This window comes from Pseudorca crassidens, chromosome 17 (assembly GCF_039906515.1).
Source record: "Pseudorca crassidens isolate mPseCra1 chromosome 17, mPseCra1.hap1, whole genome shotgun sequence".
Taxonomy (NCBI): Eukaryota; Metazoa; Chordata; class Mammalia; order Artiodactyla; family Delphinidae; genus Pseudorca; species Pseudorca crassidens.
The window spans coordinates 2,157,131-2,274,073 of record NC_090312.1 but is presented as its reverse complement, the minus strand read 5'-3'; the positions used below and the strand labels follow the sequence as shown (position 1 = coordinate 2,274,073).

Sequence of the window (116,943 nt, the reverse complement as noted above, 5' to 3'; positions counted from 1 at the left end):
AGGGCTCAGGGAGGGCCGGGCCCTGGGTGAGACCTGCCTGCACAGGACGGTGCTTCCAGCCCACACCAGGCGCTGGGTGGTGGATTAGGCAGGATTAGAACCCGGGTACTGGAGAGACCCTCCAGGTTGGCACAGCAGCAGGTGGGGTGGGGTCCCACTCACCAGAGTCCAGGCCAGGGCACAGGGAGCCCCAGGCAGCCTAGTGTTGCGGGTGGTGACGTCGGGAGGGCAGAGGAGACCAGAGGTCCCCGCACTCAGAGCCCACAACAACCCACACCTTAGCGCCTCCCTGTGGAGGGGTGCTCCGCCCTGGGGCCAAGGCTCATGGAGGTGAGGTGCCCTGGGCCCCAGTGGTTTGAATTCTTTGGGTCAACATGAGAGGAGAGAGATGGCGGGTGGGTCCCCATGCCCTGTAACCCAGGGCCTCCTCTCGCCTCCTGAGCCGTCCCTGAGGTCACGCAGCCTTGAGCCTCCAGAAGAGGGACAGGCCCCGGGAGGCGCAGGAGCGCTCCCGACCCAGCACCGCGGGGCAGGTCTCCCCCTCCCGCAGGATGGAGGGCTGACGGGGGCTCTGCCTCTCCAAGGGTGAGGACAGCATGGGGGCCACCTGCAGGGGCAGCCCAGGGTCCCTGAGCCGGCCCAACGCAGCGTCTGGACTGGGACCCCCACCCGCTCCACCCCACACCATTTCATCGTCAGAAACTGTGGGAAAGCAAGAAAGAGGAAGTGCAGAACCCTCTCCCCACGCCCTAGGATGGGCCCCATTTTCCGTCCCCGTTTTCACCCTCATGGTGACGCTTCCTGTGCAAGAATAAGGAGCATCCTGCGAGTTACACACCTGCTCACACTCTCTTCAGGAAACCGCTTTTTTTTTTTAAACCTCTATCTCTCCTTGGTAAGGACGAGACACCCCGTGGTGGCTGAGGTGATCCTCCGGACAGACCGACGTGTTTTTGTTTTTAAGATGCCACTTGCCAAGCACCTTCCGTGGGAGAGATACTGTCCTGGTCTGTCTGCATCTATAGTAATAGGTGACGACAAAAGCAGACATGGCATAGCGCTCACCACGGGCCCCGCACTCCTCTGCCGCCTCCCTTGCAGTCATTCATTCATTCCTCCCCCCTTGGGGGCAGGGCTGTGCAGAGGAGGAACCCGAGGCAGAGAGAGGTGAAGCAACTTGCCCAAGATCACACAGTTAGAACTGGTGAGGCTGCATTCCAGCCCCGGTAGAAAGAGGCCCAGAGAGGTCAAGGAGCTGACCCAGGGTCACACAGAGGGCTCCTGCCCACCCCAAATCGGGCCCCTGAGTGGGCATCTCCCGCCCTGGCCCCAGCTCCCAGCCACACCCAGTCCTGGGCTTTCCTCCCCTGAGGACTCTGGCTCGGCCGGACATCTCTCCGCCGGGGCTGAGGTTGATGACTGGTCTGGCTCCCTGGGGATGTCCCCACCCTCCCCACTGGACTCCAGCTGCAGCAGGGAGTCAAGCTAGATGGGAAGGAGAGTGGGTCTCCAGCAGGTGCTGTGCAGTCCTGGAGTACCCCAGGGGGCCCTTCCTGAGTCAGAAGAGATGCAGAGTTCTTGCCCAAGCGCCCACAGCTGCAGGGCGCAGAGCTGGGACCCCATCCATCCACCCCACAAAAGCTGTGGGGTGTTGGGGCAGCCCGCAGGTGAGCAGTTCGCCTGTGCCCAATGCTTGGACCACCACCGTGGCCCGCTGCCTGAACGTCAGCACATGCCCTGGGGGCCCAGGTCTGCCTCACCAGGGACGCTGGCTCCGGGACTCGCCCTGGGCAGACAGCACCCAGAAAAGAACCCCAGCACAGAAGTAATCGAGTCGGTCTCCCCCAAGGGTGCGATAGAGCTACCCTCTGTTAGGGAGACCGCCCCCTTTTTACGGAACTGAGTTTCAGGTCCACGATGGGCCGGTCCCCCAGTTCGCACTGCGGACAAACAGGTCTGCACCCTCGCGACCCTGGTTCTGTCCCGCCCGCAGGCTACCCCTTCGTGGCACTGTGGTGGTGACCAAGGCGTGCGCGGACCCATGCGAGCCCTCGAACGCGGACGGGCTGGGCCAAAAGGGCCCACAGAACTGCTGCCGCCAGGATCCGTGCCCCGCGCGGGGCGCTGCTGGGGTCTGGGCCGGGCCGGGCCGGTCGGGGCCCGAGAGCGACTCTGGGGGCGGGGATGGGCGGAGCTTGGGCGGGGCCGGGGCGGGGCCGAGGTTGCGTCCCGGTCCAGGGGCTTCCCGCCGCGTTCCGGCCACTCGCACCGCTGCTCCTGTTTTGCCGGGCGGCATCCTGAGCCCCTGCTCCTCTTGGGTCTGGAGCCTCGAATCCAAGCAGGCAGCCGCTAGAACTTAGGCTGCGGGACTACCTCTGGCGGTGACGCCCGGTGCTACCCAGACACGAGAGTCCTTGAGGAACCAAGGGGACCCAGAAGTACCCCTCCTCTGCTCCTCCACCCTGCTGGATACTCCAAGCCAGGGCCGAGGGAAGGGATCGAGGTTCCGCGCCCAGGACTCCTTCCAGCCTCCCAATAAACGGCCAGTGACCCATCACAAGATGCCTGCGTCCATTGTGTGGGACTGAAGCGGCCCGATGGTGGGGGGAGGGGGGGCAGAGAAGGCGCTGGTCCTTACAGCATTCACGTTTTGAGCGCCCTCGGTGCACCGGGCATCCCGCTGGCCCTGGGCTTTGGCAATCAACGAGACAGACCAGGCCCTGGCCTCCTGGCCTCAAGGTCCAGCAGGGAGAGAGCACCCCCTGCCTACGGATCATATCTGTGAGTAAAAGTGGAGTGAGACCAGGGCTCTGGGGATCTAGCCCAGTCCGGGTTTCAGGAAAGGGAGAGATGGGGCAAGGAGGGTCCCCTGGCAGGGACAACAGCATGTGCAGTGTGTGTGTGTGTGTGTGGTGTGTGGTGTTGGGTGGCCTCCTAGATAGCAGAAGCTCAGAAGGAAGCCAGGTGGGCAGGGTGGTGGGGGGAGCACAGGCTGTGAGGAAGTTGGGGGCAGGGGTCTCATAAGCTCCCGGCTGGATTCCCATTCACCAAACTTCACTGACATCTCCAGAACCAGGTCTCTAGCTTCGGGGCCCTCCCTGGGGGGACGGGACAAGGTGGGTGACAAGGAGGCTGTGTTCTCAGAGGAGCAGCAAAGGGGGGCTCCAAGAACATGTCATTCTTCTATTCGCCCTGAGAAGTTAGCTCGTCCCCGGACAGACAGCTCAGAGCCAAGCCAGGGCAGGGAGAGCATCACAGGGACACGCGCGAGCAGTGTGCGGGAAGGGCCTTCTTACCGCCAGGGCTTCCTAGGGCAGCTGGGCCTGCCCTGATAGGAAACGAGCTCCCCGTCCCTGGGAGTATCCAAGCAGAGCCAAGGCCCAGGAGAACCCAGACCCCACTCTGCCCAGCTGCTGGTCCCAGAAGCAAAGCCAGAGAAGCAACAAACTCAGCCTCTGCCCTGACAGTGAACGTGGCATGGGAGCCCGCCCAGCCCCAGCGTGGACTGTGGAACAGGGCTACCCCTGGATCTCCTTCTTCAGGGGCTTTCAAGAACCCCGCAACCCGAGCCCAGGCTGGGTGTGGACTGGATGAAAGTCCAGTTGCCTCAGTCCAGCTGCTGCCAGATACGTTCTCAGAGCCTTGGGACCTCAGCGATCACTCCTTAAACCCACCCATCCCGGGACTCCAGTACTGACCTAAGGAGGCGGCCTCCAGGGTCACTGGCAAACACCTTCGTTGGAGAGGCCTGGAGGCCGGCCGGCCGGGCCTTCTCTGGGCCTTCCATCCTGGCCTCGCAGAAAAGAGGAAGAGGACACCTACTGTGCGTGGCAGTCTGCCAGGTCAGGCGTCCCAAGTGCCTAAGGCAAGGCCTTTGAATCGATTGCTGAGTCATTTACTGACTCTTCCCTCTCCATCCGGGACGTTATTTGCTCCAACTTCAAAAAGTGCAAAGGGTGGGAATGCTTGGAAATGAGGCTGCGGTTATCAGGACCTTTGGGGAGGAAGGGGTGAATGTGGGGGGAGGGGTAATGAAGTTACAGGCTGAGACTGAAAAGGTGTATTGGGGCCAGACTGAGATACTCCCTGAACCCGCCGCATATGGGGCTGTCGCCCTGCGAAAGTGGGGAGCCAGTCCCTGGTGGTTCTGGAGTAGAGAAGGGTCGGTTTCCAGCAGCCTCCAAGCAGCGCCGCTAGGGACCGGCCTATGTTCATGTGTCCTGCCAAATTCCACAGCCTAGGCCGGGGAAGTGCTGGAGACTCTGACCCTCGGAGATCAGAGGCGGAATCTCCAGGGTCACTCCAAGTCTTAAAGAGCCAGGGAAAGGCGCGAGGGGCTCGCGCTCGCAGAGGGCGGGCAACGCTGCGGGAGACCTGGAACGCTCCTGCGCCTGCAGCGCGGGGAGTCACCGCCAGATGCCGCTGTGGTGCTCGGAGCGCCGCCCTGTGCCCCGCCCGCTCCGGGGAAAGCAAAAGCGGCGCGGGCTGCGGGGGTGGGACGGACCACTGAGAGCGGGGAGGGGGGGCCCGGGGCGGGGGGCGGGGCTCCGCGCAGGCCTCCGGCGCGTCTCCCCCCTCAGCCAGCCTCGCGAGATGGTTCGCTCCGGCCGCGCTGCGCTCAACGGTTCCCAGGCTGGCCGGCAGAGCTGGGGCATCAGGGCTGCATTGCCGCGCGCACTGTCGGCACCAGCGCCGCGGGCCCCGCGGCACCGCTGCGCCCGCCGCCGCGATGCTGGGGCTGCTCATGGCGGTGCTGGCCCTGGCGCTCGCCTACTTCGCGCTGCTGGACGGCTGGTACCTGGTCCGCGTGCCGTGCGCCGTACTGCGCGCGCGCCTGCTGCAGCCCCGCGTCCGTGACCTCCTGGCTGAGCAGAGCTACTCGGGCCGCGTGCTGCCCTCGGACTTGGACCTGCTGCTGCACATGAACAACGCGCGCTACCTGCGCGAGGCCGACGTGGCGCGCGCCGCGCACCTGGCCCGCTGCGGCGTGCTCGGGGCTCTGCGCGCGCTCGGGGCGCGCGCCGTGCTGGCCGCTTCGTGCGCGCGCTACCGCCGCTCGCTGCGTCTGCTCGAGCCGTTTGAGGTGCGCACCCGCCTGCTGGGCTGGGACGACCGCGCCTTCTACCTAGAGGCGCGCTTCATCAGCCTGCGCGACGGCTTCGTGTGCGCGCTGCTGCGCTCCCGCCAGCACGTGCTGGGCACCTCGCCGGAGCGCGTTGTGCAGCACCTGTGCAAGCGCAGGGTAAGCGTCCCCCGCCCCGAGCGCACTCCTCCCGCTGGACCCTGAGGACTCCTGGTCCCTGCCCCCCGCCCCTGGGGAAGGCCTGCCGCCTACCCCTTTTGGGGTGCCCCTGTCCGGCCGAGTACCGCTCCAGCCCTTTTCTTTGGACCCAGGGCCTTCTTCACTGATGCCATTCTTCTTGGGACCTCTCAGGGTCGCCTCATCAACTCTCTGTAGTCGGACTCAGCATGCTCCCCTCCTGCCATCCCTTATTAACCCCTCAAGGCTCCCTGCCCCACGCTACGCCTTTTCCAGAACAGGGAAGGCCAGACCAGGCGTCTCCCAAAGAGTCTAAGTGTGGCTTGGAGTGCGGAGCCGGCCTCACTGGTCCTTGGTTCCGAATGTAGCATGGAAGCCGGGTGGGGGTGGGGTGGGGAGATGGGGGCTGGGGCGTTAGTGAGAGGAGGTTGCTGGGAGTTCTCAAGGACCTGAGAGCCCTTTCACCCAGCTTAGACCTGAGGGGCTGGGTCACCATCACCTGGGTTAGGGGTGAGCCCTGAGCCCTGTAGAGCTGCAAGCCCTTCTGCCTTTTCCAGTTGGAGAAAAGGCTGCAGCACCTGCCTGGGGCTCAAGGCCCCTCCCCAGGGCCTGCTCCTCCCAGCACAGCCTGCTGCTGCATCATGGCACCTGGGCCCTGCGGATGCCGCTGCGGTGCTGGTTGCCAGGGCAGGCTCCTGCTGCAGGCACGTTCCTAAAAACATGCTTGGAGCCTCCATGCCAAAGCCAGGGCCCGCTGGGCCCCTAGGTGCCCTCAGGCAGGGTGCTGCCCTCTCTGGCCCTGGACAGGAGCAGAGGAGGGACACAGCCGCACGTTAGTCACGAGAGGCTAGCCTTTCCTTTATATCGCAGGTGGGGAAACTGAGGCTCAGAGGGGCAATGCGAACTGCTTGAGGCTGCACGGTGGGCCACAGGCCCAGTCCCCTGGTTTTCTGTCTCTTTGAGTCAGGGACGCCCCCAAAGGGCCTGGATGCCTCCCACCCCGCACCCACAGAGGTGCTCTGCATGTCCCTTCATGCGTCAGGAGGCTGGGAGGGGATGGCCATCGAGGCTTTAAATCGACGGGCTGAGAGCTGCGAGCAGAAGGTGGAGGAGAGGGAGCCAGGGCCACTGTCCTGCAGGGGAGGGTGGTCAGGCGGGGGCTGATGGGTGAGACCTACATGAGAGGCAGGGGGCGCCCATACCATGGCATGGCGAGGACACTCGGCCACAGATGGCCAGGAGTCACCCGGCCTGAGCCTGTGGGTCGGGAGGGTCCCGGGTGCAGTCCTGGGTTTAGTGTAGGACAGGCTGGGCCCAGTGCCCAGAGATCTGCATGCTGAAAGGCTGGTTGGGGCAGCACGGCCTTGCAGGGAGAGCTGGGCTACAGCCAAGTCTGGACCTGGTGATTCCAGCTGGGCCGGGAGGAGGATGCTTCCGGGAGCCAAGCCTGGCTCTGCCCAGACTTACCCTGTGACCAGACTCTGAGCACCTCTGCCCAGCCTCCCTGACGCCCTGAGGTGGGCGGGCTTTCCCCCTCATTCCTGAGAGGCCCGCAAGTCCTTGGACCCCTCCAGCCTGGCCCAGCCCCTTGCCCCGTCACAAAATGGTGGCCGAGTTTGCAGGGAGGCGGCTGGTGTGGCTGAGCAGGAGGGCGCAGGAGCGTGGTGCTGAGCTGCGAGGTGGCGTCCGGCTCCTGTTGGCGCGCTGAGAGGGGGCCTCAGGCATGGCCCTGTCCTGGGCTCTCCCGGCAGAGCCGCTCTGACGCCGCTCCTGCCCCTCCATCCCCTGCCCTGCCTCTGGCCGCTCTGGGTCTCCCGTCGCCCCCCCCCCCCCAACCAGCTGGCTTCAGAGGTTTTTGCCCCAGATCTGGGAATGTGCAGAGGGCTCAGTTGCCACCCAGTGGGGGAGACAGGCCTGATGAGGGGCGTGGTGCCCCGAGAGCTGGGTTGGGGAGAAACCCGCACTGCGGACGCCTGGGAGGGGCTGGGGCTGGGGGACGGTGTGAGCCGAGGTCCAGACGTGTGAAGACAGCAGCCTGGCTGTCCCCGCCCCCCCCCCCCCGGCCCTGCTGGTCCCCATGGCAGCGGGCGGCCCGTGGGAGTCTCACCCTCGTCTTCCCCTGCAGGTGGAGCCCCCTGAGCTGCCAGCCGACCTGCAACACTGGATCGCCTACAACGAGGCCAGCAGCCAGCTGCTCCGGGCCGAGAGCGGGCTCGGCAGTGTTGTCAAGGACCAGTGAGCGCCACAGCCTACCCGCCCTGCCCACCAGCCTTGACCTCGGGGCAGCTGCCCACCCTTCCCCGCCTGCCAGGAGGCAGAGAGCGCAGAACGGGCTGGCCGGGCTGGGCTCTCTCTGAGCTGGAGTGGCCTTGCGACCGGCCCAGCCCCCTTCGCACGCCCAGGGCCCTCCCCCGCCCCCATTATTGATGCCCCTCTCCACCCCATCCCACGCGGAGCACGGGGTGCGGGTGACACAGGCACCCAGACCAGCTCCGATGCGCTCAGGATGATGACGATGGGCAAACTGGGAGGCCCAGGGCCCTTGGCATGCAGGCAGCGGGGTTTGGGGGTGGCCCACCCAGCAGGTGCAGCCCCGTGTCCGTGTGTCTAGTTGGGGGAGAGCGCCTGGAGCAGGGGATTGGCTGGAGTTGCCCTGAGCACCGGAGCTTGGAGTCCGAGCTGCCGTGGGGATGAGGCCCAAGCAGTCCTGGAGGCAGGGCTGGGGCGGGCACGGCAAGGAGCTGGGAAGGATCAGAGCGGCATTTCAAGGCAGATCCCTCTGGCTGCGAGTGAGGGAAGGGGAGGCCCAGGGCAGAGTCTGGCAGGCCAGGGGTCAGGCAGGCTGACCCAAGGGCACTCAGGAGGGAGGCCTGGCCACCGGGCTCCTGGGATGGGGGCGGGTCCTGCAGCAGAGGCTTGTGGCCCTGGAGAGTGTGCTGGGGCCAGTGCAGGTCCGATGGCACAGGGGCTCCAGTGCAGGTGGTGAACTGTCGTAGCTGGGGGTGTCCTAGCTGGGGCCTGCTGCTGAGGAGGGATTGGGGTGTGGGATTCTGCCTGGGTGCCCTCACCCATCTTCACCCTTCACCCCGGCTGGCTGGGGACAGAGGTCAGGGCTCTGGGTGTGGGATTGCTGCTTTCCCGTGTGGGGGGCTGCCCAGGGCAGGGTGCCTGCTCCCCTGTGCCCCTGCAGCTGCCCCCTCCGGCCCACGGGGCAGGCCAGAGCAGCTGGGGCCCAGGACTGCCCCCTTGCCACCCAGTCCACGACCCGCTGCCAGCTGGAGCCAGGAGCACAGCCACACCCCTCATGTGTCGCCACAGTGTCACCTGCCTTAGCCACCGTGGGAACACTGCAGTATTTCTGTTTTATTTAAAGAAAGCCCAGGAGTAAAGGGTCTTAAACGTGAGCTTGCTGGGGAGTCCTCATTTCCGAAGCCCTGGTCCCTCAGGGGTGTTTTCTGGCGTGGGGGTCTGTCGGGCTTGTTGGGTGAGCTTGGGGACCACGCTGGCAGGCTGGGATGCTGTCCACATTCCACAGAACATGGGGTCGAGGCCAGAAAGGAGCTGCCCCAAGCCCCTCCGGCCCTGGTCCTCTCCTCATCTGCAGTTTTCCACAGGGACTTGGGAGGTTATGCCCCAGAGTCTGGGTCTGGGCCCCCAGGCTCCTGGGGTCACTGGGCAGGGTGTGGGGGCCAGGGGGCTCGGAGGTCAGTGGGCCTTGATGCGTGGGGGCCAGGGGGAGCATAGGGGCTGTTCTGCAGGCCTGCTCCAAGAGGGCAGGGAGTGGGACCCCTGGGATGTAAGGCAGGTGAGTGATGGAGGTGTGGGTGGTGTCCGTGCTCTGACCACCTGCCCAGGAGGGCCCAGCACTGGGACCTGGGAAAGAAGGGCAGTTGGAAGCAGCTGGGTTTGCAAGAGGCATTCAGCGATGGGACAGTGGGGCTGGAGAGGCGGGGAGCAGGTCAGCGGTTTGCTGCCAGGGTGGTCGGCTGGGACCTCGGCCCTGTCCACCTTTCCGGGCAGCCTGAGGGCCTTGGGGACTGATGGGCCGTGCCTCATGCCTGTCCGGAGCCAGTGGCCACGTGGGGGGCAGTTGGGCACCCGCACAGAATGTCTGTTTCTCTTTGTGTAAGAGGTGTTTGCACAGGTCCTGAGAGGTCGGGGGATCGTATTAGGTGTCTGAGCTGAGCATTGCCAGACAGGACAAGTTCCGGGGTGGGACCACAGATAGGAAATGGTGCACGCGGATGATCTGAGCCTGGGCAGGTCCAGCCAGTGGTCCCAAGTGGCTGGCTGGGGCCCTGGAGCAGGACGGGGGAGACAGGATGGGGGTGCCTGGGCGTGGTCTGACCCACTTGGCACTGTGTGTGTGTGTGTGTGTGTGTGTGTGTGTGTCAGAAAGAGAGAGAAGGGGTGTTCAGGATGGTCAAGGGCATCTGGGTTGCATGTGGCTGCCCCAGGGGCATGGGGACTTCAGTGTCCACTTCAGGGAGATGCACCCCAGCTGGGCAGGGGGAGGGGAGGCTCTCGGTCCACATTTGGAGGACAGGCCAACAGCAGAGGGGAGGAGGGTCCTTGTTGACTAGAGGGACTGGGGCCAGGGCTGGGGCTTTGGAAGTGTATCTGCAGCCTGGCTCTTGGGGCGAGTCCCACTCTGATCCCGTGGACTGGCCGCTTTTGTTGAGAAATTCAAGTGACTGTTTCAGCCCGCACGCGGGCCGGGCACTGGTTCTTCTCTGGGCCATGCTCCCCACCTCCCACAGGCCGATGGCTACAGGGAAGTCCGCGCCAGCACCCCGCAACCCTGTGTTGTCTGTGGGGTATCTGGCCCCCAGGACCCCCCCGCCTGCCACCTGCCTGCAGGACACTCGGGGCGGGGGCAGGAGGGGCACCGGAGCTCCTGGTGGGGCAGTGGTGGCGTTCCACACCCTCATCTCTCCTTTTCTCGATTATAACGTAATGGAAGAGGGACCCTTGCTCCTTTCCCTTGCCAGTGGGCAGGGGTGGAGGGTTGAGCAGCCCTTGGTAACCCTTGGTGGGCATCTCCCCTCCCTTTGCAGTTCTCTGTGACCCACCAGCTTCCCATGACTGGAGGTGGGGCGTGGGCACGGTCTGGCACCAGCTCCTTGCCTCTAAGGCCCCACGTGCCCGCAGATGGTGTGAGCAGCTGCCGGGCACCCTCTGGCCACTCCTGAGGCCCCTCTACCGCGGCCTCCCCATCTCCCGTGGCGGGTGCGGGCCCACGGGCTGGGCAGAGACTTGGTGGGCCCCTTTGGGCTCAGACCACCTCACTGAGCTCCCGGTGGAGGTGTTGGCAGATGCATGACCTGGGTGCCCAGGGGAGGGGTCCGAGGGGCGCGTGCCATCTGCTGGCCATGTCGGCGCAGGGCGGAGGCCCCACAGGTGCCTGCTGCCACCCACCTGCTCACCTGCTCTGCACCCCTAAAGAGCCCAGAGGTACCCTCCCTGTTGCTCCTCTGGTGAGGCTGAGGTGGGAGTGACTCAGCCTCCCACTCCTTGGGGTGAGGGTCCCTCCAAGTGCAGGGTCCATTAGGTGCTGTCTAGAAGTCTGGCCGCAATGCAGAGCGTGGAAAGTACCCAGCCCAGAGGCCCGATGGCACGGTGGGCAGAGACACCCTGGGCTCCCTCTGGCTCCCGCCTCTGCCTCCCTATAACGGGGCTGGAGCAAGTGACCACCAGGGACAGCTGGGAGCCACGTGAGGGAGGGGCAGGAGCCTGAGACAGGCCCTCCTGGGACCTAAGGACCCTGGGCTCCTGGGGGGTGGTCAGCCTCCGAAGACGCTCTGCTGCCCACCCTTGGGCAGACAGGCCAGGCCACTGGGAGTGCTGCGGGCGCAACACGGCCTGGACCCCCGAGCTGGCCCTGGGGGCCAGGGGTGAGCTGGCATGGCCTTCGTGTTCCGTGCACACAGCCTCCTCTAATCTCAGCTGTCCCCAGGGCCCAGGGTGTAGTAGGCCCGTTGTCTCAGGAGGTGACTGAGGCCCGTGGAGATGTATGGGTGGCAGCAGGCCCAGGTGCGCCCCACTCCTACGCACTCGGGAAGACCCAGCCTGGGTAGGCAGGCTGAGCTCCACAGGCCCGCTTCCCCAGCCTCCCCTTGCTGCTGCGGCAGCCCTGCGCTGGACAGGCATACTCGCCCGTGGAGAAAACTGGATTGCAACCCCAGTTTCCTCCCCATCCTGGGGGTGGGGGCGGGGGAGACGCCTACAGGGTCTCAGGGACTTCTGGGAGCGGGGTCAGATTTTCCTTGGGCTGAGGAATGGGTCCTGCCTGGTCTGACATGCAGGAAGGCTGGCCCAGGATGCATTTCTCCCCCTAAGCCTCTGTTTTCCCATCTGTGAAATGGGTCAAAATGGCCCTGGGGGAGAATGAGGCTCAGGGGCCAGAACACGCCTGGTTCCAAGCCCAGCTGCCTGAAGGCGGTCTGTGGGCTCTCAGCGTCCAGAAGAAAAGAGGTCGTCTCCAGCCTCACCTTATTTTCTACAAGTTTGGTGGAGGAGGAGGGCAGAGAGTGCCCTGAAACTGTTCTCTCCCCTAGGATCCCACGAGTAGCCTGAGGCCCAGTGAGCTTGGGCCATGGGGGCGTGCCAGCAGCGCTGACCGCCAGCAGTGCCAGGCTCTTCAGGAAAGGAGGTGACCCAGGATTATGGCCCCCGAGGGGCCAGGGCCCCAGCACTGAGCCTGGCAACGCCCATAGAATTACAGAGGTCATGGGAGCAGCAGTAGCTGGGGTGGGCAGCCCCAATGCTGTCTGGGTCAGCGGCCTCGCAGGAGCTGGAGCAGGAACTGGTCACCCCGGGGCTGTGGTTGAAGCGGAACTCCGCCGGGGAGGGCAGGCATCAGAGCCTGCGCCCTGCCGCCCAGCGCCTTCTTCAGCCGCCCCAGCCTCCATGCACTTGACCTTGCCCTTCCTGCCTCTGCCCGTGCTCCCCTGAGACCCCTAAGCTAACGGCTGCCCTGGGAAGTTACCCTGTTGGGGTCTGCAGTGTGGCCCTGAGATGGGAGCTGGGAGCCCGAGGCTGGTGCAGCCCCACAGAGCCAGCCTGCGGGCCCCCGGCCTCACCTGACTCCACCATCAGCTGCGAGGTCCTGCACGCTGTGTCCTCCGGGTTGCAGTTAGTAATGGTCTCGCACAAAGGAAGGGCCGTGGGCTGCTCACAGGTGAAGCACCTTAAGGCCTCGCCTGGGAGAGGGATAGGGACAGACCCTCAGCATCCGGCCTTGAGACCCATTCTGGACACAGGAGGAGGGGCTGGAGGAGAGGCCAGGGATGGTGCAGGCCCCGGGCCACTCCACACGGGTCCACCTGGAGCATCTTCTGTCCCTCCCTGGGCGAGTGGCTCGCCCTACTGAGCCCCTTCCGGCCCAGGCCACCAGCGCAGACCTGAGCACCGCAAGCGTCTACCCGAGCTTTGGTTTGCCTTCCTGGAGAGCGGGCTGTGACCCCTGTCCTGGGTGAAGCCAGGCTCAGGACCAGGAGGCTCGTTTAGGGTGAAGGAAGGTGAGCCCAGTGGGGGACCTAAGGAAGCCTTCCCCTCAAAGCCCCCCGATGGCCCCTCCCCACTGAGGAGGTGGGCCAAGCGAGAACCAGAGACCGGGCCCCTCGCCAGCCAGCCGCACTCGCCCAAGCTCACGGTCGAGGCTGAGGTGAGCAGCGGCGGCAGCAGGGCCCTGGGAAAGGCCATTCCTTGTGCTCAGGAGCCGGGAGGGCGGCAGCCTGTGCCGGCCTCCGGTTGGGGTTTATAGCCAGCCCTTGGGCCCCCATCTGGGTGGCACAGGGCAGAACTGGGAGGCAGCTGGCAGGAGGATGCGTGGCCGCCAATGCACTCACAGGCCCTGAGGGGGCAGCACCCCGCAGCGCTGGAGCCTGCCCTGGCCCCTCCCTGCAGCCTGGCCCGTTCCTGCCACACGGGAACTGTAGGCCTGTTTGCCAGGCTCTGGCCTGGACTGATGTCCATCTCAAACCCAACCAGGCCAAGGTCCATCTCCTGCACTCCCAGATGTCCTCTACCTGGTGTATACCTGACCCAGGGACCCACCAGAGCAGAGGCCGGAGGTGGGGTGTCAGGCCAGGTGCAGAGGAGGTGAGTGCCTGGTGAGGGGGTGGGTGTGGGGCAACCAGGCCCCCTTTGGGCTGACGAGGGTGGTGCCCGGACCAGCCGCCTCATCACTGCCAACCCCATCCCCACGAATGGCCTTTAGACCAAGCCTGAGCCTCCTGGTTCTAGACCCCAGACAAGAGGGCTCTGCCCACACCCAGGCTCCTGGATCTTCTCCACTGCCCACCTCCACCACACACTTTCCCATTTCTGCGCCTTTGCCTGTGCTCTGCTTCTCACTGAGCGGCCTCTCTGGTCTCCCATCGTAGCCTCCAATCTCCCCTGTGCTATAAGGCCCAGTCCAGGTGCTTCTCACCCAGAGTCCTTTCTGGTATCCCAGCCTCTCTGGTTTCTCTGTCCTCTAAGGGCTCAGTGAGTGGTTGTGTGGATGGATGGATGGGTGGGTGGGTGAGTGGATGAATAGACGGAAGGATGCATGGATGGATGGTTGAAAAGACAGATGGGTGGATAGATGACGTTTGAGAGAGTGGACGGGTGGAGGGAGGAATGAGTGGATGGGCGCTGCATGAGTGGGGGGCTGGCTGGTGGGAAAGGGGGTGGATGAAAGAACAAGTGGATGGGTAGGTGGTGGATGAAATGGTGTATGCTGTGTGGACGGTGGAGGGGGGCTGGCTGCAGGGTAGGAAGTTACCCCCAGTCTCAGGGCAGAATGGCATGCTGGGAGGAGCTCAGGGCTGGCAACTGGGAGGCCTGGGTCTGAGCTTTGCTGCCGTCTCCACGTGTGGCCTTGGGGTGACTCGCTCATCCCTCTGGACTGGATTTCTGTCTGTATGATGAGACTAGGGACCCTGGGCAGTTGTGAGGGCAGAAGTGACCTGGCCACGTGGACTGAGAGATGGTCGCAAGGAAACAGAGCGGGGGCGTTGTTTGCAAAGGGAGTGACTGTGGTTAATGCAAGTCAGACCAGCAAGTCACGCATGGCAGGTGTGGCACAGACAGCAGCAGGGCGGCCCTCCCCTGGGGCTTGGTCTGCACTAAGGACTTGGTGAGAGGAGCCGGGGCGGGGCTGGTCTGAAGCCTCGTAGACTGAGTGGGTCCCCGCCCCACAATCTCCCGTGCAACCAGGTCTGCTCTTGAGCCACCCTGACCCCCTTCTTTTTTTTTTTTTTTTTTTTTGCGGTACGTGGGCCTCTCACTGTTGTGGCCTCTCCCGCTGCAGAGCACAGGCTCCGGACGCGCAGGCTCAGCGGCCATGGCTCACGGGCCCAGCCGCTCCGCGGCATGTGGGATCTTCCCGGACCGGTGCACGAACCCGTGTCCCCTGCGTCAGCAGGCGGACTCTCAACTACTGTGCCACCAGGGAAGCCCCCTGACCCCCTTCTTTTATGGGTAAACCAGGCAGAGGGTCATCGACCCAGAGGGCAGCTGTGAAGCTGCCCGTGAAGGTCACAGCGGAGGTGGACGTGAAGCAGTGGTGGGGTGGGCGTGCCGAGAAGCAGGCTGGTCTGGGCTCCAGGTCGGGAGACCCTGTGTGCTGTCGGGGAGGCTGCCTGGAAAGGGCCTGTGCCCGGCTTTGAAGGAGCCGGAAGACCTCGGAGGTGGCGGCTGGCAGGGAGGGTGCTGCCGGGGCAGCAGCGGGGTAGTGGCCAGGAAGGGCACGCAGCCTTCCCGTGTTTGCCTGTAGGGGAGTGGGTGGGTGTGTGTGTGTGTGTGTGTGTGTGTGTGTGTGTGTGTGTGTGTGTGTGTGTGTGTGTGTGTGTGTGTGTGTGTGTGTGTGTGTGTGTGTGTGTGTGTGTCACCACCCCCGTCTCAGTCCCTCCGTGACCCAGCCCCTCCTCACGTCCACCACCGTTGCACAGCACTCATGGTGATTTGCTCCAGATGCCCCGCGGCATGAGGCCGCTCCTCCCCCAGCAGCTCCCCAGCCAGGTGAAGATGGTCCCCATTGCAGGAAGGACAGGGAGGAATGAGGGAGGGAGGGAGGGAGGGAGCCCGGCTGCTTGGACCCAAAGCCTTTTCTGGAATTGACAAAGGTGGCGACTGCTCTCTGCCCACGGGCTGCCTGGCCTGGCGGCAGCTCTGACCCTGCGACCCCGCCCCGCCCTACCCGGCCCCACTGCCCCATCTCCAGGGAGCAGAGCGTGGCCTTGCACATGGTTCTGTGGGCATTGCAGGTCGTGGTGGTGACTCAGCTGGACACGCTGGTGGGCTCAGGACAGGTGTAGCATTGCAAAGCCAACACTGGGGAAGGAGTGGAGAGGGTCGGGTCAGGCAGGCCCCGGACCTCCCAAGCCCTCTGACCAGAAGGCCCAGGTTTGAGGGGGACAGCTCCAGCCAGGGTCCAGTCGCCACCGACCAAAACTCAGGGAAGATTCAAGAGCTTGGAGCTGGGGTGCCCGAGTCCCGAGGCCGCTTATGCCCCTGGTGGGGCCACGGCCAGGCAGGGATGAAGCAGCTTCGGGAGCGCTGGGGAGGCGCAGGGAGACGGAGGCGCTGGGGCCCCTGCAGTAAAGGGCCTGGCAGGGGCAGGTGGGTCACCCCTGGCGTCCTCAGCAAAATGCAGGACCCGAAGGGCTGCAGAGGGGATCAGGGATCAAGCGAGGGGGTATGTGGCGTGCAGGCTGGGCCGGGCTGGGCCCGGTGTGCCTGCTGGTGGAAGCTTAACAGGGAGGGGAGAAGAGCCGCGGTGCAGTGAGAGCCAGGCCGGTCAGGGCGCAGGCTGGTGGGGGGCGGGGGCGCTTAGGGCACACAGGCTGCTGCTGTTTCCTCCAGCCCCCGTGCCCGACCCCTACCATGGCAGCCCGGGCCGCCCGTGTGCACAGTGAGGCCCCTCCACCCCCGCTGACTCTTGCTGTGTCTCTCGGGATGACCTCAGTTTTCCCCTCTGGGAAATGGGCAGAGCCATCTGGCTGGGGCCCACCCAACCCAGCTCCTTTTCTGGTTGGGTGTGGGCCCCCAAGGGCCCGGGATGTCTCTCAGACCCCGAGTCTCCCACTATGTCTGGTTTGCTTCCCTCTTCTCCACCTCCTGCTCCCCCAACCCCCAGGGCCTCCCTGGTGTCCGCAAGGCCCCTCCTGAGACCTGCCCCCGCACCGTGGCCCAGGAGCCGGGAGCATGATTCTGACCCTGCCCGCCCGCCCCAGTGGAAAGCCCTGCTCTGGAGCCCCGTGCTGACGAAGGGCTGTTCTCCAGTGGGCACCCAGGGCCTTGGCCACAAACCCCCCTGCCAGTCTCAGCCCTGGGAAGAGGCCCCTCCCCGCCACACCTGGCCCAGGTCGCAGGCGCCCCATCTGCCCCAGAGCCCCTCCGTGCCTGGCCCACCCCACTCCCACCTCTCCCTTCGCACACCACATCTCCTCTGCCTCCCTGCTTTCTTCCTCTCCTTCCGTCCCCCCAACCCCCCAGGCACTGCTCCCTCTGGCGGCCCCGCACCCCTCACCAAGCTCACAGCCAGCGGCCGGCACCAGCGCCAGCAGCGCCAGCCGTGTCCCCTGAGTCTCGTCCCTGCAGTGCACGGTTCCGGGCCTGCCCCGCAGGGATGGTGAACACCCGCTGCAGCCACCAGACTGCTCAGCCGGACTGGTTTTCCCGCGGGCGGCAGAGGTACGGAGACCCGCCCCCGCCCACTGGGGCCCACCCGCCTCCACCTGGACACCCGCTCCTCTGTGGTGCTCCTCTGTGGTCCTCCGCCGCCCCTGCCTGCCCCTTCCTCCTTCCTCCGCCTCCCGCAGTCTGGGCCCCTCCCCGCACCCTCATGGCCCCCCTCTCAGGACTGGGGACCCTCACCCGCCTCTGCAACTCCCTCGGTGGGGCTCTCTACCTTCTCCCCCACCCCAACCCGAGACATCCCTGTACCTGGGGAAGACCCCCAGGCTACCTGGAAGGGAGCAGCAGAGGGTGAGGGCTCTCCTGCACCCTGACTCCTGCCTCTGTCAGGCACCTGTCTGGCCTGGGGTCCCCACTCCTTTCTCCAGGGTGGATTCCTGGTCTAGTGGTTCCGCGTTCGAATCCTCCCAGGGCGCCCCAGGCCCCAGCACCCAGCTTCTTTGAGGTGGTCACGTGGGACGTAGTGATGGGGAGATGGCCGCCAGGACAGCCAGCCAAAACGTGCCCACAGGCTTAAGGGGACAAAGACAGGGCAAGTGCTGGGCCAACAGGAAGGCCCTGGAGGGTGGGAGGGGAAGGGGCAGGGTCACCTGGGGATGCTAATCCTGGCATCCCCTGGAGGGGCAGGCACACCTGGATCAGGGCCCAGGGGGCTGCCCCTCAGGCAGGGCTCCCCTGGCCCAACTGCAGGTCACGAAGTTGATAGGCAGGCCCTTGCCCGGGCTCAGATGGGGGAGATGTGGATTTGGGCCCTAGATTCAAGCGGCTCCAGGCACTGCTCCCCCTCCCCGCCCCAGGGCGGCCTGCGCCTCAGCCTCGCCAGGTGTGCCCCACCTGTGACCCTGTCACCCCCTCCTCCAGGCCCCCTGCTGCCGGAACACTTGCTGGGGGGTAGGGGCAGGTTGTTGACAGGGCTGTGCGCAGATGCACTCGGGGCTCTGTTGCAGCCTCGTTAGACCCTCCATCTTCCACCAAAGGCTCCAGATCTCACGCCCCTCCAGACTCCGCTCCCACCCTTCCTGCACCAGGGATGCCCTCCCCACCCCTGCCTCTCGCTGGTGAAATTCTGTCCTGGGACCGCCCGCCTCACCCCGCCACCACCCCACGGCCTTTTCTAGCCTCCGGGCATCAGCTCCGTTTGGCGTCTGGTCTTTGACCCCGAGACCGGGAGGGCCTATGTCCCCCTGGGCACTGGGTCGGGGGACACCTAGCCTTCCTTAACACCCAGAGTGTGTCAGACACTCCGCCTGCTGGATCCTATTTTCCTCACTACAGCCAGCGATGGTACCCGGTGCTAACGGCTGGATGTTGCATGCAGGATGGGAGGCTCTAGCAGGCGCTGACAGGCCGGTCATCCGGGAGGCCTGGGCAAACGCCAAGACAGCAGCCCGGCCTGTCTGATTCTACTCTTCTCCAGGCTGCCAGGCTTGACGCTGGGCGCAGCTAATCCTGGCGGCGCAGACACCACCTCGCACAGCCGAGCTTCCTCCTCGGGCTGAGCCCAGTTCCTCTGCTGTGGCTGGCCCAGCCCCCCGCCTTCCTGCCCTCAGACCCAGGGCCCCCACCTGTTCTTTCCTTCCGTAACGTACCTGGCCCTTGGGCATTAGCTCCTCCTAGAGTTTCTGCGTGACCCCTGCTGGGGAGACACAGGCTGAACCTTTCTGCCAAGTTGCTACCTACGTAGGGTGAGGAGAAGTGTGCCCCAGCCAGCGTCTGGGCTGCTCTGCTTACGATGCCTCCCTGCTAAGAGGTCTACATCCTTCCTTCTGTTTCTCCAGGAGCCTCCGGATCAGAGATCAGCGTGCGGCCAGGCTCAGGGCTCAGAGTGTGACCAGCATCAGGGCTCAGCCTGTGACCAGGGTCAGGACTCAGCGTGGGACCAGGCTCAGGGCTCAGCGTGGGACCAGGCTCAGGGCTCAGCCTGTGACCAGGGTCCGGGCTCAGCGTGGGACCAGGGTCAGGGCTCAGAGTGGGACCAGGCTCAGGGCTCAGAGTGTGACCAGGGTCAGGGCTCAGCCTGTGACCAGGGTCAGGGCTCAGCATGGGACCAGGGTCCGGGCTCAGAGTGGGACCAGGGTCAGGGCTCAGGGTGTGACCAGCGTCAGGGCTCAGCCTGTGACCAGGCTCAGGGCTCAGAGTGTGACCAGGGCCAGGGCTCAGCCTGTGACCAGGGTCCGGGCTCAGCGTGGGACCAGGGCCAGGGCTCCGCTGCTCCGTCTGCCTGGCGTGGCCTCCTACCCAGCCTGCCTGTGGGGTTGTCTCCTCAGAGCAGGCTCTGTGGATCCCCAAGTAGGCCAAGGCGTTTCCCTCCCTGGGTTTCCACTTACCTGTGCCCCTCTTGTGTCCGGCAGAGCACTGAGCGCCCTTAAACCCATGTTTCTAAGATGTGAAGAACGTGCACAGACGGTGTGAAGGGCTCCTGGGGCTGCTGCCTGTTTCTTCTCTCTGCAGCACCCAGTGGGACGCCCTCATGGATTATTCTCTGTCCTAGAGGGCACTCAGGCTGCTCAGTCTGTGCTCAAAACACTGCTGTGAGCGTCCTCCACTGCAGAGTCTTCACGGCCTTTAGCCACGGGCAATGGGACACACACACGGGGGCCAGATCAGTCCCTCGAGCACTGTGCCCTCCCTCACGGGCAGGGCCCCCCTGGTCCAGTGGTTAGGGCTTCTTACCCCACGTCCCTCCCATCCCAGGTGTTTGGGTGACCTCTCTGGAGCCTGCACTCAACAACACTCCAGGGACATCTTACAGCTTCCCAGACGGCACCTCCAAGAGGCTGCGCGATTCCCGCGAGGGCGCACAGCGGGCCGTGTCCCTGCCGCCTTGGCGTCATTGTCCTGCCATTATTTTGCTCAAGGATTTAAAATGCTACTTCCTTCATTTTGCTCCTCTCTGATTGGAAGTGTGGTTGAATGTCTTTTTCTTTGAACGTGCTACTCACATCCTTGCCCCTTCCTGTGGATTTGTAGTTTTCTTTATATAGGAAAGGAATCCACCTCTTTTTCACATATAGCAAATGTTTCTCACCTTGTCTTCTTTTAGTTTTATGGCATTTTTCACGCATTTCTTTTTAGATTTTTATGTCATCATGAATCTTCCTCAATCTGAATTTTGAGTCTTGTTTTTCCTAAAATGTTTTTTCTTTTTTTCTAACAGCTTTATTGGGTATATTTCACATACCATGCAGTTCACCCGTGAGAAATATTTTTGACATATTTAGAGATATGTGCAACCATCAGAGTCAGTTTTTGAATACTTCCATTGTCTCAAAAAGAAACCCCTACCCTTTGGCCGTCACCCCCAAACCCCCTGATGGGGGCCCCTGGGGGCGGAGGGTCAGCCCCCCGCCTGGGTGGACCTGGTCCCCTCTCTCAGGCCCTCTTCTGGGCTGAGGCCAGTGGGTTCTCTCCCTGCCCTGCTCCTGACTTGCTGGACGCCTGGGTCAGGCTATGCCCCTCTGAGCCTGGCTCTCCCCACCTGGGCCAGGAGGGTGTGGCCAGCCCGCTCCGCACCCCCTACTCATGGGTGGCAATAGCGATACAGCGGCTGGAGCCTGCTGGGCAGCTGGACTTGTGGGAGCATCCGCCAAAGCCCTTGCACTGGTGACACTGCAAGGCTTGGACTGCAGCCACAGGTGTAGGGACAGACAGATGGAGGCACAGACACAGGGACAGAGCTGAGGGCAACTCCTGCACAATGGCACCCTCTCTTTCCACTCAGCAACGTCTCAGTGGACTCTCAGCACCCGGCAGGGCTCCCATGATCCCCTGGCCATAGGCTGAGCTGGGGGAGGGAGAGGAGGCTGCCCAGCCCCCGTGAGCCAGCCCTGGCGGTGACAAGGGCTTTCTCCGCATTGAGCCCAGATTGCCCAGTCTTCCTGTCCTCATCCATCCACCCTGATGACGCAGGGGCAGTTCTCGGGGGTCATTGGTGAGGCCTGGGCCCCGAGCCTCACAGTCTTTTCCCACAGGGCAGAGACCCCCCTTCCCCAGGGTCCCTGCGAGGGGAGACGGTGGGCAGATCCCAGAAACAGTTGGGAAGGGGAGTGCCGGGCCTGGGCCGGGGCTGTCCAGGTGCTTCCTCTGTCCATCTCATTTAGGGCCATGGGGCTGGTGAGGCGGGTGTTGACCCAGATGGGAAAACAGGTGAGGGCTGGGGGAGTGGGCTGGTTGGGATTGGATTGGGAGGGCCCAGCTGGTCTTGTTCAAGCATCTGGGTGGGTGGAGATGCCACCCCAACACAGGGGTCGGTGGGGAGATGACGAGGCCAGGTGTGGGCAGCCCCATTTGGGGGCATGTCCCCGAGGAGCCCTCGAGCAGGCCTCAGGGGCAGATGCAGCCAGCGACAGTCGATGTGGGCGGAGCCAGAGAAGACTGCAGAGACGGGAGTGGGAACACTGCCTCCAGAATAAGGCCAGACCGGAAGGGGAGCGGCCTGGATCCCCTGGGGGAGAGGAAGGGGGAAGGCAGGAGAGGGCGGGCCCAGGAGCAGCCAGGGGGGCGGGGTCACTGCTGGACGGGGAAGGCCTGTGCGGGTGGGGGAAGGAGGGGTCAAGGCAGGGGCAGGGCGCTGAGGGGTCCGCAGCTCTTGCCGGTACGAGGACGAGGACGGGGTGAGGGCTCAGCTGATGGACCCGCAGGTCCGGGGAGGGGCTGGGCAGAGGGTAGGACCTGGTGGATGGGAGGGCCAGTGCCTCAGGAAAAGGGGTGCGGGGGCAGGAAGTGGGCTCCCCCAAGGTGGGAGTCACAGCTCAGTGGTGGCCTAGATCGGAGGGGCAGGCTTAGAGCAAGCGGGGAGAGCTGGAAAGAAGGTGGTCGTGACCCCTGGACTCACCCAGCTCCAGGTTCAAGGCAGCTGCCAGCAGGAGCCCAAGGAGCAGCCTCATGTCCTCCTGGGGGAGGCCTGGCTTCCAGGGCGCCCGGGCTGCCGTCTTATACCAGCTGCTGCTCTGCCCCGCCCCAGAGGCCAGCGCAGCCGAGGAACTGGACTGGGGCCTGGGCAGCACAGGGGTCCGGCCTGGTCCCCAGGCTCGATGGCTGTGTGGCCTCCGGAGAGCCTCGTTTAATTCCATAAACCTCTTTCCTGGTCCTCAAATGATACGATTGGGGATCACGTGAGGTGGCGTGACACACGATGAACCCTCAGCACACAGCCTCTGGCCTCCCGGGTGAACAGGAATGAGGGTCTGGCTCAGGCCTGGGGGCCAGGCCCTGGCCCTAAACATGCAAACAAAGCTTAGGGCCCCCCCGAAACCAGAAGCTTCACCAGCACGGCCCCCTGCGGTGAGTTAGCGGAGCAGCTGCCGTCCGAAGTGCCACAAAGCACGGTCCTCAGCTTTCCCGTCTGTCAAATGGGCCTCCCTCCAGAAGTGGTGGCTCTGCACTGCCTACCCCCTGGGAGTGACGTATCGCAGGGCCCAGGACCTGTGGGTGTTTGCCCAGTGCTGGGGGCGGGGAGCAGAAAGGCCCTTGGTATTGAGAGACCCCATGATGGGTGAGAGCCCAGAAGGACCCTCCTGAGAGCAGGAGCCAGACTTTGTGGGGGCGATGCGCCAGCCAAGCCATTCTGCCAGAACAGGAGGTGCACCGTGGGGGCAGTGTGGGGGGCTGTCTGAAGGGGGCCAGCCCTGCTGGCCCAGAGGCCGTTGTCTGCCCTGGCAGCCCGCGTGGCTTTTGTCCATCCCTCTATCTGGTGGGCCCCTGTGGGTAGTCGGTCTCAGACCCCGCTCCCAGGCAGAAAGGAAGAGCTGGTGCCAGGAGCTAGAAAGCTGGGTGGTGGGTGAGTTCCTGGGGCCCTACCTCCCCTACCAGCCCCGTCAGCCTTCCCCAGGGGGCCTCTGGGTGAGGTGGTAGGTCTGCCTCGCTCCCAGGGAACCAGAACTGGGGCCGCTCCCGTGAACCTTGGGAGTCCTCCTGCCTCTCCTGCCTGGCTCCCTCCCCTCCCATGGGTCACCCCCTGCCCTGGGCCAGGGCTGGTTCCGAGGTCAAGACTGGCAAGACTGGGCGACCCAGGGTGGGCGGGAGTCTAGGACGGACAGAGCCAGCAGGACCAGCACACCAGCCCACAGGGTAGAGGTGAGCACAGGAGGGGTGGCTGGTGGGACAGAAAATCGACACACATATTCATCCGTTTATTCACTAGCTCGAGGAGGTGCAAAGGAGACCTCTCTGGGAGGCCGTGTGAGGGAGGGGGGCCATGGCCTGAAGTCGATGCCCATGCTGGGTAGGGTCAGGAAGTGGACGGAAAAGGCACCATCCATCCGTCTGTCCGTCCGTTCATCCATCTGTCCACCCGGTGCCTCCTGTGTGCCAGGCCCCAGACCGGGCAGTTACTGGCCCCACTGGGCAGCCTGGTGGGCGCTACTGTCCCCATTTTATCAGCAAGACAACAGAGGCTCAGAGGTGTGAACGACGAGGTCCAGATCAGCCCAAGGGATAGGATCTAACAAAACTTGGGGGAGGGGGAGAGATGAGAGAGAGCTCTCACTTTCTTTTCACCTTTCTCAGAGGTTCAGAATCATGAAAAAAATACACGTTCATCACCACAAATCAGATGTTACAAAGGGAGGTGAGAAGCAGCTGTCCAGCCTCCCCTCTGCACGTCCGTCTGCACCGGGGCCGCAGCTGTGCTCCAGGCAGATAGACGGCACAGGAGTCCACGCAGGTGCCGCCACACAGTCAAGCAGCCGCTCCTGAGACGGGCAGGCTGCTTCCAGATCTGAAACGCTGCGAAGACCGCGGGGAAGAGCCTGGGCCTGCCCGCCTGCTGACCCACGATCCTGACACAGGTGGGGAAGGGGTCTGGGCCAGGCGAGCTCGGAGTGCCTGGCACCCCTGTGCCCTCCTCTGTGCTATTCCACCCCTGGCCCAGCACCCAGACACAGGGCTGGATGCCCTGACTCTGTCTTTCATGGCTTCTCAAACCTCCTGGTGCTGATTTTCTCCTTTCCTGACCCTAAGCTGTTACAATGATTTCACATGCTAATGTCCTCTTAAATTTATAAACCCACCTTCTCAGCTTCCCCTTCCTCTCCCAGCTGATAGGAGAAGCGACTGCACGGTGGGGCAGTGGGGGCGGGGGACGAGAAGTCCCACCTGGCTTGGGCAACTACTTCACCTCTCTGTGCTTCAGTTTCCTCATCTGTGAAAGGGGCATGATAACGGCTCCTACCTTGCAGGGTTGTCTTGCAGTGCTTAGAGCCACAACTGCAGGGAAACGGGCAGATGTTAGTCACTAGCCTCATGGACAGTCAGTTGGGACAAGATGACTTGTTTGATTTCCAAGGGCACTACTGGTGCAGTCCCCTGATTTTGCAGTGCCACGCGCTTCCCACTAGGGGGCCCGGCCAGGGCGTGAGCATAACACGTTAGGTGTGTCTGTGCTGAGTTTCCACCACAGCCGGGCCAGGCAGAACCCAGCCTGTGGAGGTGGGATGGGCAGCATGGTCCCCGGTGCTGGGGGCAGTGCCATGGCTATTGGGATGGGACCAGGTCAGGGTGGAGGAGGGTTGGACAGATGGAGGCAAGAGGCAGGTGTGAGAAGCTCCCCCAACACCAAGCACACCCAGCTGCTGGATCCCTGCTCTCAGTGACCCCAGAGCCCACAGGGGGCCAGGCAGGGCTCTACTCCATCCCCGCCAGGACAGGAGGGAGGGAGGGAGGGAGGACCCGGTCTAGCCGAGGAGCCACCGGACCCAGGACAGAGTGCTTGCACAAGCAGGGCAGTGACGGTGCTTCCCAGGCCTCTCCTGCTGAGTCAGGAGGGCAGTCTGCCCAGGGCTGCCCTCCCTCCCAGAAAGCATCTGGAGCTGCGGTGGCCCCGCAGCCAACTCTGCGGGGAGTGTGGTCACTTCCCTGAGATGGACCACTCCTGGGAGTCTTTGGGTGGAGGAGCTGGGGGTGGGGTCTGGCTTCCCCCCAGCCTCCCCCAAGGAGGGGCTCACACCACACTGGGCATCAGGGGGAGGGGCCACCTGGACGGCTGTCTGGGTATTGGCCCTTCTGCTTCTGCTTATTGGCCCTCCAGGAAGCCTGACCCAGGCCTGCCTAAGGACCGGATCCCCTGAGGTCAGGCGGTCCCAGAGGGAAGATCTCAAGAGGGAATTTCCAGCACAGGTCCCCCTGACAGGGGCCATGCTTAGGGGCCAAGGGCTTCTGAGTTCCAGGGACAACCCCCCACGTGGGCACCTGCCACCATCCTGCACACTTGGGCCTTGCCAACCTGAAGGGGCTCCTTGGCCCCTTCCCAGACACTGGAGCTGGGGGCACTGGTCAGCTGAGGAGGCCTCAGGCGCCGTGTGACCCCGGGCACAACGTTGCACATCGACTGGCCTCACTGGAAGGAGGGCCCGGCTCCCCGGGCCACCCGGATCCAGAACAGCAGACGCTGGGCAGACCGGGCTTCCCCGAGCTGGCCGAGGGCGGGGCTCACCTAGGGTGGGTGCCTTTTTTTTTTTTTTTTTTTTTTTTTTTTGCGGTACGCGGGCCTCTCACATCTGTGGCCTCTCGCGTTGCAGAGTACAGGCTCCGGACGCGCAGGCTCAGCGGCCATGGCTCACGGGCCCAGCCGCTCCGCGGCATGTGGGATCTTCCCGGACCGGGACACGAACCCGCGTCCCCTGCATCGGCAGGCGGACTATCAACCACTGCGCCACCAGGGAAGCCCAGGGTGGGTGCCTTTTAAATGATGCCCTTTCTTGGGTCTCTGGGGGTCCCAAGGCCCAGCTTGACTGGGGGCACCTGAGAGCCACTCCCTGAGCTGAGGCTGGAGCGCTCCAGCCGGAGCGGAGCTCCCGCCCTCCCCGTGGGCAGAGTCAGAGGTCGAGGAGCCCGCGAAACCCTTTGGGACCAAGGCCGGCGCACCCAGCACTCGTTCAGTCGGGATCCTGCTGCCGCCCGGATAGCACTCAAGCCGCTGCGAGGGGCGAGGGGATCCCGGCTGCGCGGGGAGGGAGCGCGGCCCTTTGCATCCTTCTTTCCCAACCCGTCCTCCCCTCCTCCCCCGGACCTCCCCTCTCCCTCTCCCCTCCCCTCTTTTCCTGACCACAGTCCCCTCCTTCCCCGGACCCTGCCTTCCCTTCCCCTCCCCTCCGGCGGACCGAGCCCACCCCTGCCCGGCGCGGCCCCAAGCGTCCACCAGAGGGCGCCCCGCTCCGGTTCAAGGATGCACCGCCCCCGCCCCCGCCCCGGCGAATTCTCGGCGCCCCGGCGAAGTTCGCCGCCCCAAACCCCCGCCCCCCGTAAAAAGGCGCACTCCGCCAGGGCCTGCTTAGGGCTGAAGGCCAGGCTTCGGGTGGCTACCGCTCTGCTCCCTTCCCTCCTGGCCTAAAATAGTCCTGGGATCAGCTCTCAAGCTCGACCAAATATAGCCTGGCCTCTCCAGGCTCAGGCCTTGCGCAGGGGCCCAGCGCCGGGTCTGGAGGGGCCTCACGGGCCTCTTTAGGCTGAACCACTTCCTCCCCTGCCAAGGGCTGCCTAGACACGAGGGGACGGCCGACGGGGGGCGGGGGGCACAGGCCTTCCCCGATCGGCCTGCCATGCCACACCTGCCCTGGGCAGCCCTCCTAGGACCCTGGAGAGCCTTCTTCCTAGGACTGGTCCCCACCCCCTGGGTCCCTAATCTCCCCTCCCCCTCCAGCACACTTACAGGGCAGACGCAGAGGTCTCCTTCACGTCAGTGTTCACTGGCCAACTGAAGATCCCCCATAAACAGCACACCGTGCCCACACCCCCATCCTTGGACAGAGGAGGGGGCTGAGCTGCCCCGTCAAAGCCAGATGCCTTGGGAGGTGTGGTCCCACATCGGCCTTCTGAAAACAACAGGTCATGACCTGGAAGCAGACCCCCGGGTAGCTGGGGGAGGTCAAGAGTCCTCTTGCAGACATTCCTGGATGTGGCTGGGGGGGGTGTCTGGGGAGGGCAAAGAGGGAGTGCGCAGGGGGAGAGGGTGGGACCGTGCTGCTCAGCACTTTGCCCTTGAGTGAGTCTGTGGAGGGCAGGACGGGGCTTTAGAGCAGACCCCAGAGGGTGGCCAGGAGTACAAGGGCCAGGGTTGCAGGGGCTGCAAGGCCAGCGCCGTTACAGAGGTCGTACTGGCAGCAGGAAGTGGTGGATGCGTGCTTGGAGTAGCCATCGTACACGGTCTCAAAGCAGCTGGGCACGCACGACTTGCTCACCTTCATCCTGGTCGGGGTGTAGTCTGCAGAGGGAGGGGGAGGTGGGCCAGGACCCTGAGGGGGCCAACCCCAGCATGCAGGGCCATTCGGCCAGGTTCCCCTAAGCCAGGAGCTCCCAAAAAGGATCCTGGGGCAGGTGGGAGCCTCCCTCCTCAGCTCCCTCACACTCCCCCACCCGCCACCGTGCTCCACAGGCGGGGCTGTGAGGGGCATCCCAGCAACTCACAAGTGCGCGTGGTCATGCAGTAGGTGACCATGGCCGGGCAGCGCATGGGGTTGAAGCAGTTCTCGCCATTGTAGGCGCACACGTGGCAGTCCAGAGCCTGGGCTGGGGGCCGGGGGCCGGGGCCGGAGGGAGATTGGGGTCAGAGAACAGCAAGAGGCCCCCTCCTCCAGCCCATCAGCCCCCTGGTCCCGTCAGCTTCCCCGGGTCAGAAGAGCTGGGAGGAGAGGCGGTCACTGGGATTTCCGCCCCCACCCCCTCCAGCCTGCCTGCCCCCAAAGGTGGGTCTGTCCATCCCTCTGTTCTCCATCCATCTTACCCACAGGTAGGCCCACCAAGGCCACCAGGAACAGGGCGAACAGGGGCACCATGGCCAGAGGTGAGAGGGCAGAGTGGGAGCAGGGAAGTGGAGAGCAGCTGGTCTTCGATTCAACTCAGGCCAGGGCTGGGGCAGGGCACAGAGAGGGTGGGACAACCCCCTGCCCTCTGGGAGCTCCTGGTCGACTGGAGGCGCTATAGCCCTGCACAGAGGGGGATGAGGACAGGTGGTCACAGCAGGGCCTGAGGGACCCACAGGTTTGTGCAGAGGAGTCCCCCAACTCAGCCTGGGAGTCAGGGAAGACTTTCTGGAGGAGGAGACACGAATGAGATGAGAAGGAAGCAAGGGTGGGGGGCCAAGGGGAGGCCAGAAGTCTGGAGGGGCCTTGAACGCCAGGCCAAACCGACAGTCTACCGGGGATGGTTGATGCAGGGGCCCAGGAGCTTGGTACCCAGCCGTCTGCCACCCAGGGCCCTGGGGCCCCAGGGGTGGGTCTATCCTCACTGCTACCCCTACCCTTTGCCCCTGGCGTGTCCCCGCGTGGGCCCCCCCACTTCCTGACACTTTCAGGGCCCAGCTAGGGGCCCCTCTCCCGGAAGACCTCCAGAGCCCTGCCTGGGGTTTTGAGTCAGTACTGCAGAGCTCAGGCCTTGCGCAGGGGCCCAGCGCCGGGTCTGGAGGGGCCTCAGGGGCCTCTTTAGGCAGAGCCACTTCCTCCCCTGCCAAGGGCTGCCTAGACACGAGGGGACGGCCGACGGGGGGTGGGGTGGGGGTGGGCACAGGGCTTCCCCGATCGGCAGCGGACTCTGTCCAGCCTGTGGGGGAATGTGCTTTGAATGCACTCCAGGAGGGCACTTGGGCAAGACAAGAACTTCCCAGTCTGGATCTGCTGTTTGGAGCGGAGATGCCCACTCTCTCGGAAAGGGTCTGGGGGGTGTCTGGAGCACGACTCCCCTCCCCGCGCGGACAGTCCAGCCCCGGGTCCCCGCCTCGGGGAACTAAATTAGACCCTCCCGTTCCCGAGAACAACAAATCCATCTTCCATGACCCATTTTCCGGGCGTGCACCTCGGGATGTCGAAGGTCTGAGCAAGGCCGGGCCTGCGGCTCCAGCTCCTCCCGCCCCCTCCCGGAGAGCCCCGCCCCCAAGACTGCGGTCCCAAGTTCGGGCGGCTGTCGGGGGGACCTCAACCATGACCTTCACCACCATGAGCCCCCGTTGCGCCTAGGACTCACCCCTCGCCGGCCCTGCGAGCCCGGGTCTGACAGTGCGTCAGTCCTTGAGCCCAGCACTGCCCACGCCGCGCCGCCGCCCCGCGGCAGAACCGCCCATCGCGCGTGACCTCACCGCAGGCCCCGCCCCGCCCCGCCCCGCCCCGCCCCGCCCGCGAGTTCGTCCTTCTCGCGGGGACCGGGACCCCCGCCCCCCGCGGAGGGCCAACCGCGCCCAGACCTAGGACCCCGCAGTGACACCCGCGCTACCCTCAGACGCACGTGCACCTCGCGATGGGGCACGGGGACGGAATCTTCTGCCCCTCCCTCCCTCTCCCTGCTTCCGCCCGCCGCCCTTCGCCCACTCACCCCCCGTGCTGCTCGTCAGCCCCGCACCCCAGCAGCAGCCCGTGCCCCTTCTTCCTTTAGCCCAGTTGTACAGGGATGTTAGCGGAGCTGCAGCGAGTGCCAGGGGTGGGGGGTGGGGGGGGTGGGGAGGCGCTGATTTCTGGATCCGGCTTCTGGGTCCCCACGTGGTCCCGCTTTACCTGCTGTGTGACCTCGGCAAGTTACCTAGCATCTCTGGGCCTCGGTCCCCACACCAGGTCCCTCCTAACAAAGCGTAAAATCAAGCCTTGAAAGAAGCCCATTGTTTCATGGACCCCCTTCCACGGTAATAATAATGTTTAAGGCAAAATTTAAGATTTTCATGGGCCCTAAATTTTTTTTTTTTTCTAATGTGAGGAAAAAAAATGCAACATTTTCTTTGACCCTCAATTTTATTTTTCTTTAAAAGAGTTGAACCACTCTGGGGACCCTAGGCCCTGAGCCTCCAGAGCGAAGTGGGCACTCTCCCTGGACAGACTGGGATGGTTGGTCACCCTATTTGCCAGATAGTCCCTGAGATGCCTCAGGGTGCCAGGAGTTGGAGATAAAACGGGCAAACATTCCCCAATATTCTCGCGGTCATGAAGCTCACACTCCACTGGGGCATATGCTGTGGGCTCCAGCATCAGATCATGATGAATTAACAGCAACTGGATTTTCCTCCTGCCTTTAAACAACTGAAAAATGGGGCAAAATAAATGAAGCCACGGTTCTCCGAGGTCGCACAGCAGGCAGCAGGGGCCGTGACCCTGGAGGTGGGGGAGACAAAGGAGCTGCAGGCCACAGAGCAGGGAGGGGAAACCCAGACAGAGCCCGGGACTCTCTGACTGAGGAGAGGAGAGTTCAGGGAAGCCAAAGCAGCTGGATCTCACAGGGCAGAGAGGAGAGAACTGTCCCCTCTCCAACCCACAGGGCTGGGGAGGTCAGCAGAGGGTGCGTGTGTCTTCAGCTGAGGGCCCATCAGTGCACACATTTGAGGAACCAACCCCAAGATGTGGAAGGAGCAGGCACAAGGGTTCCCAGAGCTCACACAGGGCTGGAGGAGAAACCTTGTGTCAACCGAAAAAAATACAAACCCTCACAACCTAAAAGTCTTGAGTTAATATTTTATTTGGGGACCCTACTGAGGACTATAGCCCAGGAGACAGCCTCTCAGCTCTGAGGAACTGGTCCAAAGAGGTAAGGGAGGAGCCGGGACATATAGGAGTTCTTGCTGGGAAAAAACAAACAAACAAACAAATGTACTCGAACATCAAAAGATCACTGCTAGTCACAAAAAGTAGACATCGCAAGTTAATGATTTTAGTGCTTTTCTCTGTTCGGGAAGATGCAAGAGTCTGGGCTCATTGAAATTATTCCTTTGATGTGCATCTTAGCTATTTAGGGCAAGTATCCAGTTTTCCTCTATCCTGAATTCCCCTCAGGGAAACTATAAACTCATGGAACCCAGAAATTCAATGAACCTCAAGCACAAGAAATTGAAGAAAACTATACCAAAACACATCGTGATCAATTGCTTAAAACCAGTGATAGGGGCTTCCTTGGTGGCGCAGTGGTTAAGAATCTGCCTGCCAGTGCAGGGGACACAGGTTCGAGCCCTGGTCCGGGAAGATTCCACATGCCGTGGAGCAACTGGGCCTGTGCTCCACAGCCGCTAAGCCTGCGCTCTAGAGCCCGCAAGCCACAACTACTGAGCCCATGCTCCTAGAGCTTGTGCTCCGCAATTAGAGAAGCTACTGCAATGAGAAGCCCATGCACCGCAACGAAGAGTAGCCCCCGCTCACTGTAACCAGAGAAAGCCTGCACACAGCGACAAAGACCCAACGCAGCCAAAAATAAATAAAATAAATTTTTTTAAAAAAACAGTGATAAAGAGAAACCACTAAAAGCAGACATTGTGTGATGCACAAGAAAAGAAGGACGCCAGCAGATTTCTTGTCAGAAACAGTACAAGCCAACACAGTGAAGCAATATTTGAAATACCAAAACACAAAAACAAAACAAACAACTTGGAATTATATGCCCCCCCAAAACATCTCTGAAAAGTGAAGGGGAAATAAAGATATTTTCAGACATGCAAAGGCAAAAAGAATTCTTTTCTAGAATTAAAAAAAAAAAAGTAAAGAAAGAGCAAGAAAAGAAAAATCAAAGAGCTCTACTTAATAAAGTAACAAAAGAGATAAAATGGAATCACAGAGAGTAATCTGGTCATTGACAAGAATGCAGAAAAAGAGGGGAAAGGAAAAAGAACAAGTGGGACAGAGAGAAGACAGAAGGTGGGGTGAGAGACTTAAACCCATGACACCTCTAATCACACTGAAAGGTCCAAACACCCCAACTAGGAAGCAGAGGTGGTCAGATTAAATAAAACGAGAAAGAGCCATGTCTCTGCTGCGCTCAAGAAGTCCACTGTACATGTAAGATCACATGTACGTTAAAAGGCAAAGGACGGAGGAAGAGACACCAGGCTCACAGTAATTAAAAGAAAGCAGGAGTGACCACACTCACGTCAGACAAAGTGGATTTTAGAGCAAAAGATATAGCCAGGAATAAAGAAGGACGTTACATAATGATAAAAGGATCGGTTCATTAAGGGGACATAGCAATCCTAAATGTTTATGCACCTAACAACTGAGTTTCAAAACACACAAAGCCAAAAAACCTGAGAGAACAAAAAGGAGAAAAAGAAAATTCATGACTCCAGCCAGAGATTTCAACACTCCTTTCTTAGAGAATTTTTTTTTTTTTGGCTGCATTGGGTCTTCGTTGCTGCACGCGGGCTTTCTCTAGTTATGGTGAGCGGGGGCTACTCTTCATTGCAATGCGCGGGCTTCTCGTTGCGGTGGCTTCTCTTGTTGCGGAGCACGGGCTCTAGGCACGCAGGCTCAGTAGTTGCGGCGCATGGGCTTAGTTGCTCCGCAGCATGTGGGATCTTCCCGGACCAGGGCTCGAACCCGTGTCCCCTGCATTGGCAGGTGGCTTTTTAACCACTGCGCCACCAGGGAAGCCCAACACTCCTTTCTTAAGAGCTCATAGAAGTCAACGGAAAATGAATAACGATAAAGGAGACTTGAACAACACTACCAGCCCATGTGACCTGCTTGATAAGTACAGAAGGAGAGCCCGTTCTTTTCAAGGACACACAGAATATTAATCAAGATAGACCTATTGTGGGCCGTAAAATAAATCTCAACAAATTTACAGGGATTGAAATCCTACAAATTATTTTCTTGGGCTACAATGGAATTAAATCAAGAACAGAAAAATAAGATCACCAAATATTTAGAAACTGGGCAACACAGTTGGGTGGGTTAAAGGAAAAATTTTAAAGGAAATTAGAAAGTATTTCTAACTGAATGAAAATGAAAACACAATATATCAAAGTTAGTGAATGCAGCTAAAGCAGTGTTTAGAAGGAAAATTTTGGCATTAACACTTGTATGAGAAAAAATAAAGTTCTCGACATAATGGCCTATGATCCCACCTTCAGAAACTAGAACAAGAGTAAATCAAACCGCACGTAAGCAAAATAAAGGAAATGATAAAAATAAGAGCAAAAAACCAAGGAAATAGAAGAAGAAAATCAATAGAGAAAATCAATCAACTGACAGTCATCTTGAAATTGGCTATCAGTGGTCTGATCAGCGTCATCTTGATTGTTTTAAGTACAGTTAATCTTCGTTTCCAGGGTTGGTTTGTTCCCATTTCTTTGAGGCCAGTTCTCAGAATTGTGGCAGCTTATGTCATGGCTACAGCCTGGTCATCATGTAGTTAACTTCTTCCACCTGGCGGGGATTTCTAACCTGGGCCCCAGGTGGCCTCGGTGTCCCTTCAGGGATGGCTGCTCTGCGGAGCCTTCCCTGACCCCGTGTGGCAGCCTCCTCCTCCTTCTGCCCCCGCAAGTTTGCTGACCGCACCCCTGGCTTCCAGGTGGGGGGTGAAGGGTCTTCTCCGGAGTTTGGCACCAGAAGGCACTCTCCTCCCTGGCTCCAGCTGGCCCAGCTCAGAGCACCCTCCCCTCTCCGGAGGCGGATGTCCCTGACCCCCCACCTCTTGATTCAAATCCCAGCCACACGGCCGGCCTGCTGTGGGATATCCCGAGGACTCGGGATGGTCCGCGCCCTGTGCGTCCCCGCCCGTCTGTCCGACCGCAGTGGCCCGTGTGTCTGATCCGGCCTTTCCACTTCTTGCCCCGGGTGCCGGGTGCCGAGGGCACACAGTGAGCTCTGAGGGAGGGGAGAGGCATGCCCCCTTGGCAACTCCTCCCAAGGCCCGGCTCCCCGGTGGCCACCGGGGGGGGGCGCGCTGGTCCTCGGAATATTCCCGTCGCAGCAGGAGCTACGGTCGGATCTCAGCCCACGGGAGCGCGGAGCGGGAGAGACCTGCCGCGGGCAGAGGGTGTTGCTCAAGGTCACCTGGTAGGACAAGGTGGGACCCGGGCGAGCCTGGGCAGGCGGGGCTTGGCCGTGAGAGGTGAGGGAAGGGCTGGCAGGGTGGGCGGGGCGGCCCTGCAGGGAGGGGTTCCACCGCGTGGTCTCAGGCAGGCTGGTGGCTGCCTGGTGAAGAGCTACGGCCTCGCATCACTGCTCCACTGACAAACTTCTGCCAGCGCGCCTACTCAGGCCTCCCCCAGGAGGGCCCTCCTTGTCTGGGGCTGCAGAGGAGGTGTCTGGGGAGGGTCGTGTCCCCTCCGGGGGTGAAGGGTGATGGTGCCCCTCCAGGCATCATGCACGCTGCCGAGACTGGCCCTGGGTGACAAACCCTGGGACTTGGGGGCCGGTGTGTGTGGATGGCTCCTCCCCACCTCCTCTACTCCCGGAACTAGCACAGACATGACCACGCTGGTTTGCAACCATTTATTCCGGTGCAGGGCTTTGGGTAGAAAAATAAACGGAAACCAAACAGAACGAATATGAAGCCTGAAGGGAGCCGAATGCCTCCTGTCCCCCCTCCTCCCCTCGCTGCTCAGGGAGGGGCGTCCTCTTGTGCTGGGGGAGGGGCGGCTCCAAGCCAGCAGCTCTTCGTGCCGCACCACCGCCCTGCCCTAGACCTTCCAGGGGAGCCCCCAGCCAGGGTGTCTGAGCCCCCATCCAGGGGAGAGGAGGGGGTGGGGCCCCGGTCCCGAGGGTCACAGGCTGGCGGCCCAGGTGAGGGCGTGGAGGCCCAGGGCCAGCGCCAGGCCGAGGGGGGCGCTGGTGAGCAGGGCGCGGGCGGGCGCAGCGCTCTGCAGACTCTCGTTGCACAGGTCGCCCGTGCAGCACAGGGTGGCCGAGGCCCCTCTGCTGACTTGGCCCTGCAGGTTGTGCGTGGGCGTGCACGACTCCGCGCAGTCCTTCTCCACCAGGTTCCCAGATAGGGGCTCCACTGGGGACAGGCGGGCGAGGTCAGGCCAGGCACCGCCTCCGACCCCCAGGGCCTCCCAAGTACCAGTTCCCAGCTTCCATCGCCACCGTGACCGGTCAGTCACCGAGATCACTCCCACCATCCTCCCCAGGGATGATCCTCCAAGCCCTGGGGCACCGGGACAGAGCCCTGGAGAGTCCTGCAGGGGCCCCTTTCCCCTCCCCCAGATCGCTCACCCTTGGTCACCGTCTTGCAGAAGCTGGAGTTGACTGAGCAGCTCTGAGGTTTCTCACAGTTGGTGGAGCTTGTGCATACGTGACACTGGAGAGCCTGGGCTGGGGGCGAGGGTGTAGGGGTTTCAGCAGGCCCCAGGGAGACCTCCCAGGGAGACAGGGATGCCTGGGTTTACTGCCAGAAAAGACTCCTGGACAGAGCCCTCTGTCACCCCTGCCCTAGGCCAGTCGCCTCTGAGGCCCCTGGGCCCCGCCAGGGTTTAGGTCTTGCACACAGCCTCAGGAGGCAGGAGGTGACAGTCCCTGTCTGCTGGGGCCCTGGCAGCCCACCCGGAGGAGCTGTCCAGTGCCGGGCATCCCTAGAGGACCAGTGAGGAGGTGGCCAGTATGGGGCGCACTGAAGACCCTTCCCCAGGGGCATCAGAGGCTCTGGGATTTGCTAAGAGTGGCTCACAGGACCTGGCTGCAGTCCCCACCCTGGGGGCTGTCTCCTGGTGGGGAGCCCACGGTGAGGACCTGAGGCTGCGTTGGGGTCCCGGAGGCTGTCAGGTTGGCCATGCTGAGCCTGCGGGGGGGAGGGGGAAGGGTGACCCAGGAGGGCCCTGGGCCCTGGAGAGGGGGATCGGGGCTGAACCCTGAGTATCTGTCTTTCCCCAGGAGAGGCATCTGAAGACAACTCCCAGCATCGCTCCCTCTCAGAACGTCTGATTCTTGGGGTTGATTTTCTGATTCTGAAATATTGTTAAGTCTGTGATCCCACAAAATTAAGATGCGGGGTTCACTTTGTTCTAGGGTTCACAACGCCAAGGTTCTCCGTGCCTAGAGGTGAGCAACTCCAGGCTTCCAGGGTCCGGCTCCCCACTGCCCCCAGCCCCCAGCCAGCCCCTCACCTGGCCCAGAAGCCACAGCCAGGGCAACAAGGAACAGCAGGGCTGTCTTCATCTCGGGTGTTCCCGGGGCAGTGGGAGCCCCTCCTCTCCGGAGGCCTTATAGCTGGGACCGGTGCTGGTGGGAGGGAGGGGCGGGGACCTGCCCCTTCCGGCCTGGCCCACGCCCTCCAGCGAGGCACACCCCTGCCCTGCCAGCTGGAGGGATCTCTGCCCGCGCTCCACCACCACCCCCCACCACCCCCCACCGCCTGCCCTTCTCTGGGCTGTGGACAGAGGCCTCAGCTGGCTCTGCAGCCTGCCTCTTCTCTGTCCTCTGCCCAGCTCTGGTTACTTTGTCTTGACCTTCCGCTTTGTCTCTGACTTCCACCCTCAGATAAGGTCACAGAGTCCCAAGCCTGTGTGGTTGCCCTGGGGGTGCCCAGTGCTGTGCTCGGGGCCGAGGGGCGTGGTGCAGGAGGAGGTTCAGGCCCTGCCTTCTTGGGCTCCCGGGGGCTCTGGGTTGCTAGGTTGACCCCCAGGGGTCCTGGGGAAAAGACCCTAGGGAAGTGAAGTGTTCACTAAGATGTCTGGACCTCGGGAGAAGGGGAAAGAGAAGCCCTCGGGGCAGGGACGTGGATGCCAGATGTTCCTGCGGAGAGGTGAGCACCAACTGGGTGAGGGATGTGAAGTCCAGCGGGGCCTGGGGCTTCGGAGGAGGGGCAGGGGCTGGATGCTGGGGAGGGGGTGGTGTGGAGGCAAAGACTCAACCCCCCGTCGTCTCCACCGCCCCTGCCTCCCATCTTTCCAGGCCCAGGCCCCCTCCTCGCCAAGTGCTCCCTCCGCCACGTTCCAGCCCGGCCCTCCTCCAGCAGCTGCCTGTGTCCTGCCTTGTGACAATTGCTCTCCGTGTCTGCTTTGGTCCTGAAAGGCAGTGTGCTCTTCCAGGCCAGGCCTAGGGCCCTGCCCGGTGCGGGGTTCGGCTGGGGGCTGCCGGGCAGATCCCGCCGCACCTTCCCCCTCCAGCACTGCTCACAGGAAGGACTCGGGCCTCTGCGCGTAGGCTCCCCCTTCCCTTGTCCCTCTCCCCACAGGTTTCCCTGTCTGCTTGCTGGCCCTGGGACCCCACTACTTCTCCAATGTGCCCGGCAGACCCTGCTAGGAGGTGCGGGTGGGACCCGCAGAGGCAGGCTGTGATGACGCTGCGTGGGGCCGGGGCACCGATGGAGGTCGGCCCTGGGCCGCTGCCGGCAGCCGAACCTGCCGGTGGACATCCCCCTGAGGGTCTGGTGGGGCAGCGCCTGCTGTGGGGATCTGGGCCAGCCTAAGGCTCTTCGGAGCAGAGGCTCAGGACGGTCAGGTCTGGGCTACAGGCCCCTGGCCTTTCCTCCTGGCAGGCCCCCGGGCAAGCTGGCTTCTGAGCTGGGCCTCACCTCCTCCCTGCCGAGTCAGGGGTGCATATCGTGATGCTGGGGGTCCAAAGAGGTGTGCCCACCCTGAAGCAGTCACTGGACCTGCAAGACCTGCACGATGGTGGAGGGGTGGTGCTGCGGTGCCTTCCAGGATCCTGGGGGGCACGGGGGGGCAGGCAGGAGCCCCCGAGGCAGCCCCGCATCAGCCGCCTGAGCCCGCAAAGGCTGCGGGTCCTACTGGCTGGTCCCTGGGGCTTGTTTAAGGCAGCTGGGGTCTGGATTGACAAGGCAGGTGACGTGGGGGTCCCTGGGCCCTGATCCAGAGAGAGAAAGTCACCCTGAGCTCCGAGGCCTCCCTCGGAGTGGAAGGAGGGTGCCCAGGAGGCCCTGGGAAGCAGGGCACAGGGCTCAGTGACAGGGTGGCAACTAGCGAGGGGTGGCAGATGGCAGGTGGGGAGTGGTGACTACTTGGGCCAAGGGTCATGGAAGCTGCTGGAAAAATAGGTTTGGGGGATTGGATTTCCTGTCGGGCCCGGTGGTGCTGCAGGATCCAGGGATGTCGGGCCGGCTGGGAGTGGAGGTCTGGGCGTGAGGGAGTTGGGCAGCGGGCTCCCTGCATGTGGGGCTGGAGGGGGCCCTGTACCCCCGATCCACCTCCGTGACGCACCTCAGGCTTTTACGTGGCTGTGTGCCCTGGTGGCAGGGCTAGACACTGGAGCAGAGGCGGCAGCTGGTCCTGTTCTGTGGGAAGGAGGCCTTTGCCCCAGCAGGGCTGCCCACGAGGACGCGAGCTGCCTCTCCTGGGGCTTCCTAGCAGAAACATCAACCCCAGATACACTTTACTTGTGGGAGAAAGTGGGTGATTCCATGACTGGGGCTCTCAGAGAACTGGGAGTTACCAGGACGGTGCAGTCGGGGAGGGCTTCCTGCAGGCAGTGCTCTGGCCACCACGGTCTTAGAGGCCGGGTTCAGGGGAGAGAGGAGCCCTGAAGCTCGTCCCCTACCAACCCCTTTCACCGGTGAGGAAATAAGGGCCAGAGAGGGCCGGGCTGGCGCCAGGTCATCCGGGAGTGGGGCAGAGACTGGCTTGTTTCTGTCACCACTGACCCCTCCTTCCCTCCGCCCTCACATGCTGGAGAGAGCAGCTGCTTTCCAGAACCCAAGCCCTCCTATCAGCCTGGGTCCCTAGACCTGACTGTACCAGCAGGCGTGACGCCCAGGAGAGGCCTTGGAGGGAATACTACCCCCTACACCCACCCCCAGCCCTGCCTGCTCCCTGAACTCAGCTGGCCAGGAAGCCAGACGCCAGGACAAGCCCAGGCCTCTGCCTGCAGCTGAGGTTCTCCTGCCCGGGCCCTCTCCCTGCACCTTGCCTTCCTGCCTGCTCCCCCTCGTCTCAGCCTGGGCATGGGAGAGGGGCAGGGCCACTGGGGTTACACAGAGCAGGAGTGTGGGGCATGGGAGAGGGGCAGGGCCACTGGGGTTACACAGAGCAGGAGTGTGGGGCATGGGAGAGGGGCAGGGCCACTGGGGTTACACAGAGCAGGAGTGTGGGGCATGGGAGAGGGGCAGGGCCACTGGGGTTACACAGAGCAGGAGTGTGGCCCAGAGAGGGAAGCACCTGGCCCAGCGTGGCACAGCAGGCACCCCAGGCCTTCCAAAAGGCCCCCAGGCCTGCCCTCCAAACCTCGGGCCGGGACAGGCTTCTTCAGCTCAGGTCACCATAAGGGCAGCCCCGGCCCCGGCTATACCCCCAAACCTCCCTCCACCTCGAGGCACCCCATTCACCCCCTCCTTCATTCCTTCAACAGAGTTTTAGAAGGACTCAGCACGTACCAGGCACAGAGGGTGCAACGGAGACTGAACGAGGAGAGACAGGATCCAGGCTTCAGGGCCCCCTGACTAGGTGGGGAGACGTCGAGGGGGTGGACACGTGATGCTCTGTGTGTACCCCACGTGAGCATGATTATCAGGGAGGCCGAGGGACCCAGGAGGGCTCTCCCCGGGGTGGAGTGGGGAAGGGCATCCCGGCAAGGCAGCCAGGGTCTGGCTCAGGGGCCGTGCATGGCCTTGGGGGTCATGCTCCCTTTCTGTCTCTCTCTCCTTCCCCAGCTGGAGTGAGGTGACTTCCCCTGAGTCAGGCAGCGGAGTGATGCAGGGTCTCCCTTGGGCCTGCTCTGTTCCTGTAAGTCACACACCTGCAGCATACGGGGCCTCCCTCAGCTGACATACAGAGGGCAGGGCCTTGCCCAGGGTCACCCAGTCAGTGAGTGGGAGCCAGAGCTGGGCCTGGCCCCCCAGCATGGGGCTCTGACCCTCACCGTGGCCTCTCCACTCATCCTTCCTGGTGCAGGAGAGTTGCCCTTACACCCAGGGCCGCGGGCCTAGATGTAGGTCTCTCTCACCAACTGCCCAGGGCCTGCCGTGGCCCCATCCATCCTAGATCATCCCCTGGGGCCCTGGCCACCAGCTGCCCTGCTCCAGAGACACCTTCTCCCCATCGCTGGGCGAGGCTTCTGGGTGCAGTTAATATCCTTGGGCTGGGCTGGGGGCTGGGGTCCAAGGCCGGCTCTGCCCCTCTGCGCTGGCCTCTCACACATGCGGGGCCCCTCTTTCCCGCTCTGCCAGACCGAGAATCCAGGGAGTAGCTACATGGGCAGCGCTTCCCTGCCTGGAGGCACAGCCTGCTGCCCATGGGCAGCCCTTTCCTGCCTGGAAGCACAGCCTGCTGCCAGGAGTGGCTGGGCAGGAGCCCTAGGGCCAAGAGAGGCCAATCCCCCTGAGAGAGGCCTCACGGGAGCCCTGCTCACAGCAGCTCCTAGGGCCAGCACTGGGCACCTCTCCACGGAGCCCCACATGGGCCCTGACCGTCAGCTTCTCTGGCTGTGTCCCTGAGAGGACACTGGGACTTGGGGATCTGGGTGATGAGGGCGAAGCCCTCAGGTGTGAGCTGCGTCCTTCCGTGAAGGCATGGGTATAGGTTCTGGGGTAGTGACCACGGGACCCTTCTCACTTTCCACCCTCACTTCTCTGTCCTCACTTGCTCCCAACACCTACCCACCCATCCGCTCATCTATCCATCTTGCATGCATGCAGCCATCCATCCACCTATCCATGTGTCCATCCACCCATCCATTATCCATCCATCCACCCTCCCCATCTGTATATCCACTCATCTACCTATCCATCCATGTATCCACCCTTCCTTTTATCCATGCATTCATCCATCTTCCATCCGCCTATCAATCTATCCATCTGTCCATCCATCCATTCAACCATCCACCATCTACCCATCTACTCATTCCACTTGCATGTCCTCTAGGAAATAATTACAGTGATGTTTCTCTATCTCCTCTCTCCTCTCTCCTCTTCCCTTCCTCACTTATACACACACCTACCCCTGACAAGAGAAAACAGTAATTCTCAAAGACCACGGAGTGAAACCTGGTGGGACTCTGAGAGCCTTAGGTCTGCAGGTGGTTGGCAGGCAGCTCTGGAACTTGCAACACCTGACATGCAGACACTCCCTTTTTATTTAAGATTGTGTTAACTGGGGAGGAGAAGGGCTTTGGGAGGACATCACTGATCCTAACCCTTAAGAGGGGAATAAATATCTAATATAAATCATGCGCTCCGTATCTGTCCGTCTTTGGCACTAGTACCTCTTACACAGGGCAGTGGAAATTCCTTTCCCTGGCAACCCTCCACCCCTGTCACTTTGTCCCCTGCCCCTTGGGAACAGGAAATGACCCCTTTTTGGGTGCTGCCACTCTTTAAGCCCCACTAAAATACGGCCAGGACAACCTAGCATTTAACAGAAAGGATTTTTGGCAACAGCTGATGAAAGTCTGGAATTGGGACTGTGTGTCGGGGAAGCCTTCAGCCTGCAGTGAGACCCCGATTTCAGGCGTGGACAGCCTCTCTGCAGACCCTGCATTTTGCAGGGGCGGTTCCCAGGCACGGGGCGATGGGAGCCAGCAGGGCGGCGTCGGCAGCAGCCGCGTGGCCTGGGAGCTAGTGGCACTCTGTCCTCACGGGGCCGGGCGTCTGCTCCTCCAGGCTTCAGGCGGCTGTTGAGCTTGGGGTCTGGAACAGCCCAGCTCCAACGCTCTCTGCTCAGCTTGGTGGCCTCAGGGACCCGGCTCTGGCACCAGTCCTGGTCCAGGAGTTTGCATATTGTTGCAGCCCTCTCTGGGTGTGGGTACAGCCCTGGGGCAGGGAGGTGGGTCCCAGTTTGGGCCTGCCAGGAGCTCATGACTACAATCCCAGGGGCTCAGGGGATCAGAGGGTTTGTGCCGTCATAACTTTGGATGTTATGTAAGAAGGGAGCAGGGGCAGCCTCCCTGGCTGGAGGAAAGGTGACTCACAGAGGCCCAGGAGCCCCCAGGGATGTGCCCAGAACAGAGGAAGCAGCTCTGACTGCGAAGCCCAGGGCACACGGAGGGCCTGGTGCTCCAGGACCCCTGCTGGCTGGCGGTCTGGGCTTCTAGCCCAGAAGACTGCAGAGTCACCCCTGCTCCCAAGCCCTCTGAGCTCCAGCTGCCTCCCTGCACTCCCACCCCACCCTCCCTCAGGGATTTCAGAAATAACAGGTTGAAGCCTGAGCCTTCCACAGACGGCCCCACCCCCGCGCCCCCTATATGCTCCTCCCTAAACCAGCAGCAGAAGCGGGGGCTCCAGGGTCAGAGCCAGCCTCCCTGCCCCGCTGCCCGAGAGCCCTGCTCTGCTGGCACGTCAGGTGCCCACCCTCAGTCTTCCCGCCGGGGGTCCTCTTGAAGTCCCTCCAGCCCTTCCCTACCTCCGGGCCTTTGCACCTGCCGTCCGGCTGCCCGCCTGTGGTCAGGATCACAGCCACAACCTCACCCTCTGAGAGGCCAGTGAGCCCTGCAGCACCCGACCTCCTCCCGAGTCCCCGTCAGAACTTGCGGGCCCACCTTTGCTTGTCGGTTTGCGGGCTACGGCCCCCAGGTCTGCTGTGTCACCGTGGTGTCTGTGTCCACGTGACCTCTGAGTGTCTGTTGATTTAATGACTGAGGGGCACCTGTAGGTGGGCATAGAGAGAACTCAGGCTTGGGTGCAGACCACCACTCCCCCACCAGGAGCTGGGGGGCCGGGAAAGGGTCCGGAAGGCTCTTCGTGCCTCAGTTTGCTCAGCTGTAGTGAGGGAGAGTGAGTGCCTTCATCTGGAAACAGCCCCCTTGCCCCACCCCTACTTCTGAACACAGAAGCTCTTGGAGGAGGTGGCCATGAGTCGTCATGTGGCGTCCAACGTGGCTCTCCGTTGGGACTTGTAGGGGTGGGGCCTGCCCCAGAGGGAAGGTTGGTCAGAGAAGAGAGGCAAGAAAGGAAATTTCCACTTTCCTTAAGAGAAGAAGCCCCAAGCTTCTAAGGCTGGGTGGAGGGGTCCAACCCTGAGCTCCACCTTTGCTACTGGGATGGCTGCCCCATACGTGCCCCATAAACACCTCTTCCTGGGCCTCTGGGCCTGGCTGTGCTGGGGGCTGGGAGGGCCCCCAAGGGAATCCTGACACCCTTATTGCAAGGCAGGGCACCCTCAGCCTATCTTGTCCCCCAGACATAGCCCAAGGTGCAGACAGCGGGCAGGAGTCCCACAGGAGGGCAGGCCCCCTCCCACTGGCTTGAAACCTCTGCTGCCCTGCACTTCTCGGGACTGCTGTGCTCCCCGACGGAACGGCCACCACTGCCCTGTCACAGGAGCAGGGACCAACAGTGGCTGGGCACACAGGCTCTGGGGCCAGAGAGGTGGCTGCCGGGAACAGGAAGGGCCTTCCTCCCTCTGGGGCATGTAGACGGGCTCCTGAGGAAGGGCCCTGGGCAGACGTGCGGAGGAGCAAAACCTCTGGAGAGCCGGGGGCCTTGGGCCCTGGGCGGAGACTCAGAGCTCCGGGCGCCTGGCGTGCCCTGATCGGGGATGTAGGATGGGCAGGGGTGGGCACAGAGCTGAGCACCCCTGCCGGGGTACACTGAGGCCCCGAGGGGCTACCCGGGGGGTGCCGTGTCAGCCCCCAGCGTGGGATTTGCTGAAAGCATGTTTCTGCCTCTCTGGCCCAGGGTGTTCGGGACAGAAGTTGGCTTCCTAGAGAAGAGGGAAGTGCTGCGTCCCCACCTGAGCATGTGCCTTGCTGAGGACCGCCCCATAAAGCGCCGCCTGCCCCTCCAAGGCACAGCGGGGCCCCCAAGACCGAGGACGAGCAAACTCACCAGACCCCACGCCTCAGACAGCTCAGAGCAGCCCTGCAGCTCTATTCCTTCTCTCTCAGCACCCTGCGGGGTCGCCTCTGGGGGAGGTAGGGCCACCTCCCAGTACCGATGCCCCCCCCACCCGTGGGCAACCAGGGTACCATGGGAAAGGTCTGACTTCGCCTGGCAGGGGCTGGCAGGGGCGCCAGTGGCCTTCCAGAGGCTCCGTCCCTCTCCGATTTCAGCACCCTGAGCCCCGGAGGCAGGAAGGAAGGAGGCCCCGTGGGTCTGTGATGCATAAATGCTCTGGCTGACCAGTGGACAGGAAGGTGGGAGAGCGAGGCGGCTGGAGGGACCCTGACCCTGCCTGTCACTGTCACCAGCAGGCCCTACTCGAGAGCTTGGGCCCCGGTTCAGCTCGCGGCTGCTCAGACCTGAAGATTGGAGGAAGGAGGGGCCTGCCCTGGGGGTGTGAGGGGAGCCTGGAGAAGACAGGGTCTGGGTGTGGTTGGGCAGGGCAGGCCGGGGTCCCAGCACAGTGCGAGGTGCCCAGGTCAGGGGTCCTGCCACCCATGATGTGAGGTGGGGAGCCCGGGAGATGCACCCCCGCCGGGCTGCCGACCGAGGCCAGGCGTCCCAGCCATCACCCTCCTTGCGTGCCCACATCTTGCAGAATCCATGGACCGCCTGCTCCCTCCCTCCCAAGTATTTTACATGGACTCACTCAAACAGGGAAGCCCATGCTGGGGCCTTGCTGTGACGGTGTTGTTGGGCTGCTGAAGGAGTTTCTCTTAACCGACCCTTGTATGGACACGTGAGTATTACAAACAAGGATGGGTAGTCCCTGCCCCCTACAGCCCCGGGGTGGGCCCCACTGCGGGGATTCCTGCTGGAGGGCGTGGTGTCCCCCGAGGGTCTGGGTGGGCCGAGGAGAGGCCAGCGGGGTGTGCAGGCGTGCAGGGCGTGCAGGGCGTCAGGGCGGGGCGTGGGTACTTACCAGGGCGCATAATCACACAGTACTTGTTGGGCGGGGCACTCCACCAGAGGCTCGCAGGGCTCGAGGCCGCAGCACTGCAGGGCCTGGGCTGGGAGGAAAGGAAGCAGACCCGTGGTCAGTCTGGGCTGGGGGCTCGGGCGGCCACTGGGGTGGGCAGCCTGGGGGCCCGGGCCTGGGGCTAGACTGAGCGCCCCCTCTTCCTGGTCCCCTGGGACAGGCCGAGGGGCAGGGACTGCTGTGCTCCACTGGCCCTGTGTGTGTGAGCGCCAGTCTGGCAGCAGGAGTGCGGGCAGAGGCGGTGGGTGGAGGTCTGCAGGCTCCCCCGGGACACAGACGACCTGGGTCCTCTTCCTCACTGCCCCGTCCCTCTCTGGGCCGCAGTGTCCTTACCTACAGGATGGGGCTCCAGGCTCAGGACTGCTGCCTACACACAGTAGGTGTTAAGTGTTGTTTACTAACAGGAAGGAAAGGCCTTGCCCCTCAATGCCTGGGGCCTGCTGGTGCACCCCACCCCAGGCCGATCGATGGGGAGTCTGCAGCAAAAGGGCCGGTCCTGGCTCACCCCTGAATGCTGAGCAGCCGGCCCTAGGTCCCACCGACAGGGAGACCGGGACAAGGCTCCCGTCCTGGAGGCCCCAAAGGCCGTCCAAGGGTGGCCGCCCGAGGTGCAGCGCGTAACCCCGAGTGTGCTGGCGCGGAGTGTGCAACAGACACTCTGTGGGCACTTGGCCGAGAGGGACCACGGTCTTAACAGAGGGTGGGGGCCGTCTGGGAAGGCTCCCTGGAGTGGGTGGCCCTGGAGCTGGGCCTGGACAGATGAACAGATTTTTACTTGTCATCTGGGGAAAGAACCCTCGGGCAGAAGGTGCAGCCTGGCGGAGGCCAGGCTGGCGGGGACCAGGCTGCGAGGACCCAGGAGCTGTGACAGGGCGAGTGGGCAGGTGGGAAAGCGAGGAGCCCCTTACGTGGGCTGCGCTGTAGGAAAGGGCGCCTCTCTGCCAGGGCTCGGGGTAGGGGGCTGTGGGGGACCCGGGCGGGGTGCCCCGTGGGGTGTCCTTGCCCACATGGGTCAACTGATGTCAAATCTATTTCCGCCTATGGGGAGGGTTGGGGCGCTTGTGGCTGGACCACAGGCAAGCAGGAGGTCAAGCTCAGACCTCCAGAGCCCCTGCCCCGGGCTCGGAGGCCGTACCTCCCAGGTCAGGCTTCTGGAACTCCCCAAGAAGAATAGGCCTCTGTGTCTCAGGGTGACCCCCGGCCGCTCCTAATCCTCTGTGTGCAACTAAGTCCTGGGCGCTGGTGGGGTGGGGAGAGACTCCTAGCTTCCCTTGACCAAGAACCTTATTGTGCCTCAGTTTCCCCCACAGGGGTCCAGATAGTCCCTACGTCCTTGGGCCGTGCTGAGCATGAATGGGTTAATGCTCCTTAGGTCCCTGTGCTATCCCGGTGTCAGCCTCCCAGGAGCGCTGAGCCCTGGAGGACAGAGGCGTCCCAAGCCCGCCTGCCCCCTGCCCTGCTCCCACAGCTGGACCCGGGGCACAGGCGGTGGGGCGCCTCCCCAGCACCGGCTCTCTCTTCCCACTACTCACCTCTGCACCAGGCTCTCTTTTGAGAAGCGACCCTGCCCACTGCCCGGTCCACGGAACCAGCCTCACACCCTTGCCCCAAAGTCCCCTCCACCTATCTTTCCAGCCCCCCCAATCTGGGACTGATCCCCAAGGTGGCTCCTTCCCCTTCTGCCCTCTACCCCCCGCCCCCCCCACCCCCGGGCCTTCCCTGACAGCTGGCGGCTCCACCTCAACCCTCATCCCCCAGCCACCCTCAAGGGAAGCCACAGATGGAGCTAATTATCCCCGGATGATAATTATTCAGCTGATAATCACGGGCTGTACCACCCACTCCTCAGGCCCCATTTCCGGTGACCTTAAAAGCATCAGGCGCTGGTGTTCAAGGTCATAAAACCAGGTCATCAGGTAGGGGCAGAACTGGGACTGAAGGGGGGTGACCGATTCCTTTCCCTAGTTTTAGCACCACAGTCCCACCTCCCAGAAATCCCAGGAAAGCAGGACAATTGGTTACCCTCACTGGAACCAAGGTCCCCCTGCCTGGCCCAGAGCTCTGCCGCCTCGGACCGCTCGCCAGGGTCCTTCGCCCCACAGGAGGCAGATATGCCAGAAACTGTGCCCAAAGGGACACCAAGGTCTCCGTGTCTGGCTGGTCAGGGAGCAGCCACGAGGGCCTCTCCCCCCAATCCCTGCAGCCCCCCATCAGGCTGATGCCGCAGACCCTCAGACCGCAGCCAGCCCTACCCGGCACCTCCCACCCAGGTCAGCATCCCTTACCCAGGTCAGTGCACAGCACAGCCGGAAGCAGAAACACCAGGAGTGGCCTCATCGTGGGGCATCTGCCAGCTAGGACTGGGAACACAGGACACCGCCTGTGTCCCCCACAGCCGACACCGGGGCCTTTATACGGCCGGCTTCCTGGTCAGGCAGACCTAGGGATTTAGCTAGAGGTGAGCTTGGGCCAGCCAGGCCAGCCTGACTCATGCCTCCCGGGCCTCCCCTTGCCCTGCCCCCCAGGGGCCCCAGGGGCTCTCAGAAGGTCTGCTAATCCTCTCTCTGCCTGTCCCTCTGTGCTGAGCCTTCGGCCTCTCTGTCTCTGCAGTGATCGTGAGGCCCCAGGTTGGGCTGGGAAGAAGGCAGGCAGCACGGGCATGGGGACCCGCTCTGGGAGTCTTAAGGACAGGGCCCTGCCCTGAGGTCTGGTCTGGGGGTCACAGCTCTGCCCTGGGGTCTGGGGGGACACGGCTCCCCCAGAGCTCTTCTGAGTAGGCATAGCCATCTCCTCTGGGCCTCTCTCTTGGGCCAGGGCCGGCAGGCAGGCATTTTAATGGGGAAACTGAGGGGCCACAGGCTGAAAGCTGGCTCTGGCCGGGCCTGCCAATCCGTCGCACAGATGCACACGGATCACCTGGGCTCTGGCGAGACGCTGCTTCTGACCTGGAGCCCCGGGTGGGACCGGAGCCTGCATTTCCAGTGAGCTCCTAGGGTGCTGGTGTGTGCGCCCAACTGACCAGGGACAAGCGGAGCCAGTGGCGTCCCACTGGGAGCTGCTCTGCTGCCCATCAGGCCTCCAGGCCAGGCTTGAGGGACTGTGGGTGACAAGGGTGCCCTGGGGGATGCAGCAAAAGGCCTACTCGCACGGGGCTGCCCCCACTTAGTGTCTTGGGGTGGGAGCTCACATCTCCTGGTGTCTCTACTCCATCCCCTCCCAGGGCGCAGCCTCTCTCCTGGCGGCTACCGGCCCCTCCCCAGTAACTATAGCCACCCTTCCGGATGCACCTCTGACTGGGCCGCAGGGCTCTCTGAGTAACTCTGCCCTCACATCCGCCTCCAGGGTGGACCCACACATACCTCCAGGCCCTCCCTCGCCCAAGCCTGGCCTGTGCCCACGGCCCTCTCTCCACCTTCCCCTCCCCGGCAGAATCACCTCTGTCTAGAACACCGTCAGACCCCCGCCCTGGCCTGTGTCCTAGAGGCGCCCGCCTGGAGCCTGCACCCTTTCCCAGGACCCCTGTGGGGGGACCGCTGCTTCACCCACCCGCAGAGGACGGGCTGAGCTTCTGGGTGCTCATCCTCAGGCCCAGGTGTGGCACAGGGCAGCTGTTGGTGGGGGTGGGAGGTGGAGCTGGCGCACAGGCTGGGGCCACACGCACGCAGGGCCAGCCTTGCAGAGCAGGGCAGCTCAGGTCTCGGAGCCGGGAACCTAGACTCGCGCTAGACGGTCCAGATTTTGTTTGTTTGTTTGGGTTTTTGTTTTTTCCGCGCCATGTGGCAGGTGGGATCTTAGTTCCCCGACCAGGGATTGAAACTGCTCCCCCTGCATTGGAAGCACAGAGTCTTAAGCACTGGACCGCCAGGAAAGTCCCCGTCCAGTTTGTTTCGATGGTATTTTATTTTAGCTTTTTAAAGCCTCTTTTAGAACCGTCATACTTTTGGCTCTCCATTTACCCCAGGCCCCAAAAGGTAAGGGTGGGTAAGGAAACAAAGTTCTGATCACTTCCCCTAAAACTGTGCACATCTGTATACCGAGATGGGACGGACACTGAACAAGCAATCCTGGTGTCCACACCACCCCCTCCATCCACACCGTCCACACCACCCACTCCGTCCACACCATTCATCCATCCACACCATCCACTCCGTCCACACCGTCCACACCATTCACTCCATTCGACTCCGTCCACTCCTTCATCCCTCCGAGCTTGGTGACCTCCTGCGGCCACGGGCCGTGGCAGCAGCCAGGCCTTGCCCAGCAGCCCCTGGCTTCCCTGGCCTGAAGCCCAGCCTTGCCTGGAGCTGTCCTGAGATACGGACTGGACTGTGAAGCCTGGGTGACTTTCCAGACTCCACCTCAGCCCTCAGCCCAGGCCTGAGGAAGTTCTTTGATCTTGCTTCGAGGGGCATGTGGCTGGGAAGGGCACGATGGAGCCCAGACTGGGGCCATGAGCCTTTTGTTTGCAGCACCAGGCAGTGGGCCGGCCCTAGACCCAGCTCAGAGGCCAGCAGGCGGAAGCCAGGCCTTGGGTCTGTGGGTGCAGCAGACAGTCTGTGGGAGGGAGAGAGCTCCTGGGGCTCTGGGCTCCCCCTGCCCCGGACGTTGCTGATTTCTACTCCGTAACCCCTTGGTCCTGGGGTGCAGGGACGAGGGGCTGAATGTGAGGGGTTGGGGGACCCGCATTCAGTGATCTGTCGGGTAACACACCAGAGCCCTGTGCGCAGCCTGGAGAAGGTGGGCTGCATTTGAAGTAGGGGCGACGAGGGGCGGGGCTTGAAAGAAGAGGAGGAGCCAGTGCAGAGCAATAGGCAAGGGGGTGGGTTCCCAAAACCCTCCCACAAGCAAAGTCCGCTGGATTTCTCCCAGGGGGCACCGCGTTTCTCAGACTGAGGTCTATATCCCTGGGGATCTGTAAGAGATTTTCTTCCCCTAATAGGGCAATGTGGGAAATACTGAACATAAGGACTCTCAAAGGGTCGTTTGCAGTCCTGTGGGGCAGGGGCCTGAGAGAGCCCAGCTATCTGCAGAGATGCTCTCAGGGAAGGGGGGATCCTCCGCACGAGGAGGGCAGGAGGGCAGAGGCTGCCCTGGCCTGGGGATGGGCAGAGAAATGCGTCCCAAGTACCAGCCTGCCCAGGGGTTGGGGGCGGGGGGCCCCCCATTAAACTAACGAGGCATTTGAAACCCACTCTTTTACAAGCTGGACGTTCTCCAGTTAAGGCCCAGGCTCCCAGCCCAGGCCACAGTTAGCACATGGCCTCCTCAGCCTGCCATTGGCCTCCACTCCCCAGAGCGGCTGAGAGGAGACATGGAGCTCCCTGCCCCACAGGTGTGCAGGGCAGGCGAGGAAACTAAGATCCCAGTGAGGCCCTGGACTGGACACCTGCCCAGAGGACCTCCATCCCCCCCTCTGGGAAGAGTCCTTGACCCCAGTTATGAACCCAGGACCGCCACGTGAACAAGAGGCTGAGTCCTGTTCCTGCCTCCCCCTTCCTCCCTCCCCTCCCTGCGTCTGACCCTTCCTCCCGCCCTGTGCTGGGGACAGAGTGGTGGGGACCCAGGATGTGAACTCAGGCCCCACGCTGTCAGGCAGGTCTGGAAAGGGGGTGTTCCTATGCCTATTTCACCAAGGGGGCTCCAGAGCCCTGAGCCTGGTCCCACTCTGAGCCCTGAGCCTGGTCCCACTCTGAGCCCTGGCCCTGGTCCCACTCTGAGCCCTGGCCCTGGTCCCACTCTGAGCCCTGAGCCTGGTCACACACTGAGCCCTGGCCCTGGTCCCACTCTGAGCCCTGAGCCTGGTCACACACTGAGCCCTGAGCCTGGTCACACACTGAGCCCTGAGCCTGGTCCCACTCTGAGCCCTGAGCCTGGTCACATGCTGAGCCTTACTCCTGGCCATAAGGAATGGATGCTGTTCTAGTCTTAGGACCCAAGCCCAGAGTGTTGGGGAAGGACAGAAAGGCTGCTGTGCTCACGGGCACAGGGCGCCTCAGAAAGGGCTTAAGCGGCCACCAGAGAGCTCAGGCTGGTGGGACTCTGAGTGTCCTGAGTAGAAAGCTCGGTGTCCTGAGTTGCTCTGGCACCTGCCCTCGGCCAGTCTCCCCTCTTCCTTCCCTTCCCGCTCACGCAGAGCCTGGCCCCTACCCCCGCACTGCAGCCTTCTGTTTCCCTGCAGCAGGGAGAACACCAGCACCTCCCTACCCATCCTGAAGGGCCCCAGTCTCGGGGTGGGGGTCTCTGAGTGTCCACCTGGCCCGGGAGTGTCCCAGCTAGCCCCTCCTTGAGCCTCCCTGGCTCCTTCAGAGGAGGGACAGAGAGAGACGTGGAGGATGGGGATAATTCACTCTGGGTCCCCAGGTGCGAGGGCTGCTCCTCTTTGGGCTGGTCTGGGCAGCAAGGAGCCAGGATGCAGGGACGCCCGTGCTCCTGATCATGGGCAGCTGGTGTTCTCCAGGAGCGAGAAGGTGGGAAACTGGATAAACAAGGGAGTCCCCGCAGCCAGCGGCCAGCAGGGCTCACCTGGGACAGCCCGGCACGCCCTCCTTGCAGGTTGGGGCTGAGCCACAGAGTGGGGGGGGCACTGCCAGCTCCCCAGTGAGGGGCACTAGAGATGGGCCAGGAAGGGTGAATAGGAGCTCACCAGCCAGAGCAGGGGCCAAGGTGAACAGGTACACCATCTCAGGGGATGTCTGCATGGGAGAGGCTCCCTCTCTGAGATGGTGCCCTTGGGTTCTGTTCCAGCAAAACGTCATGGAAACTTCGGCACACCCTGGGCAGAGCCATTATCCTGTTTAATGCGGTGCCAAGGGACAGCCGTGTCACAGGCACAGCTCCTGCCCTCCAGTGTCCATCTCCCTCTAGCACCCTCTGCTGGCAAAGTGGGAGTGTGGCGGGCAGCCTTGCTGCCAGAAGCTGGGCACAGAGGGTAGGTGTGGACCTGAGCCCATTTCACCACCAGCACCCTGTGAATATTAATAAAGGGAAAGTCACTAAAATGGAGTTGGGATGCCAGAAGAGGGCGATCTCATGCACCTACCCCTCAAGGTCAATACAGATCCCAACAGGAAGAGACCTACCTTGCATCTCTGGCAAGAAGTGACACCAAGACCAGCAGGAGGAAGGAAGATTTTTCTCCCTGCCCAACAACAGCCCAGCCAATGAAAAGCTACCACTCCGTCAACTCCCAGTTTCCTCCAATGGACTCTGTTTATAACAGCCCCTCCCAACTCCCCTTCTCCTCTGCAAAAGAGTCTCCTCTTCTTTGCTTTACCAGACATGCATATAGTTCACCACAGTTGCATTCTTTGCAAATCCCAAATTGCAATCCTTTGCTATTCCAGAACAAACACATTTTGCTGGTAAAATAACTGACTGTTATACTGTTTTAGGTTAGCAACCCCCTCCCATAGCCGAGACCACGCGCCCCTCAGGGCTCTTTCAAACCTCGCTCCAGCCCAGGACTGGAAGATGCCTCGAATGGGCAACTTGGGCCTGGCCCAGAGCACACTCCCTCCCCCTCCCTGCGCTGTGGAGAGCTCTGTCTGCTCCTGTTACCCTCCTAGGGCTCCAGAGAGCGAGGCCACCGGTAGGGGCTGGAGCAGGGTGGCTCCAGGGCCACACTTCCCACCCGGACGAGGAAGCAGGGGACAGTGGAGGCCACGCTTGCTCGGGGCAGTGGAGTTTTCTCTGCCAGGTTCAGACCTCGAGTTCGTGCCCCTTGCCAGGTGGGGAAGGGTCTTGAACAGACACTGAAGTGGCTGAGTGGGCACAGGATTGCCGCCCATCTTTCCCCAGTTTGGAGGATGCCAGCAGGGATGGTTTTGAAGGAGAACCTTGTGTCCCCAATGCTGCCCTGAGGTTCTCGATCCCCAAAGTTCAGGTGCCCTCTTGGTTGGTGAGGTAAAAGCCGGGTTGCTGGTCTGCGGGCAGGGACCCAGGCCACGCTGTTTATACCACCACTGGGTCCCCTCTGCCTTCCCGTGCCTGCAGTGCCCAGCTTGGAGCCTGCCACCTGGAGGACCTGTGTCGCTGTAGGGCAGGTGGCTCCTGCAGGACCGTGCGGGGCCTGGGGAAGTCAGCTGGCCTCCTGGAGGCTGGAACGCCCCGAGGGCAGCACCACCTTGCTGGTTCTGCTGCAGAGGCCTGGCCAGTGGGCAGGCTGGGCCTTGGCATCTTGGCCCCCAGGACCCTGGCAGATGTCCTCAGTCTGCAAACGGGAGACAGGTAGGGGAGGACTGGGCGAGCTGGAGACAGTGAGGCCCCTACGCACTGATCTTTTCATTTATTCACTCATCCACAGACACTTATGTACCTCCTCGTGCTGGGCGCTGTGTCCAGCACTGGCTCACGCTGGCCTTGGCTGGATTGGAAGGGGGCCCTGGGCGTGAGAAGAGTGAAGGGAATGGTCTCTGCACACGCTTGCCACAGTCCCAGGGAGCGGAGAAGACCTTTCTGGGAGGTCCTCAGGCGGGGGCGGCGGGCCGGTAGTTCAGACACCTGACTGTAGCCTCTGGCCTCCAGCAGCGAGAGCTTAGGCAAGCCGCCTGCTTCACTCTCGGCTTTACCATGAGCCCCCGCATGGCCAACCCTGGAAGGCACCTACCAGAGACCGCCGTAGGCCTGGCCGCGCCTGTGCCCCGTTCCCAGCACCGGCGCTGCACTTCCTGGCCTGGATCCCATTTCCCCCCAGCAAGGTAGGGAATCGATACCCCCCTCAGTCCCTGAGGCCCCAGCACTGACAACTGGGAGACGGTACCCGCGCTTCCTCGCCCAGGTGGGACGATTCTGAGGTGAGGGTTCTACATGGGCGTCAGAGAGCCCCAGGGGGCCATCTGCAGTGGCAGCTGGTTGGTGGCCTCCCTTCCCCGTCTCCCCTGGAGATGAGCCTTCACCTCCGGAATAAGCCACCTGCTCTCCAGCCCTTGTCTCAGGGCTGCTCCTGGGAGGCCTGGAACTTAGTGCCTTCGGCACCTGGCACACAGCTGATCAACCGCCAGCAGCTACGGCCATGATGCTAACGATTATCTCAGGGGTTGTGGGGCTCCCAGGGAGGCTGCAAACACCTGGACAGTAGACCTGCCCACGGCCGAGGGTCCTGGAAACTGCGGCTGGATCTCCCTGGGCTGCTGAGTCCGCAGAAACCTTCCCAAGTGGAAGCTGAGCCAGGTGCGCCCCCCAGACCACACTGAGGCTGCTGAGATCACATAGAGCACATAGAGCACTTAACTCGCTGTTGCAACTGTTAGGACGTGAGGAATGTATTTTCTTGATTCAGTTTTAAAAATACAAGGAACAGCAAGACATAGACATTCAAGATCTATTACGACGGATCGTGTTCTGACATCACCTGGAGCCGAGTATGACTATCTAAATTCAAATTAAACAACGTAAAATCGGTTCCTCTATCACACGGGGCAACGCTTCACGCACTAGGCAGCTGCGGGCGGGCGGCTACGGGCGTGGAAGCAGCCCCGGGGGAAGGGCAGTGCTGGCAGGTGGGGAACCTGCCGCCGTGGTCACAGAACCTTCCTCCCGCTTCCCACATCCCCAGCTCCACACAAGCCAACGCTACCGCTGCATCAGCGGCTCTTTCGCTGGCAAATCAAACATGTCTCTCTAGTTCCACTCGTCCCGGTGACCCTGCGGGGCGAGCACAGCCCCGTCTTTCACTGTTTGCCGGCCAGAGGCGCTGACAGTTTGTGGGGAGGCAGCCTTGCCACAGAGCTTTGCATCCCAGCCCTTGTGCGTTCTGCCGCTGCTTCTGAAGCCCTGCATATGCTTCCCAAAGACCTAACAAGATAAGAAACGTCCCAGTGGGGAGCCATCAGAGCCCATGGATCAGGGCTGATCTAACCAATTTCCTTCCATAAAGTGTCCCAAAGAGGAGGAAGGTCTCTCACTTGGCTTGCCTTGGGGCTTTACCCCGTGGCAAGCTTGAAACGTGTTCAGCTGAGCCTTCATTTTGTCACCTGTAGGATGGAGAAGGTGTGAGTGCCCTTCTCACTGGGTGGATCTGTGCAGGCCCAGCTTAGGACAACAGCTCGCCACACACTGTCCATTCGTTTATTGATCACCGGCTGCATAGACTCGGCTGCCTTCTCACCCTCAGGGGATTCTACCAAGAGGCTTCCCCGTAAGAGGTCCTGGGCTTCTGGATGGTTTGAGAAAGCCTGTGTCATTATGCAGATGGATCCCCGTAGTAGGTAGGGGGGAGACTGGTTGCTTTTCTCACTCAGCACAATTCCCTTCAGACTCATCCAGGTTGTTGCCTGTTTCAATACTTTGTTGCTTTTTATTGCTGAGAAATATTCCATGACATGGATGGACCACAGCTGGTTTAACCACTTGCCCATTGAAGGACATCTCGGTTGTTTCCAGTTTTTGGCACTTTTAAATGAAGCTGCTATACACGTTTATCCACGGGGTTTTCTTGTGAACATACATCTTCATTTCTCTGGAATACACACTCAAGAGTGCAATCGCTAGGTCATATGGTAGTTGCGTGCTGAGTTTTATGAAAAGCTGTCGCGCTGTTTGCCCCTGTGGTGATGTAACTGCACACTCTCACCAGCGATGTGTGGATGGCCCTGTTGCTATGCCTCCTCATCAGCATATGGTGAGGTCACTATCTTTACTTTAGTACTTTGATAGGTGTACAGTGATATCTCATTGTGACTTTAATTTGCGTTTTCATAAAGGCTAATGCTGGTGAAAATCTTCCCATGTGCGTATTTGCCACCTACCTCTGCTTATTGGTGAGATGTCTGTTCGTACGTTCTGACCCATTTTCTTTCTTTTTTTAATATTTTATTTATTTATTTATTTTATGTTTTTGGCTGCATCAGGTCTTAGTGGTGGCACACGGGATCTTCGCAGAGGCATGCAGGATCTTTCACTGCGGTGCACAGACTTCTCTCTAGTTGAGGCACGCGAGCTCAGTAGCTGCGGCCTGCAGGCTTAGTTGCTCCGAGGCATGTGGGATCTCAATTCCCTGACTAGGGATCGAACCCGCATCCCCTGCATTGGAAGGCGGATTCCTTACCACTGGACCACCAGGGAAGTCCCCTGGCCCATTTTCTAATCGGATTTTCTTCTTTTTAATTGTTGAGTTTTGAGAGTTCCTTAGAATTTTAGATGACACTTTGCTGGATACGTGCCTTGCAAATATTTCCCCCAGTCTGTAGTCTGTCTTTTCGTCTTCTTATCAGTCTTCAGCAGGGCATAAGGTTTTAATTTTGATGAAGCCACTTTATCAACTTTTCTTTTCATGGATTGTGCTTTTGGTATCAACTCTAAGAACTCTTTGCTTAGCCCTAGATGGTATCTCTTTCCATATCTTTTTAATGGTTATAGGACCTGTAGATATGTCATCCTTTTCATTCCTGATATTGATAATTTGTGTCTTCTCTTAGTCATAATCATTCTTTCTAGGGATTTATCAGTTTTACTATTTTTTCAAAGAAAAAGAGATCTCTTGGCGGGGGTCTCTGTGACCGCTCCGTGGGCTCCGCTCGATGGCGATTCTAGGTGTTAGTGGTTCCCTGATGCAGTGGTTGGCCGACTGCAGCCTGAGAGCAGTCCGGCTGCTTGTTTTTAGTTGCACCTGGGAGCCGAGAACATCTTTTGTACGCTTAAACGGTGGGGGTGGGGGGAGCGGGGGGAAGCAACTTTTGTGAAATATATGAAATTCAGGTTTCGCCTGTCATAAGTAAAGTTTTTTTGGAACGTAGCCACGGTTGTCCATTTCCATGTTTACCGCCTCTGGCTCCGTGTATCTCGCTGCCACCTGTGCCACTCCTGTCGCAGGCAACTCTTTACACTATAGATATCGTTGGGTTAAATATGCTACGTAATTCTTTAACCCTATGTGGTGAAACCCCAAGACCTCGTTGTTATTGCTTCAGATAATGATATTCATTTACATTGTCTCACATTCACCCTTTTCTTCCCTTCTTTCTGTGCATTTCTGTGCTTCTGTTTGAGATCATTTCTCTTCTACCTCTTATAATTTTTTTGAGTGTGGTTCGCTGGGGGTAAGTTCTCTGAGATTTTTTTTCTCTGAATTTGTTACCTTTGGTCTTTCTTTTTATTTATTTATTTAGGGGTTTTTTGTTTTTTGTTTTTTTCTGGCTGTGCTGCGAGGCGTGTGGCATCTTAGTTACACCACCAGGGATCGAACCTGCGCCCCCTGCATTGGAAGCGCAGTCTTAGCCACTGGACCACCAGGGAAGTCCCTGTTACCTTTGAATTTTGAAGGATATTTGTGCTTTGTATTAACTTCTAGATTGTTAGTTATTTTCTGCCAGTGGTTTGACGATGTCATTCCATTGTCTCCTGTCTTTCACTGATTATTTTCTCTTTTGGAACTCAGTTGTTAGTCTTGATGTTGCCCCTTGAAGTGTGGTGGCTATTTTCTCTGGCTGCTCTTAAGATTTTCTCTTTATCCTTGGTGTTCAGCAGTTGTACTGTGATGTGCGTGGGTATGATTTTTCTTGATCCTGCTTCAGTTCCTTAAGGATTTCTTAAACCTGTGGGATGATATCTTTAATCAGTTTTGGAATCATATTAGCTCCTGTATCTTGATGAAATGTTGTGTCTGACCCATTCTCTTTCTTTTCTTCTTAGTGGATCCACATTGTCTCAGTCAGCTGCTGCTGCTGCTGCATATCAAGTGGCTACGCAGCTCTCAGAGTTAAAGCATTGATATTATCATCCATGCATCTGAGGGTAGGCTGGGTTCAGTGCTTCTCACTGCAGATCTGGGGTCAGCTGAGATGTTCAGCCACATGTGTTTCTCATCCTCCTGCTACAAGGGCACTAATGAGCATTTTCTCTCATGATGGTGATAGCGGCATAAGAAAGCAGTCCCTGGCAAGTTACAAGATTGAGCCCCAAGTCAAGGTCAAGGAAATAAATCCAGCCTTTGGTTGAAGGGACTGCAGAGTTATATGGCAAAGGGTTGGTTAAGAAATGGGGTCCATATTTACATCTGCATTCAAGTATGTTAGACCCTTCACCATGTCCCAGATAGCAATCTCTTTGCTGTTTTCTAGTCCTTTAAAAGTGGTACTGTGTTTAGTCTGATGTTTTCTACCTACTACTCTTCTCGATTACTAAAATCTCTCTCTTTGGTTTTGTCTCAAATGCTGCTAACCCAACTCTTGGTCCTTTCTATTATACCCTAGAGTTTTATTTCATTAATTTCTGCCACTTCATTATTTCTCATTACAGATTTCTAACTTTTGAAATGGAATGTCTAATTCCTTAATTTTCCGATGTTCTTCTTTTCTGTTATAAGCGTTTGAGTTTTAAAATGCTTATCAGTTTTCCCCTGGAAGCTGCTCTAGCTTTATCCCAGTGTTTTGTTGCATATTGTTTTGTTTTCTGTAGACTTTGTTAACTGTCCAATTTAAAGTACTTGAAGATTTTCATCATGGTGTCTTGTTTTTGAGCAGAGTGCCTATGTTGTAATTGTTGGGTGCAGGGTACAAGATATGTTAGCTGTGTTGTTCAGTGTTTTTACTAAACTTCTGCCCTCAGGTCTGTCAGTTGTTGGGAGAGGTGTGTTTAAACATTCCACAGTGTTGCTGGTTTTGTCCATTTCTCCTTGTTGTTCTAGCACTTTTTATGTATTTTGGAGCACTTCTGTTAGCTAGATACACATAAGTTTTAAGTTGTTAAAAAAAAATTTTTTCCGGTGAGTTGAATATTTTGTCATTTACGTCTCTTAGTGATTTTTGCCTTAAAGTCTATTTGTCTAACATTAATAGTATAAGTCCATGATATCTTCTTCCATCTTTTTTTTTTTTTTCTTACAGTACGCGGGCCTCTCACTGTTGTGGCCTCTCCCGTTGTGGAGCACAGGCTCCGGACATGCAGGCTCAGCGGCCATAGCTCACGGACCCAGCCACTCCGCGGCATGTGGGATCCTCCCGGACCAGGGCACGAACCCGTGTCCCCTGCACTGGCAGGTGGACTCTCAACTACTGCGCCACCAGGGAAGCCCTCTTCCGTCTTTTATGATGAATTTTTCTGTGGTCTTTTGTTTTGAGTGTTTTTCTGGATGAAAACAAAAACTTCAATCTAATAATCTGTCTCTGAGCTGGTAATTTTATCTATTGTGGTTGCTAAGGCAGGCAGATGTATTTCTATCATCAGTTATGTAGTACTTTTAATTTTTTCTATCCGTTTTTTCTCAATTATGACTTCTTTTTTCTGTACCTATGCAGAAGGTAACAAACGCTATTTCTATGACCCTTTGGCATTGACCCTTTATGCCTATGGCATCTCTAACCTCTCTGTGAACCACGTAGAAACCAGAGAACACTTCATCGTTAAGCACGTTGCTCCTGTCTTTTCATGCTCTTTGTATCCCACGTTGTCTTATTTTCTTTAACCTCCCAAATAAGAAATTATTATTTTTGTGCTCTCTAGTCAGTGTTTGTTTTGCTTTATCCACATGTCTTAGTCTGCTCGGGCTGCTACAACAAAACATCGTAGACTGGGGGGCTTAAACAGCAGACACTTATTTCTCACAGTTGTGTAGGCTGTGAGTCCAAGATCACTGCCTTGTCCTCTGTCTCCCATGTTGAGCTGAGGTCTGCATAGGGTGTAACTGCTGTTGCCTCCGAGACGTGTCTTTTCTCTCTGGCAGCTTTTAGGAGTTTCTCTTGGTTTGAAATCTGGACATTTTACTCTGAGTGTGTCTCAGTACAGGTCTGTTGTGATTGCTTGACCTGAGTATTCATGTCTTTCATCACTTTTGGAAAATCATCCATTGCTCTTTTCTTTGAACATTGTCTGTACTCCATTTTCTGTGTTCTCTTCTTCTGGGATTCTGCTTATTTCTGTATTAGCCTCTCTCCTTCTGTTCTTCATGTCTTCTAGTTTCTTCTCTGTGTTTTCCATTTCTTTTAATCTCTAGGTTGCAGTGGAATAATTTGTTCAGCTCAAATTCCAGTTTATTGTTCTCTCTTCATCTATGTGTAATCTGTTATTTAATTTCTCCCTTAAGTCTTTATTTTTGAATTTTATTTTTTGTATGCAGCACGTTCTTATTAGTTATCTATTTGATACATATTAGTGTATACATGTCAATCTCCCAATTCATCCCACCACCATCTCCCTTAAGTTTTTATATTCAAAGATTACATCATTCGCTTCCAGCAGTTTCCTTTATTTTTTTGCCTAATATTTTTTGATGGTATCTCGTTCTTTCCTCATGTTTTCTATGCTCTTTTATTTCTTAAAGCAAATTTATTTTTTATTATATATCTATGATTTCCAATGTTTGAAACTTTTGGTGGTCTACTTCTGCTTACTCATTGTTTCTTGTTTTCTTGTGTCTTTTGTGATTTTTTATTTTTTAGCAGATATTTATTGAGATAATACCTTTGGGACTCTGACTTCTGAGTTGAGCAGATATTCCTTCAGAGAGGATTTTCCTTTGTTCTTCTAGGTATCTACAGGGTGAAACCCATCATTGCCACTTAACATTTATTTTGTGGCTTGAGGTTGATTGGAATAAACCAGTAGTGGAAATACAAGCCGCAAGGTCATATGAGAGTTTCTAATTCTCAGGAATAACTTCTCTTCATATGTTTTTCTCCACGTAGAGCCAATACTGACACAGACAAGCTTCCTTGTGCAGAGAGTATCTTTTTTTCTAGTTTAGTATTTAATTTAGGGCATATCCCTTCTGAAGCTCCTCATTTATGTTTTTTTACCTTCACTTCCTCTCTTATGGAGACCAGTGCCTTGTCTGCCACCCAGCCTGTGGCTCTAGGTGACTGGAAAGAAGCAAGTATCCTGAAGGCAGCTGCCAGCTTCACTACTTGCTGTCCATATATTGTCAAGATTGTTTCCTTTTCTTTTCTTTTTTTCTTTTTTTCCCCTTCCTTCCTTTCTCCCTGCCTCCCTTTCGCCCTCCCTCCCTCTCTTCTTTCCTTTCTTCCTCTTCTGAAGTGTTCACATTAGCTTGGCATACAGTTGAAAAGTATTTAGAATGTTTTTTCATGCAACATTTTTAAGTGTTTTGTAATAGGAGGGTTTTTAGCTGCCCGGTTAGACCTGTTGCTGGGGGAAAGCATTTCTATAGCCCTTCCTTTATTCTCCTTCCTTTGTGACATGTCTAAGCCTCCACTTGAGCATCTGACTGTAGCCGGGACAGTGTGTGTGCACGTTACGTTCTTGGGTTACGTGGGAGCATTTGGAATACTTCACCACTAAGTATGGTGTTTGTTTTAGGTTTCTGGTGGGTGACTTTTAGTAAGTTACTGACATTTTTTCCAGTTCCTAGTGATCCAGGATTTTTAAAAAATCATATAAGTGAACGTTGATGATCCTCTGGTTATTATCCTTTATCCCCTTGGTTGACATCTTTTTCTAAGGCTGACTCATTCTTAACGTTTCTGGAGCAAATTGTACTTGGTCATAACCTGTTATTATTTTAATACAGCCGATTAGCCAGTTTTTGTTTTTAGTTCACAGTTACGTGGACCTCTAGTGTTCCTTTCTTGTACTGTTTTTGTTTTGTGGTAGTATCGGTTCTGCGCTTGGCCTATGAAGGGAGTGAGTTGGTAGGAGCGTTCCAAGTGCTTGAGACAGAGGATGACGTTTCAGAAGGTGGACATGCTTGTTCAGAGGTGCACACAGGCTTTGGCGACCCTGTGTCCAGCACCTTGTGATTTGCTGCATATGTATCAGGACGGGGGGGGGGCCTTTGCTGTGGTTGAGGGGCAATGTTTGAAGGCTACAGTCCCTAGCTCCTCTGTGTGTCTTCACATGGCCCGTTGAGTCCAACCGTCCAAGGGACCGACAGCTCAGAGCACCTGAGATACCTGTTCTCCCTAGAAGACTGCTTCCTATACTCAAAGTGGACCCTCAAATTCTCAGTTTTCTTGGTTTTTAAAGCCTACATACAGGTGACAACTTGGGCATGCATATATATTTTGGAGAACTTGTCACTTTGAAAGAGATGCTGCTTTTGCGGCCCACACACTCCCCTCCCCGAAGCGTGTGCCCCGAGCTGCAGCAGCGCTCGGCAAGGCGGAGCGTGCTTCCCCGCCACGCCGCGCCGCTCTGGGCTGCTGAGCGCTGCGCTTCGTGTACGTGAGCCAGAAGGAAATACTTCTTGCCCTTGCTGAGGTCACCATGGTTTGGGGTTTTCTGTCACTTGCACCACACCGGCTTTTTTTTTTTTTTTTTTTTTTTTTTTTTTGCGGTACGCGGGCTTCTCACTGCTGTGGCCTCTCCCGCTGCGGAGCACAGGCTCTGGACGCGCAGGCTCAGCGGCCATGGCTCACGGGCCCAGCCGCTCCGCGGCATGTGGGATCTTCCCGGACCGGGGCACGAACCCACGTCCCCCGAATCGGCAGGCAGACCCCCAACCACTGCACCACCAGGGAAGCCCCACACCGGCTCTTAAGGAACACGGTGGCCCACCTTAGCAACGCCACTTGCGGAATCACGCGTCCTTCCCCAGCACGTGAGCTTTCTCGTACTCTGCATGGAGTTCTGAGGGGTCCGGGTGACTGTAGGCGCTTCCCTTCACGCTCTTCCCTCAGTTCTAGCCAACTCTCTGCCCTCTGCCTCCACATGGCCTTGCAGGCCTGGCCTGGGCCTACTCACCTTGGCTGGACCTCCTTCTCTATCCGGCCAAGTTTCGACAGGTCGTCACTCAGTTGCTCTCCTGAAACCATGTGCAGTTCCCTCTTGCCCTGGTGACTCAGGGGATTAGCTCACAGCAGGCTTCAGAGAGCCTCCACCATGTCGGCTGGCTCCTGTGCCTCGACCGCTCCTGCGTCCTCTTGCCAGCAAGCTCCTCTGGGCCTCTGCACGGTCTCAGCCACGACCTCCTGTCTCTGCAGCCTGCAGGGACGGTCCCAAGCTGCCATCATGCCCACCCCGTCTGTTTGCTCACTCTCTTCAGCAGATACCCCGTCTGCTGCTCACGGAGCAAGCGTGACTGTGGGGAGTGCATCCTTTCAACTTCCCGGCCCCTTCCCACATGCGCGCTCTCTGTGCACTCCTGCCCGTCGCTCTGCTGGCTCACGGGAGAAGCGTCCGCTCTCCCTGCCGAGGCTGCGGCCTCTGCTCTGGATCCCGTTCCGTTCTGCCTGCACCAGCTGGGCCCCTGCCTCCTGCTTCTGTCCTCCGCCGACTGGCTCCCCACTCTTCGCAGATAAAGGCTCCCAAGTCTTTACACTCTTAATGTGGCACCGATGTTGACCCTTGATCTGTTTTTTCTAAACTCTAGCCTCTTACAGCTCCTTCCTTCCACAGTGACTTCTGGAAAGAGTATCTATCACACTGGTGACAACACGTTTCCCAGTTCACCTGAACTCCTCATCCTGCAATACGCTGGTATCTCCCATCATCTGCCATTGAAAGCGATCCTCATCAAATCACCAAAGACCCACCAGGTCCAAATTTAGGGATTCTCCATATTCACAGGTCTTGACTTCCCGGTTATCTTACACTGCACCTAACCGTCCTCCTGGTGAAGAGACTCCAGTTTCAGGTGCCATGGTAACTCTCACGTAGTTGACCTCTTACCTCTCTTGCCTGCCCTAACAAAAGGGATGCTCCACAAGCTCCTATCCTAGGATTTGAGTCGGGAGTAGCTGGGGGATGCCATTCCTGGACCCCGGCATGAGTAGCAGGGTGTGAGCGCAAAGCCTGTGCTTGGAAAAGGGACATGCGCGCAGTAGGAGCCTAACAGAGGCTGGAAATCTTCAGTCCTGGAGTTGCTGGCCAAGCCTCAGGGAGCTTCTGGCCCACCTAGACCTCTGGTTTAGAGGGTCCAGATGTGACAGAGAGGGCCCTCCTCCCTGCCTGCCCCACAGTGCCTCCTTCTGCGGCCACCGAGACTCTTTGGAAGGTTCCCAGGCTGCCCCCACCAGCAGTCTCCCTGAGTCAGACCAGGTCGGGGCAGGCTGGAGTGTGGGCAGACGGGGTAGGAAGGTGAGCTGCAGATGGTGCTGCCCCCATCCTAACACCGAGTCAACGCCACGGGGGAGAAAGCCTTTGTTTTGTGCGCAACTGTGACTCTGACTTTTCAGCTGTCTTTGGACAGCTGCATCTCAACTGAAAACCGAGAAAAGGCTGACCCTGCTGCTGTCTACCTGCTCAAGTTTCAGATGCTGGACAAATGCATGTGAAAGAATTTGTGAGTCCACCCACCTGTGCCAGCTGGTGGGTGAAGTGCATGCTTATTCAGCAGAATTCCTTGTCTTCTGTCTCCTGGAAGCTGGTAGCAAGAGCTGACGGAGAGCAGCCATGGGGCCTCCCCCGTCAGAAGAGGGCTGTCCCCAGGACGATGTCCCACTCCCCACGCTGAGCAGTATTTCTTTCGCTTCAGGGATGTCTTACGCCCAAATCATTGTGTCTCCCCCACTGACCCTGGGCCCCCCCAAAGGTCAGAAGCATCTGAGCACTACTCTTCATGGGTGGGCCTCAGGCCCTCACTTCCAACAATACTGAGGCCCTCCAAGGTGAAGGGGAGTCAAGAGTGGTTGTCAGCAATAAACAGACTTACAAGTCTTGATTTCAGAGAGAAACAACTTGTAGACGAAATCGCTGTGGGGAAGGTTTGGCCTTGCTCTAATTTGACCTGCCGACCTGCCGGCTAGAGCCAGACAGATTCGATTTCCCCACTCCTTCCCCATTTCGAGGTCCCTGGAAAGTCAGACCACCAGTGAGCTAATCAACGGAAAACAAGTTTAATGCAACAGGTTCCAACCGTCTGCAGCCAGTCGGCTTCATCATGGCAGCCTGAGGCCCAGGAGCCCAGAGGCCAGTGTCAGGAAAGTCACCAGCCCCGCACTGCTGCCCCTGCGGCCCTGCCTGCTGCCGACGCCCTCCTCTTTGTATCTATCTTCTATGTTTTCTTTGATGACTGGTTTCTGGTTGTTGCACAGGTCCTGCTTACAGCACGCCACGAACAGGAAGGGCGTGGGCTTTATGAGCACGAACGACTTGGGCATCTGTGGAGGTGGACTGATTGTCCCACAATACTTTACGCACTGCTTGGAAACATAGAAGAACCGTGGAAATGTTCCTAATGGGAAATAAGGACAGAGACAGAAAGGAGTCACGTGAATTGAAAACGACACCAACACCATTTCTGTCTGAAATCTGCCCGACCCTGACCCTTCCGGTGGCGCCTCTCAGAAGCCCCGCTCAGAGAGGGCACCTGATGGGGAGTCGGGAGCCATCACCACAGAGGAAGAGGATCAGGTCTTTGTGTTCAGATTTGCTCCTGGGAGTGGGGTGTGGCATCGGATGCCCCCAGCCTTGGCCTGTCCGCGCGCACCGGGAACCTGGGCCTGGCAGTCTCCGTTTGGGAACGTACAGGCTCCTTAGGCCTCAACTTCTCAAACGCAGGGCCGCTCAGGCCTTTGTGACCACGGACAGACACACGAGAGCAAGGGGCTCCCGGCCATCCCAGCCAGTGCCCGGAGCTCGGAGCTGCCCCCCGAGGGGCCGCTGCCCAGGGCCTGGGTGTGAGTGCTGTGCCAGTGAGCCTGCCGCAAGGGCACAGCTCAGCGCTGGGTGACGGGGCCCGTCTTCCGACTTCACCTCATCTCATATTTCACCGTGCAGTCATCTTTCCACGCTAAGTTATCAGGTCCACGTGAGGCCTCAGTGGGGCTTACACCTCGACCCACTCAGCACCCCGCACACTTCCTGGAACATGGAAGCCTCCAGAAGCGACTGACGAACGGAAAGTGAATTCTCCAGCCCTGACGAAGCCACTGCTGGGTCACGCCGGGGCCCTCAGACTCGCCCTCGGGAGAGAGCTCCTCATGCGGCCAGAAGTCCTCGGGCGAATTACAGATGGCCCAGCAGTGGTGTCCAGTCGTTTTAAAGCATGCACACTCCTTTCAGAACATATTTTAAGCCCATGCCCCTAATTATGTACATCTCTTGTAAAAGCTACTCTTGGTGGGACATCTGAAGTCCTTAAAGCTTAATTTTTCACTTAGAAGTGAATGAAAAGAAGTCTCCGTTACTTTCTTCCTGCACTTCAGCACTTCACCCTGGCCAGCGGGCAGTGCGTGTGGCCCTACGTCGGCCCTGCTGTGACTTAGCTGGGTCTCCTCCATGGTCCACCTGCCCTCCTGGCTTCACAGGACTTTGCTCTTCAAATTTAAAAAAAGGGTAGCTTTCATATTAGTTATTCTCTACTGAGGAAAACTAGACAGACCCTGAATCCTGACAGTATCCCACTGACCTGCCCGTGGAAGCCCAGTACTAACTGAGGTACTTACTCACGGCCACAGTACTACAATACGAGACGCCCTGGCTACAGTTTGTTGGTCTTTCACAATCGAAACTGTTCTCCTTCTCGCAAACGTGACACCTCAGTACGTCTGAAATGAGGAATAAAAAGAAAATGGAATGTGGCAGCTCTCAGGTCCTGTCAGACCAACACCCCCCATCCTCTCCTTCCTCCAAATGAGAACAGCCTGGGGTCCCGCTGTCTTCCCAGCTCCCCACAGCCCGCCCCATGCCCGGAGCTCCTTCTCTGCTCTCTGGGCTTCCCTCATCCACACACAGGGTCTGTCTCTCTCACACCTCCACACCAAGACCCACCACACGAACCCGACACGCACAGACACTCGTCCCAGAGACACGCAAGCTCTCACCGTCATATGGCAACACCCAAGGCTCACCTCCCCCCACCCCGCCCAGCCTCAGGGATGTGCCCCATCCACACACAACACTGTCGTCTCACCTCTGACTTCTCTAGAAAAAGAAACGCCACAGCTTTGGAGTCTGCTCTCACACACCCTTTCCATCCCGCTTCCTGGCCCGCCCCACCTCCTTCAGCACCCGGCCCCACCTTCCCCTCCCGAGATCCCGGAGCGGCGGCCCACTGTCAGCTCTGCCTCACGGCGGGACTTGCTGCTGGGGGAGAAGCTGGTCACGCTCCTGCAGCTCTCTGTTCTCAAAGGCAGCCCCAGAAGGCCCAGCGATGGCTGCGCCAGGCTTGGCCTCCAGCCTGACCTCCCCCAGGAAGGCAGGGCTGTGGCAGGGAGAGCTGGGTGCTGGGGAATAAAGCCAGCCTTCCGGACCTGCTCTCGGGGGGCTCCACATCAAGAGGCTCCCCCACTAGGCATCCAGGAGCTGACCACCCTCTTCACGGTCTTTTGCCCACTGAGTCCTCTGTGCTGCAACTATCCAAACCCACCTGGGGCCAGGGCGGCACCCAAACGGGGATGGCCACCCCCGAGTCCGCACAGGCGTTCCGGCCCACCGCCTCCTCCCAGCCCAGGAGGCCGAGGGCCTGGAACTTACTTTGCCTTACAGACACGGTGACGTTGGTCTCCACCCGTGGCAGGCTCATGAGCAGCAGCCAGACAAGGAGGACGGTCATCTCCGAGGACGTCCGGCCCTGAACGTGAGAAGCGAGCAGGCCACGTGCTCAGCCCTGTGGCTCCGCGCTTAGATCTGGCCCCTGTGTGTCCACCAGCATTTGGAGCCCTTCTCCGCTGGACACCGGGGCAGACCCTCTCCTCCTCGCCCATGGGCCTGGGGCCAGGTGTGGCCTCTCGGTGCTCGGTGGCCTGTCACCGCCACTAAGTCCCCTCTATCCCCAGGGACGTCAGCACTCCCTGGAACTCTGCATTCATTCGCCCACGCCCCAGCAAACCTGCTCGGCAGGTGTGCCCGCTGCTGCTCCCTGAAGGCTGCACCAGGTTTCCCCCACCGCGGATCTGAACTCCTGCTCTCAGGAGCCCTCATGGGGCACCCTCCCACCCAGCACCACAGGCCTTCCTCCTCCATCTTCATCTCCCTCTCCATCTGTGGCCAGGGCATCACCATGCATCCTGACCCCAGGGCACAGGAAGGCGCGGGTACCCCTGCAGCACCCAGCCCATCCCAGGCTGGCCTTGCCACCCCGGATGCCGAGGCCGGCTCTCCTCTCACCAAGCCTGCAGGCCTCACGCGCCCCGTGCACTCCTGCCCGCTCCCTTCCGGGCTCCCCTCTCCTGCTCCTTCTGGAATGTTCCCCAAGTTCCACACCCACATTCGCCCTGCTATCTGGCGGGTGGCGGGTCAAGGAGGCGAGACATCGGCCATGCGTCTGCGGGCGGCAGGGCCCTCTCGCGGAGGGAGCGGACACCCACCGCCCCTCCCACTCCGCAAGACCCTGCCCCCTGAGGGCGGGCCGCGCACGCGCACCCGGCGCCTGGCGCTAGGGGAGAGGCTGCTCCAGGTACCCCTGGTGCTGGCACCCTGTCGCTTCCCGGGCCGCACGGGATCGCGTTGTGGTTTCTCCCACGTCGTGGCCCCAGAGCGGCGTGGCGCGTGGCCGTTCCCCGCCTGCGTTCTTCCCGCAGCCCTCTCCTGCAGACGTGCCTTTGTTAGCACTGGCAGCACCTTCGCAAGAATTCTGTTTTTTTACAGTGGCGGAGCATCCACGGCCTGGATGTAAGAGAGTGTATTTACAGAGCCTCCTTCGATGAGCCTTTCTGTTGCTTACAGCGTGTCGTACTAGAAATAGAGCTGCAGTTGTCCGTAATGTTATTTCTTACGAGTGCAGGTACACCGGAAGGACGGTTTCCCAGAAATTCGACTGACAGTCTCAGGTTCAATGTATTTGCAATCTAGATGCACTTGCCCAGCAGCTACATCAGTTTTCTCCTCCCATCTCTGAGAAGTGTGAGTGCCCGTTCCCACAGTATCGTAAAAAAGAATGCATTCTTATCCACCCTTTGGGTTTTCACCAATCCAGTAGATAAAAATAGTATCCCGTAGCATGAATTTGCATTTCTTTAATCATGAGTGACGTTGAGCAAGTTTTTGCATTCAGGTAGATATGTGTATTCCTTTTTCTGTGCTCTCTATTCAAGTCTGTTGTCTAAATGCACTGTGACAGTAGTCCACTGTCTGCCATAAAAAGTCAAAAAAACCTTTTTCCTATCTGATACAGGTCTTGGTATTTTTGCCAAGCAGAAGTGCTTGCTTTTCATGGTCAAAGATAAACAAAGTCAGACACTAGTTAAAGTGGTAAGGATGGATTTTGATCAGGAACATTCTATCTCAGTGGGGAAAAGAGTCTGTGTGAAGGGAACTCCACTTGGATTTGCACAGGGGTGACTGGGCATCTCAAAGGGAGAGTGAGGGAGTACGGAGGTGGCGAGAGGGGCTCAGTGGAGTCAGGGAGGTGAAAATTACAGAAGCAGGAAGGCACGGTTGGTCCCTGTGAAACCCACTTGGGTTTGCTAACTGGCACTTATCTAAGTTAAGCTCCCGCCCTCCCACGGAGGCTGGGAGAAGGGGCCCATCTTCAGGTGGCCGCCGGAACACAGTTCTTCAGGCGGGTACTTTAAGGCAGGGGTGGGGGGATTTGAGTCACCCTAGGGATGCGGCCTTCAGCTGTTAGAAGCGACCTTAGTGTTTGCTCTAGTCCCTACAGGCCAAGCTTGAGGCTTAGTTGATAAAAGGCCCAGAGGAGCCTGGCTGGAGTTTGGTCAGGAGAGGAGCTTTATCACCATCTTTTCTTTTATGGTTCTGGATTTTGAATGGTAGTTAGAAAAAAGCTACAGTAACCAAGACAGTGTGAGGCTGCAGCTGCAGAAAGCTTAGACATACGATCAACAGAACGGACTAAAGAGTCAAGAAACAGACCTACCCATGTGTGATTGATCGATTTTAGACAGAAGTGCCAAGCAAGATAATGCAATGAAGAAAGGGCCACCTCTGTGACAAATGGTGCTGGGACCTTTGAGCAACCAAATGCAAAAGATATGCCCCCAAATGAAAAGAACTTGTAAAAAAGAAAAGCCAAAACATAAACGTGACTTTCCCCTTACCTCACATCATATACAAAAATCCACTGGAAATGGATCACAGGTATAACTATAAGCTATAAAACTTATCTAAATACAAAGCTAGAAGACTTCTAGAAGGAAACAGGAACAATTTTTTCAATCTTGGGTTAGTCAAAGAATTTTTAGATAAGACACATAAAGCATGAATCATGCAGGGCAAAACTGCTACAGTTTGTAGGGAAAGAACGCTGATGCCTGTAGCTCCTCTGGAAATGAATCAAAAGATAAGATGAACTAAAGCATGGTCGGAGAGATGGATGGATATGTGGAAAAACTAGTCAAATGTTAAGGGTGGACTTTAGGTGGTGGGTATCCTTGTATTTGCTGTAAATTCTTTCAACTTTACTGTTTCAAATAATTCATATAAAGTGCCAGGGATTAAAAATGTGCTCTACAGAAAATTCCTTGGCGGTCCAGTGGTTAGGACTCCATGCATTCACAGCCACGGGCCCGGTTCGACCCCTGGTCGGGGAACTAAGATCTCGTGAGATGAGTGGCGTGGGCAAAAAAAATTATTTTTAATAAAAAAAAATGGGCTGTACGTGATTTAGCCCAGATTCAATCCATTATGAGAATCATGACACAGAGCAGAAAATATTTCAACAAGAGGCTGAATTCGCCTCCTCAGCTAAAGACTGAAGGTCCAGAATTTGGTTGCATAACCCTGAGTGTAGGAATCTAAGGCTTTGCAGAGTTAAATGGGCTGGGGGTGGTATTTAGAATGTTTTAGGATTGCTAATCACAGTCTTACAAGCTATGGGGATAGAAAAAGGAATAAGAATATCATTAAATGAATGAGAATTAAAATAGGTGGCCTTTCGCACCACTCCCGTTGTCCCTGATACGGCAAAGACTGTGCGAGAAGAAAAACGGCCGATGGGAGAACTGATGTATCGAGGACAACTTAGCTAAGGCCCTCTTCTCCCAATTCAGGCAAAAGGTGTATTCTTTGGAAATGAAACTCATCATACATTTATGGTTTTGCCACAGAGGAGTTTGAATTTGCCAGCATATGTGAAAATCCAGTGTGGTGGGTTTCAGTCTGAGAATCAGCAAGTAGCGACACTGATAATACCACGTGCATGACTTCCCTCAAGGAAATGTGTGATAAGTAACCTTATTCACTGCCACCTGGAAAGAAATCACCTGAAGAGATCTCTGGAAAAAAGATCCTGGGGATTACTCTGGACCCTGGATTATTTTGAGCACCCCCCACCCACAATTTTAGCTCCAGAGGTTACAAAAAGTTGTAGAAGGCAAAGTTCAGCAGCAGCCTGTAAACTCATTTTTCCTCTCTGTTGGGGCCACTAGTTTGGGAAGGAAAATGATGACCTGGTCAAATCTCTGTGCTGGTCCTCCACTGAGGGTGTCGGCTAACAGAAAGATAACAGGGTGTCACATCTGTGAATTGCTTTTAGCAGGAAATACCTGATCCTCCTAGGGGCTTACTTTAAATAAACCTGGAATCTACAAGGCACGGGTATATGAGTCCGGGAGCCTTGGGACTCAGGGGAGGGGATGCTAGGTGGGGTCCGGGTGGGACAGGGATTTCAGTGGTGAAGATGCTGTGTGGGTTCAGTGGGCCATCCGTACCCAGAAAGGTGATAATATATGCCATATATCATCATATATTATATGGCACAGGGGGTGGTGAAAGGAACACCCACAGGAAGGGCTGCTAGGTGGGTAGGAGAGGCCATGGGACCCCAGGGGAGGGATGCCGTGTGGTCAGAACGGATGGGTGGTGGTAGTGGATCTGCGACCCCTGCTCCAGGAGGGCAGGGCCAAACCCTAGGATCTTCAGACACTGACCTAAGACCCAGTCCAAGCCTGCAGCACTGCCCCCACCACCCTGCGTCCTGCCCAGACCTTTTGGCACCTTCCCGCCCCCCATCCGTCATCCCCCCTGCCCCCCCATCCATCCCCCTCCCCCCATCCATCCCCCTCCCCCCCCATCTCCTACCCAGATCTTCTGGAATCTGCCCCATCCCTGTGTCCTGCCCGGACCTTCTGGAAACTTCCCCTCCCCCCCCCAGTCCACATTCTCCCCAGACTTTCTGAAACCTTCCCCTCCCCACTCCCAGCCCGCGTTCTGCCCGGACCTTCTGGAACCTTCCCCTCCCAGCTCCCGGCCCGTGTCCTGACCGGACCTTCTGGAACCTTCCCCTCCCCCCTCCCAGCCCGCGTTCTGCCCGGACCTTCTGAAACCTTCCCCCACATCCTGCCCAGACCTTATGGAACCTTCAGGGACACGACCTCAAGACGGGCTCCCACAGGCCGTAGAGAGCGCAGCCGCCGCAGGTGAGTGAGGAGAGGCTGGTGAGGCTCAGAGCGCAGACCTCACCCCGGAAGTACTGAAGGGCGTCTCCCGTCAGGCTTTGCGCGGCCTCTAGAAGGTTTGGCCTGGCCTCGGGGCGGAAGCGCGTCCCCAGAGGCGGTTCCCTCAGAGCGCCTGGCGGCGGGCTGGTGCCCGAAGGTCTCGGAGGACACGGACGGGGGAGATGGTTCCAGAAGTTCTGGGCAGGACGGGTGTGGCGTGGAGGTCTCCAGAGGGACCACACCAAATGCTGGGCTGGATGCAAAGAAACCAGATCGTTCACACATTGCTGGTGACCCAGAAGAATGGTGCAGCCAACGAGCAGGACAGGGTGGTAGTTGCTTTAAACGCTAAACAAGCAACTACCAGAAGATCCCCAAATTTACTTCTCTGTTTTCCCCAGACAAACTGAAACGTGTCCATAGAAAACATGCATGGCTGTATATGACAGCTTTATTTGTAATATCCCACGACAAGAAACACCCCAGATGTCCTGCAGTGGGTAAACAAGCCATGTAACTTTCTCACCTGGGAGATACTCAGCAGGAAAGAGAGAAAAATGTGACACATGCGCTGACTTACATGAATATTCAGGGACTTATGCTCAGTGAAAAAAGACGATCTCCCAAGGTTACATACACACTGTTTCTTTTATATGCCGTTATACAGGTGACAAACTTTTATAAATGGACATGAAATTAGTATTGCAGGGGCCACTGTCTCCAGATATGGGTGGAAAAGAGGTTCGTGAGTCCATATAAGGGAAATTGCAGTGATGAAACCAATCTTCTTCCTCACTATTGTGAATGGAACTACCCTATTAGTCGTAATACTGTACTATATTTTGCGAGATATTAACAAGTAACTGAGTAAAGCACTCGCAGGATCTTTCTGTATTTCCTGCAAGTGCATTTGAATACACAATTATCTCAAAGTAAACGTTCAATGGAAATGAAATGTTTAAACAAACATATCATTAATTACATTATTATTTAAATGGCTACAATTAGGAACTCAAGACTTTTGGGGTAAACAAAAAAATGCTCTTTATTAGAGACATGCTTTAAAACAAGGACATGAAAAGATTGAAAATGAAATATAGAAAATGGTATACAATTTGATTGCCCCCCAAAGGACCCTCTTATACACACACACAGGCTGAGTAAATATTAAGACAAGAGCGTTACTTATGTGAAGAGCCACGTTGTGTAGAGGCGAAGGGACAAAATAGCAGAAAGACATTACAATCAAAATCCATACGCACCCCTAACACGGGCTCAAAATACGTACAGAAGACACCTTGGTAGAATTTAGGTACTGTAGACAACTCCATTATCCTATATTTAGTTATCATCAACACTTCCCTCTCCATAGCTTCTAGATGCTGGAGCAAGGAGAAAAAAACATCACAGCGATAGACCTGGATCAATAATCTTTTCCTGAAAGGAGCAGACAGCAAATGTTTTCAGCTTTGTAGACCTTCTAGCCTCTGTCACTACTACAAAACATTGTCTTTGTGCGGGTGGAAGCAGCCATACAGGCTAAGTAAACATACGATCGTCCCTGTGTTCCAACCAAGCTTTAATTACAGACACGGTTGGTGGACAGGGTTTGTCCCACACACTCCTGTTTGCCAACCTGTGCTATAGAAGTTCTGAGCAGCCTCATTAACAAACTAGGAAAAATCAGTATACATAACGACAGACCCAGAGATGACCACATACAGCTTTTTACAGGGTCGCATGTGACTCTACAAGCTTGAGTTCATGCCATGACGTAACCCAGCATCAACAAATCTCAAATGATTGACGTTACTTAGAGTTCCTTCTGTACTTCAGTGAAATTAGGCTAGAAATGATTAGTCAAAAGAGAGCCAGGAAATCTCCAACTGCTTACTAATTATTCAGGGCACTTCTAAACCAATTACACAGAAGACAAGCCCCAACAGAAATTGGGAAATAGTAAGGTCTAAACGATTATGAAGTTATGACAAGTTGAGAGTGCGGGGAAAGCAGCTGAAAAAGTGCTTAGTGCAAAATATATCACATCACAGGCATCTAGTAGAAGAGAGAACAGGGTGAAAGTTTCCTCAGCTTCCATTCAAGACGTTAGAAAAAGAAGAGATGATCCACTCAGAGAAATGAGGAAGGAAGTATAAAGAGGAGAGCAGAATGAACACGAGGTAAATCCACAAAACCAAGGCTGGTATTTTGGAAGGATTCAGGGCATTGGTAACACAGAAGGAGATCACAAAGAAGAAAAATAAAATTCTCATTGCCAATATCAGAAATCGAAAGGGAGGCATCAATCAGCCCTCATAGACCTTATAAAGAAAATAAGGGGCTGTTATGAGTAGGCTCCCTGTGATAAATGTGAGATTTCTGATGACGACAAAAACTTGGAAAACACTGTTAACCATAACACAATGAGAGAGGGAGGCCGAAATGTCCTTAATATTTTTCAAAAACCCTATGAACCAGAGATTCTATTGAAGTTAAAGTCTCAAAGCAATAGAAGGATACACCAAGCTTATTGATGGTGAGTCCCAATAGAGTAAAGATTAATCTACAAATTCAATGAAATTGCAGTCAGAGTCTCAGCAGGTGGTGTGTGTGTGTGTGTGCACGTGAAGTTGATTCCAAATGTTCAAGTGTTTATGGAAATGGAAAGGGCTAGGAATAGCCAAGGCAAGCTAGTGGGAGAAGAAAAACGCTGGAGGACTTGCACTGTCAACTACCAAGGGCATTTATATCGTCTCATTTATGAAGACAGTGTGGGATTGGGCTCAGGATTGAAAAATAGACCAACAGAGGAGAAAAGCAAAGTCAGAAAGCACATATATCCAGTTACGGGCTTTCTGACGAAGCTGACCCTGCCCTGGAGTGGGGATAGAATCTTGATTGCCTTGACGAGTGGTGGATACACAAGATAACGTACACAGTATTCACACCACGCAAAAGAAGCAGGTTCAGGACATTTGTGGATCTCCATAAATACTCAAAAATGAAGTTTTTACAGCGGAAAATGTAGATGGCTATCTTTATGTCCTTTGGAAAATTAAGAATTTTCAAAACTGAACAAAATTCTGCTGGTCACATAAAAAAAAATGATAACTGGCATTATGTAAAAATTCACAACGTCTGCCCCTGAGAAGGTACTGATAAGACAGTGAAAATGTGCTCCATAGATGAGGAGAAAGCACTTCAAACACGTATCTGCTAAACGACTCGTATTCCGAATATAGAATGAGCTTCTTCCTACCAATCAGTAACTAAAATAGCAGATCATCCAATAGAAATTTGAGCAAAAGGCATAAAGCCAGTTTACCAGATAGGAAATGTGTATGGGTAATAAGTATAAGAAAAGTTATCGAACACGATTCCTCTTGGTGGAAATCCAACGTGAAAACACAATACGATGACCCCAACGGGAATGACTAAACGTTCAAAGACGACCACACCATGTGTTGGCGAGATTTTGAAGTGTGCGGGACCCTGTGGAGTATAAGTAGGCACACTCTGTGGAAATCTCTTCAACAGCCCTGCCAAAGCTGTACTTAAGCACGTCAAAGACCCGGCATTACCACTTCTGGGTACGGAGCTCCTGAAACACTCACAATGCCCCACCTCAAGACAAGGACTGGAATATTCACTGCAGCACCACCTGGGGTAGTTGCAACCAGAAACGGCCCTAATGTCCATCAACAGTAAACTGTGGTGTATATTCATCAATGGCAGGTATGCAACTATGAGAGTGAAGAACATACAGCCATGCACAGAGGCAGTCTCTCAAGGAGAATTTCTTCTACTTGGGGAATCTGGGTCTTTGCTCTTAAGGCCTTCCATGGATTGGATGAGGCCCACCCGCGTTATGGGGGATAATCGGCTGTACCCAAAGTCTCCTGATGAAAAAGCTAATCGCATTTAAAAATATCTTCAGAGCAACATTGAGATTGGTGTTTGGCCAGTGAACTGAATGCCATCGCTTAGCTAAGCTGACACGTGAAATCACCCATCACTCTTGATATTTCACACAAAAGGTATCGTACAATATATGGCCTTTTGTGTCTGGCTTCTTTCACTGGGCATAATATTTGAAGCTTCATCCCTGTTGTAACATGTGTTGTTACCTTGTTTGTTTGTTTGTTTAGATAGCTTTACTGAGATGTAATTCACATACCATGCCATTCACTCATGTATAGAATTCAATAATTATTAGTATATTCATAGCTATGTCAACCATGACCATAGTCCATTTTAGAATATTTACCTCACTTTGGAAAGAAATCCCATACCTACTCGTGATTATCCCTTTACACTACCCAGGCTCAACCCCCCATCACTAGGCAACCATAAATGTACTTTCTGTCCCTATAGACTTCCCTGTTCTGGACATTTTCTGTGACTGGAATCATACAACCCGGCGTCGATTGTGATTGGCTTCTTCAGCTTGCCTTAGAGCTTTCACGGTTCACCCACGCTGTGGTGTGTTGCAGTGCTTCCTCTTCCTGGCTAAATAATATTCCACTGTGTGGCTATGCCTCATTTTGTTTATCCATTTAGCAGTTGAAAGACATTTGGCTTGTTTCCACCTTTGGTCATCATGGGTAATGCTGCTACCATACATGTGAACATCTTTTATGTGGACATAGGTTTTTACTTCTCTTGGGTGTATGTCTAGTAGTGGAGTTGTTGGGTCCTACGATCACTCTCTAACCATTGGAACAATTATCAGGCTATTCCCACAGTGGCTGCACCATTTCACAGCCCCACCAGCAGTGCATGAGGGTTCTGGTTTCTCCACACCCTCACCGGCACTTGTTATTTTCTGATTTTTTTATTCTAGCCATCCCAGTGGGTATGCAGTAGCCCCCCTCTGTGGTTTGATTTGTGTTTCCCTGACGGCTCATGAGGTTGAGCACCTTTTCATGTGTGTGTTGGTCATTTGTGAGTGCATCTTCCTTGGAGAAATGTCCATTCAAATGACTTGCCCAACTTTAAATTGGGTTGTCTTTTTTTTTTTTTTTTTTACCCCACCGAGCAGCATGTGGGATCTTAGCTCCCTGACCAGGGATCGAACCCTCGCCCCCTGCTGTGGAAGCACAGAGTCTTAACCACTGGACCACCAGGGAAGTCCCGTGGATTGTCTTCTTATGACAGAGTTTTGAGTGTTCTTTATACATTCAGAAAACAAGTATCTTATCAGACATATGATTTGCAAATACTTTCTCCCATTCTGTGGCTTGTCTTTTCACTCTCTTGGAAGTGTCCTTTGAAGACCAAACATTTTTAACTTTGATGAAGCCCAAATTATCTAGCTTTTCTTTTGGCGCTCATGCCCTTGCTGTCATATTTAAGAATATTTTGCCAAAACCAGGATCATGAAGAATTACCTTTATATTTTCGTCGAAGGTTTTTACAGTGTTAGCTCATATGATTAGGTCTCTGGTGCATTTGAGCTGGTTTTTGTGTAAGGTCTGAGTGAGGTAAAGGTCCAATTTCATGTTCTCCCACGTGGCTATAAAGTTGTCCCAACATCATTCCTTGAAAATATATGCTCCCCGGCGGAGAGTCTTGGTACCTTTGTAAAAAATCAAGTGACCACAGATGTACCACTTCATTTTTGAACACTCAGTTCTCCTCCATTGGTCTGTCTGCCCTTGTGCCAGCACCACCCTGTCTTGATGATTGTGGCTTTGCAGTAAGGTTAGCAATCGGGAAGCTTGAGTCCTCCTACCTTGTCCTTCTTTTTTAAGATTACATTGGCTACATAGGTTCCTTGCATTCCATGTGAATTTTAGAATCAGCTCGGTGGGTGCTAGCTGGTGGCAGCCTTTGGGGAGGGGTGTTAGTCCTGTTGGCAGCAGCCCCTTTGCTGGGGACCTGGGGGGCCTGGATGCTTCTTATTTCAGCTACTGAGGCACTGACGGAACGCTGGACACTCGGCCTCTTCCCCAGCGAATTGCAGAGTCCGTCCCAGCTGGGGCCTGGAGTCCTTCAGGCTGTCTCTCTGGGGTCAGCTTCCCCAGGACTGTTTCTCCTCTTGCTCCCTGACCTCTGACCCTGCCTCCCCAGGCAGGAGTCCTCTCCCCTGCCTGGCGTTTTGGGCGAGCCCAGGTGGAGCTCAGGCCCTGCAGTCACAGGGATGAGGGTTCCAATCCCCACCGACCCGCGGGTTAGCCCTGAATCCTGGGACAAAGACCCTTGTTCTATGGGCTCCCATTTTCTGACGGACAAGATAGGATGGTGACAGCCCCTCACTCACAGCCGCATCTGGATGGGACGGATACACAATGTGGATCAGGTAACGCATAAGTGCTCCAGATTGCCAGTGGTTGACGCGTCAAAGCCGCACTAGTGTGACTGTGCTGTCGTTATCCCTTTAGTGTCGTTGCAGATTTGGGAGCAACCTGCAGAAGCAGGGGTCCCACCGCTTTCCCAGCTCACGCGACTGTCGCTAAAAAGGCGACTGGGGCTCCTGAGTCTTCCCAGCAGGGAAGCCCGAGGCTGAGGGCACCTGGCCCTGTCCGGGAGCGTCCGGAGATGGAGATAAAGGGCCTCGGCACATGCTGGGGGTTCGGAGGGGCTGGTTCCGAAAGCTGAGGAAGAGCACACATCACAGCAGGGAAGCGTCTCCGGAAATGCTCTAAGTACCTCAGTGCTGAGTCCTGCGGGGCTCCTCCACCCGCACCCGCAGGACTGTGCCCTTGGGCCTCTCCACAGTCAGTGATTAATCGAATGTAGCCATGCGTTGTATCAGCTTCTGTGCTCGCACTCCCACTTTAAATCCCACATCTTCTCTCTAGGGTCCACGTTCCTTCTGTTGAAGCAAATTCTGGGTAGCTCTTTCGGTGAAGGTCTGTGACTAGCGAACTGCTTTTGTCACTCGCCTTTTCTTTAAAATGTTTCATTTAACCAGTATTCTTGAATGGACGTTGAGTTGATTTAAATCCGCTGTGGATGGCCATTTCCCTACACACCGCGAGTGTATTGTTCTGATGCTTTCTGACATCTAATGGTGTGGTCACGACACATCTATTGGACGCTTGCCTTTGATTTCCAGAGGCTTTCTGATACTTCTCCTCACTGTTAATGTGCTGCTTAAAATACAGTAGAATACAGGTTTATACTATGGTTGTGTGTCTGTCTGGGGCTGTGGGTGTATCTGCGAGAATGTGTGAGCCCGTCCACATCCTAGTGTAACGCTGGGACTTGCCTTTTTAGTTAACACGTGGTGACTATCATCCTATACAAGTGCGCGCACACGGACCTCCCTTTTTCATTTCACTGATGGTTAGGCTTCTAATGAACAGACACATCGGAAGTGAGCAATCCTTTTACTGAAAGAAAATTACATTGCGCCCATTTTTGACATTATGAAAATTATTGAAATAAGTATCCATTTCTGTAGTTTAGACTCATAGGATATAATCCCACTGAGGTCAAGGACTTGTCTTTGTCGCTACCATACAGCACAGTGCCTGACACGTAGCGGGTGGTGAATGAAAGGGGTACAGCCATTTTAAACTTTGGCTAGCAATCCTACCATTGTCCCACATTCTACCAAGCGCATACAACCACCAACCAGTAATTCTAGGACCTCTCCTGCAAGGCAGGCAACTCTTTCCACAAGAAAGCTGAAAACCATTTTGCAGAGATTTGATTGACAATTATGGGGATGCCCAGTCCTCCCCCCGGGGCAGCCACCGACTGCCTATTTAAATGTGCCACTGAAGGTCTTCAGGTTCGAGCAAAGGGACGGAGCTGATGCTCTGAAAATCCTCCCACTCCGGTAGCTCTACAGAACCAAAAACATGTCAAAAGTGCATTTCTGGGCTGGCAGAAAGGACAGGACCTCTTCAGGATCCTGAAACAAGGAGGGACCTGGGCCAGGGAGGAGGGACCACAGAAGTCAGTACACAGCAGCCACCAGGGGAGGTCTGGGCACAAGGCAGCAAGTCTAGTGATCCGGTGACCCCAGTTAGTGGGGGGAAAGGACGAGAGGCCTAGGACACGAGTAAGATTAGAAATTGCAATCAGAACCCCACGGAAAGGCAAGATTTGAAAACACTACAACAACGCTGAAGATGCAGCCTGGAAACCTGCCGCCTAACACCGTGGGGAGGCGAGGAAGAGGCCTAGCTTCCTGAGGCTGGGATGGAGGGCGATATGCGCTCCCGCTGAGAACTGAGAACAGGCCCCCACGGTGGGTTAGGATTTATGTTACTCGTGCCTCAGAGGAAACCCCAGGCTGTGTAATTAATACGAAGAGTGGCCCTGGGAAAGTGATAACCCTTGGGCACCTGGAGGACACAGCCTCAAACCAGGCCCCAGCGGCACACGGAACATGGAAGATGTTCCAGGTCTTGGCATCGGGCTTCTTAAAGGCAATACTATTTCTACCTTGAAAGATGTGAAGAGGCATAAGAATTATGGCGATTACACAGTAGACTGTTGAGATAACCTGGAAGACTTTTAGAAAGAGCCAGATGGACACTGGAAAGGCATGGGAAATTCCAAGCAGGATGAGGAAAAAGAGACTCCTACGTAGGCTTGATACGGGAAAACGGAGAAACACGGAAAACCAAGAGACAATCTTGAAAGCATCCAGAGATGCTTTAAACTGGAGATTGTCTCCAGGATGTGCACGATCACTCCCAAGCCAAGGCCCTTCAACGGGAAGGAGCTGCGCTGAGGGCCTTAGAGATGGGATTGGCATCCTGGCTTCAGTGGTACCCCTGCCAAGGATGCGCTGTGAGACTCTAGCAGGTGAATGAACTCAGTTTCCTCGCCTGCAAAATGGGGACGAGCACAGTGGGTGCCTCTCAGGGCTGCCGTGAAGCTCAAGCAAACACACGTGCCAAGCTTCGCAGAATGACACACCTTGACCCCAGGGTAACGAGGTTTTCATTCCATTCCTGCCATCACACACCGTCCACTCACCACAGAGCAGGGCCACAAACAAGGAGACAACTCCTGAGCAGTGGGAAGAGAAATCCGTGTTTATTCAGTGCCGGTCGAGCCAGAAAGCCGGGTACTTTCCGAGCGCCGGTCTCCCTGTGGGCCCTTGAGGCCCGCTGCAATGGTAATTATACAGAATTCCCAGAGGAAAAGCTTGCGCCTCGGAGGGATTGAGGGCTGGGCCCACGTGGGAAAGCCAGGGCTCCAGCTTGTGCCTGTGCGACCACAGAGTCTGGAACCTCCTCTCTTCTCCATGATTCTCCAAGTCCCCCTCCACAGCGAAGACCCACTGGTGGCAGCAGGCCTCTTCCGCCGTGGGTGGAGTGGAGTGGCAAGGGGTGTGCAGCCCTTGTTCTCCTCCAGGGATCTTGGCACCGAACAGATGCCATCGGGGTGGCTCAGTGCCAGCAGGGCCGGCGCAGCCAGAAACACAACTCCTCCTGCCCTACTGCCTCGCCGTGACTGAGGACCTGCTTCTCACCAGACGAGGTGGGAGTGGGGAGGGAGGGAGAGTGGAGAGGCCCCAGCACCCCCTCTTGCCTCTGGGCCCCCTTTCTTCCTGGGGGTGTCACCTGACCCCAGGTGGCATGGGACAGACACGCTCCTGCCAACTAGGGGACCCCGGCTGGCTCTCAGTTGTTCAAAGCCTCTTCCACCCATGAGGTTAGGGTGGCTGCTCTGCTCTGGGGCACGGGGCACTGCACGAGGGCAGTGGGGCCCTCCAGACCGGCTCCCCTAAAGGGAGCACGAGATGGCCCCACGCCCTCCTCTAGAGGCTTCTCTGTGGCCCCCGAACTCCTGCCGGAGGCGGTCAACATGCCTCCTGCTGTCCGATGCATACCACTGACCCAGATGTCCAAGTTGGCTCTTTGGTAGCTACCCTTCTAGTAAACATGACTGCTGACCGGCCTATGCAGGCCCTCGGCTGGGCACTTCAGCCACAATCCCAGAGGGCTGGCACTGCCAGGAGGAGCCCCTGCGGACTGAGTGGAGCAGGTAGATGGACAGCTAGCAGCCCAGCTTGAAGGGCAAGTCCACGCCAGAGCACTGCAGACAAAAGGGACGGCATTGGAAATGGTACCGAGCAGGACAGGGGACGCCCAAGTTGTCATCTCTTGCATGGGGGCAGAGTTTAGCACAGAGGGCATAGAGACTGGACAGGGCGGCAAAGGGCGGCGTCTGAGGCCCCTTTGCTTGGATGGACACACAGGGAGCCTGGAGCTGGGGCAACAGGGGCTCCAAGGCCCTCAGACGGTACTCCTTGCAGGACAGGGCCCTGGTGGGACCGGGCACATGGTCAGGACCTGCGACCAAGTTTCATCTCCAGCTCTGCTCGGGCCTTGCTGCACAGGCTGGCAAGCCCTGACCCTCGGAGGGCTGGGCTGTTCCATTTGTGCAACGCGCTGCCTGGACTGTGGTGTGGCTCAGGAAGCAGGGCCCATGGGAGAAAAGAGGGGTGGCCTGGGGTCAGGCAGAGGGAGCTTGTGGTGTGACTAGCCCGACCGAGTGGCGACGTGACTAGCTGATGGCCCGGAAGGTGAGGAGGGGGAGGGTAGAGGGCATCAACACGAAGCGGTAGATCATCTTTACGTCCTCTTGCACCAGCGTCTCCACCAGGAAGTTTTTCAGCACCTAGGACAGAGGCGCGGGTTCTGCCTGGCCGGCCTCCGCTGCCTTCCAGGGCCCTGAGGGCGGGTGCCCCAGGAGCAGAAGCCTGAGGTTCCCGACGAGGCTGCCCGCCCCGGCCCCGCCCAGGCCCACTCACGTGGTGCAGCAGAAGCAGCATCTCCACCTCTGCCAGGCGCCGCCCCAGGCACTGGCGCACGCCAAAGCCAAAGGCCAGGTGTGGGAACCTGGTACCAGAGGCTCGGCTGTCCAGCCAGCGCTGGGGCTCATAGCGCTCGGGCCTGCTGAACATGGCGGGGTTTCGACCCAGGGAGTACAGTAGCACCTTCACCAATGTCTGCAGACAGGTGGGGAGGGGCAGGGTCAGATGCCCTGCGGGTGAAGGTCAGAGGGCGGGGTGTCTGGCAGGGGAGCCCTGCGGCCTCACTCACCCCGGCCGGGATGTGGTAGTTCTGCAGCACCAAGTCTGAGCTCACCTGTCGCTCCAAGAAGACACCCACGGGGTACAGCCTGTGCACAGGGGCGGCCAACAGGGTCCTCAGCTGCAACAGGGCCCTCGCTTCCCTTCTGCAGCCTCCCTAGCCCAGCGCCCACGGCCCGAGGGCAGCTACCCCAGCGCCCTCACAGCCGCTCCTGGCCCTGGGAAGCCCGAATCCCGAGGAGCTGCTTCCTTGCCTCTCCTGAGTCAGCCAAAGCTGCCCCGGCCTGAGCAGCCCCGGGCCAATGAGGACACGACCGACGACGGTCCCGGGACACTGAGGTGGGACCCCAGAGGAAGAAGCACCCCCATCCCTTTAGGGAGAGGAAGAGGAGGCGCAGGGGGATGTAGCCTTGGGCCAAGCTGCTGACCAGCAGCCCCAGGATCTGCCTGCAAGCCGCGCCGAGCGGGCTGTCCCGACGGCGGGGCCAGGGCTGCGGGGGGGAGCCCAGGTCTAGCGCGCCTACCTCAAGGTCTCCTTGAGGGCCGCCCGCAGCAGGGGCAGCTCCGTGGTCACCCTCTGGGGATTTTCTGAGACCCTGGCCTCGGCCACCAGGCTCTCCTGGCGCAGGGCCTGCTGCACTTCCGGGTTCCGAGCCAGTTCAAAGAGAGTCATCAACAAGGGGAAGGCCGTCTGCAGGAGCCACGGGGCCAGGGCTCAGACCCGGGCACAGGCTGCGCCCCTCCACCCCCAGGGCATCCCTCCCAGAAAGATGGCCGCCGTCCCCTGGGGCAGGGGACCTGCGTGCCCGGAGATGACAAAGCCCAGAGAGCTGACCGTCAAGATCCTGAGGCCACCTGTCTGCTTCCCCTGAATCCCTCGGGGAGGGTGTCCCCAACCTCAGAGAAGACCCGGGCCTCCTGCAGCCGCTTCAGAGCCTGGCTCGCACCCTCCTCTGGGCCCAGGAGGTGCCCACTCTTGCCATCTATTCAGCGGGGAGGGTTCCGGAGCCCCGGGCCATCCGCTCCCCGTGGGTCACCTCCCTGGCCAGCCACAGGCAGGTCCGAACATGGGGTCCTGACATGAACCAGCCACCCCGGGCCCCAACTGCTTCCTCCTCCTGGATCATCTCCACGTGCAGGGAGAGGTGTCCACCAGCCCAGCCTGAGATCTGGGAAGCTGACTATCTCCTAAATGCCGTCCCCAAGGCAGCGCGCCCCTGGCATCTCCTGATATGCAGATACGGCTCCCTGTTGCTCCGTCAGCTTTAGTCCGCGCTCTGCGCTGTGGCCCGAGAGGGAGCAGGAGTCTGAGCGAGACACTCTCTACACTGGCTCCCTCTAGCCTTGGATACAGGCCTGGTGCCCAAAGCCCCTCCTGACAGGGGCCCTGACCCTGTCTGCCCTCCTCTGCCCACGTGCCCTGTTCCCCCCGCTCAGCCTCACAGCCTTCCTTGCTGTCCGCTCTTGCAGGCCCTGGCCTGCTGCCCTCCCAGCCTCCTCTTCTTGGCCTGTCTAACTTCTGTGTGGTCCTTCCACACCCAGCGCAAAGGCCTCCTTCTCCAGGAAGCCTTCCCAGAGCTACCCCCTGAGGCACAGGCCCTGCCCTGGGCTCTCTCACCTTGTGGTGGCATCACAGCCCCTGCTCAGGGAGTGTCTGCCCCAGGGGCCTGTGCCTCTGCTCAGGATCCTGGGTGCCCAGCAGGCGCTCAGAGGTGCTGGCAGATGCAGGTTCGGTCCAGAGACAGGCAGCTTCGGCTGCGCTCACACCCCGGGGCCCACCCTGCCCACTGTGCTGTGTTGCCAGCCACCTGCTGTCCCGCCCACACACTGGAGCCCCTTGCTGTCCCTCCCATCAGTCTGTCACTGCCAAAGGATCTTGAGTGAGAGCCAAAGGTACTCTGTCCCTGGGAAAGGTCCCCTGTGTGGGCCTCCAGCCGCGCCTCGGCCCTTCCCCCCCACCCCCCCGCCCCAGGACCTAGACGGTCCCCGGGGTCTCTGCTGCTGCATGTCCCTGGGCCTCGTCCACTCTGCACTCTGCCTGGAGCGTGGCTTCCCACGAGAGTAACCACAGACTCCTGCCTTTGAGGCCTGGCTCCCGTGCTCCCCCTTCTCAGTTGGGAAGCTGGAGCCGTAGACTGGGGAGGGGCTTGGAGGAGACGTTTGCCATGGGAGGGGGCAGCCTGGAGGCAGGAGGGCTCCCTGTTCCATGGGAAGGGCTGGGCGCTGGCCTGACCGTGTCCACGCTCCCAGCAGTGAGGTCGATAGAGTTGGCCTTGATGGTGTCCAGGGTCATGTCCGCACGCATCAGCAGCTCCGCCACGATGCCGCTGTAGTGCCACGGGTGGCCGAGGGCCAGCTCCTGATATATTCTCTGGATGGCTCTGTTGGCTGCGGGACACACAGAGACAGAGGCCCTGGGTCTGGTGCTGGGAAGCACTTTTTTTTGTCATCCTCCTACCCTTCAGCCCTCAATAACCCCAGGTCTCCGTGTCCTACCCCCATTCTCGGAACAGCCCAGTCCAGCCTCACTGCCAGCTCTCTTGGGGACCATGAAGAAGCCACAGGTCCCTCCTGTGGCCTCCGTTCTCCCCAGACTGTGGTGCGTGGAGGGGGCCCTGGGGTCCCTGGCCGCAGCACTGCCTGGCCCCCGCCCTCACCGTACTGGAAGATGTAGTCCCAGGCCTCAAAGTGCTCGTTCCACACGCTGGCGCTCGTCCAGCGAGACAGGCTCCTGGGCACGAACATGAGCTGCACGGTGGACTTGAACATGGCCTCCAGAGCGTGGATGAAGTTCAGGCTGTCAGGATTCGGGTGCTGGGCAAAGAGACCCAGCTGCTCTCCGTAAAGGACTGAGTGGCTGGCTGCGGGAGGAGGGGCCCCTGAGCCCGAGGCAGCGCAGGGCCTCGCGACCACCTGCCCCGGCCGAGCCCGCCCCAGCCGCCCCGGTGGCGGCGAGCCCACACCTTCGATGGCGTAGTGGGAGACGCCGGGCCTGATGTCCAGGGTCAGGCTCCCTCGGGCGTTCTGCGCCGCCCTCGCCCTCAGGGCCCGGGAGAAATCCCTGGCCGCCCGGTCCACCAAGGGCGCGTACTTCCGCACAGCCTGCAGCGACAGCACGTCTGGGTTCAGCCGCAGTCGGTCCAAACGCCACTGGGGTCCGTTTCTGTCGAGCAGGGAGCGGGGCATCAGGGCGTCCAGAGTCAGCAGCTGGCCGCGGCCCTGAACCCCACCTTCCCTTCCCCAGAGGGAAGCGGGCGAGGCGGGGGCCGCCTGCTGGCTCCTAGGGGGCCGCGGCCCTGTACCCCACCTTCCCTTCCCCAGAGGGAAGCGGGCGAGGCGGGGGCCGCCTGCTGGCTCCTAGGGGGCCGGCTGCCCATGTTTGGGCCTCGGCGGCAGCTCTTCCTCGGGGCAGCCTCGTGCGCTTCGCCCAGGGGAGACGGGGGCCTCTGCCTGAGCCTGCTGCGGGGGTTCGTGCAAACTGGCAGGCCCCGCGCCTGGCACACCCGTCTGCCCCCCGGGCCCTCTCTGGGGCTGAGGCTTCTGCTGTGAGGAAGGGGGCTGAGCCCCCAGGCAGGCCTGGCCCAGCTTTGCTCTCGTCACACCCCAGAGTGGGCAAGGCCCCTGGAGACCTTCATCTCCCGGCTCCTGCGATGCTGCCTCTGTGCCAGCCCCACCGCCCCCTCCCTGCAGAGCCTCCTGCTGCAATGTGGCAGGAATCAAGTCGTGTCTCTCCTGATACACCCACGCAGAGCCCGGTGCCGACGGGCCGCTGCCTGCAGGGCCTCCAGGGGGGCCCTGACCTGGACGAGGGGAGAAGTCCAACCCACACGCAAGCGCCTCGGAGGCCTGTGCAGGTGCGGGGCTCGTCGACGGCAGGCATCATCCTTCTTCCTCTGACCCTGCAGGAAGGGGCCGGGCTCCCCTCCCCCGCCCCAGGGCACACACGACCCCCAGGGGATGGGCACGATCTGCATCTGGAGCCAGTGGTCACCCTCTCTCCACCCCCCCGGATGGTTCCCGGGCAGGCGTGCTTCGGGGTCTTCCCTGGCTGGCCTCCTCTCTGCACCCAGGCTGCCCGCCCCCTCCGTGCGCATCCCCACTCGCCCGCACAGCAAGAACACGCCGCACGTGAGGCCACGATCCTGTCGGTAGGCCAGCCAGGGCTCCAGGAACATCCGCCGGGGGTGAGGGCTCTCCACCTGCTGCAGCCGCTCCACGTCCTCGGGCAGCATCACAAACACCATGTGTCTCCCTCCCACGTCATACCTGTGGGACAAAGCTCCCAGCCCTGCCATGGCGCCATGTCCTCCCCGGGGCCCCACTCAGCAGAACCAGTCCGCCGCTGGCCCGGAGCGGGTCGTCCCTCCCGCCGCCTCACTGAAGCCTCCCCTCCTCTGGGGTCTGCGTTCTGTGCTCCCAGCCACGAGCCACGCACGGCCCCGTGCTCAAGAAGGCTGCAGTCTGCAGCAGCAAAGGCACAGACCTGCCCCACTGATTCCCCTCCCTGCCCCTCACCCCCACTCCCCAGGCGCCCCTGCGCCTAGCAGGGGCTCAGCTGCCAGTAGGGACAGAAAGTTAGGGTGCTCTCGCCAAGGTGGGCAGGGAGAGCTTTACCTGAAAATGGGCCCCAGCTCCTGGAAGGTCTGATGCATGTCCAGGTGTATGTTCTCAGAGCCCTGCTCCTTCCAGATCTGAAGCACCCGCATCCACTTGTGGCCGGGACACCGGGGCACGGCTTCGAAGGGCAGCACCGCCTTGGGGGTCGGAGTGGCTCTGGTGCCCAGTGTGCGTGCCCTGTGCAGGGACAGCCAGGGCCCTGCCATCCACACTCTGGCCTTTGCCCACAGCGCCATCCTGCTGCGCCCCCGCCCCCTTCAGCCCCATCCTTTTATCTCCCCGGGCTCGCTGGACCGGCCGACTGGATCACGTCAGAGGAGAAAGTGTCCCTGGGCCAGACCAGCGGTCAGGGCTGGAGGCCTCCAGCGGGGGAGGAAAGAGACGGACGGGCGCCGAGTCCGGCAGTGACGCAGGCCTGCTCGGGGGTGGCTGTAGAGAGCAGGGACAGGGTCTGGAGCAGGGACCCGATGGGGTGGGGCTGAGGGAAAGAGGCCTCCCTCCCCATCCAGTGAGGGAAAGAAGCAAGATGGATAGGTGCCTTATCTTAGCAAGGGATGAAAGGGGACCTTGGGTGTTTTCATCCCTTTTCTACAAGGACCAGAGCGGGAGCAGTGCCGAGGGCTTTGCTCTAGTTTCTTGAGGCCGCACGTGTTTTGTCCACTCTTCCCCAGGCCCTGTGCTGGGTCCAGGGAGTGGAGGCAGGAGCCAGCAAGGGAGTCTCCCAGTCTCATGGGGGCAGAGAGGGGGCTGCAAAGACACCACTGGCAGTGGCACTGGGACTGCCAGGGCACTGATGTGGCCGAGGCCCTGTCTGTCTGGGCTTGCTGGTCCCACTGAGGAGCAGAGAGCACCTAGAAGACGGGGTCACTGGGGGGGGTGGACTGCAAGGCCCTCCTCAGGCAGGAGGGTGAAAGGTCCCCGCCTCCCCCCACGGGGCCTGTGCTCGGGGCCCGCAGCCTCCTTTCCCCCCGGAACCCGTGCTCCCGGCGTGGGCAGAGTCTATGACGGGGGTGTGGTTGTGGACTCCCCTCTCTCCCAGGGACCCTGGCCAGCAAGCACGCAGCCGGAGCCACCCCTAAGAGGGGGTCCACGGTTTGGGGCCCCGACTCGTCTCACCCATGCCTGGCAGCCTTCCCGTGAGGTGGGTAGCGCTGTCGCCGTTCCCATTTCCTCAACAGGCTACTGACGCCCGGAGCTTCTGTCACTCCCAAGGCCCCCCGTCCCGCCCAGTGTGCCAGAGGGGCCCCAGCGCCCTGACCCTGACATGGGGGTGAGGCGGTGAGGCCACCGCAGCGCAGGCTCTGGGGGCAGGACGGAGGGTATGTGTGGGGTTAGCAGGGCGGCTGACGACCTGATGTTACTGGTCATTCTACTTCAATCCGTTCCCTGCTCCTGACACTTCCTCGGGGAATATTCGGCTGGGGCAATGAGTCAGAACCGCCAAGGCCCCTCGTCAAGCTGAGATGTACGACGTGCCTCAGCCCCAGATGGTGTAAGAGCTGTCCTTGGGCCAAGGAGACGCGGCCTGCCCTTGCTGTGCTGGCGCAGCGGCCCGGGCCACGCTGGCCAGCCTCCTGCTGCCTGTTCCTCCACCCTGCGGCCCCTCCCGGCCTCTCCTGGTCTGCCCTTGGGGCTGTCGGGGCTCTGCCGTGTGCCAGCTTTCCCCGTCCTTACACATTCTGCCGCAGGGTGCTGGACATACAGGTCAGCCCAAAGCCGACCCCCTGCCCCGAGGAGCTGCAGAGGTGGCTGCACCCTGAGGCACCGGCACCGCAGGCTCCGGTACTTGCGCTGAAGTCCTGGTGCCTCCCAGACCGCCCAGCCTGGCAGCCCCCTCTGCAGACTTCCTCCTGTGCTGAGGCCGAGCAAGCCGGGTGGGCGGAAAATGTCCCCTAAGTCTGGGCAGGAAAGGTGGCCACAGGGAGGGTCTGAAGGTCTGAGCAGAACGCAGGCTGGGAAGGTTCCAGAAGGTCTTCGCAGGACACAGGGTCCCGAGGAAGGTTCCAAAAGGTCTGGGCAGGACACGGGGATGGCAGGGGCGGGGAAGGTTCCAGAGGGTCCGGGCAGGACACGGGGAGCGTTGAAGGTTCTAGAAGATTGGGCAGGTCACGGGCGGTGGGCGCCGTGTAGCAGGCTCGGACTCGGCCTCAGGTCAGCTTTTGCCGGTCCTGAGGTTCGGCCCTACCCCCTCGAGCAAGGTTCCGGGATCCCGTGTGCGCCAGTCAGCCATCCGAACCCCAAAGCATGCCCGCCCATGGGGTGTCTGGTCTTTGCCTACCCCCCTAGCCGCCCCTCCCCTGGGTCCAGGCACCTCCAACCTCCCACGAAGCGGCCCCTCCCCATCCCAGCTTCCGTTGTGTCTTTCTTCAGCCCCTTTGTTCTGGGTTGGATTTGCTGTCACTTTCCCGGCTTTTGAGATGGAAAATAAGATCCTCGGGCTCCAGCCTCTCCGCCTCGCTGCTGTGCGCTTGGCCTCGCTGCCTTTCCTGCCAGGCCTTGAGGCTGTTTCGGTCTGGTTTTGTTTTGGAATACTCTAATCATTGTGCTGCCCCAAATCTTTTTTGTTTTCTCCTGGGAGTGATGGGGTGTGAGCCTTTACGAGTTGGAATTGTTCTTAATGTCCGAACGCGTGAAGCGACTGGTTTCTGCTTAACGCCACTGTAGTCAGGAAAGGTACTGAGTGAGTTCCCCAAATCCCTCACGAATGTGAGATCTCCATCTGCCTTTAACTCTGGCGCTACTCTTTGCCTTGAAGTCTACACTGGCTGATGCCAATGGAGCTGTTTCCGCACCTCACTTCTGTTACCCCCTCGGCGTGGGGCTCTTGTCGTCAAATGTTTTATTTCTAAATGCAATGTGCGTTAAACATGCCTTGTAGTGGGATCTGCTGGTGAGGCGACAGCCGAGCTGTTTTGTGTCGAGCCATATTCATTTACCTTCACGTTTGGAGCGGATTTTCCCTTCCTTAGAAGAGAAGTCTTGGTGACCGGTGTCTTCTTTCTACAGCGTTTGGAAGTGATTGTCCGTGAGGTTTTCCGTTTCTCCTGGTTTTGTGGGAAGAGCAGACATGGCTGGGGTGTGGCTGCCTAAAGGTATGGCCTGGCTTTCCTCTGGCAGATGTTCAGATTTTCACTGACTAAAAATCACTTTCCACGGTTCAGCTGTCGTACGTCTGAGATTGGTAATCCTTGTGTGAGTTTTTCTTTGGACCTGCCGCACTGAACTTTCTGGGTTGTGGGCCGATGGCCCAAGCTCATCCTGAAAAATTGTCGTCTCCGCCGTTCTCTCTTCAGAGATCGGCTCTGTCCATCTCTCTGTCTCTCCTTCTAGGACTCCGGTTACACGGAGGCCAGATATTGGACTCTGACCTGCGCGTCCCCTCTTCCCAGGTCGGTGCGTTGCTTTGTTTTTCTTTCTCTGGGTGTCAGTTTGGACATTTTCTGTACACCTGTCTTCAGGTTTTCTATTGTTCTGTTTTTCCTGCATCTGGTTGGCTGTTAAGCCCATCCAGTGAGTTTTTCACTTTCAGGTGTTTTGTTTTTCTGTTTTAGGGTGTCCCTTTGATTCTCTTTGTGGATGTTGTAGGGGAGGAAAAGACTTCCTCTGCCCTCTTAGGTTCCTTTGGCTGGTCTAATCTAGTTGATGTGAGGTGGATTAACAGAAGGAAAAGAAACCAATTTACTTTTGTAGGTACGGAGGCCCCACAGGTATAGGACCTAAGAAGTGACCAGAGATGGCTGTCTACATACCTGTTTAGGCAAAGAATGTGTTATTTGAGAAGATTTGATATAACAGAGGGATTTTTGCTTGGGGTATCATATTAATGAAGAAGTAACAAAGTTTTTTTATGCCCCTTTCTCAGACTCAAAATCCCCCCATCTTTGGCAATAAGGGTGCCCTCCAATCCTCCCCACGTAGCGGGGATACCTTCCCGTGGGACTCTTGCTTCTTGCTTTCAGTGGGACAACGTAGGTTCAGAGCGTTCTTCTGGTACTGGGTGTTTCTCAAGTAACTTTATTTTTATTTATTTTCTTTATTATTTTTTTTACATCTCTATTGGAGTATAATTGCTTTACAATGGTGTGTTAGTTTCTGCTTTATAACAAAGTGAATCAGTTATACATATACATATGTTCCCATATCTCTTCCCTCTTGCATCTCCCTCCCTCCCACCCTCCCTATCCCACCCCTCTAGGTGGTCACAAAGCACCGAGCTGATCTCCCTGTGCTATGCGGCTGCTTCCCACTAGCTATCTATTTTACGTTTGGTAGTTATATATGTCCATGCCACTCTCTCACTTTGTCACAGCTTACCCTTCCCCCTCCCCATATCCTCAAGTCCATTCTCTAGTAGGTCTGTGTCTTTATTCCTGTCTTACCCCTAGGTTCTTCATGGCATTTTCTTTTTCTTAAATTCCATATATATGTGTTAGCATACGGTATTTGTCTTTCTCTTTCTGACTTACTTCACTCTGTATGACAGACTCTAGGTCCATCCACCTCATTACAAATAGCTCAATTTCGTTTCTTTTTATGGCTGAGTAATATTCCATTGTATATATGTGCCACATCTTCTTTATCCATTCATCCGATGATGGACACTTAGGTTGTTTCCATGTCCTGGCTATTGTAAATAGAGCTGCAGTGAACATTTTGGTACATGACCCTCTTTGAATTATGGTTTTCTCAGGGTATATGCCCAGTAGTGGGATTGCTGGGTCATATGGTAACTCTATTTTTAGTTTTTTAAGGAACCTCCATACTGTTCTCCATAGTGGCTGTACCAATTCACATTCCCACCAGCAGTGCAAGAGTGTTCCCTTTTCTCCACACCCTCTCCAGCATTTATTGTTTCTAGATTTTTTGATGATGGCCATTCTGACTGGTGTGAGATGACACCTCATTGTAGTTTTGATTTGCATTTCTCTAATGATTAATGATGTTGAGCATTCTTTCATGTGTTTGTTGGCAATCTGTATGTCTTCTTTGGAGAAATGTCTGTTTAGGTCTTCTGCCCATTTTTGGATTGGGTTTTTTTTTAATATTGAGCTGCATGAGCTGTTTATGTATTTTGGAGATTAATCCTTTGTCCGTTGATTCATTTGCAAATATTTTGAGAGTTGTCTTTCCGTCTTGCTTGTAGTTTCCTTTGCTTTGCAAAATCTTTTAAGTTTCATTTGGTCCCATTTGTTTATTTTTATTTCCATTTCTCTAGGAGGTGGGTCAAAAAGGATCTTGCTGTGATTTATGTCATAGAGTGTTCTGCCTATGTTTTCCTCTAAGAGTTTGATAGTTTCTGGCCTTACATTTAGGTCTTTAATCCATTTTGAGCTTATTTTTGTGTATGGTGTTAGGGAGTGATCTAATCTCATACTTTTACACGTACCTGTCCAGTTTTCCCAGCACCACTTATTGAAGAGGCTGTCCTTTCTCCACTGTACATTCCTGCCTCCTTTATCAAAGATAAGGTGACCATATGTGCGTGGGTTTATCTCTGGGCTTTCTATCTGTTCCATTGATCTATACTTCTGTTTTTGTGCCAGTACCATACTGTCTTGATTACTATAGCTTTGTAGTATAGTCAGTATGTGGTGTTGGCATATTTTGGGGCAGCCTGCGTCGAGCCCTATCAGTGCCCTCCTGAATCCTGCCTGGAATTTTCACACATTAAAGCTGAGGTGGTAGGTCACCCCGTTATTTCATTGAATTAAGCTCTTAGTCTTGAAAAGAGATCACTTAAGTAGTCGTGTCTCCTTTTGGGAGGTGGTGGCACAGGTGGGGTCTTAAGTTAGGCCTACATTGTAGGAGAAGTCAGGCATTTAATAAGGCATTGCCATGGAAACTAAGGGAAAATAACGGTGAATGATGGGAGCAAATTATAAACACTGTCTGAGTTCTGAGGGCGGCCAGTCTAGAAGAGCTCTTCGTATCATATCTGAAGTGTTCTTCACGTGGTTTAAGGGCAGGCAGTGGCAACTTGACAGCTTTTCCTGGTTTGCGGCTGGAATGGCTCGAGTGATCTTTCTGAGTGGCCCACGTGGCAAGAGGCACAAAGATTGTCTATACGTGAGCTGTTGTGGTGATTTCTCGGAAGTTTATGTAAAGTTGTCCATCTTTAGTTTGCACGGCTTTAGAAAAAGGGCAGTTTTAGTTCTTAATGACTGCAAATCAGAAGGGTGGGAGAAAAATAGGAAATTTTAGTTTGGAGAGATGTAGCCAAATTTTGAGGAAACAGACTGGAAGAATTCAGGGTCTAGTTCGTTTTACAGTTCAAAAACATAACGTAAAAGGTAGTCAGCAGGGCTTCCCTGGTGGCGCAGTGGTTGAGAGTCCGCCTGTCGATACGGGGGACACGGGTTCGCGCCCCGGTCCGGGAAGATCCCACATGCCGCGGAGCGGCTGGGCCCGTGAGCCATGGCCGCTGAGCCTGCGTGTCCAGAGCCTGTGCTCCGCAACGGGAGAGGCCACAGTAGTGAGAGGCCTGCATACCACAAAAAAAAAAAAAAAAAAAGGGCAGAGAACCTGAATAGATATTTTCCCCAAGACATACATATGGCCAACAGGCACATGAAAAGATACTCAACATCGCTCATCAGGGAAATGTAAATCAAAACCACAATGAAATATCACCTCACACCTGTCACAATGGCTATTATCAAAAAGACAACAAATAACAAGTGCTGGTGAGGGTGTGGAGAAAGGGGAGCCCTCACGCACCATTTGTGAGAATGTTAATTATAGCCATTATGAAAACAGTATAAAGATTCATCAAAATACTAAAAATAGAACTACCATATGAAGGGGAAGATGGGACGAATTGAGAGTAGCCCTGACATATATACACTACCATGTGTAAAACAGATCGCTAGTGGGAAGCTGCTGTATAACACAGGGGGCTCAGCTCAGTGCTCTGTGATGACCTGGGTGGGGGGATGCGGGGTGGGAGGGGGGCTCAAGAGGGAGGGGATATATGTACACATATAGCTGATTCACTTCATTCTACAGCAGAAACTAACACAACATTGTAAAGCAATTATACTCCAATTTTTTTTTAATGACAAAAAAAAAAAAGAACTACCACATGATTCCATGGATACCAGTGATTCCACTCCTGGGTATTTATCCAAAGAAAAGCAAAACAGTAATTAGAAAAGTAACATGTATCCCCAATGTTCATTGCAGCATTAATCACAGTAGTCAAGTTATGGAAGCAACCTAAGCCCTCATCAATAGATGAGTGGATAAAGAAGATGTGGTATATACACAATGGAGTATTACTCAGCCATAAAAAAGAATGAAATCTTGCCATTCGTGACAAAATGGATGGACCTAGAGGGTATTTTGCTAAGTGAAATAAGCCAAAGACAAATACTGTGTGATTTCACTTATATGTGGAATCTAAAAAAACAAAACAAATGAACAAATATAACTAAACAGAAACAGAGTCACAGATACAGAGAACAGACAGGTGGTCGCCAGAGGGGAGAGGTTGAGGGGAGGAGAGAAATAGATGAGGGAGATTAAGAGGGCCAAACTTCCACTCATCAAATAACTAAGTCATGGAGATGGAATGTACACTGTGGGGAATAGAGTCAATAATCATATAATCCCTTTGAATGGTGACAGATGGCAACTAGACTTACTATGGTGATCATTTCGAAATGTATGGCAGTATCAAATCACTACGTCGTATAATGGGAACTAACCTAGTGCTATAGGTCAATTATACTTCAAATACAAATTCATAGAAAAAGAGAAGAGGTTTCTGGTTACCAGAGGCGGGGTGAAGGGAGGGGGAATTGGACAGAGGTGGTCGAAATGTACAAACTTCCAGTCACAAGATAAAGAAGTACTAGGGATGTAACGTACAACATGGTAAATAGAATGAACGCTGCTGCGGGTTATATATGAGACTTGTCAGGAGAGTGAATCCTGAGTTCTCATCACAAGGAAAAACTTTGTTTCTATTCCTGTTTTTCATCCACGTGTGATGATGGATGTCACTAGATGTGCTGTGGTCATCATTTCATGACGTGTGTAAGTCTCATCGTCATGCGGCACACCTTAAACCTACCCAGTGCCGAAGGTCCAATTATGCCTCAATAGAACCAAAAGGAAAAACATATCCTCCGTCGTGAGTTCTTGCTCCAGCGTTTAACGCCTGTCTCACTGTCGTGATCTGAGCTCACACTCAAAAGCAGCTGGAGTTCGATAACCAGGTCAGCCCAGGACTTCGCTTCCTGCTTTTTCCTGCTTGCTCGGCTTGCTTTGGAACAACCTAACCCTTGACCCCCGGCAAGGCTCCGCCCACAGGTCCTTTCTCTCTCTGCTCCCCACCTGTTCTGTGGGGTCCCTGGCTATGCTCCTCTGTGGCCCCCGCGCACACCGTAGCGCCCTCTCTGGGACCCGGAGTATAATACACTTCTTCCTTCCAAGTCTTTGCCTTGCCCATCCAACATTTCTAATAGGACAGCAGCAGGATGGACAGGCAGGGTCTGCCCCGGAGAGATCTCTGGAAATGGAGCCTGTGGGGACAGCAGGACTTTGGGGGCACAGCTAATTCAGGAGATGGGTGGACAAACACGGCCCCCCCACAGTGCAGGGAGCAGCCCCCGGCGGCATCCTCACAGGTCCGTTTTATCCCACAGGAAGGGCAGGATCCTTCTGGTCCAAATCCTTCATCAGGCGGGCACCAACAGCAGACTTTCTGCCGGCCGAGCTGCCAGGAAGGGGCTTGCTGGGGAGACAGTAAGTGACCGGGGAAGCTGAGAACAAGGAATCCCCAGGAGGAGGCTCCCCCGCAGCCGTGTGGGGGATGCACAGAGGACTGGAGGTGGCCTGTGGGACTGGGGGCTGGGGGCCCGGAGAAGGAAGGGGGCCGGGAGATGGGTGATTCTGAAAGGTCTCAATTTTGCAGTTCTGAGGAAGGGGGAGCCGCCCAGCTTCCTTCCTCCTGGGATTTACCCAAAGCGAGTGCTTCTGAGGAAGAAAGAGGTTGGATGTCTGCCAATCACTCCTTCCCACCAGGGCCCAGGTGACACCCATCCTGCTGGTCTGGGACTCAAGGTCCTGGATGAGGTCTGACAGGTGGATGCAGGTGGAGGCAGGTGAGCCCAGCCCCGCATTCCTATGGGTGGGGCACAAGCGTTCTGGGGGGGTATAACAGTGGGCCACCAGGGAGGCGGCTCCAGATGCTGGCTTGCTGAAAGGAGTCTGAAGCTAGTGGTGAGTTGACACAGGAGGGAGGTGTGCTGGGGGGTCAGCCAGTGAGGCGAGGCAGGAGCCTAGACGTGGGGCACCGCAAAGGGGCCCATGGAGCTGTGCCGTTTCCAGGCGTCATCAAAGGCCTCCATCGCGTCCTTCCGGTCCTCCTGCTGTGCTCGGAGCTCTGTGAGTGCCAGGACACCCGAGGGACCTGGCCCAAGGGCATGGGGGGCAATGCCCTGTGAGCATGTGAGGGGTCTGCCTTCCAGAATCTGAGTGTGAAAAGGGGCCACAGTTCTTTCAGAGGGGCCCAGAAGCAGCCGTCCAGAGGCCACGCTCCCACACAGCTGTGGTCCTGTTGTGTGCGAGTCTGAACCCAGCCTTCCCACCCTCTGAGCTTGGGCCTGTGTCCCTGCCCAGCCCCAGCCCTGAGCCTGTGGTGCTACACCTGTTACGGCATCAGCAATGTTGGCAAGCTCAGCCAGTGCCAGCCCACCCAGTGCAGCTGGAGCCCTGCTGTCTGCTCTAGGGGCGACCTGACCACAACGCAGCTGGAGTCCTGCTGTCTGCTCTAGGGGCAACCTGACCACAGCCATGGGCAGTGGTGAGTCCCACCCAGTGCAGCTGGAGCCCTGCTGTCTGCTCTAGGGGCGACCTGACCACAACGCAGCTGGAGCCCTGCTGTCTGCTCTAGGGGCGACCTGACCACAACGCAGCTGGAGTCCTGCTGTCTGCTCTAGGGGCAACCTGACCACAGCCATGGGCAGTGGTGAGTCCCACCCAGTGCAGCTGGAGCCCTGCTGTCTGCTCTAGGGGCGACCTGACCACAGCCATGGGCAGTGGTGAGTCCCACCCAGTGCAGCTGGAGCCCTGCTGTCTGCTCTAGGGGCGACCTGACCACAACGCAGCTGGAGTCCTGCTGTCTGCTCTAGGGGCGACCTGACCACAACGCAGCTGGAGTCCTGCTGTCTGCTCTAGGGGCAACCTGACCACAGCCATGGGCAGTGGTGAGTCCCACCCAGTGCAGCTGGAGCCCTGCTGCCTGCTCTAGGGGCGACCTGACCACAGCCATGGGCAGTGGTGAGTCCCACCCAGTGCAGCTGGAGCCCTGCTGTCTGCTCTAGGGGCGACCTGACCACAGCCATGGGCAGTGGTGAGTCCCACCCAATGCAGCTGGAGTCCTGCTGTCTGCTCTAGGGGCGACCTGACCACAGCCATGGGCAGTGGTGAGTTCCCAGCACCCAGAGCGTGCGGATGGGTTGAGGGGGGGCTCTGGGAATGGCAGGGGGCCAACATCAGTGTGACCTGGGGCACAACCCTGCCCCTCACCGGCCTGCCTCAGTGTCCCCATCTGTAGAGAGAGGGGCTAGCTCCCAGAAGCCTCCTGGAGGGGGCGGGGGTGCGTGGGGGGGTGCCTGGTGGAACAGGACAGCCTCCCAGCAGAGGAATGGAGAGCCCAGCGGGTCTGGGGAGAGGGTGAGGAGGGACGACCCCAGGAGGGTCAGAGGGGGCCTCCCACCCCAGACGGCTCCTTCCGTGCCCACAGGGAAGGTGGAGTCGTATTACACGGACTGTGCCCTTTCCTGCGAGTTAGCTTCCACAGCCATACGGTGCTGGCGCGACGATAACCCCTAAGTCTGAAGTGTGGGGCGTGACCTGCTGTGCAAAGGACCTGTGTGATGGAGTGGCCCCGACGGGGCGCAGCCTCTGGGCCCTGGCCGCGGGTCTCCTGCTCAGCCTGGGCCCTACCTTCCTCTGGGTCCTGCTGTGACCACCCCTGCGGCGAGGACTCTGATGGGGAGGGGCATCGTTCGCGATCGCGGCTCCACGGCGGCGGCAGGGCGGTCCCAGCCCAGCACGCCTGCGCAGACGTGTGCGCTCAGACCCGCGCGTGCTCAGCAAACACAGGCTGTGCCGGGACTCGTCCCCTCGCAGGGCCCGGCGCAGGGGCCCCACCCACCCGGCCAACCCAGCCCCAGGCGCCCAGCTCCCTGCTGTGCCAGCAAGCCTGACGTGTTCTGCAAGCGCTGTCAATTAACCACTGACTCCAGATGCAGAAACCGCGGGGCGCTGGCTGGACTGGGGCCTGTAGGAGAGCGGAGGCCACAGCCCGACCGGCGGGGTCCCACTCACAGCGAAAATAAACGCTTTCCACATCCTCCTGAGCTTTGCGTGCTCTTCAGCTCCATCGGGGAGAGGGTGGAGTCCCCTGTGACCCCCCCCCCCTCGAAGGGAGACTTTGCTTCAAGCCCGTGTTCCCTGGGCCGGGCGAGCTCCGATGGCCGGGGACTGGGAATAGGGGCGCCTGTCCCGGAGGGGCCAGCTCTGCACAGCGGTGGGGGTCCCCGCTCTTCCCCGTGAAGCATTTCCTCCTCCCTGCGCCCCTGCGCGTCCGCGCCAAGCAGAGCGGGAGTGGACCAAACCCCTCTCGCCTTCACTCCCTGAGGTGAAAACAAGGGAGACTCAACCTCATCCCTGAACATGGCGCGGCCAACCCCAGACCTGAGCGGGTTGGGGAGGGGGCCTGTCCCCACTGGGATGGGCCTGGGGGTGGGGCTGGGCCGGGCCTCTGCGGCCTGGAATTCCAGAAGCCTCTCCCTCAGCACCCTGCCTTCCCGCGTCTCCCCAGCCTCAGCAGGGCAGCCGGCTTCGAGTGGGCGGTGACACCACACAGGCACACGATGGGGGGTCCGGGGGTGGGCATGTACGGGGTAGGAGCTGCTTCTCGGGAAGAGGGGTCTGAAGACCCCATGCATACCTTGCTGGCCTCCAGCGGGCCTGCACAGGTACCCTCACCCCCAGCCTGGTGGGCCAGTCTCCCTCCTCCTGACCTCGCGGTCCTGTCCCCCTGGGTGACCGCGGGCAAGGGCTGTCCCCTCTGGCCTGCGGGGTAACCAGGGACCTCGAATGTAAGGGTGTTAGAGGAGGGGCCTTGGGGGGGTGACGATGTGGGCAGACCCATCTGTGTAGGGAGTGCCTGGGGGGTAGCAGGTGAGGAGCCCCCAGGAGAGCCCCTGGTGGCCCCTGAGCAGAGGCAGTGGAGCCTGAGGGACATCCCAGGAAGGACACGCCTTCTCCACAAGGAGCTTCCAGTCATCCCCTGACACTTTTAAGAAAGATGTTTCCAAAAACTCTCCCATTGGCCAGGTCGTGGGTCCCGAGAACCCCAGGAACAGCCCTTGCCGAGAAATGCACCTGTGAGAAAGCCAGGCCACAGAGGGTCCCGTGCCTAGCCAGAGCCCCACCCCATGAGGACCCAGAGACACCCCCCCGCCACCCAGATCAGTCACGTCTAAGACAACGGCAACGTCTGCAGACACAGAGGGTTAGGCCCGGAGACCTTCTGGTCACGGGTACCCTGTTGGCTGGGCACTTTGGTTTATGGAAATACAATATAGTCCCCCACATTTGTGATCCTTCATTAATTGTTACAGAGGAAATCTTCGTCAGCATTTTAGCCATACTTAATGAAAACGTCGGTAAACGTCTATGATACGATCTGTGGGAATTGAAACCTTGAGTTCGCCATTTGCCCTTGCTCTGGGGACAGAAAGCGGTCTGGCAAATGCTCCTGACCCCAAAGATGAGATCTTAAAATAGTTTTCAAAAGGGGCAAGTAGTTTTTCCAAAATACCAAGAGTCTGTTTCAGTGATTCAAAAGAGCACAGTGATAGGGATAGAGAAGGATAATCAGAGTTAGCTCGAAAATCCCACCAGGGGATCGTAAGTAGAGAGGAAATTTTGGGTGGCTTTGGGAGACCGCAGTCAGTTAATGATCACTCGAGAAAGTAATGAGAAAATCCTGAAACAATGTGGGTTTGCTTGACTCATAAGGCAGAGCATCAAAGCCAGACAGGCCTGCCTAACGACACCACCAAGCTAACTTGCTTACCAAAAAAGCCATGCAATGGAAGTGCAAGTCATGCCTCAAGACAAGAAAACAATAGTGGAAACATAAGTCATACATCCTGCGCAGCGATATCAACAAGCTAATGACCCCTAGGACGTGCTCTCTGCACACGCAAACACAGTAATTTAGGGAAAGGTGACATTTCAAAATGAAACACCCTCATTATACTGAGACCTGAAATCGTTTTTCCACGGCGCCATGAAAGTCCCGGATGCACCGTGTAGGGGTCAAAAACTCCCCTGCTCGACATGCAAGAGGAGTTGACGTTGGAAGACTCGGAGAACAAGGAAGGAGGTGGTCTTCTCCTCCTCCCCTCTTTTCCTTTGATTAGAGAAATATAAGCCCCTGAGCACTCAGGGCAGCACAATTCTCGCCTGCCTGCTCGTAAGCCTCACAAGCAGCCCATCCTAATAAAGCACTTCTGTCCACCACTTTGCCTCTCGCTGAATTCTTTCTGCACCGAGACATAAAGAACTGGGGCTCCCTGGACCTCCACCACCACCCCCCACCGCCCCCCCCACCCCCGCACCAAAACACCACCTAGCGGTTTCAGCAGGTCTGTAATTTGAAGACTAAGAATGTCCATCACAGACACTGTACTATGGTGAGTGGTTTTCTCACTTATATTTCCATGTTCTCAATCATACTTCTCAGAGGAGCTGCGTTCTGCCACCAAACTTGTGTCTAATTAACCACCAGATACAAAATTGCTCATCTGCATAGAATTAGACAGACCAGTATGAGAACCAGGCATGTGCCTCCCAGGTCAGAGGGCCATTCCTCCACGTATGAAGGTTGGGCAAGCTAGTTACAGAGGTGTCCTTGGTAGATTAACATGACAACAGGTGTGGCATCTAGCTTTTCCAGATCAGCCTTCTTTGCTGTGTGTTTCTAGGACCAGTGATGTGAGGGAAGCCACTGGTCCGGACACGTGTCTGGCACAGGCAGGGCAGGCAGTGCTGGCTGCCCACCCAGGAGCCCCACCTGCACTGTGCATGCCTGTGGTTTTGCAGGGTGTGAGGAGCTCAGGAACCAAGCGTCACCTCCCTGCTCCCTGTGCAGCCGGGGCAGGTCGGAAGGGGCAGAACTGGCATGATTGAGTAAAGCATAGAGAGAGGGAGGTCATAAGACCCCTCCCCAGGAAGCCTCTGGAAGCCACCTCCTCTCTGGACAGCGAGTACTTAACAGGAGGGGTGGGATGAGTCTGGGCACCTGCTGTGGGTCACCTGGGGAGGTAGAGGCACAGTCTGCTGAGGACCCAGGTCCCCCGTACAAAACTCTGCCCACCAGAGCAGAAGGGGCCCCAGGGTGGGGCCATCCAGGAGAGAAGTTCTCTCCTGGGAAGGGGCTTCAGAGCACTTCTTCCCCTACAGACACACACACACACACACACACACACACACACACACACACACGCAAGTGTAAGCAGCTTTGGGCAGGAAAGAGCTCTCTGCAGGAGGTCCCTTTTGTCTTATCACTGACCTGAAACCGGGGTCCCCCATTCTCTACTCATCTCTCGCACAAGCACACTTTTCAAATGTTTTGATCACATGATACCTTGCTAAACTGCTGGTTCTTTCTGTGGATCGAAGTAGAAATGAAGAATAAGTAACCCACGACCAGGTAATGATTTTCGAGCAGTGAGCAGCCGGACCTGAGTTTGGTAACACACGTACACCAGATGCCCATACACAGGCACACGCACATATACACACACACGCGGAGATTCACACATATACCTGCACACACACACATGCACGCATGCACCTCTGTCCTATCTGGACTCACTGCTGGCATTGGTCTCCTGGGATATTCCATGGCCTTTGCTTTCCTAGTACAGGAACCACCCCTCCCTCCTAGCCACCACTCTGCCTGGAGTGAAGATGGCAGCTGGAGGCTGATTCACTGTGCTGGGACCAGGCCTCGGGCACCATGGCCTCCAGCAGTCTCACCACACGAGGGGAGTATAAGCCCCTTTGCAGGAGGACTGAGCGCTCCCTGCAGGACGCAAGGGGCCCACGTGTCCCGAGGGGCGGAGCCAGGCCCCGTCCTCCTGCAGAGGCCTGAGGCACAACCATCTGCCTGGATTCCTCCGCCATGCAATTTCTTGGGCTTTTTAATCTTCCATTGTGATGAGTGGCTACGAATTATTGCAAGCATCTTCTTTCAGCCTGCCACCTCTTTTCTTTTCTTTCTGATTGCAGCATCATGATAACAGGCAAACTTTTTTCACCGCTCGTATTCTTGAATGCATTGGTGGATTACTTAAAAACGTTTTCTGTTAATACATGAAGAGGTGGTCTTACGTTTCTTCTAAAGACCTCTAAGTTTTCCACTTGCAGTCTGAGCTTTGATCCACCTGAAATGTTTCCTCCGTGACGCCCCTACCCAAGTCCCAACACGGTTCATCTCCCCTCCTCTGAGATGCAGGCCGGGGGCCCCCCCACCAGCCTCCTACGAGAACCCCCAAAAATCACTCAGCTCCCGCCAAGCCCACTCCATGCTGCTTTTAAAACATTTTTAACTTTTCATTTTTAAATCAGCTCACACGTACAAAGATGTTTCAAAAATAATGCAGCGTTTCTAGAATTGCTTCCCTCATCTTCCCCAAATGTTAACTTCTTACATAACCACGGCACTGCCATCAGAAACAGGAACTCAGCACCAGTGCCAGACCCTCAGGCCCTTTTGGAGTCCCCTGCCGTCCATCAGTCCTTCCCCTGGGTCCACAGCCCAGTCCTGCACCGCACCTCCACCCTGTCCCCTGGTCTTCTCACCCCGACACCGCCCCTAGAGGCCCGGCCACTCCCGGCCTCCCGATGCCCACGGCTTACATTCCAGGGCTTTCACTTCGCCTCATTCTAAGACGCCCTAGTTAATCATAGCCATCCCTGTTTTTGACAGCTGACGCTCACAGGTTTGCCCACCAGTCGGTGAACCAGAAACACCCTCCAGGCACCACACACACTGAGGTCCCAGCCCTTCACCCCCCACCCCCCAGAGCACCTCCTGGGAACATCGAATCTGCAAGGCCCATGGGCACAGACCTGCACAGTGGCCACCTTGGGAAAGCTGGCTGACTCGAGTCTGTCTGTCCCACTGGCCCTGCTGCCCAACCAGGAACAAGAGCCCCCGGCCCTCTCCTCTGGCTCTTCTGTTGGGGGGCAGGTACCTCACTTCCCTCCATGGCCCAGACGCTGGTCACCCTCGGAGGGAAGCGTCCCGGAATGCAGGGCACCAGAGGGAGCAGTGTGCGTGTGCCTATGTGTGCATGTGTGTGCTGTGTGCACGTGTGTTCTAAATTAAATTCTTTTAACTTTTATTTGTTTATTTATTTATTTACTATTTATTTTGGCTGTGCCGGGTCTTCGTTGCAGCACACAGGCTTCTTAGTTGCGGCATGCATGCGGGATCTAGTTCCCCAACCAGCGATCGAACCTGGGCCCCCTGCATTGAGAGCGCGGAGTCTTATCCACTGGACCACTAGGGAAGTCCCTGCACGTGTGCTCTGTGTTTGGTGTTGGTGTCGTGTGCACAGGGCTGGTGTTGGCATGTGTGCACGCGGCGTGCTCAGTGGAGAGGCAGGGCTGGGCCTCCCACCAGAGCGTGGCCAGGGCAGCCCTCCAGTTTCCTTTTCCCCAGAATGTCGCCCCACTCTGGCCTGGCCCAGCCTGGGCAACAGAGGAGAGGCGAGGGGCACCAAGACGGGTGGGTGGCTCCTTTGGCCCCAAGGAAGCAAGCCAGGGGGCTGGGGACCCAGTGGGGGAGGGGCCGCCCCTGCCCACCCAGCACAAGAGGGTCTGGGGCAGATCCCTCCACCCCACTTCCCTGGCCACTCCTGCGGTGGGGGATTCTGAGTGAGGAAGAGGTGAATCCTGTGCCATGAGGGGAGAGCCAATTCCCAGAGACACTGCAGAAGTCGGCTCTCAGGGCCACACGGCCTGGCCTCTGCTGACCCGTGCACAGCCTCTCCTCCCTTAGAGAGTGATGGCCAGCTGGTGAAGACCCACTGCGAGCCAGACAGCACTCACCCAGGACCCTCCATCTACTGGGGAAAGGAGGGGGACCAGGGACTCCACTGTGACTGCGCAGTCTCCCCCAGAACGGGGCTGCCAAGCTCAGCCAGGACAGGGGCTGCAGGGGAGGGAGCTGGGCGCGCAGAGGTGGTCCTGAAGGACCAGGACCCCCAGGAACTGAAGTTAGTGCCCTAACTATGCTGGTGATAACAGGCGCGTTGGGAAGTAGAATTAGAAACAAATCTCCTGCTAACCCAGAAAACCTCTGCAGTGAATTGTGTTACTGAGTCAGCATTAAACAGCGCCATGCACATCGCAGGCAGTCCACTAAGCTGAGAGATGACAAAGGCGGACAGCTCCTCTGCTGCACCCCAGTTCTCCAGATCTACCTACCATGACTGGTCCTCGGGAGACTGCAGCACTGACACGTGGCTCATCCCAAATTCACCTTTTAAAAGGATTTAACTCCATCTCAAGTTAGCTCAGTTCTCAAGAGAGAGAATTCATCACGACCAGTTTTCAAAAGTGATTGCTCCAAGAAGGGAGAGGCAGGAAACTTCCTTCCTTTCTTGCTCCAGGGAGAATAACTTTTTGCCTTGCTTTTAATGTGTGCCCCTCACGTGCAGGATGAATGATGACTCTGCCGGCGTCTGTGTTTGCCCTTTTGCTCACTGCGTATCGGTAAAGGGTGGCCAAGCTCCCATCTAATATGGGTCAAATCAAGTTCATTTCCATTTTACATTCCATTTCTTTCTCCAACTCAATGCTTTCATTACATAAGTAACTCTGTTTCCTATAGAGAGTTCTAATAAGCCATCTGAAAAATAAATGTCATGAACTAGGGGCTTTGTCCCTAAGGTAGAAATGGACAGAATCAAAGATACCTAGTGCCTCCACACAGCAAGAATTTATATGTGTTGGTCATACTGTGAAATATATTTCTCATGGCAGATGTTGGTCAAAAACATGTAAGAGGGGCTTCCCTGGTGGCGCAGTGGTTAAGAATCCGCCTGCCAATGCAGGGGACATGGGTTCGAGCCCTGGTCCGGGAAGATCCCACATGCTGCGGAGCAACTAAGCCCGTGCGCCACAACTACTGAAGCCCACGCACCTAAAGCCCCCCGTGCTCCGCAAGAAGAGAAGCCACCGCAGTGAGAAGCCCGCGCACCAGGACGAAGAGTAGCCCCCGCTCGCCACAATTAGAGAAAGCCCGCACACAGCAACGAAGACCCAACGCAGCCAAAAATAAATTAAATAAATAAATGTATTTTAAAAAAACCCAACCGTTTAAGTGTGTGCTCGCTCAGGCTGAGCCTCCTGGAGGGGTGGGAGGGGCTTGGGACCACCCCAGGTAGGAGGAGGACTGTGGATGGGCGCCAGCCACATGCCCTGTGCTTGACCAAGGCTGGTCCTCACCCATAGCCTGAGTCCCACCCAGGGCCCAGGGAGAATTCTCTCTGGGGACACAGGCTGAGGCCTGGCTCTGGGGGGCCAGGAACTGTGAACGCTCCCTTCTCTTGCCAGACCCTAAAGCCATGAGACATACAGTAGTGTAAATGTTGTCAGGACAAAGCCCGTTTTTAAACATTTCCCTCTCCCCCTTCCCTTCCCTGGTATCCAGGGAAGTCCCTTCTAGAGAGAGCCTGTGTGAGGAGCGCTTCCAGGAGCCCAGGCCTTCCTGGCAGCGCTGAGCAGGGGCCCTGCCAACACCACCTGCTCTTCCAGGGGCCCCCATCTCCTGGCGGGGGCCCCCCTCCATCCCTGCCTTCTCCCCACCCTCCTTCCACAGGGCTGGCCTGCAACGTCCTGAAGGTTCTCCCATCTGACCCTGCCTCTCCTCCCTTGCCCTTCACAGGCTTCCATCCAGAGCCTGCCCTTCTCTCTATCCCTGGGGGTCTGCTTCTCAGAGCACCCAAACTGACACCCCCCTCCCCGCCCCTCGTCTCCCCTCCCCTGCATGGAGGAGTCATGGACACGGGGTAGTGAGGCGGATGTAGGGAGACACGGGCGGGCCCTTGATCCGGGGCAAAGGGGGTGGGCGGAGCACAGAGGAGGTGGGTTTGTGCTTCTTGGGACTCGGGCAGCCCCGGGGAGGGGCACACTCCAGCTCAGCTTATCGCCCAGGGCCCGGGGCTGAGGACGACCCGCTGACCACCTCCTTCCCGGGGGGTGCTGAGGGCCGGCTTTTCTGCATTTCCTAATAGAAATTTTGCAAACAAGCTGGTGTGCAAAAGGTCTCATGACAGCAGCAAGAGACGAGAAGAACAGAGAGCACATCCCATCTCCCCCAGAGGAGCCAGTAAGGAGCCAGTTAGGACAGCGACAGGGCATGGACGGGCACTTGAGCCGCGCTGCCTCAGCCCAAAGGGAGCCTCCTCTGATGGGCAACCCGCTGGCCAGGCTGAGGCTCGTGAGAACTGCGCTGAAGTCCGAGTCGGGAGTGACGCTGGGGAAGCAACGGTGGGTGCGAGAGACACGTCCAGCCTCCGGCCATCAGGGCTCCCAGTGGCCACAGATGGCTGATTGCTGCCCCTCAGGCGGCACAGGGGCCAGGCCCGGCCTTCCGGCTGCTCTGTTGGAAGAGCTCAGAGCCGGCCCACGCGGCCGCCAGGCAGAGCTGCGGGGAGGGCCCGCAGGGTCCTGGTGCCAGCGCCCCCCTGGACATCCGGAGCCCACTCCTCGGCAGGACATCAGAGTGTCCCCACGGAGGGGCTCTTCCCCACTCCCAGGACACCTTGTGGAGCTTGAAGCAGAGATGCTTGTGAGACTAAAATCCCGAGACTCAAGCTGGGGAGAACTACAGGGGCACCTGACCAGGGCCCAGGGCACTAGCCGCCTGGAGGCCTCTGAGATAAAAGCAGCGGCAGGGAAAGGATGAAGCCGGCCTGTCCCCGGGACCGTGTGAGTGAATCCACCGTGTCCGGGAGAACGGAGAACAGAGAACAGCGAACAGCTTCGTGGGAAACCGGCCGCGGCCTTGAAGCCTGTGCAGGGTGCCCTGCACGCTCCGGTCACCAGAGGGCGAACGAGGGGAGAGGGGCGCGCGAGGGGCGGGGACTGGGGACTGGCTGGAGAGGGGCGGGGGAGCCAGAACTGGGGACTGGGGGAGCGAGGTGGGGTGCATGACGCCAGTGGAACCGACTGGGGAAGCGGGCGGCGCCCTGACCCGTGCGTTCTGCCGCGTGCCAGCCCGGCCCCGGCGAGCACCAGGGACAGGGACACGCACGTTCCGCCTCCCGAGGCCCCGCCCTGGGCCCTGCCGCCACCGTAGGCCGAGCCTGAGCACCGTGCAAAGGCAGACAGCAGCTGACACCCGGCGCGGGTGGATGTCCCTCCCTTCGCAGGATGAAACCAAAATGCCCGAGAGCGGCGATTGCCCCATCTGCACCCCAGCCGCCGCTCCCCCTTGGCGCCGTCAGCCCCCATCCTCTGCAGACGCGAGGGCGGTGGCTTCTGGCTCCCTGCTTGAACACCGCCGCCTCGCCCGGTGACGCCTGATGCAGACCCAGGACAGGACTAGGGGCCATCCAGCAGCAAATGTGCCCCCCATAATTCAAAGTGTGCGTCACCCAAACCTCAGTAGTCTCTGCCAGGAGAACGTTCCCCGGGAATCATGAGTTAGGAGTACAGCCCGGATACAGTTTACACACATCCCGGGGGGTGGGGGGACCTGCCACCTTACGCCTCTGCCCTGCTGGGCTCCCCTCCCCCACTCCCCCACCAGGCTCCCTCTCTTTAGAGGGAGTGTCACCACCCCATGGCACATACCAAGATGGAAGGCTTCCCCCATCTGAGCCCTGTACCTGTCTGATATCTCCCAGGACTAAAGGGGCAGCTGGAACAAAGCCTTGAGGGATAAGTGTGACTGAGGGTGGAGGGCTGGGTCACCAGCACAGTTGCTACTCAGTCTCGTGCTGGAAGACCTGGGCCTCTTCGCTTCCTGGCTCACTTGCCAACCTTGCAGGGCTCTGGGGCACCAGCACCTGGCACCAGAGGGCACTCCAGGCCCAAGGGGTGCTCAGACCTCCTTTAGGACAGCCGGGAGAAGGGAGGGGCGCGCAGGAGGGAGGCCTAGTGACTTCTAAAGGGGGGATAAGGATTGACGGGCCAAAGGGGTCGTTCCCTGGTTTCCTGGCCCAGCCTGGCTAGCATGCGGACCTGGGAGCAAGCAGGCCAGTGAGGGGCCATGCAGAAGGACACTTGGCCAAGGCTGCATCCACCTCTACCCATTGGGCAGTGCTCAGGACAGGGGCTGCCCAAGAAGCTGTGAGGCAAACTGGATCGGAAAAGCAAGCAGCCCTGGAAATCGGCAGTTTGCAAACAGCTCAAAGAACTCGGCAAGCTCAGAGCTTTCCAGGCAGCCTTAGAAGAGGGAGCAGGGCAACATGGAGGGTGTACAGAGTGACCCCAGTGAGGACTTAAAACATTTGTCACAACCTAAAAGTTGAGTTATGTTTTACTCGGCGGGACGTTTTAGGACTTCAAGCCTGGGAGGCAGCGCCTCAAGTAACCCCGAGAGAACTGCTCTGAGGAGGCCAGGGGGCAGCCAGGTTATGTAGAAGTTTCGCAACACAGGGCAGGTAGTTTGAATGTCAAAAGATTACTGTTAATTAAAGAAAACCAGATAACCCAAGTTAAGGAATGTAGCGCTTTTCTACGTATGAGAAGATGCAAGAGTCTGGGCTCACTGAAATCACTGCTTTATGCACCACAGCTCTCTGGGGCCCGTATCCTGTGTTTTCACATCCTGAGTTTCCTCAGGGCTCACCGCCTCCTGTGGGAGGGCTGCAATCGCTGATGACTGTGACATCCTTTGTTTACTGATACGGCAGGAAATATTCCATTTCTCACCAGAGACCTGGGGAAGTGCTGGGAGGGGCGCCAGAACTTGGGGGGGGGGGGTCCATGTGCCTCCACTGCAGGGGCCTCACTCCAACCACGCCCTCTGAGAGTGGGGATGGAGCCTGTGGCCTTCCCAACCTGCCCAGCCCCGCCCTGGGTGTGCATGGGGCAAGGTCCCAGCCAACGCTGATATGACCACACCAGAAAGCCAGACACACGGGTGCAGGCAACTTTAGGTAGAATTCCTCCTGGTCAGAACCGTGGACTGTTAGAATCCAGAAATCAGGACAGATCACGGGGGCTGGCCACCTTCTGGACATTCTGAGAAAATGACACTCTGTCTGTAAAAGGTCAGGCTTGGGGACAAGAAGGCCTTAGAGGGCAGATACTCGGACAGGAACTGGCCCAGATAAGAAAAGACTAAAAGCGCTGGGGGGCTTCCCTGGTGGCGCAGTGGTTGAAAGTCCACCTGCCAATGCACGGGACACGGGTTCGTGCCCTGGTCCGGGAAGATCCCACATGCCGCGGAGCGGCTGGGCCCATGAGCCATGGCCGCTGAGCCTGCGCGTCTGGAGCCTGTGCTCCGCAACGGGAGAGGCCACAACAGTGAGAGGCCCGCGTACCGCAAAAAATAAATAAATAAATAAATAAAAGCGCTGGGGATTTCCCTGGTGGCCCAGTGGCTAAGACTCTGTGCTCCCAATGCAGGGGGCCCAGGTTCAATCCCTGGTCAGGGAACTAGGCCCCACATGCCGCAACTAAAGATCCCGCATGCTGCAATGTCCTATGTGCCGCAACTAAGACCTGGCGCAGCCAAATAAATAAATAAATATGTATTTTTTAAAAGACTAAAAACACTGGATACTGAGGGGCCGTATAAACCTAATCCCAACCTCAAGGCAGGGAAAATCAGTAAAATGGAGCAGGGAGCAAGGTGGCTGGCCAGGATGCCCCGGTCCTGGCCAAAGTGTCCAGCACGTCTTCCTGTCCACCCCCGGGGCCCCAGAGTGCCTGTGCCCCTCCAGGTCATTGCCTGCCAGATCCCCTGAGACCCTATGAGGTGGGCGATTCCGTGCCCAGGGGAGATAGAGAGAAAGTTGCAGCTCTGAGCCAAGCTCGCCCAGAAGCCCCACCCACTGCCACGTGTCTGAGGTGCTTCCGAGAGGAGAGGTCCAGAGTGACCCAAAGGCACCACCTCACGGTGGCTACGGAACTCTGGGCCATGACAAGACGAGCGGCTCCCGCCCCAGGCACACTGTGGATGGCCACTGTCCTCACGCGGCACCCAGCCAGAGAGATCCAGGTAACCGAATTTCCCCTGCTGGCGGTCCTGCGTCACGTTTGCCCTAGAAGGACGTGTATGCGAGCCCAGGTGGCAGAGATGACACACCTGGCAAGTTCGGACCTGCTTCCCCGGCATAGGGAGGCTTAGTTAGAGATATCTCATTGGACTCACCGTGTGTCTGCTCCCCTGCCCACCACGCTTCCCCTGAACTGCCTCATCCCATCACAAGCCCCGAGTGCACTGCAGGGGGCTGGCCCGGGCATTTGGGCCTCCTGGGATTTGTGACACGTGGGACTGGCAGCACAAGGTCAGATTTTAAGGTCTGTGTGGAAAGGAGCAGGGTCACAGGGGGCGTGGGCAGCTCTGGGGGGGTGAGGCAGGCCAGAAGGAAGGGAAGCAGAGACAGAGGCAGAGGTATCTGCAGAATGACTAGACCTGAAAGTGGGGAGACACATACCTGGCCATTCCAGCAGGTGTCCAGTGGTGAGAGGCAAGTTCCCAGAGCCCAAGGTTGAAGGAGGGAGACTGAGTGGGCCCCCCAAGGGTGGGTGGGCCTTTTAGGAAAGCCCCCCTGGCATCGCTTTGGTCCCAGGAAACGCCTCTGGCTGATGAGCCTGGCTACGTCCAGCTCATGGATATAGACCAGGAAGTCACACCTCCCAGGGCTGCCATGTGTTCAAGGCTGTGGCCTTCTGAGTGCAGCAGGCTAATCTGGCCACGCCCCCAACACACACCCCACCCTCACCCCCATCAGACAAATCTGACTGACTGTATGCTAAGAGCAAGCAACAGGCTCAGGGGGACCAGCCGTCGTCCTGGCCACAGTTTTCAGATTATGTTGAGGGGGAGGGGGCGGAGGTGAGGCAGTTCCTGCTCCCCAGAGGTGACACCCAGAAGGGGGCTAACCAAAGGCCACAGCCTACTGCATGTCCCTGGGCCCCAGGGCTGTGTAACCCTGAGGATGTCATCACTCCTCAGCTGGGACATCTCATGACACACAGACTCCCACCTTCAGCCTCCAAGGAAAAAGCCCCCAAAGACTGTCCAAGTTGATCTATCCCACTCTCCTGTCATCTGGTCATCAGAGAAGACCACAGGAGAAGGTGACCCGACCCAGAACTCTGAACACACAAACCCACTCAGCAGACAATCACACAATCACTCGTATCAATGCACAATCACATGGTGCCTAGTGTACCCCTACCTTGCCCATGGGACTGGTCTCCTGTTACAGGATCCCTCTTCCCACCCTGCTCCATCCTGGCCACCCGCCATCCTGCCTCAGTCCCTCTCCCTTGTACAGTTAAGAGGCCACTTCTCCTGGGGCCCTCCCCCACTGTCACCGCAGATGCCACCAGCAGATGCCACCCAGAAAGGCTGCAAGAAAAGGTCAGGTGCAAAAAACAGCTCCAACAGGAAATGTGCTGTGAAAGTAAGAAGTGCGAATCCGCAGGGACCCATCAGGCGCTGAGAGGACTCTGCACGAAGAGAAGGGAACCAGCAGACGGTGACACGTACAGGAAGGGCGCTCTGCCTGGCAGCCCCCGCCCACGGGCAGGCCTTGGCACCCCCAGCTCCCGCAGGCTACGAGGCTCTTCCATCCCCGCCAGGGAGAAGCAGGAGCAAGGCCTGGGGTGCTGCAGAGCCTGGCCCCTGAGCCTAGCTCACAAGCCCGGAGTGGGGGACACAGGGCCGCACACAGTGGGTGCTCTGTGAACGTTGGCTGAAAGGCAATTAATGGCACCTGGAGACAGAACACAGGAAATGCACTGGCTGGCGTCAGACTAAGGACAGCCCGCTTCACTCTAACAGGGGCCGCTAGGTTCCGCGCTGAGAGGGTCATATCAGGCTGGCTTTGTGATGACGCGCCCTGCACCCAGCCCCGTCTGCAGGGGAGCACCCAGGGGGCTCTTGAGTTCTCCTGGGCTGAGGGTCACGACGCTGGTGCGGCCCGGATCTCCTGTTGGGCGGCACTGTGGCCCGCAATCACTGCCCCGGAAGCCCCCTCCTCCACCCTCTCACCCTCGTCCTGTCACCTGGCTCGGGCGTGGCGTGCTGAAGGCCTCTTCGCAGACCCTATCCCACTCTGCAGAAGGGGTTCCGAGTACTGCCCCCTCGGCCTCCTCGGACGCATCCCCTCCCCCGAGCTCCACCTCAAAAGTGTCCGGCCACTTGGGGGCCTCCCCCACCCCTGCCCAGCCAGCCAGGCCGGGCTGTCGCAATACGTCCCCGCCCAAGCGGACCAGACGGACCGGCTGCGACGGGCCCTGCGCAGGGGTGAGGGGCTGGTGGGCGGGGCCTGGGCGCCAAGTCCCGCCTCCCGCACGCCCACTGCGCTCGCGCGCTGCCTGGCCGCCGGGGAGAGCGGGCTGCCACGGGCTCGGGCTCGGGGGCAGACTTGACTGCGCGGCCGGGCCGGGGACCTGCGTCCGCCGGCGGTGAGTGAGGGCCCGGGCCGGGCGGGCGGGGGCGCGGGGACGGGGCCCTGCCCAGCGAGGAGGGGGAGCGGGCGAGTGGGGCGCCAGGGAGGCGGGAGAGGCCTGCGGGAGGCTGGGGGTCGGGGTTGCGAGCGGCCCCGGCCCCTGGGCGCCTCGCCTCCACTCCCAGCCCCCCAGCCTCCCGGCCCTCTCCAGTATTTCCAAAGGACGAGGGCGGGAGCGGGCGGAGACTGCAGCCGGGCGCCCTCCCGGGCTGGGTAGCCAAGGGCTGCGCAGGCGCCGGGACCCCATCGCCCAACTCTAGGGCCCATTCCCTGACCCCTCACATGGGGACTGGGGAAGGGCCAGCCTTCCTGACTTGAAGGGGCTGGGATCTTGGCGCGCTGGCAGGAAGGAGAGAGTTAAATGCCCTGGTGGGTCACCATGGGGACGGGAGCCTGCCTTGGGAAGAGGTGAAAGCACCTTGTTTGGCATAGATTACGCAAGTATATGAGGTGCCTAGGAGCCCTGCCCCCTGCGCTGGGCCACCAGGCCCCTTCCATCCCTGGGGTCCAGGACGTGCTCCTACCTCTCTTGCTGGCCCAGCGTCACTGAATGCCAGGCTCTCCCGGACATCAGCCCTGTGAGCCTGGGGGAAGAGTGCACAGTCAGGGTCCCGAATGGCCCTGCCCGCAAACCCACGGGTTCCCTTCCGCCTGGCCCTACTAATGTGGACACGTTAGTATCCAGTGCCGACTCAGCCCAGCAGGGCGCACTTGTTGGGGTGCCTGGCAGCAGGGTGGGGATGCTGACTGTGACCGCGGAGGTGAGCCCCAGAGCTTCCTTCAGGACAGCTCAGGGCTCCTCCCGCCGGAACTTCACTTTGTGGAGGAGGAAACTGAGGCTCCTTCCTCCCTAACTGCCGGGACCCTGGAAGAGGCCCCCGCTGGGCTCGGCGCTGTTCTTGGACGTCTGCAGCTCCTGCTGCCAACCCCAAGACATCAGCCCCTGCCCAGACCTGAAGCCCATTCTCAGGGTCTCTGCCAGCCTCTCCCAAAATCTGTTCTCTCCCTGGCTTTCTCCTTCCTCCCGGTGCCTGGGGACTAGCCCTTCCCCCGCCCGCCCACGGCTGTCCCCAGCAGAAGGTACCAGACTGCTCCTCCCACACTGTGCCTCCTGCAAAGCAGAGAACCAGAACCCCAGCTGGTCGCATTCAAAGTGCTTTCTCCATCCACTGCCGAGGACCTATGCCCAAGGGAGGCTCCTGGTGCAGGACAGCCCCCAGGGACTCACAGCCACCTGCCAGAGCCTGTGCCTGTTCCCGCTGGGGTGACTGGTGGCACACTGCTGGGTCTCCCTGAGCCTCCCCCAGCCATGAAGGTGGGGGGGAGTAGCAGATACGTATGGGGTCATCGTCTTCAGCGTTAAACGACACAGAATGGGAGAGCCCCTCGCCCCTCCCCCAGCACAGAAGCTGCCCAGGTGGATACTCAGCTAGATATGCCTCATGCCCCATGTGAGGCACAGAGCTGGCCCCTGGAAAGTTCTGGACGCAGGTCATATAATATTACTGGTCGCCATCCCCCCCGCAGGGCCCTTGGACTCGAGAAATTGCTAAGAGGCCAGATGAGAATTCCAGGCAAGGCTTTACTGGGGCTCGAGCTGCAGCACAAGGAAGCAAAACAACAGCTCCCGAGAGGGGCTACTTGAGTCCTTAAATGGGGTGACAACGGGGACGGATCTGTGGGTCAGGCAGGAGGCATAGCTTAGGTGGCCTGTCCCCTCCTTCGGGGTACCGGGCAGGAATGATGTGCAGTACCATGCTTTTGCTCCCAGCACCTCAAAAATGTAGTTTGTGGCTTCTTGTACCCTGTTGCCCCGCGGTGCGTGGGCGCAGTTATTTTTAGTCACTTATAGTTTCTTTGTATCTTGTTGCTCTAGGGGACGTTTGTCCAGGTGCAAGCACTCTAATAGAGGATCCCAGGTCCCAGCCTATCTCAGCCACACCCCCCGGGCCGTGGGCAGGGGCCACTCCCTTGACCTCCCTTTCTGGGTGATTCTGAGAACCTTAATGAGTTCCTTCCCCCCAAGCAGCAAGTGCTACAGACTTGGGGAAGGGCCTCAGCTGGGAGTCTGCACTGAGTGAGGGGCAGGTTGGGAGTGGAGCAGAAAGACCGTCTGTGCTCTGGCCCTGCTGCTGGAAGCTGGCAGCTCCCCCATCTACGAAGTGGGGACACCAGGCTGCCCCCAGGGCCAGTGTCCCTGACCCCATTGGGAAGAGCAAGCCGCTGCCCTGCCCCAGGGCCCTGCGCGAGGGGGGTGAGCCCCGCCCTCCAGCGAGCTGTCTCTTTAGCGCAGGGCTGACTTCTTTGGCTTCGTGAGACCCCAGCCGGGACGCCAGTCCCCTCCAGAATGAAGGTCTTCCTGCCGGTGCTGCTGGCTGCCCTCCTGGGTGTGGAGCAAGGTGAGGTGCCCCGGGGCCCCAGGCCTCTGAGCGGGCTGTGTCCTCCTCCTGGACTCCCTCTCCCCTTTCTCTCCTGAGCGGTGCCCATGTCACCTACTCTGTGCCACCTAACAGGCTCCTCTCCCACGGCGACGCGGTCCCTCCTACCCCAGCCCCCACTGGCAGCCTCAGCCCTGCCTGGACACTTGGGGCATCACTGGGGCTCCTCCAGAGCCAGGGTCTGGTGTCATTGTCTCCTGGGTCTCCAGCCCGGGCCCGGGCTACCATAGTTGCTCAGTCAGTGCCTGCACAAGATGGGGTGTCCTCATGCCTCTGGGTCCGGGCTGGGAGGGGACACAGGAAGACTCCTGGGCATGAGACAGGCATCCCTCCTTCTGCAGTCCACTCCCTGGTGTGCTTCTCTTGCGTGAATGAGAACAGCAACTGGTACTGCCTGAAGCCCACCGTCTGCTCCGACACAGACAACTACTGTGTGACCGTCTCTGCGTCCGCTGGCATCGGTGAGCGCAGCTAGGCCCCCCCACCCCAGCCCTGGCCTCTCTGCCCCCCCACTCACAGCGTCGCCTTCCTGTGCAGGGGACGTGGTGGACTTCGGCTACACCCTGAACAAGGGCTGCTCCCCGATCTGCCCCATCCAGAGCGTCCATCTCGGTGTGGCGTCCGTGGGCACCCACTGCTGCCAGAGCTTCCTGTGCAACTTGAGTGCGGCCGACGGCGGGCTGCGGGCCAGCGCCGCTGTGCTGGGCCTCGGGCTCCTGCTCAGCCTGCTGTCGGCTCTGCTGCGATTTGGCCCCTGACCCCCGGGACCCTGTGCCCGGCCCAGACTCCCAAAGCTCAGGAAGGAAGGGAAGCCCAGCTCCTCCCAGACCCAAGAGGATCTCGAAGCCTCCTCCCCTAGACTCCTCACCCTGCAGAGCCCACCCTCTAGGCCCTGGGTCCCCACAGGCAGGCCTGCCCTCTGCACCCACACACCTGCCGGCTACCCTTACTTCCCGGTCAGCCTTCCAGGGGGAACCTGGGAACGGAGCCTGAGGGCCCCAGAGTCAGAACCACGTCCCAGGGACATGCTGGGAGGGGCACCTGATCCCAGGCCTGCCCCTGTCGGCCCGCAGTGCGGAAGATGTGCTGTGTGGACAGGCGCTGGTTCGTGTGCCCTGCCGGGCACGGGTGAGTGTGTGGCCAGGTCTCGGCCTGTGTGGGGGAAGGATGGGAGTAAAGCCTCAGGAGCCCAGCCCCGAGCGCCAGCACAGAGCCCCTTTCTCCTGGCATCTCTGCACACCTCATTTCACTCACCTCGAGGGCAGCCTTTAGGAAGACAGGCCTTCCGCTGTCCCCAGGTCTAGGCTGCTGACCCAGGAATCTGCTCCCAGCCCGAAATCCAGCTGCTCTCGGGCCCCCTCCCTCCACCGCCTCACTGGAGCCCTCCTGCTGCTTTGGTGCCTCAAATAAACAGATGTTCCCACCCTTTCCTGCTGTAGGTGTGGCCCACAGCCTGAGACTGTCGCTTCCATCAGGGTCCTACTGAGGGGGAGGGGGAAGCAGAGATGCAGAGCCGCAGGTGTAGAGGGTCTGAGGGTCCCCTGCGATCGGGCCCCACCCTGAGGCCCACTGGGAGGCAGTGAGGAAGGGGGTCGCCGGAGACCACAGCTA

The 116,943-nt window shown here is 58.2% G+C and overlaps 6 protein-coding genes and 2 long non-coding RNA genes across 13 annotated transcripts; 4 read left to right on the top strand and 4 right to left on the bottom strand.

Annotated features, from left to right (window-relative positions):
* Positions 1 to 4,590: 4,590 nt before the first annotated feature.
* THEM6 (thioesterase superfamily member 6) lies at positions 4,591 to 8,664 on the top strand. The gene is made up of 2 exons (XM_067712723.1): positions 4,591 to 5,242; positions 7,386 to 8,664. The coding sequence occupies exons 1-2, from the start codon at positions 4,730 to 4,732 to the stop codon at positions 7,497 to 7,499; spliced, it is 627 nt and encodes a 208-aa protein (XP_067568824.1). The 5' UTR covers positions 4,591 to 4,729; the 3' UTR covers positions 7,500 to 8,664.
* A 3,259-nt stretch (positions 8,665 to 11,923) lies between these two features.
* On the bottom strand, positions 11,924 to 21,831 carry SLURP1 (secreted LY6/PLAUR domain containing 1). Its single transcript, XM_067712764.1, has 6 exons — positions 21,780 to 21,831; positions 17,195 to 17,216; positions 16,779 to 16,864; positions 12,343 to 12,462; positions 12,249 to 12,259; positions 11,924 to 12,097 (listed from the first exon to the last, which is right to left on the bottom strand). The coding sequence occupies exons 1-6, from the start codon at positions 21,829 to 21,831 to the stop codon at positions 11,924 to 11,926; spliced, it is 465 nt and encodes a 154-aa protein (XP_067568865.1).
* Positions 21,832 to 23,063: 1,232 nt separating this feature from the next.
* On the bottom strand, positions 23,064 to 29,023 carry LYNX1 (Ly6/neurotoxin 1). Of its 5 annotated transcripts, none has more exons than XM_067712761.1 (6): positions 28,898 to 29,023; positions 27,663 to 27,864; positions 27,347 to 27,448; positions 27,121 to 27,143; positions 26,592 to 26,754; positions 23,064 to 25,563 (listed from the first exon to the last, which is right to left on the bottom strand). In XM_067712761.1, the coding sequence occupies exons 2-5, from the start codon at positions 27,712 to 27,714 to the stop codon at positions 26,626 to 26,628; spliced, it is 306 nt and encodes a 101-aa protein (XP_067568862.1). In that variant the 5' UTR covers positions 27,715 to 27,864; positions 28,898 to 29,023; the 3' UTR covers positions 23,064 to 25,563; positions 26,592 to 26,625. The 5 variants fall into 5 exon arrangements, 4 of the variants coding, with proteins under 4 accessions (XP_067568862.1, XP_067568863.1, XP_067568864.1 ...); XM_067712762.1 differs by having other exon boundaries at positions 23,064 to 24,151; XM_067712763.1 differs by having other exon boundaries at positions 23,064 to 23,396.
* Positions 29,024 to 34,102: 5,079 nt separating this feature from the next.
* Positions 34,103 to 35,873, bottom strand: LY6D (lymphocyte antigen 6 family member D). The gene is made up of 3 exons (XM_067712722.1): positions 35,727 to 35,873; positions 34,840 to 34,938; positions 34,103 to 34,624 (listed from the first exon to the last, which is right to left on the bottom strand). The coding sequence occupies exons 1-3, from the start codon at positions 35,776 to 35,778 to the stop codon at positions 34,389 to 34,391; spliced, it is 387 nt and encodes a 128-aa protein (XP_067568823.1). The 5' UTR covers positions 35,779 to 35,873; the 3' UTR covers positions 34,103 to 34,388.
* Positions 35,874 to 35,905: 32 nt separating this feature from the next.
* Positions 35,906 to 40,741, top strand: LOC137210648 (uncharacterized). The gene is made up of 3 exons (XR_010936660.1): positions 35,906 to 36,364; positions 36,514 to 38,453; positions 38,926 to 40,741. It is a non-coding gene; the product is annotated as an uncharacterized lncRNA (long non-coding RNA).
* A 3,614-nt stretch (positions 40,742 to 44,355) lies between these two features.
* Positions 44,356 to 65,779, top strand: LOC137210647 (uncharacterized). The gene is made up of 2 exons (XR_010936659.1): positions 44,356 to 44,426; positions 62,655 to 65,779. It is a non-coding gene; the product is annotated as an uncharacterized lncRNA (long non-coding RNA).
* Positions 65,780 to 80,521: 14,742 nt separating this feature from the next.
* Positions 80,522 to 87,391, bottom strand: LOC137210642 (cytochrome P450 11B1, mitochondrial). Its single transcript, XM_067712721.1, has 9 exons — positions 87,153 to 87,391; positions 86,649 to 86,804; positions 85,502 to 85,701; positions 85,196 to 85,399; positions 84,772 to 84,926; positions 83,063 to 83,229; positions 82,549 to 82,627; positions 82,257 to 82,454; positions 80,522 to 82,123 (listed from the first exon to the last, which is right to left on the bottom strand). The coding sequence occupies exons 1-9, from the start codon at positions 87,389 to 87,391 to the stop codon at positions 82,010 to 82,012; spliced, it is 1,512 nt and encodes a 503-aa protein (XP_067568822.1). The 3' UTR covers positions 80,522 to 82,009.
* A 25,305-nt stretch (positions 87,392 to 112,696) lies between these two features.
* On the top strand, positions 112,697 to 116,760 carry LY6E (lymphocyte antigen 6 family member E). 2 transcript variants are annotated; one of them, XM_067712720.1, is made up of 4 exons: positions 112,697 to 112,850; positions 115,188 to 115,293; positions 115,674 to 115,793; positions 115,870 to 116,760. In XM_067712720.1, exons 2-4 carry the CDS (start codon positions 115,242 to 115,244, stop codon positions 116,088 to 116,090), a joined length of 393 nt encoding a protein of 130 aa, XP_067568821.1. In that variant the 5' UTR covers positions 112,697 to 112,850; positions 115,188 to 115,241; the 3' UTR covers positions 116,091 to 116,760. The 2 variants fall into 2 exon arrangements, with proteins under 2 accessions (XP_067568821.1, XP_067568820.1); XM_067712719.1 differs by having other exon boundaries at positions 112,700 to 112,850; positions 115,183 to 115,293.
* Positions 116,761 to 116,943: the final 183 nt, after the last annotated feature.

Excerpts from the sequence above, each read along its gene's own strand:
- THEM6 (XM_067712723.1), top strand. The coding sequence starts at position 4,730 with ATGCTGGGGCTGCTCATGGCGGTGCTGGCCCTGGCGCTCGCCTACTTC. Across the intron at positions 5,243-7,385 it reads AGCACCTGTGCAAGCGCAGG|GTGGAGCCCCCTGAGCTGCC; the intron begins GTAAGCGTCCCC and ends CTTCCCCTGCAG.
- SLURP1 (XM_067712764.1), bottom strand. The coding sequence starts at position 21,831 with ATGAGGCTGCTCCTTGGGCTCCTGCTGGCAGCTGCCTTGAACCTGGAG. Across the intron at positions 17,217-21,779 it reads TGCCTTGAACCTGGAGCTGG|GTAGCCTGGGGGTCTTCCCC; the intron begins GTGAGTCCAGGG and ends GCTCCCTTCCAG. Across the intron at positions 12,463-16,778 it reads GGCCGCTGGCTGTGAGCTTG|GCGAGGCCTTAAGGTGCTTC; the intron begins GTGAGGGGTGCG and ends TCCCTCTCCCAG.
- LYNX1 (XM_067712760.1), bottom strand. The coding sequence starts at position 27,714 with ATGGTGCCCCTGTTCGCCCTGTTCCTGGTGGCCTTGGTGGGCCTACCT. Across the intron at positions 27,449-27,662 it reads CTTGGTGGGCCTACCTGTGG|CCCAGGCTCTGGACTGCCAC; the intron begins GTAAGATGGATG and ends CCCGGCCCCCAG. Across the intron at positions 27,144-27,346 it reads CTGCATGACCACGCGCACTT|ACTACACCCCGACCAGGATG; the intron begins GTGAGTTGCTGG and ends CTCCCTCTGCAG.
- LY6D (XM_067712722.1), bottom strand. The coding sequence starts at position 35,778 with ATGAAGACAGCCCTGCTGTTCCTTGTTGCCCTGGCTGTGGCTTCTGGG. Across the intron at positions 34,939-35,726 it reads GGCTGTGGCTTCTGGGCCAG|CCCAGGCTCTCCAGTGTCAC; the intron begins GTGAGGGGCTGG and ends CCTCGCCCCCAG. Across the intron at positions 34,625-34,839 it reads CTGCAAGACGGTGACCAAGG|TGGAGCCCCTATCTGGGAAC; the intron begins GTGAGCGATCTG and ends GCCTGTCCCCAG.
- LOC137210642 (XM_067712721.1), bottom strand. The coding sequence starts at position 87,391 with ATGGCGCTGTGGGCAAAGGCCAGAGTGTGGATGGCAGGGCCCTGGCTG. Across the intron at positions 85,702-86,648 it reads ACGTGCGGCGTGTTCTTGCT|AAACGGACCCCAGTGGCGTT; the intron begins GTGCGGGCGAGT and ends CCTGCTCGACAG. Across the intron at positions 82,455-82,548 it reads ACTACCACATCCCGGCCGGG|ACATTGGTGAAGGTGCTACT; the intron begins GTGAGTGAGGCC and ends ACCTGTCTGCAG.
- LY6E (XM_067712720.1), top strand. The coding sequence starts at position 115,242 with ATGAAGGTCTTCCTGCCGGTGCTGCTGGCTGCCCTCCTGGGTGTGGAG. Across the intron at positions 115,294-115,673 it reads CCTCCTGGGTGTGGAGCAAG|TCCACTCCCTGGTGTGCTTC; the intron begins GTGAGGTGCCCC and ends CTCCTTCTGCAG. Across the intron at positions 115,794-115,869 it reads CTCTGCGTCCGCTGGCATCG|GGGACGTGGTGGACTTCGGC; the intron begins GTGAGCGCAGCT and ends CTTCCTGTGCAG.